Source organism: Indicator indicator, chromosome 1 (genome assembly GCF_027791375.1).
Source record: "Indicator indicator isolate 239-I01 chromosome 1, UM_Iind_1.1, whole genome shotgun sequence".
Taxonomy (NCBI): domain Eukaryota; kingdom Metazoa; phylum Chordata; class Aves; order Piciformes; family Indicatoridae; genus Indicator; species Indicator indicator.
In genome coordinates this window covers 77,409,673-77,553,851 of record NC_072010.1, presented here as the reverse complement: position 1 = coordinate 77,553,851, position 144,179 = coordinate 77,409,673, and the positions used below count along the sequence as shown (strand labels likewise).

The 144,179-nt window shown below is 36.3% G+C and overlaps 1 protein-coding gene across 3 annotated transcripts; it reads left to right on the top strand.

Annotated features, from left to right (window-relative positions):
- The first annotated feature begins 24,040 nt into the window (after nt 1-24,040).
- NLGN4X (neuroligin 4 X-linked) lies at nt 24,041-136,948 on the top strand. Of its 3 annotated transcripts, XM_054399293.1 has the most exons (8): nt 24,176-24,512; nt 32,279-32,289; nt 42,032-42,056; nt 43,167-43,178; nt 65,621-65,773; nt 124,013-124,198; nt 126,103-126,892; nt 136,099-136,948. In XM_054399293.1, the coding sequence occupies exons 1-8, from the start codon at nt 24,407-24,409 to the stop codon at nt 136,946-136,948; spliced, it is 2,133 nt and encodes a 710-aa protein (XP_054255268.1). In that variant the 5' UTR covers nt 24,176-24,406. The 3 variants fall into 3 exon arrangements, with proteins under 3 accessions (XP_054255250.1, XP_054255260.1, XP_054255268.1); XM_054399275.1 differs by lacking the exons at nt 32,279-32,289; nt 42,032-42,056; nt 43,167-43,178 and adding an exon at nt 62,248-62,307 and having other exon boundaries at nt 24,041-24,512; XM_054399285.1 differs by lacking the exons at nt 32,279-32,289; nt 42,032-42,056; nt 43,167-43,178 and having other exon boundaries at nt 24,041-24,512.
- Nucleotides 136,949-144,179: the final 7,231 nt, after the last annotated feature.

Below are 144,179 nucleotides of genomic sequence, written 5' to 3'. Positions count from 1 at the left end.
TGTCATTTGAAATATAAGCTGCAGTTTTGAATTACCCATAGAAAAGAACAAAAACAGTTAAATGTCTTTTAAAAATATTTGAATCTTTATATTTTAATGTATTTGAATATGTATAATACATGCTTACAGACTACAGAAAACCTAAGGGTCTTATGGTAATTTTCTTTTTCTTCTTTGATTTTGAAGTGCTTGCCTTAGCTTTTTCCCTTAGATCTATACTTTTATGGTATATAGTTCTATTTTTGTAGCAGTGATCAAAGAAAATATATTTCTAACATTTTTTATGCTAGAAGTCAATATATTATGATCAATGTATTTACTTTCTGAGTATCATTTCTGTTTTACTTAGTCTTGAAAACCAGCATTGCAAATAGTTCTTTTTTTCACCATTATGACTCATAAGTGTGCATTTTTTTGCTTCATTTACTATATATATCTTCCTAACAGGTAAAACATCTGCTGTAACTAAAATGACATCATGCAGCCTTCTGTGGGGGAATTCTGAAGCTTTGTCAAAAATACGACACAGTGGTAAGTACTAGAAGTATGTTAATAATTCTGCATTCCATGCAAAAAATTATAAAAGAAAGAACAAGTGTTTGTTGCTGATGTTCTTAGACATATTTGAAGTACACCTTTGTAATATATACTTGCAGTTAAAATGCTTGTTTACCATAATTTCATGCCATGAGACATCGAAGACAATCCATTCTAAACATTAGTGCTGTTTATGTGCTTATTAATAAGCATCAATTTTTCTTGTTTTACAGTCCTGTAAATATTAACTGACACCAATCAGTTTGCACTTAAAAGACATGGGATTAAACCTGGCTGTTGTGACAGTACTACTCAGTAAGGTTTGGGGTGTCCAGCTCATAATGCACCAAGTAAAGCTGACAGTCTCCAGTTTGCAAAACAAGGTTGTGTTCCAAAGTTCTTATGGGGCCATATAAATAAAGGGGCTTGGTTGGTGTTTCATAGTGCTACCATAAAGATTTGTCTTTTCCTCTCAACATATTAGCAAAATATGAGATAACATACTTCAGTATATCGTGTACACACAGACACATGCATAGATATACATGTATATATACACACATACCTAAACATTCTTGTGATATAAATATGAAGAGGGTTTAGTTTAGAAATCTATGTGTAGATTAATCTAATGACCATTCTTTCATATTATACCTGACACATTACTTAATGAGAAGGGAAAGACATGTACAAATGACCCGAAAAAATTTTGCCTGATGCTTAGTTCTTCCTTCTTACTTTTTTTTTAATCTATGAACTTTAACACAGATAGGACTTTCTCCAAATTACTGTGCAGTACAGTGACATTTCAATTTAGTGTTATCACTGGGTCTTACATTTAAGGAGAAGAAATTGTAATATATTTGATGTGATAATAAAGTTGCGAATAAGCAACAATTCAAAGTATGACAGGTTAGTTATGAGATCTGAAGGCACCATTATGTGAAGTGTAAAAATCAGACAAAGAAAATAATAGCTTTGAAAACTCTTAACGATTTTTGCATCACTGAACCATGTTTATTCCAATTTGCATCAATTTAAATGTAATTGAATAAAAACCACTGTATGAACTGAAGCCTGTTTAATAGTTTACCATCCACATTAATCATGAACATAGCTGAAATCTTACTGGTTACTACAGTGAGTATTACATATATGCATGAATGTTGCATATATGCATGAATGGCAAATATAGAATTCAGTTACTCTGCTCAGAGAAACCATAACATTTTTGCAGGAAAAAGAAAAGTAATTAATACAGAGAATGCAAGACTGATATAAAGAATACAAAGTTGAAGTCAAAGTTGAAATAATTATTTAATTTCTTTAGAACTAACAATTTATGGTAGATTTACTTTGTCTTGCACTAGTATTGGCCACAGTCACGTGCCAAGAAGGGAGCTTTCAAGATCACCGTACACTGGGATAAACCACAGAAGCTGGGGAGAGGAGTTTGAAGGGGAAGCTGAGTGATGGTGTGATTCTAGTTTTCACTGTTTTCAAAGGATTTTGTTTGTTCTTCTTCATAGTGCAGAGGGAAAGTCAGGGAGGAGAAGAAAAAAAAACATGAAAGCAGAGAAGTGAGACGGAGCCTCTTGATGTCTGGCTTCTAACTCCCACTCCAAGTTAGTGGACATCAGAAGCCAGCTGTGCCTTTTGAAAATTTCCTTGTTCATGTGAAGTGATAATTGGACTATACATAACAAACCACAGGAGAGTAGAAAATGTAGTTCTAAATCTGCATGAAATTGATTTCAGCTTCTCTGCTTGCTAATTTCCTGAACTATACATAGCCACAAGCATGTAGGTTCAACTTCCAGCTCCAAGGTACTAAAAAATACATAACAAAACTATGACAATATATGTTAAGGAATTTAGTATTTTGCCTAGAAAAAGTTATATTCTTATGGGAAGTTTTCAAGACACAAATTGAAATAGATCTGAAGGCTTTTGGGAAAATGTACAACCCAAGCCAAACTCTCCAGAGATATGTTTGCAGCAGACAACAGGGATCCATTTGGTAAACAGAAGGACAAGAGATTGGTGTGTATAATTGTCAGTGTTGGTTTGAAAAAGAACATAGATCAGAAAGAAGAACCCACACCTTGATCACTTTTACTTTTTTCTTACTATCATTGTCATCCACAACTCCAGGTGAAATTTTTTCACCAATGATCTTTCTCAAGAAGAGAAAACTGTGATTTATGTTTACAGTATACAAAAAGCACTTGCTGGCACAATGTAGTAATAAAAATGAAAGCAAACAAACTACCCATGCTTTGTCCTCAGATTTTGATCTTGCATCACAGGTGTAAGATAGTTTAAATGGTGGAATTTCATTCTAAAATCCTGACCTGACAGCTGACTGTGCAGATGGAGCCCTGTGGTAATCCATGGGGTGCTGTGAAGTTTCTTTGATATTGCCACATACTGTCAGATTCTTTATCATGTTCTCAGACTCTGATCAAACCTTCTGTCTTGTATCATTTGTGGTAACAAATGTGAAGGAATAAAAAAGCTTTCATATTAGAAAGAAGGAATAAATTGTTCCAGATATGGTCTTGGAAGTTTTAGGAAATGGATCAGCTCTTAATTCTCTGAAGAGAATCAGGGCACAGTATAACTGTGATTCTTAGAGCTGTCAGCTCTCCTCAGCCTACTTTTCAGCTTTTGGGATTTAGTGTTGTTGATCATAATCTTTGCTTTGCCTCCTCTTGTCAGAGTTTCTAGCTATAAACGGAAGTGCACTCATCTGAGCAGTCCAACTTCTGGTTAAGTAGTGCCTTCAGCTCCTATTTCTCTTTTACACTCCTGGAGGGAAAAAAAGTACTCACCCAATATTTTTTCTCCTTTGGTAAAGTATTAATATAATTTTAGCATGGAAATTCATCAGTTAAGAAGGCTCATAAGACTTGTACTATGATATAGAGACTGTGATGATATTGTCGATAGTATTCACCCTTCCCACCAGTTATCTTTGTTTTAAAACAGAAAGAAGGAAACTACTGAATTTAAATTCTTTATTTTACATAAATAGTGGTAGTGTTTTCCACACTGAACCATAACTGATAAGCAGGAACAACTAATCAAGTTATCAGCTGAGCATCCCACAATTGTTGGTCTGGTCTTGTTAATTAATTGAGGCTGATAAGCAACATTTCATTAGGATTCAGAATTTAACCAGGGAATTTAACCAGGATTTAACCAGTCTGTCTATATGTGCTTGCACGATATTTCATATCATTCTACGTAGGCATCTACCAATTTGTCTTCAGGGAGAGTATTCTGAAATCCTAATCCAATGCAGCTACCTGACTCAGTTGCTCTGATGTTTTGTTATGAGAACAAAAATGAGTGCTGGACATCTGGGCAGGTACAGAAACATATTTTTATGTGTCTGTAGAAAACGGTGGTTTCAGTGAGCTTTTCAACTGCCTCGATATTTACAGGGATTTTGAGTGTTACAGTATTATTGTAGAGTTAGATGAAGGTTGGACTCAATGATCTTCAAGTTCTTTTCTAACAAAAAGGATTCTGTTATTCTGTGATTCTATCTAAAAGTTTACCTGAAAATCACTGTCTCTGGATATCAGAGAGCATTAGAATGCAACAAAAGAAGGCCTCTGTGAGTTTATGTGCTGCTGAAGTTAACTAATAAGTCACATGCAGACTATCTGAACACCATTCTGAATATAAATCTTGCATTCAGTACCCAGGATTTTTTTAATTTAACCTTGAGCCTCTTGAAGTTCATCTCATTGGAAGCAGAGGCCTGAAGAGGTGATCAGAGGTCTTAGTCTTTGAGGTTGTTAAGTGAATGATAATAAAATGACACGCAGTTGTTCTGTTCTGCTAGGAAGGATTTGGGAATGCTGGTGTTGCAGGGAAAGCTGAAGAAAGAGTACAAGAGTCTGGGTTTTGTTACTGAGAAACTGACTGAGTACTACATTTGATTAAGTATCTTTAAAAATCCTAGTACTGTATAGCTTGAGGAAACAATGGAGCAGTGTCCAAAGAGCAACAAAGGTGGTGAAAGGTCTAGAGAAAAAGTCTTAGAGGACTAAGGTAATTTGGGTTGTTTAATCTGGAAAAGAGGAATCTGAGGGGAGACTTTACTGCTCTCTACAACTCCCTGAAAGGAGATTGTAGGCTTATGGTTGGACTCAGTGATCTTTAGGGTCTTTCCCAATTGAAATGATTCTGAGATTGTATAGCTCTTCAATGATGAAAAATGATAAATTATTTCTGTTCTGTGCCAAATGCAAGTAATCACCACAATTATGCTAATCACTGCCCTGAAAACAAATTGATACAGCTGATGAGTGAGTAGGAAAGATGATGGCATATTTCTTTCTTTTTCAAAAGAATTAAATAAATTGCTTTTGCCAGCAGGAAGCCAAACTACTTGTAGAAATGCCTTAGAACTGAAAATCACTATTTGATTTTGAAGGTAAATGTGTTTGTTTGTCTGTGTGAATATGAAATACATTTAGCTTTAATTATATGCTAATTTAGGCCCCTGTATCTGGTACTGTGCATTTTAGAGCAGTATTTTGCTTTGGTTTTGTATTGTCATTGTGTACAAAATACATATATACAGTGTTTTCCTATTGAATCTTAAATATGGAAGCTGAAAGTATCCAAAATACTCTTTCTGCAAGGTTCCTTATAAATTTAAAAAAAAAAAATTCTTTCATGAATACTGCTTTGCATTCTGTTCTTTCCCAAGAAAAAAAGACAAAGGAATGGAACACAACAAGGGAACACGGTATAGTAATATTGTTTCCACCAGCAGATGGAGTGAGATGATTCTGCCACTTTACTTTGCTCTGGTGAGACCTCACCTGGAGTACTGTGTCCAGGTTTGGAGCTCTCAATACAGGAAGGACATGGACCTGATGGAGTAGGTCCAGAGGAGGGCCACAAAAATGATCAGGGGGTTGGAGCACCTCTGATATGAAGACAGGCTGAAAGAGCTGGAGTTGTTCAACCTGGAGAACAGAAGGCTCAGCGGTGACCTAGTAGCAACCTTCCAGTACTTGAAGGGGGCCTAAAAGAATGATGGAGAGAGACTGTTTACAAAGACCTGTAGTCATAGGATAAGGGGCAATGGCTTCAAACTAGAGAAGAGCAGATTTAGACTGAGATGTTAGGAACAAGTTTGTTACCTTCAGGGTAGTGGAACACTGGAACAGATTGCCCAGGGAGGTGGTTGGGGCCCCATCTTTACAGATATTTAAGGTGAGGCTCAACAAGGCTCTGGGCAACCTGATCCAGTTGAGGATGTCCCAGCTTACTGGAAAAGGGGTTTGACTGGATGACCTTTGGAGGTCCCTTCCAACCTATGATTTTGTGATTCTATGATACTTGAAAAAATGTTCAAAATTATTTGCTTGTAGATGAAACAACACGGATGAAGTAAAATTTAGAGTCTGTCTGTTTTCAGGAATTAAGTCTTTACTTTTCCTGAAGAGGTATGAACCAATATTTTTTCACTTGGCTGCAGCTGCATTGATAGTAATGGAGATTTGCCCATCTGCACTCACAGCATTAACATAGATTTAAAGCTTACACAACTATTCGCAGAATGTTAGCAAAACCAGCTTAAATTTTTGTGAGTTTAGCAAGTAACTGACAAAATTCAATGCTTAGTTATAATCTTTAAAATCTGCATTTTTGTTCTTGTTGTAAAAATTTAATAACCTACAACCAGATAGTTAATAAATTGTGTTTTGGCTCTTCATGGTGGAAACAAAGTTCTTTTATCTGGAACTAAATCACACATTCAATTGCAACATAGTTTGCAGTCAGCAACATTAATTTTACTGGAAAAAAAGTGTTGCTTCTATCATATGAGATTTTGTGCTTTGCCTTAAAGCTATATAAGTGATATTTCTTATACTATGTCATGTCACTCTTAGGGGTAGGCATTTGTCATGAATTTGGTTCACAGTATCACAGTACATTAGAGGTTGGAAAAGACCTCAAGGGATCATCAAGTTGAATGCCCCTGGCAAAGCAGGATCACTTAGGGTAGTCCACACGAATGCATCTACAACTCCCCTGGGCAGCCTGTTCCAGTGCTTACCCTCACTGTAAAGTTTCTCCTATGTTGAGGTGAAATCTTCTATGTTCAAGTTCGTATCCGTTGTTCCTTGTCTTATTAATATGCAAAACAACAACAACAAAACAAACCCCACAAACAAACAAACCCAACAAAAACCACAAACAAACCAAACCCAACCAACCAACCACATACACACAGAATGACCTGAAATGTAAATACAGGTATGGAAAGAACTACTGTATATAATACGGTAGTAGGCAAATTTTGTGAGCAAAAGTTACCTCTGTCCAGGTTTGCCCTCATGCAACTGATCTGAATACTATCCCAGCTCATGTAGTGGCATTCCTGTCCTTTTATACTGGGATGCTTTTTGCTAGGTGACTGCATACACATTGCCAGAATTCTTTGGGGAAATTTAGTTATCTGCAGAAACGAAATGCATGATATTCTGATCCAAGTTCTTTTGACTTTAGAAAATTTAATAAAAGAAAAAAAATCAATGCAACAAACCTCAAATTCAATATTTTTGACATATATTTTAAGTTTTGATGCTCTATTAGGATAGTTATTAAAATTGGGAAAGCTATAAATATAACAAAACCTCTGAAGAAATTTTTCTGTTCTGCAATGCATGTTAATTGATAATAAACTAATTTAATTTACTTATAATTCAGTTTTTAAAATATTTCAAATTATGTATTTCTATGTCATTTTGCTTTGAAAATGGAAGCTATCCTTGGGGTGTTAGAATTTGTCATTTGAATAATAGTTAATCGACTTGTTAGAATGATAGTGAAGTGTCTGATACTGAATTCTTAAAAGAATATAATATATAAATTCAACAAATCAATTGGAAGCATGTTTGTTAGTGAAATTATTAATACAAATATTTAGTTATTACCACTTGTGAGTGAAAAATACTATTTACTGCATATATCCCAATCTTTTCAATGTATTTGTTTTTAAAGGCAATGATAGCTTATCTGGGTAACTCTTACATACTGACATTTTTCCTTAACTTTTTTGGATTCTGAACTTCAGGAACCACTTTTTTGCTGTGTTGCTTTTTTTAACTGAGCTCTGCCACACATTCCTTAAAGATCTCCCTCCTTGGAGATATTCAGAAGCTGTCCAGACATAGTCCTGGGCAATAATCTTTAGTTGTCATCCTTTGAGCAGAGAGTTTGAACCAGGTGTCCTCAAGATGTCCCTTCCAACCTCCACCAACCTATGATCCTGTGATCTTCATTTAAGCATAATTTGATTTTTCTTCCCATGGATTTAAAATAGCAGTTTGTGCCTTTCACTTTCATTATCTGCAAGAATCAAAGGAGGAAAAACCAAACAGACAAAAAAATGTATTAAAAATTTATATGATGAGGATCAGTCGTTTGAAAACTTAGAGGATGGATAATTAGATACTGAGAGCCTCTATTGTTACTGAAGTTCTGTTTAAAGGAAGGTGAGTGCAATAAATGTACTTTATTTGCCCAAATGGAAGTAAATATTTTAAAGGCCTCTGAAATAATTTTTATTTCAGATTTTTTATTAATTATTCAGGAAATATAACTGATTGAGCTCAGTGGTGTGAGGCTACAATACAAAGTTCAACTGATGGTAGAACTAGAATCTGGTCCATACGATTAGAAGCCATCAAAAGTAAACCCAAAAGTGTACATAATGAAATAATAAGCTACATAAGGGTACAAGAAATTCAGATCTGCTATTTTCAGCATAAACTAAATTAATTTGAAAGGAGAATTCATTAAAGAACCCATATTTGAAAGACAAGCCTTTGATGATAATGCAAAAACTAAGTAATCAGAGTTTGTTAATTTACAAAGCAAGAGTTTTCAATAGATGAGCTTGATAAAGGAAATGAATGCATTAGAGTTTGCACAGTGGAACAGAACAATCACAATAATAACAATAAAAGGTTACTGCCTTTGCAGGTTCATTGTTTTTTAGAGTGTGGACTTTGCAGTGCTTTTAAATATTAGCATGATAGTAGTACAACGGCATTCTGAGCTTCTTAACTTTGAAATATTACCACAGTATATTATGAGTTAATTTTTTAAAAAGGATATAAAGAGTTAACAAAGCTTTTGTGCTTGTTATAATCATGGTGTTTTGGACTGAAGAATCAGATTGGTTTTCTTCTAGTTGACCTGCAGTTAAAAACAAGTTGATAATCACTTGATGCAGAGAATTTTTTGTGAAAAGTTATCTCATTGGGAATTTAATTTAAAACCTTTGCTGAATTTTTTTTTTTAGATAAGGTTGTTTATGGTTTAGTGTTTGAAATGTACAGGCAAGAAATCAGCAAAGTAAGGAAAAAATAGTTTATGGTAGTGCAAATCTTTTTGTTTTCAAAATTTGTAATCAATAGTGCCAGAATATGACAACACCACTTAAAGCTCTTAGTATTAGCAATATAGATCACAGTATCACATTATCACAGTATATCAGAGTTTGGAAGGGACCTCAAGAGATCATCAGGTCCAACCCCCCTGCCAGAGCAGGATCACTTAGGGTAGTCCACACAGGAACGCATCCAGGTGGGTTTTGAATGTCTCCAGAGAAGGAGACTCCACAACCCCCTTGGGCAGCCTGTTCCAGTGCTCTGTCACCCTCACTGTGAAGCAGTTTCTTCTCATGTTGAGGTCAAATCTTCCATGTTCAAGTTTGAACCCATTGTTCCTTGTCTTATCACTGTGAAACACCAAAAAGAGCCTGGCCCCCTACACTTGATACCCACCCCTCCCATATTTATACATATTGATGAGATCCCCTCTCAGTCTTCTCTTCTCAAGACTAAACAGCCCCAGGGATCTCAGTCTCTTTTCATAGGGGAGATATTCAAGTCCCCTAACCATCCTCGTGGCTCTCCATTGGATTCTCTCCAGCAGGTCTCTGTCTCTCTTGAACTGGGGAGCCCAAAACTGGATGCAGTATTCCAGGTGTGGTCTCACCAGGGCAGAGTAGAGAGGTAGAAGAAATTCCCTAAAACTGCTGGACACAACTTTCTTGGTGCATCCCAGGATCCCATTGGCTCTCTTGGCCACAAGAGCACATTGTTGTTCCATGGAGAACTTGCTGTCCACCAGCACTCGAAAGTCTTTCTCTGTGGAGCTGCTTTCCAGCAGGGCAGCCCCTAACGTGTGTTGGTGTTTGCAGTTATTTCTTCCCAGATGTAGGACCCTGCACTTGTCCTTATTAAACTTCATGAGGTTTGCCTGCACCCAGCTCTCCAGCCTGTCCAGGTCACGTTGGATGGCTGCACAGCTTGACGGGGTGTCAGCCAACCCCCCCAGTTTTGTGTCATCAGCGAACTTGCTGAGATCTGATGTCCAGAAATGCAGCTATATTGGTGCAAGAATTTAGGAAAGATAATTGTTACAAATGTACTGAAATTGTTACAAGATTTCAATATTCCAGGAAATCGGAGCCAGAGAAAGAATGAACTAGGACTACTGGCTGTTTGTCTCTCATGTATATAGGGAACAATATGACATACCAAAAAGAAATTGTTCAGAGACTTGCCACAGTGATAATTATATCATCCTTTTGGGGGACAGACTTCAAGGAGAATAGCAGCTACCTGAACAACACACAAAAGGGTATTTGGTTTTCTTTTCCTGGGAATCAATGAAAATACTGCTGATAAAACATATATGCACTTTCCCACCACTTTAAAAATAAGTAATGATATACAGAAGCAAGCAAGAGCTTTAGATGATGATTCTTTGTCTCTCATGCCAAAGAAGGCATTATGGAAGGAATTATTTTGAAGAATAAAAGTGTAAGTGAGATCAGACAGAAATTACTGACATCCCCAATACAAGGTAGAATAACCTCCTCTGTCACAGGGATTTAATTGTTTGCCCTGACCTCCATCTGTTCTATTAATTGACTGCGTTCGTTTGTGGTAGATATTTTTGGTTGGTATTAGGTTTTATTAGTGAGATTTCTTGAGATGATATAATAAAAGCACACAGGAAGCTATAACTCTTGCCAAGTGACAAGGTGTATATTTTTTCAATCCTGACCTAAATGAGTTGACTGAGGGCAGGAAAAAATAGATCACTTCTTCCTAGTTAACTTGGCAGATGCAAATTGTATCTTTTTTTTCTTTTTTCCCTTTTTAGTTTTTCTTTTTTCTTTTTTTTTCTTTTTTTCCTTCTTTTTTCTTTTGTGCAATATCATCCCATATGGATATGATAAAAGAAAAACAAAAGTGAAGAAAAGAAACAGAAAACCAGAAATCCTTATGAAATAAATTAAATCATTTCTTGACCTTGATTGAATGGATGGGTATATATTTTTGTCTGTGTATCTCACATATGTGTACAAGGAGTTGAAGGGAAGCCACAAACCAGGGAGAAGAAAAAGTCAATAGGAAAGAATTATGATTTGGAGGAAATAACAAGCTAGTGATGTGCGCTCTGTGAGAAAGTTTTCACAATTAGGCAGCAGACTGAGAAGGCCGTGTGCAAAAGAGTAAAAAAGGTGGAAGATACCTTCATAAGAGGACACATTTTCAAGCTAGGAGGAACAAGAACAGGACAGATATTGGAAAGATACCAAGGCATAATGCTTTGTTATGAAATCATACCAATATTTTTTTTTTTGTCATTACAAAAGGTGCTAGGGTATTTGCTTACCTTCTTCTGTTCTCTTTTTTTTTTTTTTTTTTGCAGATGTGATCAGAAATTTATACCATATGTGAATCTATAGTGCAGTGCTCTATGCATGTGTTACATGGTAATAGACATCAGTGAAAAAACATGTTATTAGTTTCTCTATATGTTTTGAAAGTGTCCATATAGGCTCACAGGCTCACAGGATGTTAGGGGTTGGAAGGGACCTTCGAAGATCTTTGAGTCCAATCCCCCTGCCAGAGCAGGACCATAGAATCCAGCACAGATCACACAGGAATACATCCAGATGGGTCTTGAAAGTCCCCAGAGAAGGAGACTCCACAACCTCTCTGGGCAGCCTGTTCCACTGCTCTGGGACCCTCACAGTGAAGAAGTTCGTCCTGATGTTGAGGTGGAACCTCCTGTGCTGTACTTTACATCCATTGCCCCTTGTCCTATCACAGGGTGCAACTGAGCAGAGCCTGACCCCCAGCCCTCAGATATTTATAAACATTTATTAAATCTCCTCTCCAGACTAAACAGCCCCAGGTCTCTCAGCCTCCCCTCCTAATTTCATAGTCCTGTGAAAACAGGTAGAGTGTACTAAATAATATGGTAATAAGAGTGTTGCATGGGTCCTGTTAGAAAGTTATCAATTAAAAAATACACATTGCATAGAAACGTCATGAGAAACGTGTTTTTGTCAGGTTGAAAGACTGCAGCGAGATAACCATACATTTCTAAGATAATACTTTTTCACAAACTTGTCTCTTCTATGTTAGCAAAGACTAATGTTAGGTGTAGATGGTGAAAATGTATAGGCTTATTCCCTGAGATTCAGTTTTGCTTCATGGGAGGTGACATACAGCAAAATTTTCAAAATTACACAAGAGATGGCTATGGGAATAGCTACAATAATAATAGCAATAATAACAATAGTAGTAAGAATAACAATAGCAATAATAATAATAATATGCATAATAACATGGATAATAAAAGGAATACCTAAAGTTTAGTCTAAACTCTATATATTGAATTTCTTACCAGTGAGTGCTGCATCATCTTTAATAAACCACCAACTCAAAGCAGAATATGCTTTTCTTGATTTTAGTCATGAGGACTTGGTTCATGTATGAAGCTAATGGGCAACTTACCAATTTTTTAAATATGAAGCCGCACCTTAAATACTGCATTCAGTTTTGGAGCCCTCACTATAATGTGCTCAAGTGAGTCCAGAGAAAGGTAAAGAAGCTGTTGGAAGTGTCTGGAGAACACGTCTTATGATGAGCAGCTGAGGACACTGGGGCTATTTAGTCTGGAGAAAAGAAGGCTGAGGGGAGACCTTATCGCTCCCTGCAAATACCTGAAAGGAGGCTGTAGCAAGATGGGTGTTGGTCTCCTCACCCTAGTAACAAGTGATAGAGCGAGATGAAATGGCATCAAGTTGCACCAGGGGAGGTTTAGATTGGATATTACAAAGAAGATCTTCACTGAAAGGGTTACTGAACACTGGTATAGGCTCCACAGGGAGGTGGTTGAATCACCATCCCTGGAGGTGTTTAAAGATCCATAGATGTGGTGCCAAGGCACATGGTTTAGCACCAGATTCCAAAGAGTTAAATAATGGGTGGACTTGATGATCTTGAAGATCTTTTCCAATAGAAACAATTCTATGATTGTATGACAAATGAGATAATTATATATATATTGGTATGAGGTGAGAGAAGAAATCACCTTGCTGTACTTCAGCTACTGGACAGTTAGCTGTCAAATCTAGGCTAGTGACTAATCTTGAGGATGTTTTCATGGTGGTTGGCTTCAAATAATATTTACATATTCCTACGTTCTAGTAGGAAGAATTGCTGCTTCTCATTTAGACAGAGAATCTAACTTTATAACACAAACAATGAGCCAAACATGAGGTTTAGTGATGTGTTCAAAGTAAAGGAGGTACTTTTTCACTCGGCAAAGATGGAAACTTTCTAATAATGGGAGTGGAAGGGTGAGAAGAAAGATAAATGACAGCTTCTGCTTTTGTTATTGTCTTTCCTTTTCTACTCAGATATTAGTTTTACACACTACAAAGCAAATATGATATATATGTTAGAGTTCTGAAAAGCCTTTGATGCAAGAAAATATCATTAACTAAACGTGAGATGGCTTTGAAGTTATGCATATAGTAGAATGGTAGGGGCTGTCACGCAGAACATTTTGAGAAATTGATGGTTTTCCTGTACCTAAGAGAAAAGCGTTCACACAGTAGTTTTGAGATTTCTTTTGGCATTGTTAAAAGTTTGTGAAAGATGATCTGATTTTTATTATTTGGGGAGGACAAGGTTGGAAATGGAAGACCTTTTTAACTGATTAGAAAATTACCTAAATAATCCTTTATTTTTATACCCTTTTCACACTCTATCATTGCTTTCTGTTTATTTTGGGGGTTTTTTGGGGGGTGGGGGTTGGGGGGATTTTTTGTTTGGTTGATTGGTTTTTCCTGCTGCTTTTTTGGCAACAAATAAAGAAAGCTGAAAAAAGAGTGATTAAAAAAAAAATAGCATGGCTTGCATCTCTATAGTGAAAATCTTTCTTCCCCAAAAAAACTACAACACCCAAAACCCAAAACTTGCCTGTTGAGGAGAACCTACAATCTGTCCTGCTTCTAGTTGTGCCTGTGCTGGAATACTGTAGCAAGACAGTGCTGGAGCCCATGCTCTAGCCTTATTTCAAATTTAATGTTTGTAACTTGGAAGAGGGAAGGTGTGGGTTTAGACTTCCTCAGGTTAAGGAAGGTAGTTACTTGCCTCTCCCATTTCCAGGATGAGTTCGTAACTGTGACATTATCATATGCATGAAGACAGTATCTCTACCTGGTAACTGAACTAGGAGGTAATGCAATGTAAATGTGAAGCTATGTAGTTCAGTTCTAGGAATTTGTATAACAGAGCATCAACTGTATTTTTTGAGTATATAGTGTATTTGAGTAGGAGAGCAAAATACTCAGCTGATTTAAATTGCTTTTCCCACCCTTATTTTGGTTATTGGAACATTTGTAATGTTTCATATTCTAAGACTGGAATACCAACAGGAAGATATCAAATTCTAATCAATAAATATCCTCAAGAGATCAAATTGCCTAACAATCTGTCCCCTCAGTTTCTCAGTTGCTTCAGACAGGAGTTTTAATTTCTTCCGTCTTTGAGGAGGCACACACATAAGCTTAATGGTGAAGAGAGAAAAAGAGGAATGAAACCTGTGAGTTTTCCTGTTTAATATTTAGACAAAACCTGATAGATTCCTTTAAGAATTTTCCTTTTCAGTCATTTGACCTTTCTTCCTGGAGAGGTGTTAGACTCATTCCGTGCTAGAAATGTTTATTTTTTTATGTCTTGCAATGGTAATAGGTTACAAACTTTGATATTTTTGAAGATTTGCTCAAATTACAAAGGTTTATTCTGCAAACCTACAAAGCTGTACAAAATAGTGATTTTTGTATGCATTTTTTCTTTTTTTTCTTTATATCTTAACACTACGGGACCTGTTATGTTACAGAAACACAGGGATGAATTTCATCTTCCAGATTACTCCTTTATTTTGGAGAAACACATCTGAATTTAAGAGAATAGAGGTGCAGAAAAGAGATAAAGAGAGTCCCAGAGAGTGTTACATTTCTTCAACAAGGTCATATGAGATGTAAAAGCTGCAATTGTGCTAGACTGTACTGATTTTGTTTCTGGTATATTTCCCTAAAGTATGTACTTGAACAGTAGTATTTTCTTAAGACTTTGCAGCCACAATTAGATTATCAAATAAGTGAATGTATACTGTGATTGTTGTGCATGGTCATATTTAGGCATTGGATTGTCTGAACAAAAAAAGTCTTAGTACTGTGTCACATTACCTTGCATTCTGGCTTCAGATATTTGAATAGCTACAGTGTCCGTTCAGTCCCAGGAAGCATGATTTTTTTTTATAATTTTAAGAACAAGAGACAAATAAGGGAAACAATATATTTGAATAATATTTTTATAATCAGATCCAAAAGTGATTTTTTCACAGAATGCTTTTTACAAACTGTATTTCTTTTTTATTTTTTTCTTGAAAAGGGGAGAAGATTACTCTTTTTCTATGCATGCTTTTCAAATTGTTTTAATTATTGAGGGAATTGCCAATTGAAATAACAGTGTTGGGACTACAAAGCCTTTTTCTTATAATTCTATCATTCTGTTTGATACTTACAAGATTTAGAAATTAAAAATAAGAGTGGTAGCTGTAGGCAGGAAGTAGTGGTATGATTTAAATGTGTGTCTGTTTTCTGGAAAAGAAGTGGTGATTGTGGTTTTTAACCTGAAAGATCCACAGATGTCTGAGAGACTCACTGGAGAAATTCATAGGAAGGTAAATGTAGCATGTTATTTGAAAGAGAGACAAAAAATCTGATTAATTAAATGTTTGCATATAATTTGCACTGCTTTTCAATCTTTATTTTCCTATTAAAAAAAACGTAAAAAAAAATGATCTGTCTTTGTCCTCAGTTATTTCTAACCATAAATCTTAAGGCTGACTTCAAGGTTCATAAGGATGTTTGTATAGTTGACATCTATTTTCACTGCTATTTTACTTTCTTTTAAATTCTAATCGTTTAAATATTCAAGAGAATATTAACTGTTAATTTAAAAGATATCTATTAGAATTGATGTAAAATATTAATGACAGTATTCTCATCACCAAAAGCCCCTTTCATCCCTTTTACATGCTGAATTGCTGTGACTAAACAGCAATGTACTACCACAGAATTCATACTGACATATAACTTGGTTAATCCATTAATAATTTAGATATGCAGCTCAAACACTCATCACTAGTCAAGTTTCTAATCCAAAATCAGGGTTATTCAAAATCTAGATTTGTTTTGGCAGGGTTTGGGGTTTTTTTGGTGGGATGGTTTTTGGTGGGGTTTTTTTGTTTGTTTGATACTAATTTAATAAAACACTGTTGGAATCTATTATTACTGGGAAAATGCTTAACAAAAAAAAAAAAAATCAACAAAACAGACATACAGCTCCTACTGGAAAGAAGAATTTCTCATAATACCAGAGTTAATTTTAATTCAGGCATAGCTATAGTTACAGTTCTGAAATTTAAATATATCTGTGATTTGCTTATTTCAGTTAATAACCTTTCCACCAATCTTCTAAATAATCCAATCCAGAAACTGCACATTAGTTCATGACTGATGTTCCTTTTTTTTTTTTTCCCACTCTGAATTTGTCTGAGTTTCCTGTAAGACTTTGCACAGTGGGAAAGAGACCTGGAAACTAGGGACATAAACCCTAGAGAAATTAGAACTGCTTTTTGATTGGAAAGATTGTGGGCTAAATCAGTATACACTTAGTCATATTTGGAAGAACTATTCTTCTGTTACCGAGCAAATATTTTGAACACATCAATGAGTGAGAAGCTGCAGTGCTGAATTTGACATGCAGGTGCATTTAAACTTGTTTTGGGAAGAACTTTTACAGACAACTGCATTAGTTTTCTGCTAAATATCTAAATTATATGTATGTATTGCTAAAATTAATATTGTAGACATAATCACATATTTCTATGCCTTGGGTAGTTCTTTATGGTCTCCTGCCACTATATCAATTGATTATACAGTCTTATGTTTAAAGCAGAATAATATTTATAAGTACTTTTTGAAACAAATAAACCAATATAAACAAAACCAGCAACAAAACAACAACCAAAAAAAACCCCACAAACTGACAGCTACATAACTGCCCTCACCAAAACACATATAAAACCCAAACAAAGAAACAAACTAAACCACCATAGACCCACTTAATTTAATGACTTAATAACATACCAGTAGAAGAAAGGGAAGAAGAAAAGCCACAATTGATGTGCTTGGTGAATTAAATACTTTTGAAATCTCCATCTTGAAAGACCTTGGAGTCCTGGTGGACAGTAAGTTATCCATGGGACAGCAACGTGCCCTTGTGGCCAAGAAGGCAAATGGTATCCTGGGCTTCATTAAGAACAGTGTCGCCAGCACGTCAAGGGAGGTTCTCCTCCTCTTCTGCTCTGCTGGAGTACTGTGTCCAATTCTGGGCTCCCCATTTCAAGAGGGACAAAAAAATACTAGAGAGAGTTCAAGTGGAGAGCTATAAGGGTGATTTAGGGGACTGGAACATCCATCTTATGTGGAAAGGCCAAGAGAATTGGGGCTGTGTAGCCTAGAGAAGATTGAGAAAGGATCTTATTAATGTTTACAAATATCTGAAGGGTGGGTGTCAAGAAAATGGGGACAGTCTGTAATAGGACAAAAGGCAGTGGACACAAATTAGAACACAAGAACTACCACCTCAACATGAGGACAAACTTCTTTACTGTAAGGGTGACAGAGCACTGGAACAGGCTTCCTGGACAGGCTGTGGAGTTTCCTTCTCTAGAGACTTTTGAAACCTGCCTAGATGCATTCCTGTGTGGCCTGACCTAGGTGATTCTACTTTGGGGGGGGGGTTTGCACTAGATGATCTCTGGAGGGTCCCTTCCATCCCTTGGCATTATATAATTCTCTGATTCTATGATATTCTGTGAAATGCATTAAATACTGTGCAAGATATCACTATGAGAAGAATCTGAAGTTTTATTGATTACATTATTTGTTGCTTTGGTGACTAGCCAGTGTGTTTCAGGATTCAGCTAACCAAGCCAACTGTATGCTTTCAGAGTGTATATATAAAGAGGGGGATGTGGGCATTCAACCCTGATTTTCTATTGAGATGAGACCTATGTACACATCAGAAACCTTGTCTCAGGGAATTTGAGCAGAAGGAAAGGACAGAGACTGAAGACAGTGACTGAAACCTGAGGTGTGCAGTAGTGCACCAGTTTGTTTACATAAAGCCTGAGAAACTCTAGAAAAATCTGTGCAGTTCTCAGTCTCCTGTGCTATTACCTTTGTGCTTGGCTTTCTTATGACTGCTCATGACCTGAACAAGGAGGTCAAAACACCTGAAATCACTTTGGAGTTTTTTATTCTACCCTGAAGCACAAAGGACTTCTAAACCATGTCTCTTACTTCCTCAGCAGGTATAGAATTAGTATAAAGCTTTTGACATACTCCTTGGCTCAAGTTGAAAAAGTGCTAACTGCAGATCCTGGAAACCATCAGGCCCTGAAGGCCCAATTCATACTCTATTTAGGCATCTCCAGTTGTGGCTTAGGGTACAGATTTATAATCGAGTACAAGCTGTTTTTCTAGGAGGTGCAGGTCCATGTTTTAACTCCCATCTGCAATTATTTCAAAGGCCATTAGCCTGAAGTTGTGTTCATTTGTCACTAAAGAAGTCATGCATGTGCATAGTTTCAGGTCTTCTTTGACTTCTGAGTATTGTGTTGCCAGAAGTTGTCATTTTAAAATGAATATTTTGATATGAGTTGTTTGAGTGGGTGATGCTTCCAACTAGCAAGCAAATTTGTACACATTTTTCTAAGACCTGAAGCTGTTAAGAAGAAATAATGGAAAAATACACCACTATCAGTGATTATTTAATAAATAAAGACATGACAAGTACACTTCCCTGTACTTGTCCTGTACATAATCTGTGTGTAAAAATATATTACAAATGTGGTTGGAAACATTTAGATGTGCATCAAACTTGTTTTGGTGTAATATCTAACAACATTCTAAAATACATAAGAGTTTTCTATTTAAGATTAATCTCTAATTGCAATGTGTGACTCTCTGTTTATGTCTTCCAGCCTTTTAATGATGCACATAGCAAAATCAGCTTGTTCATGAATGTATAGTTAGATTGTCTTCTTCCTTATCTGTAGATATTCTTACTGAAAATTATGCCTTTCTCCATGTATGAATGTGTGTGTGCCTTTTATATGTGAAACTAAACTTAGGAAAATGGTAATTTCTCTAGTCATGTCAATATACTGAAAAAGGGGATATTTTATGTCTTTGCAAAACAATTTTCTTCATGAGACTTATTTTTAAGGATTTACTGTATACTGGGGTCATGTACAATTTATTGCCTATGTAAACTTTTGGAAGAGACCTGTTTAATAAGAAATTATTAGAAACTTTGCAGCAGAACTGCTGTTTAAGTAGCTAACAATGACTAGAACAATAACCAGCTAATAATAACCAGAGCGTGTTACAATAAATGTTAGTTTCATTCTGCCTTGTCTTGAGATTTCTCTTTTATGTATACACCTTGCCTGTGTTGATGCACTTGCCCCTGTTTGTTTATGTCTTTGCAGTGGTTGGCAAAGGCTGCAGGTCTGTTACAAAACAGAGAGGGGGTCTGAGAGACCTGGTTATGTGCTGTGTGTTTAGCAAATGGTTTGCGTTCTTATGGATTGAAGATCCTTAAAATCTAGATGTCTGCATGTGCATGAATCAGAAATACAGAATTTGTATATGCTCCTGTTAAGGTACAGAGGATAATAAAACACATTATATCAGTGGATTAATATTGACCAAACTGACTTTTGTTGGTCTTACTTTCTAGATAAGGTATCAGATAGCAAATTCAGTTCCAGGCCAATAATCAAATTTCCCCTTTTCCTTTCACCCTATTCAAAATAATGACATATAACCATACTGTACTTAGTATGGATAAATATTATTTATTAAGTGATATTACGACAGTTGCATATTCTCTCTAGTACTCAGTATCAACTGAGAATTTCCACTTTCCTTCATGTTCTCATTTTTCTTTTTCTCCATGCTGATAATACGTGTGCTCTTGTTTATTTGTCATTCCTATTTTCTTGTTTTGTTTTCTCCTTTTTTTCATTCACTGTTTTCCCAGACAAATTTATTCTCCAGATATTTTTCATCATCTGGAGCACTGTCTTTCCTTCCACCTTGCCAGTTTCCTCAGTGCTTTATTCCACATTCATTTTTCTTAAAGTTCCTCAGTGTGGATGTCAAGGGAATAGGATCTGTTGCTCCTGCCTGAGCATAGATTAAGTCCTTAGTTGGTTACAACTGTAAAATGTGCTTTGTTATGCTTGATCAGAAAAGTGTACTAAAGTCAGAACGGAAGAGAGCATGAGGGAACACTACTGCAAATCAAATGTCTGACTGTTCAAGATCTAAAAATCAGAAGGGAAGATGGTGTTTGAATGAAATGTAGGGTGACTGGTAGCCAGCTAACCATTCTGAGTGCCAGGGAGCTACCAGAGTGGGGCTGCCCCATGGGGGAGCATAAGCCATGAGCTGTGAGTACTGCAGAAGGAAGGCTAATGCTCTTACTGACCGGACATCCTCCTATAGCACCGTGTTGAGGCTGGGCTGGTCACAGGGAGAGAACCTTGTCCGATGATCATCAGACCAGACAGGGTGAGAGATGAGGTCCACAGCAGATCTGGGAACCCAGTCAGGGCAAGATTCAGTCTGGGCATGGTTCTGGGTACAGAGCTTCTTTTAGCATAGCTCAGGCAAGGACTGATTGCCGTGGTGGTGCCCTCTCAGGGACATGACGCTTATTGCTCTTACTGATTCATCCTTCAGAAATTATGCTTAAATTGCAAGTCTTTGGAGGCAGCATCTGAGTCTATTATCTGCCCGTGAAAATGTCAACAGAAATTTTGGTTCACCCTTAATAACATGTATTGGAGATTTTTTTTGTTCTCTTGTGTTCAGGTGATTCAAAAAATTTGCGTGGCAAGTGCTAAAATGAAAGAGTTTTTGAGAGAATGAAATATCTTTCTTTCAAATGCCTTTCCTTGTCTAAAAGATTCAATACAGATGTGTCATGTGGGTTTTTTTGGGATTGTTTGGAAGCTTTTTGTGAATTTAAGTTTTGAAGTTTTTTTGATTGTATGTGGTTTTTGTTGGGGTTTTTTGTTGGTTGGTTTGTTTTGTGGTGGGTTTTTGTTTGGGGTTTTTTGTTTGCAATTTGAAACCATTGTCAATAGCTACTGCTCTTGAAAACTGATTTTATACCTCTATGACAGAGTCCTGAATCTGATAGTCCATTTCTGTAAGTTTTATATATAAATGTGTGTTCACCCTATCAAATGTAAAGTATCAGCATTAGTTTCCTATAGCAAGGAAATTTTTAGCTGTGGAATTGTTATCTGTGTTTTTGAGTTGAATAATGTTTAAAAAGGAAATCCTTTATGTTTTTGGGTGAGAGGAATCTGAGTATTAATGTGTTGCATGCTACATGTAATGGTTAGCGTATATTGTAGAATCATAGAATACTAAGTTGGAAGGGCTTCAGGGATCATGTGGTTCAATTTGGCAAAAGCACAGTCTAGACGGGATGGCCTAGCACCTTGTTCAGCTGAATCTTAAAAGTGTCCAATTTTGGAGAATCCACTGCTTCTCAGGGAAGATTATTCCAATGGCTGGTTGCACTTATTTTGAAAATTTTGCTCATATCCAACCAGAATCTCCCCGGAAGTGACTTGTACCCATTGCTCCTTGTCTTTCCATGCAAATCCTCATAAAAAGGGAGTCTCCATTTTCTTTGTAGCCACCCTTTAAATACTGGAACTTTGTGATAAGGCGTCTCCCAAGCCTTCTTTGCTCAAGACTGAACAAATCTGGTTCTCACAGACTTTCTTCATATGGCAGGCTTCATGGTCCTTTAATCATCTTTGTAGCCTTTCTCTGAACTCTAATCTTTGGACCTAGCCTGTCCAAATCTTTTTTGTATAGTGAAGACCAAAATTGAACACAGGATTCCAGGTGTGGTCTGATGAGCTCTGGTTGGAGTGAAATGGTGAGTTCTTTATCTATGCTGTTGATGCCCTTGCTGATGCAATCCAGCATCCCATTGGGTTCTCTTTGCCGCAGCAGCACCCTGTTAACTCATATTGAACTCGTTTTCTGCGAGGACCCACAGGTCCCTTTACACAAACCTTCTTCCCAGCTGGCTAGATCCAGCCTGTGCTGCACTTCTGGATTGTGTTTTCCCACATGCAACACCTTATGCTTGTCCTTGAACTGTCATCCTGTTCCTCACCCATGACACAGACCACTTGTCTAGACAATAACACATCAGTTTGTCTAGGAGGAAGCTGTGGGAAACAGTATCAAAAGCCTTGGAGAAATCCAGGTAGACAATGTCTAGCACTTGCACATCAGCCAAGCAGGTTGAAGGTGATCAGATTTGTCAGGCATGATTTGCCCTTGGTCACATGCTTCATTTGACTTCTGGTAGCCTCCAGGAGGATGTGTTCCATCACTATCCCAGAAACTGAAGTAAAACTGGTTGGTCTATGATTTCTGGGTTCTCCTTTAAGCTCTTCTTGTAGATGGGGTGACATTAGCTTTCTTCCAGTCTTTTGTGATATTCTTCAATCTCAACAGCTTCTCAAAGGTTATGGAGAGTAGCCTAGCAATGATGTCAGCCAGCATTCTTAATACTCTTGAGTGGGTAAGATCTGGGCCCATCAATTTATCAGGGTCAAGCTCCTGTAATAGTTTGCATACCAACTCTTCTTTCACTGATGGTGTGTCTGTGTTGGCATTAACCTAGATTTTTGTTCCCAAGGCCTAGGTTCCAATGTATACATACATATTTGTATGTGTGTATATATGTGTGTGTGTGTGTGTGTATGACTGGTATTTCATTACAAATTAACAGCATTATGGTATGAAATGTCTAAAAATTCAAAAGTAGGAACATGGAGGAAGATGGTGTTACGTGTTTCTTATACTATGTAGGTCAAATCTGACTTTTGATATTGTAGCATGCTTTTTTCTCTTTTTGGTTCCCACTGGTCTCTTATGTCAGGCATAGAACAAATAAAACAGATATGAACACAAATAACTTTGTATCTAATTTTGACCAACTGTTTTCTCACAGTTGATTTGAACTAATAGAATACTATTACATTAATTGGAATTTCTGAAGTAGGTGGAGGCAAATTAGGCTGTCATACAGAAGAGTAGACATACTTGTGAAAAATACTATATAGAAGTCATATCGTAACAAAGAAAGATTATCCAGTGCAGCAAAACATTTAATGAATGTTTCCTGTAGGAGTGCAAATCTGCTTAAAAAGAAAATGTTGTTTATTTAGGGCAGAAAATACCCTGGAGCTAGCACTTAAATGTGATATCCTTCCTGAAAGCAGCAATGTTTGGGTTGTGGTTTGGGAGCATATACAGAAGCAGAAATACTTGTTTTGTGGTATAACTTCTGACATGCTTGTGGTTTAAGTTTTCATCTCTCTCTTCCCTTATGTAACTTTGGCCACACATAGCTGACCATGGTACCTAAAGTTCCTAAAACATTTGTGGACCTTGTTGTGGAAACAGTATATGGATTTAATAGTTTTGATTTTTTTTGTTGTTGTTGTTTTCTTTCTTCTGTTGAAAGTTATGCCAATATGAAAGTGTCTGCTATTCTGAATTGCTTGTTTTCTTTTGACTACAGGCTGACGTGAGTGGGCTGGACTTCACTGGAAGGAGCCATTTTGCTGGAAAAGTGGAGAAACTGTGGATCTCTCTTCACACTACTTGCTGAGAAGTGCTGTGTGTTGCCAGGATTAATTAAGCCAACACTGAAGTCTGGGATGGGCATTAGGGGCAAGCGCTCCTTTGTTTCTTCTGAGATTGGGATTTGTCTACAGCCAGTCAACTGAGGCACCTACCACATGTGAACTTTTGATTTTTTCACTGCCTGAACAAAGTTACGTTTTCCCTCACATTATCTCATTTTGACTACTTTTTAATTTTACTGATTTTCATTCTCCTTGACTGATTAATTTTCTTCTGGCTGTGGAAAAAAGAGCCCTGCTGATGTTGATTTAGATAATGTCGAAACCAATGGGACTCCTATGGCTGCCTTTGATCTTCACCCCAGTGTGTGTCATGTTGAATTCTAACTTCCTCCTGTGGATAACTGCACTGGCTATAAGATTTACTCTCATCGATGGCCAAGCACAATACCCAGTTGTTACCACGAATTATGGCAAAATACGTGGTTTAAGAACACCTTTGCCTAATGAGATCCTTGGTCCAGTGGAGCAGTACCTGGGTGTTCCTTATGCCTCTCCTCCAACTGGAGAAAGGCGATTTCAGCCCCCAGAACCACCATCATCTTGGACGGGTGTCCGCAATGCTACACAGTTTGCTGCTGTCTGCCCGCAGTACCTGGATGAGAGGTCATTGCTTAACGACATGCTGCCAGTCTGGTTTACAGCCAATCTGGATACTGTGGTGACATATGTTCAAGATCAAAATGAGGACTGTCTGTATTTGAATATCTATGTGCCCACAGAGGATGGTAAGTACTCTAAGAATCTCACTTCAATGCACCCACAAATTCTGCACACATGTAGCAGCCAGGTCTTTAAAGCATTTTGCTCAGTTTCCTCCATATTTTATCTGTGGCTGTAAGTCGTGCCTCTGAACACATATTTTAAGTAATACTTCATAGATTGAGCATGCTGCATGTATTTTCATGTTTCAGTGTAATAACAAACTGCGATTTCATTTGCAGGCAATCAGAAGGTGTGTAAGCCAGACAATTTTACAGTGAACTAAGCTGAGCACTGAGCATCAGTCACAATAAACAAAAGGGAAAATAAAGATTTACCAGAAGTAACATGTTTATTTTTTTATGAATGGTACAAATACTGCAACATACTAATTTTTAAAGGAGAATTCCCCCCTCTTTTTCTTTCCTCTATTATAAACCCTCTGAAGCTATTGTTAATTCTGGTTGATTTTAATAGATAATACAAAATTGGTTTAGTGTTTCTGTATGCAGCTTTTTCCCAGGATTTTTACCTATGAATTTTTCAATCCAACTTATTTTTCTTTATTCAATAACTTTAAAGTGTAATAAACATGATTTTATTATGCAGTGGTGAACAAGTGGCATTAAACTTTCGTCCATTTTCTGCAACCCTTTCTCAAGAGGGCTACTTTAAACTACCTTCTATAGACAAAAAGGATGAACACAATTGGTAACAGACAGCTCTTTGAATGTTTTCATGATCTCAGTCTTAAAAATTGTAGTGTTATGGCATGCTGAGTATATCTTTTTGTCATTCTGAATGATATTGCTTCCTACAGGCACAAAAAGCTGTTTTTGTCAGGTACCAAATGAGTTAAGTTTGTTCCATATCACAAGGAAATAAAAAATTCTGCTGGCAATTATATTTAATATTCTGCTAAAAGCCAGTTCTTTCAGCTTCTTACAATGTAGTTAACAATGCATAACGTGACAGATTTCTCCCAGATATGCAAATCCCTTCACTTTATCTGAGGGTTTAATTTGCATAACCAAGGCATTGTGATTTCTCAGTAACCATAGTCTAAATATGCAAATTTTGTACTTTGATTATTATAATCCTTCTGCCTTCATTTGCTTCTTTACTCAGAATTTCCAAGCTATTTGCCAGCAATAAACGTACCACCTTCTTTTCCTGGTCTCATCAACTGAAGCATAAACTTGAAAGCTAAAAATAAATGGGTAGGGCTTAGGAATACTGGAAGCTCTGCAAACATAAATACTACCAAGCTGCTTAAAGAAAAGTGCTCTGAAGGAAAAAAATGTGTATTTAGGGCCTCTGTGTGCGCATGCGTATGTGTCTGCATGCGTGTAGATAAAGGAGCAAGTCATTCCATTCAGTTTTTTCCCTCTTCCAGTTTCATTGCCCTGCATTTCATTCCTTGGATAATGACATAGTTTATTCTTTCAGACTTTTTTTTTTTAATGTTCTGGATTTTATCCTGCAGCTTTTAATTAGTCACTAGGGTAAGCAGACCTGAAGAAAGTATTTCAGCTTAAGATTTTATTTGTTCTCACTGAAGGAGTATCAACTCTGCTCAGTCCTTTTTTAAAGCCCAATGTTAATAAATTAATATAATCCTCCAATCTAGTAATAGGAAGTTTTATCCATTAATTAAGGAAGATAGGAAATTAAACATGGAAAAATACACACAAATGTTTAGGAAAAGAATATTTGATATCAAATGGATAATAATAAAATGCTGTGTGTGCAATGACAAACAATTTATAAAAGTTCTCATTGTGCATGTAATGCCTAATGTTAGATTTAACATAGAAAGGACTGATAAGTCTTATTTTACCTGTTGTAGACATGTCAATGGAAATTACTTTATTTCATATATCCTCTTTAAAATACATGCCTATGCAGAAAAGAGTGTATAGCTGAATAATGAGAGACGAAGTTGGCAATGAGCTGACGGCAAAACTGTTGCTGTACAAAATTACAAGCATTTTGAACAGGTTCCAGTGGGAAACAAGGAACTTAATAAATGGGAGTATGTGGTGTTTTAATTGTATGCTATATATTGTATCACTAGTTAAAGATAACACAGTGTGGATTTTTTTGTTGAGTAAATTATGCATCCTTCTGCCTGTAAAGATGATTAAGGAGAACCACATCTCCTAAGTTAGTGTATCTCCAAATCACACTAAACATAAATAGCCTTAAATTATATTCTATACAACTTGATTAAACACATTATACTTCATTATATGAGTCTTAGTTGGCAAAAATAAACTACATTATTATAGCTACAGAAATTATTTTTTGAAATAAAATCTCCAAGTGAATGACTTTGAGTTAAATTCCTATTTTTCAATTTTCTCAATTACTGATTTGTTTAAAAGAGTTTTCAAATTGTTGTGTGTTGTGAATAAAATGTGAATGGAATCATCCAAACCAAATTAATCTGAATAATTTCATTCTATCTTAAAAAAAACAAAAAACAACTAAACCAAAGAAAACATAAACTTTGGTGAAGTGAATTGATGAACAGCTCTAATGAATTAACAGAACTGTGGACACATGCAGTGCTAATTCTAGTGAATAACTAATCAAAATGCAGCTTTTGGTGTGTGGTATTTTGTTTGTGGGTTTTTTTTTGTCATTACTGTTTGGGTTTTGTTGTTTGGTTTTGTGTGTTTGGTTCTTCTTTTTGGTTTTTTTGTTTGTTTCTTTGTTTTGGGGGTTTTGTAGTGGTTTTGGGGTTCTTTTTGCACTACACAGCATGACATATTTCTTACTACTTGCATGGTTTGATCAAAGGGAACCAAATTTTGGTCATGTACATGGAATAAGGAATTGAAGAATTCCTTATTGCTGTTTTGGAATTTTGCCAGTAGGAACTAATGGAAATAAGAGTAGAATTCCTTTAACGGAGTAGGTAGTTATTTCTAATAAAAATAGTTTGATATGTTGCTGCTTCATGTGTACTGAAATTAAATGCCATAAAATTCTAGAATTTCTTAAATTAATTGGAACATCTAGGTAAAGAAGTTAAACTACTCTGTTACACAGTTTACATCTGGATTAACCATAGCCTTTCTTTTCATTCTGGATTTCTAATGTCAAACAGTGGCAGAATCCAATCCAAATTTTCCATGTTTATAAAGCAAAAAATATCTTTGCTGTAAGGTGGGCATTTTTTTGTTGTTCATTTTTTTCTGTTATTTGGTTTGGTTTGGTTTTTTGGTTGGTTGTGGGTTTTTGTTTGTTTGTTTTTCATTTTAGATGGAAATGTTATTTATGATAGAAATCACAGCACTTCACAAAATATTTTCCAGTTCTTTCCATGTGGTTTTTCTATTCTTTTGCTGGACAAATGGTTTGTACTGACACTTTCCATAGAGTAACTTGTATTTCAGAGAATTTAGGGTAGCTGGAGAATTTCAGTGTTTGCCTTTGGAAAAGAAAGAATTGCAACCACTACATGCCCTCAGTTTTTTTTTTTTTTGTCATAATAAGTATAAATAACAACACATTCATTTTAAAGATTCATAGTACAAGAAATAAAGATAAAATTTAGCAGACTGCTTTTATTTTATATGTCAAACTTATGATCACAAGAAACTATTCTGAACTGAACTGAATAAAATATTTGTAGTAAAATTATAATTTATCCCACTTGCTTTCTAATCATTTGGCTTGATCGTTAGAATCATTTGTGTCGGTATATATTGGCTTGACTGCCTTCCCAGTTGCTATTAACTGTAATTTTCCATGAGAATACTTGAATGTCAGTTTTGAGGAGGTCATCTAGGGAAATGATATTGAGGACAGTCTGTTTATTATAACTTCAGTCTGAATATGGGTTTATCTACACTGGAAATGCTGCACTGAAGAGGACGCAGGCTGTTAATCGGCTGTGCTTAATCCCTGGCCTTTATCATTTGTATCTGTGGATGATGAAGAAGGTTCAGCCTAACTGGGGAAAAAAAAAAACAAACAGAAAAGACCCTTAATTTGGCTTTCTTTCTTGCTAAACTTTAAAATTGCATTAGTTGCAAGGAGAGGTGGAAAAAAATACAAAAAACCCCAAACAAACCAACCAAAAACCCCAGTGAACAAAAGGATAAATCTTTTTTGTTTGATTGTTTGATTTGTTTGTTTAAAACCTGCTGTGATCAGATCAAACCAGAAAAATAAAATAAAATAAGATTAATTTTTATTGTCTTTGCATGATCAGTTTTAAGTGTATATACTTTATGTATTTTGGTATATTGACAGAAGGTACGTTTTATAGACATTTTACAGAAATGGGTAGTTACTCAACCACTATATATTTGTGAGGGATTAACTAATGAAGCATTCAGCATCTTCAGAGATTTACTCCCTAAAAATGTGCTGTAAGCTTTTGTCTCATTTACATCATAACAAATACCGACAAAGTGACAAAAAAAGGTGGCAGGCCATGATACTTATTAAGGCTGAATGGGTAGGTCATAATTTTTATGAGATTAGGGAAACTGAAAATAACGTCCAGGATTAGTGGCATATTTAACTGTGAGCTACCAGGAAGGAAAATTCCTGGGCAACAGCAAAGAGATAAACAATGTTCCTCTCTGATTATGTGAAGGAAAGGGCTCTGCTTCTTTAGACACTGTGTCTATTTGACTAATAAGTAAATACATTTAAAACTTGAACAAAGCTGAAATAGATGATGTGCCTTAGGTGGTTTCTGTAGCTTGCATACTGTTGCCCCTTTTTCATTTCAGTCAAATAACTGCTTAGTATGTAACTGTTTGCAGTCTTCGCCTTGTCTCCTTGCTGTTGAATTACTGTCTGTGCAGCTTGGAAAAAGTCTTTTTATTACAGCTATAAAGCCACCTTTTTTGTTTTTTTACCATTTTTTGCAAGAGAGGGGAGAAAAAAGATGGGTCTCATCTTTACACTTATTTGTCAGTGTGGAATAAAAAAGATAAGCTATTCAATGACTTTGTTATTAATATGAGAGTTAAGGGTCCATAAATAAAAATTGTAACATGGTGTACAAGATAGATACAATATTGTACAAAATTATTTTTGTTGAATTATTAGTAGGTGGTAATAGTAATAGTAACTTTTATTTTCCAAACAAGCCTGAATTTCTGTATAGTAGATTCTCCTAAACTGGGGGTAGTTTGAAGTTTCAGTAAATGTGTAGCTGACATCTACCAGATAATTTCAAAATTATAATTATTCTGTTATTTCTTTATTACTTTTGTAAATCTTAGTAGCTACTTCAGAAATCAAATACAGGATTAAGTATCAAATATTTCTTGTCTGTCAGTTTATAGTTTTGATTCTTCCTCAAGATGTTTATTATATGCTTTTTTTCAGTCAATTATAAGAACATAGATAATTCTGTTTTCAGAAGTATGTTTAAAAAGCAAATTAAGTGTAGTTATATTATTAAAGAATATTTTAAATCTTTTTAAAGACATATTTAGGCATGATTTTCTAATAGATGTTTGAACATGATCGTTTCATACTACAAATAATGATTTTCTGAGACCAAACAGAATCTTAGCAAATTTGTTTTCAGTTTCAAGATTGTCACAGTTTTTGACAATGGCTGGTTTATTTTACCCTCATCCTTTCAGTTGATTCTTTGTTTTCTTCAGAAAAATTCAAATTATTAAAGTTATCTTTTTATTGCAATGCATTTCAATTTATACTGTGCAAAAATTATAACACAATAACTTTTGTAAAATACTTTTATCACTTCCCAAAGTGAGAGGGATTGATAGTAGAAAACAAAATGATCACTTCAGAATTACTGTATGTAATCCCATTTGAACATAAACTTTTTAGCATCAGATATGAAATCACTATCCAGTGTGAAACTCCCCATTGTGTGAGTGCACCTCAAGTCAATTCTTCACTGTTAAAGTCCGATGTATCCCCTCCTTCTAATCCAGAAATATTGTAGCATCTGTGAGAAGGAAGAAGGCATATGTCTGACTATCCTCTGCCTGCCAGGATAAAGCTGTGGGTAATCCAGGCCCTTGATTTACGTACTTGCTTTTAACAGCCACAAATACCTTCTGACACCAAAGACCGGGACTCTTAATCTAGATGAAATAAAGTTCTTAAATTCTTAGAGCTAAATTCAGGTCTAGTCACTGATTTCAAAATGCTATCCTTCCCTCCAGGAGTTGCCCATTCCACCGGCACTTTACAGGATTGCACCCAAATGGCCTTTTCAGGACTTCAGATGCAGTGAAGCCTAGTGAGAAGGCTCAGCATTCAATTTGATATTATCCAATCTGAACAGGATTTTTGGCACAGTTTCCTAGAGTCTCATCATTGCCTGATATTGAAAAAGCTGTTAGAATGTGAGGAATGTTCTTTAAAACATGATGAATTAATGTTCCTTCTGCAAAGACAAATTAATGTTATTATCCTTTTAGTCAAAGAAGAGTTCCTTTGGAGTTGTATAGGCTGTACCATTTGGTTCTGTGACGCAAAAGAAAGTCTTTAGTCATGCGGGTCACAAGGCAGATCAGATAGGAAAATTTATTTAATTCAGCCCATTGACTCCTAGTTATCTCTTCAGGGTGTTTTGGTGCTTGATTTTTTTGTTTTGTTTAGTTTTTTGTTCTGGTTTAACGTAGCTTTCCTCTGCACAAGCAAAACATGTCTGTATGTGCTTTTCACCATGTGTCTTGCATTCTCACAAAACACAAATCAACGTGATACCTACTTACCCTAATGGCAGTGCCTCTGTTCTAGGGCAGTGCTGTGGGTCCTTACCAGAATTGAGTAGTGAATAGTGTGCATATGCTTGGCTCTTATCAGTGTCATGGTTACAACATTTGTGTTAGCTTTGATTTCCTATTAAAGCTTTGTGATCTCATCTTCAGGTATGGTGGGTTTTTGTTGTTGGAGTTTTTTGTTTGTGTGGTTGGGTTTTTGTGTGTGTGTGTGGTTTGTTTTGTTGGTTTTTTTTTTTTCATATAGCTCAGAAAGTTTTTAAAGTTATTTGTATGCTTTCATTCAATTTTGGTTTCATTTCCCTTACTTGGCACATTATTAATAGCAGCTTCAGACAAAACTGCCACTTGCTGAGTAGCTCAACACACAAAGCCGGTAAATCAGTCCACGTCTATAGAACTACTTAAAGCAATTGTCCCCACATCAGTGTGATAGTCCTAGGTAGTGTGTGATCCAATCAGATTTGCAATTCTGTTGTAGAAATGTTGAGGTACTTAAAAAATAAATTAGCACAAATTTGAAATGAAGCAAATGGTCATCATTTGCTTCTCAGAATTTTTGACAAAACTAATGAAAATGGAAACAAAGGTAAAAATTTTTTCTGAACAGAACTGTTTTGCACAATATTTTGGTTTGTCATATTTTTTTAAGTGAAAGAATATCTCCTGAATTCAAGTCTTTATGTCAGTGCTTATGATTCCAGATGAAATTCTCAGAATGGCATATAATCAATTATGCATGCTCACATTTTGTGATAATATTAGTTGAATGTATTAGTTGTTATCCAAATAGAAAAAAAAATGATAAAGATAGCATATTTCATTTGTGCTTGTGATATTATCATCATCTCAGGAAATAAGGGTAAACTTAGAGTCTTAGTATTTAAAGCTTTTCTAATCTGGACTTCCCTCCCGGTAACCGAAGAGATAAACAAAAAGAAATAATTATTGTAAAACCATGAAAATGAACTAATGCTTATAGCTATCTGGTGCTGATGTATTAAAAATCCATTACAGAAATGGAAAGGAAAATTTGTCTTTTACGGTTCTTGCTGTAGGCAAACTTACAGTGAAGAAGAATTTTACTTGCAATCCTAAGCCAATTCCTACACTATAGTTATGGAGTTTTAGTCTTAAATAGAATTTCTGGTGCCTTGTTCCAAAATGCTTGTTATTGCTGAGTTGGTGTTAAATGGATTTTCAATTGACAGGGTGTGACATATTCAGTCTAATGGAGAGAAATTACTTTGTGCTGACTCAAATGACTATCCGGTTAATCACTGGTAACGTTTACAAGCCGTCATATCTGGAGAACACGGATACATTGTCTGATTTATTAAATATGCAGTAGGGCAAATGAAAATCCAACCCACATATATACATTTAATCCTCTTACAAACAAATTGTCATCAAGTTATCATTCATGTGCTATATTTACTGTAGCTAGGAAATTTCAAATAAGAATTCTCTATTTGTAATGCTGCCCCAATGGTTTTGTTGTCACTGGATCTTCATGCTTCACGCGGCCAGAAGAGGGAGCGCAAGGTACCAGCAAACTAATTTTTTTCACTCCCAACGTCGTTTTGAGTGACACAAATGATGCCTGTGAATACAGTAATAAAGCATGGAAACAGGTGCTGGTTTATGCTCTTTAGGAAGTTAGGAAGGGTTCCCATGCATCTTTCCCAAGCTGAAAATTAGTAACATTGCCAGAGTTGGTTCTATTCTTTTTAAAATTATTTTTTTGACTGAGGAATTATTTTATGAAATAAAAACTACCCAAGGAAAACAATCACTTGCACTTGACAAATTTACAGGAAACTAATTTATAACTAGGAAATAATGAAGGTTTAGATGAGATGCATATTGGAATTAACAGTATAACTAAGCTATATTAAGTCATCCAAAGTGCCAAATTACACACATTTTAGAAGGCTTCTCCTCCAAGATACCTTGATTCCTGGATTCAGAAAGACTGATACATTTATGGTACTGATAATTTAATATACTTTCCTCATCAGGACTCCCTCTATCGAAACAACAGATCTTGCACTGCCTTCAGGGAATATTGCTCTCATAAGTGCAATAGGCTGAATTGAATTTGATGTCTAAGGTGTGTCCTTCGAAGTTGAATCAAATCTGATGTTTGCTATGATGATGTGTAAAACTATCCATGTGAAATAATTCCTTTGCTTTGTCACTAGCAATTACCTCAAAATGTATTTAAAGTCAAAGAAAATGACATAAACATCATACAGAAAAGAGCAGCTTAGTATGACAGTCTATCAGTGGGAATATTTTAATGGAAACAGATTGAAGAAAGGACTTAATACAAATAAAAGGAGCAACATGAACTTAAAAAAAATGGGAAAGTTTCTAAGAATTGTGCTGGATGGTTTATTCTTTATTTTCATTACCAAGGGATTATTTATAATGCTTTTCAGTCTGATTCCCGGAACTAAACCAGAGTAGTTGGATTGAACAGCTACATTTTTATTCGGAACTGTAGCTATTTTCACAATAAACTGCTGAGGGATGTTCAAGCCATATCTCTTTTCCTTTTACCCAGTTTCACGATTCGTTGCAAACACTTGTTATTACTGAATTTACCACCATACCTTTGCTCCTGTTATAAGCAAATACCTCTCCTCACTTTAGAAGTGAATATAATAAAATCAATGTAGTGAAAGATCTCCATTATGTAACTTATCTTAAGTTCAACCAGTCATTTTCAGTTTTTAGCGTATTTGAAAGTGAGGCCTGTAACACCTAAGATAATTTTCTATTATTCTTAAATAAATGAAGTTATTAGTAAGCTTAGAAGGCACTAGCATATTTCTTGTATTTAAAATATTATTAAATTAATAGTTTATGCTATCTGTAAGTGCTGCTTCCGGATGTGTTATTTCTTAGTATTGTGTCAAAATGCTAAATGCATGCTGCTTTAACACGCATGTCTTGTGTATCTAACACAGTAAATCAAGATGGCTTAATCTTGGGATTTAACTGGCTTCTTTGGAAATCCAAATGAATAGCTTTTGAATTTGCTTCGATGTTCGATGTATTAGGTTTTTTCCCACTTTACCTCAACAGAAATGATAACATAGTTATTTTTGCATTATAAATGGAGCACGTTTAAAGGGTGTTTCTCTTCATGAATATTTTAGTAAAAGTAACCTTTCTCTTTTTTTCTTCTTTTTCATGTTTTGTGACTTTCTTATTTCTTTTGCAAGCAATACTTGGAACCACAAACATGTCTTGTATAGATTTATTATAAATTTCTTGTTTAATATGGAGATGTGAAGCAGAATTGCCTTTTTCTTTTCCTTTTTTAGTAGAAAATTATCCTACCAAAAAAAAATTATATTGCTTAGATACATTGGGACTGAAATGGTCTAAGGGCATTTCTAACAGAGAGATGTGAGACAGGCTATATGCTGCCTTTGTGCCTTGGTGGTCCATTGTGAAAATGAGGATCATATCGATTTTTATGATTAGAGTTAGAAACAACTGTAAGAAGAAAATGCCTCTAGGTGATAAACGTTACTTCCTATATACTTGCAACCTAAAAGAATGCCATGTTGCTTTTCTTTGTGTGTAGATTTTTCTACTTTCCTCACTCCCCTCTGGGACATGTTTATTGGCAGCACTTTGCATATCATTGCATTGTATTGTAATGTCTAAGCAAAACTATGGAAGGTCCAAAGTGCAACATATTTAAGAACCATTTTACCATGATGATTTTAAAGTATTCAATAAATAGGTTTAAAACTAGAGTACCTAAAAGATGATCTGACTCATGTCATGATAGAATAGTGATGTCTTGCTATCAAATTTACATTTAATTCTTTACATTCAGTCTTCACAAAGTAGAGGAAGAAATTACATGGCACAATTTTTCCAAAAGATAAAAGACATCCAAGGAGATAAAAGACTTATCCCAGAAGAGGATCCTAAGGCATTCAAATACTGAAAAATGAGAAATACTTAGTGACTGAGTAAGGCATAAAATCTGCCAGTGTAATGTATTTAAACTCAGAAGGGATCAGATAAATTACTGATGAATGTAAAAAAGCTGTTACTGTTATGATGCATAGGTACTAGGTTTCTTTCATAAAGCTTACCAAAAGCATGCAGTCAGAAAAGGATTTTGGAATAAAGTACAATGTTTGCAGATGCAACAATGATTTGGAATGTTTCTGTGAGCTCTGTATTTTCTTCATTATCCCTTAACTAATAACAAAATTACTCCTGAGTACAATATAAAGTGCTTGTTCTAGAAGATCTGCCAGCTGGTGCCTAGTTGTCATAATCCTTGTGGATGATTCTGAAATGAATACTTCTCATGAATCATAAACACTTTCCTCAGACTAGACGTCCTGGAGAGGAGGTTGTTGTGAGGAGATGTTTGGTCTCTTCTCTCTAGTATCAGGTGACAGGCCAAGAGAAAATGGCCTGAAACAGTGCCAGGAGAGGTTTAGATTGAATGTTGCAAAAAATTTCCTTATGGAAAGTGGTCAAGCATTGTAATAGGTTACCCAGGGAGGTGTTGGAGTCATTGTCCCTGAAGGTGTTCAAGAGATGTGTGGACATGGCACTTCAGGACATGTATTATTGGCCATGGTAGTGTTAGATCAACTGTTGAACTTGATGATCTTAGTGGTCTTTTCCAACCATTGGAATACGTTCTTGTATGCTGGGTCCAGCACTCTGGTACCACCAGATGAATTCTTTATGCACAGAACTTGTTCAGTGCCCTTTTCAATTAGCGTAGACCAAAACCCTAACCTATGCTGACTCTTCACTTGTGGCTGTTGAACAAAGCTTCCAGGGAGCAACCAACTACTTTTGTTTTCAGAGCTTAAATCTTTAAAGACATTGTATTCTTTTTACTTGCAGCCCACTTTGTGTAGAACTAGAAAACGTTTTTTACCTAACCCAAGAGGTTCTAGAAAATGCCACACCTTTTGTTGGTTCCCATTTCCTTAATACAGCACTTGGTTGTGTATTCTCTAGCTTATTTTCTCTGATCCATGAATGGTAACCTTTTCTATAACCTTGATTTGATTCAGAAGTCTAAATGATTCCATGGCAGGCGTGTTCCCTCTCCACTGGCAGGTGCATTGCTCTATTTTTCCCACAATTAAGAAAGAATGAAGAGTTCAGACATGACGGTGCTGTGGCAGTAGAAGAGATAGCTACTGAACTGACTATATGCACATTCTTAGTCTATCATAAATGCCCTGAATTTTAACCTAGATGTAAAGAACATTTATGAAGGATGCTTAAGCTATTGCATTTTATCCTATATTTGTTGTGAGTTTAAGGTACACATTCTATGAACATTCACAGTTTGTCTAATGTGTTTTAATGGTAATGTTTCACATCCTGGGAATTTAAATGTGCCAGGTCTGGTAATCAAAATGACATATGAATATGTAATTTGTAATTTTATCCTAGTTGTATCTGAAGGTAATAGGAAATTCAGTTGAAACAGAACAAAACAGTTCTGTTTCATCAACCTTGTATGTTCATCAGCATAAAAAAAGGGTGATTGTTCCCACTCCTACAGGACATATTGATTAAGTTAATTAACAAAATGTTATGTTTCCTTGTAAATAATATGAATTTTGAACAATACGGATAGATTACACTTGTGATTCATTATGGTCTTTGTGAAAATTTTGAGACCAGCATTTATTAGCACTTTTTTAGCAACACAAAGAATTACATACTTGTGCAGTCCTGATGCCACTATGTTGCCTGAAGTTTATGAAGAAATAGTTGTGAGAGCCTAATGTATTGTTTTTGAAAAATATGTTGGCTTAACTACAACCAAGAATTGTGAATTTTTCATGAACAATGACAAATCACTAACCTGTTTGCTTGGTAAGTACTTTGTCAATTGCTTTCATATTTGATTGATACTTCCTGCAAAATTAACTGTATGTGCTGGTAATTTACAGTACACTTCAGTACTTCCTACTGTGTAGTACAGTAGCATAGGTAAGCTCTCAGGTAAGAGAGTTAAGGACGAACTATATTTTTGCTGAATAGTTACATTTCATAGGTAAAGTTGTTTGCCACAGAAATAAGTAAGAAAAAAAAGTGTTCCTTTATTCTCTGAAGAGGGCTGTCAGTGTTTGAGCTTGAAGGAAATTTCTTTAAGGAATCTGTTAGACCTCTCAACTCTCCTTTGAAAGGAAAACTTCTATTGGAGCACAGCCATTACAATTTTAGAGAGGACTTGTATGCTATGTTAGATTAATAGAAGCACTGCATTTGTTTTCTAAAATTCAGCAGACAGCAAGCTGAATCTTGCCCAATCTGCTGTCAGAACACCCATTAAAGTGATATCTAATAGCAGCCAAGTCATGCAATGTGCCTCAGTTAAATACTTGGGCTTAATGGTGGAGAAAGCTAAGTACCTTTGGGGAGCAATCCAAAGCTCCAGCAAAGTGGAGAACTGCTAGCAGTTAGGAAATGATCATAACAATACATTTCTCTAATTTGGACCTCACTAGGCAGGACTGATTTGCTAGACAAGGTTGCTGAAGGAGCAAGCAGCAATGACCTTGAAAATGTCAATAACTTTTACATTCATTGGAAAGCCTGGCCTGAACTCCTACCAGGGCAAAGAGTACACAGAGAATATTGTTCATCCCTTCTGGTGAGACTGGGCCATTGCAAGGTCAATCTACGCTGGCAAAGAAAATAGTACTGCTATCAAAACATGAATAGTTAAAAGAAATTGGGATGGGATACAGGCATTTCTTTTTGACCTTTTCTAGTTGGTTTGTTGTTGGTTTGGTTTGGTTGGTTTGGTTGTTTTGTTTTATTTTGTTTTGTTAAATTGCACAACATCTTCATCTTAGGGTCGTTCAGTCTGGAGAAGATTCTGAGGAGCCCTTATAGTGGCCTTCCAGTATCTGAAGAGGGCCTACAAGAAAGCTGGGGAGGGACTTTTTAGGGTGTCAGATAGTGACAGGACTAGGGAGAATGGATCCAAGCTAGAGGAGGGTAGATTTAGATTAGGTGTTAGGAAGAAGTTCTTCACCATAAGGTTTGTGAGACACTGGAACAGGTTGCTTGGAGAGGTGGTAGAAGCCTTATCCCCGGGAATTTTTAAGGCCAGGCTGGATGTGGCTCTGGGCAACCTGATCTAATGGAAAGTGTCTGGTCTCAAACCAGCACAGTGTCCCTGCCTGTGGCAGGGGGGGTTGAAACTAGATGATTCTTGCAATTTCTTCCAACCCTGACAATTCTGTGATTCTATGATTTACTATTTCTTTATTATGTCTATCTTCTTCTTTCTCTCCAAATAAGGTAGTTTCCTATGTCAGCTCTTAGCTTCTCATTTTCTCCTTTTTGGACTTTTATTCTCAGGTTTGACTAAGCATATTTGGCAGTTCTTCTTTTCAGCATTTACTGTAGGCCAAAGGTAGTACTCTGTTTAATCATAAGTGCATTTGCATGTTCTAGAAAAGTCTGAATCTGTGCTATGATGATGTTGAGAGGTTTCTTCAGGGTTCTATATGCACAGAGGCTATTTTTGGAGCAAGCTGTATGATAGCACAACATTGACTCATAAAATATTTGTGTCATATCTTAGAAGTTTAATTATGTTGCAATAAGTGAAAATGAGGTCCAGGCAGGATTTTCTTTTATCTTAAATTTATTGATTTCAAGAGCAGTTAAAATGGGCTTTTGTATAAAGCAAATTCGTGGTATCTTAATATATACCAAGTATGTCTATTTACATATATGTGTTTGTATATATCTACACATACACAAAAATATAGATAAAATTTATTACTTTTGCCAAATTTCTTTTTTACCTAATTCATTCATTAATAATCTGAGATTAAATGTTTTAGTTGAAAGTGCAACCTGATCCCTTTTAAAGACTAATGAGAGATTTCCATCTCAGAAAAGATTATAATTACTCTGATTTGTGAAATCTGAGTGGTTCAAGGGAGTAATTTCCATTTGCATTTGAATATATTAATTTTGTAGTTATTAAAGAGAGTTTATTGCCCAGGTAATTAGAAACTTCTCATGTTCTGCAGTCTTAAGTATCTTACATATGCTGTCTCTTGATTTTTTCATTCTCATTCTTCTCCAACTGTGACATTACCCAGGATGTACTCAATTTTTAATTTGTTTTCCTTCATTGATAAATTGTATGACATTTCTTATAGAAACATCATTAATTTATGGAGGTTCAAAAAACTTTTTTTACATCCTTGCTAACTTGTGGACTTGTATTTTCAATTCCTTTTCCAGTATTTCTGATTGCAGCATTTGAAAACGTGTGCTGTGCTTTGTTGTACACGATAGCTGCCTGCCAATCTGTGCACATCAGCAGCCAACTATTTGTGCTTTTCTTTACCATTTCTAACAGTCCAGATAGATGTTTGTGTTGAAAAAAAAGAAAAAAAAAAAAAAAAAGACTTTGCAGGGTTTCTTATCATCACTTGTAATTTCTTACGTACCTAGAGCACAATTACAACACAGCATTCACTGGAAGTTTCTATATCAGCCAAAATGTTCAAGATTTCACAGAATCACAGAATCAGAGAATCAATAAGGTTGGAAAAGACCTCAAGGATCATCAAAGTCCAACCTGTCACCCAAGACCTCATGACCACTAAACCATGTCACCAAGTGCCATGTCCAGTCCCCTCTTGAACACCTTCAGGGATGATGACTCCACCACCTCCCTGGGTAGCACATTCCAACGTCTAACAACTCTCTCTGTGAAGAACTTTCTCCTCACCTCCAGCCTAAACCTCTCCTGGTGCACCTTGAGACTGTGTCCTCTTGTTCTGGTGCTGGTTGCCTGGGAGAAGAGACCAACCCCCTCCTGGCTACAACCTCCCTTCAGGTAGTTGTAGACAGCAATGTGGTCATCCCTGAGCTTCCACTGGACTGCTAAAGAAACACATACTTCTGTCCTTACAAAAGAGATAACTTCTTTATTTAATATTAATTACTTTAGTTTTTCTTTATTTCTTCTCAGTTTCTTCAACCATGGACATCTAAGTAACTGGAAGTATTTGGGAATAAAATGCTAGTGTCATTTTAGTGTTTCAAAAATCTCCACTATACAAAAGGAGCTCTATTCGTTGATCTGACTCAGTACAGTCATGGTTATGTTCCTTTGGTATACTCGTCCTGTAGATGAATAGACTATTTCTGTCTTGAGAGCTGTCAGCATAGCACACTCATTAACAATAAATAGGTTGAAACCTTTTAAATTAGCAGACTAACAGCCCTCAAAGTCTGTAGGACAGCATTTAAGTTGTATGGCAGTTTAGCTGGCATTTAGGAAAGCTTTTCTGTAATTTAATTTATTCTGTGATTTTTTTTCATGAACTCTTCAATTTCCTGTGTTTGGGTATGAATAAAATGTCACATTTTACTAGTCCCCCCAATTATTTTCTGCTTTAACAACCATAGACCATCTAATGCTGGTACTGACCTATTTTGTTGGCAACAGGAGGTCTAAATTTAGCTTCATGATACATAGAAGAAACTCCAGATAGGTATACATTGCCAATTACTGCTAAATTACAATAATTAGTATTTAGTAGACTTGGCAGTTTTGTGTTCCAGTTTCATATACTGTTACATCTGCTTGCATTTTTTTAAACATTATTGGCCTTCCAATATCTGAAGGGGACATACGAGAAAGCTGGTGAGGAACTTTTTAGGGTGTTTGGTACTGATAGGACTAGGGGGAATGGATCCAAGCTAGAGGAGGGTGGATTTAGATTATATGTTAGGAAGAAGTAGAGGGTCTCCCTGCCTATGGCAGGAGGGTTGGAACTAGATGATCCTTGGGGTCCTTTCCAACCCTGACAATTCCTTGAGATTTTTACTCATCATTATTTTAGTATTTATTGTGTACTACAATAGCATTTGTCTCAGTTGGTATTTTCATTCCTAGTGTATTTTTTCATAGGCTGACAGAGCTCATGTTTTTAAAAATTGTGTAAGGCTGAAGAATGCAGAAAGGGCTACTTAAGAGCCAAAACCAGTTCTTCATGGCAAAAAATTTAAAGGATGCAATCTGATTAGCTTACCAGAAAGAGTATTTCAAGTTATTGGTTATAGCGTTTAAATACTTAAAGGGGAGAAAACAGCAAGTATTAAGAGACTCTTTAATGTAACAGAAAAGGAATAAAAGGAAAAAAGGGCTGAGATTTCAAATTGAGTCTACTTCAAATACTTTAAGCATCTTGATTTTGTTTATTCATTTTATTTTATATTTTTTATCATTAAGGGCAATTCTGTCTTGTAACAAAATCCTAATGAAAGTGAAAAGTTGATTCATATCGGGAAGATATCCATTTATGGTGTGCATTAATGTCACAAAAGTGATTTGGCTCACAGAGTTTCATAATATAAAATAAATTAGTAGAGACTTTATGAATATATTGAGTTAGATTCTTAATATTTTTTTCTAACTTTAAAAGTATATTTTTATTATCTTTGTGTACAGTGATTCAGAAAAAGCTTGTTAGATGGCTAACAGCACCTCTCATTACCCGCCTGGCTAGACAATTTATTACTGCTAGAAAATTTTCAATTGGGCTATGGAAGCATCTGTGTGACTGCACAGGTGGCATTTGGCAGCCTCAAAGGAGCATGTGAGATGATAAATCTACCTGCAACCATACATTTTTGTTGTTGTTACTGTGTCAAATCAGCTTTTTTCTTGGAAATGTATGTAATGTATTTCTTTCACTGACAAGGCCAAAGCAGCATCTGTGGAATTAACTGAAATTAATAATGTCTGAGGAGAGAAAAAAAAAGACAAGGCTGTACTGAGTGAAATCTTATTCTATGTTAAAACCATACTGTTTCAAAGTATAGCAAATAAAACTTAAGTCTAGTGAATCCTAGAAATGGTGATTTCATTGTGCTGTTATTGGCACATATACAGATTCCAGAGTCATTTTGCCAATGGTGTGGGTTTGCCTAAGCAAACCTGACTTTCAGGAATTAAATAGTGGTTGTCTAAAACAAGAGAAACAATTTTTGATTTGCATTTTATTTGCAGCTTTGCTACCAAGGAGCACCTACAGGAAGGCTGGGGAAGGACTGTTAAGAAGGGCTTGTAATGATAGGACAAGGGACAATGGTTTTAAATCTAGATTTAGGTTGGACGTAAAGTAGAAGTTCTTTGCAATAAGAGTAGTGAAACACCGGAACAAGTTTCCCAGGGTTGTGGTTGAGGCCTCATCCCTGGAGACATTCAAGATCAGACTTGATGTGGCCCTGGACAGTCTGATGTAGTTGGACGTGTCCCTGCTCACTGCACAGGGTTTGGACAAGATGACCTTTGAGGATACTTTCTAACCCAATAAATCTGTAAATTTACCTTAGTTGCATATTACAGTGACAGCCATTATTGTACCACTGTATTGTTTCCTTAAATTGTAACCAAAAAAAGTCCATTTTTAATGCTGTTATGAAAAGGATCTTTTTCTCCTGCATTTTTTTTTGCTCCTATGTAAATATTGATATTTCATAGCACCTGATTCCAGGGCTGCAGGTTGAGGGAGGTGATTCTCTCCTTCTACTCCACTCTGGTGAGACCCCACCTGGAATACTGTGTCCAGTTCTGGAGCCCCTATTACAAGAAAGATATGGAGGTGCTGGAACGTGTCCAGAGAAGGGCCACCAGGATGATCACAGGGCTGGAGCACCTCTCCTATGAGGAGAGACTGAAAGAGTTGAGGCTGTTCAGTCTGGAGAAGGCTCTGAGGTGACCTTCTTGTGGCCTTCCAATATCTGAAGGGGGCCTACAAGAAAGCTGGGGAGGGACTTCTTAGGATATCAGGTAGTGACAGGACCAGGGGGGAATGGAACAAAGCTGGAAGTAGGGAGATTCAGGCTGGACGTAAAGAAGAAGTTCTTCATCATGAGAGTGGTGAGACCCTGGAACAGGTTGCCCAGAGAGGTGGTTGAGGCCCCATCCCTGGAGGTGTTTAAGGCCAGGCTGGATGTGGCTCTGGCCAGCCTGATGTAGTGTGAGGTGTCTCTGCCCATGGCAGGGGGGTTGGAACTACATGATCCTTGTGGTCCCTCCAACTCTGACTGATTCTACGATTCTATGATTCTATTTAAAGCAGATGCCATCAATAAGAGAAGGATCTGATTGTTAATTGGAGATTTTAAATGTCTTCATTTTGTTTAAAGAGACTAATAACCATATGGAATTATATAAATATACATATATATATAAAGGTAAATGTGTATGTGTGTGTGTATATATATAGCTATATCTATATCTATATCTATATATATAAGAAACAGCCCTTAGAAATATCAGATGCTTCAGAAAATTAATATAATACAGATTAAGTTTACCTACTAGCAGAAAAACCTTGAGATAATGTTAACCCTGTAAAACACAATACTGTTTTGAACATTTCTATGCTTGCCGTAAGCTAACCCCAAATAAAACTATGTATCTACAGTATGCAGTGTGCACTGCTGTGTGTGGAACATAATGAATTGCTGCACCTAAACTAACTGTTTTTGCCACTTGTCAGAGTTAATTATCTTAAGTAGGAAGAATGTGATAACAGTTTTTCTGCTTCTAGTCGCCAGAAACCTGTTTGGTGTTAGCTCTGGGATCTCTGTGCACTGCGACTTCACACATTGCAGACAATCCCTTAGGGACTCATTAAAGCCGTTTAAGTTTTCCCCATGTTTGAAACTTCTGTGTGTTGCCTGGTATGTATGTTTATGACTGTAACTTACTTTATTTTACAAATAGCTTACTCTTCTGAGAGCACTCCAAAGCTTTTTCAGTTTTCTGTCTAGTCAAAGCTTTACCACTACGTGTTGTCATCTGTAGGGTTGCTGATTTTTCTTGAAGTAATAGACTAGACAGTAGCAACTGTGTTTACAAGAGAATTGTAGATACACATTTTAGAACTAAACTACTTAGTGAGCGCTCATAAATCCTGCCTGTCACTAATGGCATAATTAGCTTCCTGGAGAGACTTCCTTTCTCTGGCACCCCCTGAGGCTCATATTTTTTTTTTTTTTTTTGTAGCGTCCTAAATGACATTTTGAAAATCAAAATTTTTATAGCCTCTAAGTGTATGTGACAAATATGGCTTAGTCCTCTGCTCCTTAGTTCTCTTCTGTTTTTCTAATAATTGCACAATTACTATATATTTCTGTAATTACACTGATTTCAGACCATTCCTACTAATTCAACAGTAGTAGGTAGTATATAGAAAGTGAGCAGAATTCTCACTTTGAGTTTAATTAGGGGTTAAGTCATCTGCAAAAAGATAGTAATTGATGTTTGTGGGAAAACCACCACAAAACAAGGATGGTAAATTTGGAGTCCGGACTAAGAGCTACTCCTAGTTACCACATTTGTTACATTAGCTATGAACTTGAGATACACAACATAACTTGCTTGACTGGGAATTGATATTCATCACAGGATCTACAAGATGTGATTTACCTTGTCTAAGCAAATTTAAGCCTCAAGTCTGTATTTTGGTCAGAAGTTGTATAGCTGTTGATGTAGCTTTAAAAAAAAAAGAATGAAATTGTAATTATGTATAGTCTGTTTATTATTTTAATTAATCTATCTCTTTACTGATATTCCTCACTTCTCATTAATATTTTGCAGGTTTCCAGTTCATTTGAATGAGTAGTTTGTGTATTCCTGTGTGAATTTCTAACGTTGTTTCTCTCAGACTCCTATGCCTTTGAACATAGTATAAAGCATGAAAATATTTTCATATGAGCATTTATTTTTGTTTGCTCAAATGGTTACATTTCTTGTTCCTGTAGTATTTCTTAGAGCTTATTGTTTTCCTGCTCAATTCCTACACCTCCAGGCTATACAACTACTTTATATGGTATTGGATCTCACCATGTTATTCAATTGTGTGTGCAACATTACAGAGTTCAATTAAGTTGTTCTGTATTGTCCAAAGTAAACTTGACAGCAGCTTTTGGGCCAGAGGTGTGGCTTCCAGAATGAATTCCCAACAGGCCAGCATTGAAGCTAGTGTCTTACAGTGTGGTCTGAGGCAAACAGGCAATAAAGGAAGGTAGTCAAGAAGAACAAGCGTTTCTTTCATTGTACATGACATCAGGGAGCAATAAAGGTCTCATCAGAGGTTACCCAAACTGTTAATTAAGCACCTGTTCATGGGACTTGCTACATGTTCTCTGACTTTCTACATGTCCTCTTCCAGTCATATGTGGCAACTTTGGAAAGGGACTCTAAATAGAATGGTTAAGGGTAACATATATGAACAGTGTGAAGTAGCTTGTCATGGATTTTTGGGACCACGTTCTACTGGTAAAACAGCTTCTTCAAAATGCAGTCCCTAAAAAGAACTTCTTTAATTGTAGGTATCCAGTTTATTTGGATGGACTGCCAAAAGTTAACAGCACAAGCTGTGCAGTTTCTTGTAAAAATTTAAACTTTTTATTCCACTTTTAAATTACAGGTGGGCTTAAGATTATAGTGCTCTGTTAAACTCATAGAATCATAGAATTGTTAGGGTTGGAAGGAACCTCAAGGATCATCTAGTTCCAACCTCCCTGCCATTGGCAGGGACACCTCGCACTAGATCAGGTTGCTCAGAGCCACATCCAGCCTGGCCTTAAAAACTTTCAGGGATGGGGCTTCTACCCTGGGCAACCTGTTCTAGTATCTCACCACCCTCATGGAGTAAAACTTCTTCCTCACATCCAATCTGAATCTACCCTATTCTAGTTTTGCTCCATTCCCCCTAGTCCTATCATTACCTGACATCCTAAAAAGTCCCTCCCCAGCTTTCTTGCAGACCCCCTTAAGATACTGGAGAGCCACAATAAGGTCTCCTCAGACCCTTCTCTTCTCCAGACTGAATAGCCCCAACTCTTTCAGTCTGTCCTGTCCTCACAGGAGAGGTGCTCCAGCGCTCTGATCATCCTCATGGCCCTTCTCTGGACACGCTCCAGCACTTCCTTCTTGTAATAGGGGCTCCAGAACTGGATGCAGTACTCCAGGTGGGGTCTCACCAGAGCTGAGTAGAGGGGGAGAATCACCTCCCTCAATGTGCTGGCCATACTTCTCTTGATGCATCCTAGGATGTGATTGGCTTTCTGGGCTGCAAGCGCACACTAGTGGCTCATGTTGAACTTCTTATCCACCAGGACCCCCAAGTCCCTTTCTTCAGGGCAGCTCTCAAGCCAGTCATGCCCAGCCTATATTGGTACTTGGGATTGCCCTGACGCAGATGCAGGACCTTGCATTTGGTCTTATTGAACCTCATGAGGTTGTCATGGGCCCACCTCTCCAGCCTGTCAAGGTCTTTCTGGATGCCATCCCTTCCCTCCAACATGTCTGCTGCACCACACAGCTTGGTGTTGTCAGCAAACTTGCTGAGGGTGCACTCAATGCCACTGTCCATGTTGCCAACAAAGATGTTGAACAAGATTGGTCCCAGCACTGATCCCTGAGGGACTCCACTTGTCACTAGCCTCCAACGCTTTCCTTTGTATGGTTTCCAGGTTTCCATTTGCAGTATGTCTATCAGCAGTGCCTGGAAAAATACTTATGGTTTGTCATTCTAACAACGCTTTTAAAACAAATATGGCAGTCACCCCAACAGGTCTTATGGCAAAGCTCACATTATGCATGGTTGTACTGAAGGTGAAACAAGGCAAAACATTAAATAAACTACTTGACTCTCTGCAACCAGTCGACCCATTTAGAACTTTTAAGATCCAGAAGCACAGTTGTGCACATGCAGTAGAATCCTTTTCAGAAAAGAGAAGATGCTAAGTTTAATGTGGGCTGAGTAGGCAGGATTTTAATGTACTTTCTCCTTTTCTAGTTTGTTTTTCCTAAGCTGCTGAAGGCCAACTTTTTCATATTATAGCAAATGGATACAATAAAATAGTCTTCATCTCAATCCATCTACACAAAATAATGATATTTTAGGTAGAAACAGACATATTGTTTTATAATGTTAGTGAAAGAAATCTGTGCCTATCCTAAAGTCAGTACTTGTTTTGGCAGCTTATATGAAGACACATTTCTACAAGTTCTATAAGCATTAAGATTGCCATGTTTAAAATAGGGATTAGGACTTCAGTGTTACAGCAGTGAAAACACTGGCAGTGTAATGACTCAGGATAAATAATTTTCAGTGTTCTATTTGGAAAACATGAGGTGAGTGTATGTACAACATTAAATGCAGTAAATTATGCTACACAAAAAATACCCAATATGGTGAGGTGAAAACGCCATGAGAGTGAAACTTTCAAAGGCATTATTAGGTTCCATACTTCATTTTAAATTGCAGGTAACGTGTTTGGTTTACAAATGTGAATGCAACTATAAATAAATATCTGTGAAGCTGTTTATCAGTAAAAAAAAGAATTTCCCCCCCACCGACAATAACCAGGCTAGCCCAATCTGGAAGCAAACGAAAGCTGTATTTACAAAGCAGAATCTACAATCTATGATGAAATGCAATTAATATGTACAAATATACAAAATTCACAATATTTACAAATATATATATATATACAATCAACAGAAAATCACAACCAATCTCCCTTTGCTTCCCCCCAAAGGGGACCCTTCCCAAAGGGGCCTCCCTCTCCCAGGAGCTTCCCCCCCCAGACCCCTTTTGGACAGAAAGCAGAGTTAGTTAGAGCAGAAAGTTGTTAACTTAGATGCCAAGGTCAGTGTGTGTTATCTTCAGCCAGAAGAGAAGAAGAAAACAGCAGCCAGACAGCCCAGCAACTGCCCCGACTGCAGAACGCAGAATGTGCAGAGTGCCCCACTTTGTTTTGGGTAATAACTCTTAAACATTTCTATTTATCCAATGGAAGTGTTTAGAACAATCAGTATTTTGCTTTCTTACACCCAATAGTGACTTATTGACACTCTTTCACTTTCTCTGTTTTGAACTTTGCAAGGAAAGATTAAAAAGACAGTTTCAAACCATCACAAAAAAACAACAGAAAATCCCAAAACCAAAACCCAAAACAAACAAAGACAACAGAAAATCACTTACCTACTCAGAGTTTATTTTCCTATGCTAGGGTACATTTTTGCAACTTCTGCATTGTAAGGTCTGCTCTTATACAGTATAATCCACCTATTTTTTTTCATTGTAAATGTGAAACATGATACCATGAACTTCATAAACCAGGACATTGCTTTGCAAATGACTTCTGTTGTGAGTGACAACCTGCTGAAGTATTTGTTCTGCAAGATTTTGCTTATTCCTTCTTAGCAGAAGCCTGATTATTATAAGTTTAGCTTGTCATGTCACGAATCCTCCTGGCTTGGGTGCAAAAAGGACATAGTACTTTTTTCACTAATGTGGTAGAAGATTCCAGAATAAATGGTCATATTAATTATAAGGAAGTGAGGATGGTTTAGTATAAGCCTTAGAGCGAGTTCATACATAAACCTAGTTTTTCCTTTAAACTCTTTATATAATCTACAAAGGAAGACTTTTCAGCTTAGTTAATGTTTATGGGATTCTGGCCTGATTCAGAATTTAACATTCTTGCTTTTAGAAAAGAATGAGGCATTGCTGGAGTCAATGGTATGAATAATTATTTATGGCTACATTGTGCCTTTAGGCAAAGACTTGAGGGAAAGCTGATGCATAATTAGCATTGTCCCAGAAGTAGCCCTGGAAGGTATAGTGCCTAGGGACAACCTTCAGTCTCAGTCCCCTTTTTCTTCCCATCTTCCTTGATGGATTCAGTTATTTTAACACAGTAGAGTTAAAAACTGACTAGTACTCAAAGACAGTATCTGAAGATTGTATTCTCCATATAAACCTACCCATATTAATACAATTATTCTGCCCACACTACTATATTTGCATTACTTTTTTTGTTTGGGGTTTTTTTGGAGTTAGAGTGGGTCATTTAAGATGTAAAGTTTTATTCTACTTTCAGTAAAACTGACTCCAGATTGACCTGATTTTAGAGGGGCTTGGTGCCTGATGCTATATTGATTTTTCCGAAGTGCCGGAATCAAGATCTCATTCCAGAAATATGTCTTTCTTTTGCCAATCATAGTTAATCACTTTGTGTTGGGATCTGATTCCAGGCATTTCATTGCTAATTTTAAGATAATTTTTGAATCAACTTATGTAGAGTATGTCATTAAAGGAGAAGGACTAGAAATAATATGAACAGAAGTCAGATGGGAGATTTCTTTTGTGACTTGAGGTCACATATTTTTGAGAATCAGATGTATTGAGTGTCTTGAGGCTTGTCATTCACTGACATGTACTCTTTTATCAGCTGTAACTTCTTCTTCCTCAGGATAAAATACCACTCTACTTTCCCAGTCCATTCTTAGGGATTGAATTAGTATTTATCTTTCTCCAGGAAATTCTTAGTCCTTCCTTCTCTGCTAATGGCTTCTCACTTGCTTAATATTTCAGACAAGTAGATACATTGTTTCCTACTGCAGCTGTACAAGCAAACAAAGTCTCATGCTTGTCACCCTCCAAGATAGCAATAGCTGCCTCTGCTAGTGAAGTTGCTTCATTGTCTCCTAACCCATTTCAGTCAGAGTGTTTTAGCTTAATCAGTTTAAAGAGTCATTCTTTGTTGACCTGACACATTTTTACCCTAGATGAGCTCTAGAGAAATCACATGTGCAGTTGAATTAGCTTCTAGCAAGAAGACAGCAATAAGCAGATGACAGAAGGTTCAGGAAGCGTGGGGTTTAGTCAAGAATTGGTAAACGCTTTCATATCTGTAACAGCCAATGGAAGAGAATGCATGTTGGCATCTAAATTGAAGACCAACCTTAAAAAAATATTTTATTTACAATCAGTTCTTCAAAACAAAGTGATATTATCTGTTTGTGCATGTGTGTGTGTTTGTCCAAGATACAAGCAAAGTATGCAAGATGGAGAGCAGCATAGAAAATCAGCAAGACTATTTGTTCTCTGCATATACCTTTTGCAAAGATAGACAGAATAGGAGAAACATTAAGTGAGCATAAAGAAAAAGAATAGTGAAAATGCTGGGCTTTTCAGTAGATTAGATGTACTTTATGATCAAATCTGGTGCAGAAAAAGCAAGAGTATACTGACTAATGACAACAGGTTCTCCTTGCCAGTTTTTTTTTCATCCTACACCAAGGGTCATTTCTCCATCTAAAGTTGAGTATTGAGCAGTGTGAGATTGATAAAAAAGTTTAAAGTTTTGTGAATGTGATGTTCATCTCTCCTATGTTTAAATATTTGATACTTTCCTGAGGGAAAGTATCAAAACCAAAATGACAAATAACAAACTTACTGTGGTCTATTAGAGTGAAGATCTACAACCATACAATTAAATCCCTATCACATTTTCAAATGGAAGACACCTGGAAAACCAAATACTTCTGCTTAACCCTTAGGAAACTGCATCAAGGCTATATTTAAGAAAAGAAGGGGCAAGGTGAAACAAAGATTAGATTTGCTTCGTTTAGTCTTGTCAGTTAGGCAAATTATTATAGTTGGTGTGCAGTATTTGATTCTAATCACAGTGGATGCTGCAGGCCCAGCTATCTGAATATGCTGTTGGCCATTAACTCCAGCATCAACGACAATTTAGCTGCTATTGACTCCATGGTATATGCTTGAGACACTGGCAATGGGTCCATTTTGATGCTTTCAGCAGTTACAGTATGGAATTAATTTCTTTACCTAAAGCTGAAGCTGGTTTGGTTTCACAAGAGAATTACGCCCATGACATAGAGGAAAAGCTTACCCTAAAACCCTGTCTTAAAGTTCTATTAAACATATTCCATAAAAAAAAGAAGAAACTCATACTGAACAGAAAGATGTACTGTATCCTTAAAGAGGAAACATGATTATAGTGAGTGTGAAGCATCTGCTTTCTCCCCTTATTTGCTGCTAAGTTGATATGGGTGGCTTTTCATATCATAATCAGACCATGCCTAGCTCCATCTTCTATACATGTATGATTTCTATATTTAGAATACATTTTAGTTCTATTTACTTTCTTTCTTTGTCCTAAACCGAGGAAAATTCAATTTATGAACCACAATACAATAATTTTAGTTAACACAACCAAACCTCTGTTGGCCATGATGGTCATGTGGACAAGCTGAAAGAGTACTGACTGAATGCGATGTGTGCATTGCATTGCGACGGGTTACATCACTAGTCCTAACATGATGTAACCCAACGCAGCATGATGTAAGCGTCGTGATACATTGGAGATTTAAAGAAATACCAGCATTCCCCTGTATCCCTCTGCCCTTTTCCAGGAATATGCTGCCATTCTTCATGCAGGAATTAATAATCCCTTCCCACATCTAGTCTGTGAAAGCTCATGTCTTACTCTTACTTACCTTGTCTCCCTTGTAATTACAGGCAATGCAGACTCAATCTTTAAAAGACAGATGTTTTTATTTTTTCCTATGTACAAGCAGATACAGTTGTGCTCTGTCAGTTATTTACTTCTGGTTTGTTTTTTGGGTGTTTTTTTTTTTTCATTTGTTTGTTTGTTTTTTAATAAAATCATGCTATGTGTATGCATTTAACCTGATTCTAAGGCTGAACTATACCAGTTGTCCCATCACCCAACGATCCCTCCCCATCCAAGAAGGCAGACTGGGAGAAGGAGAGAACACCCATGGGTTGAAATGAAGAGAAATTTAATGAAACAGCAAAATCAATATGAATATGAAGTATACAAAATTATACTCATCCCAGCTAATGTATGGTGGTCATGATGGACAGGAAAGTAGTCCTGAGGAGCAGAATCGTAAACAAGCCCCTCAGGAATGGAGAGAATCAAGAGGAGAAGAAAAAGGAGGAGTAGGATCAGGAGGATCCCCTTTGTGATGAGCATAATGTTTATGGTGTAAGGTACACCTGTTAACCAGCTCAGGTAGATGTCCTGGCTAGACTCTAAACTGCAAATGCAGACTGCAGATGGCCTGTCACTCTTCCCCAGCAGAACGAGGACACTGGGAATGCTAATAAATTTTTGGTATTTCTGTATGTTAGGACTTCATTGATTTTTCTAAATGTACCATTGTTGTTGAGCTGTTGAAGATTAATAACTTTTAAGTATTCAATTATTTTGAGGAATTCAAAACTCTTTGTATTCACAGAAAAACCCAAGTCTCACTCCTTATGTGCTATAAATGAAAAATACCGTTTATTTTTCTGATCTCTAAATGTTTTTGAGGGTTCTTATTGAATCTCCTTTTATACAAAACCTTTTTTGTCTTCCAGCAGTGCAGAGAGCTAATAGACAAATTTCTCTTTTTCCTATGTTCTGTGTGAAAATGAAAGTAGACACAAATGTATCATTACCACTAAGATGATTTTATTGATAGCTAATAGCTGGTTATTATACACTAATATACAAAATTATTTTTAGAATTTCTTCATGCCATTCTTTGACATTCTGAGTGTAGTACGTGGCTGCTTTTTTATCCAGCTTCTCATTGCTATGATTGTAGTAATTCCACAGCCTTTTTCTTTGGAAGTTATGGATAATTTGGAATCTAACAATTGTGTGTCTGGCTCAAGTTGTTTCCACTGTGCATGACTGTCGTCTTTTAAACGTGCTATGGTATAGGTATCTCCATCTCTGTGTTAATCTTACCTTCTATTCAGAGAGGAAAAAAAAAGAGAAAAAAAGCACACATTGTTTGCAGTTCATCTTAACCTGGGACAAACATTCTTTATCTCCAGTGCCTGCAGAGTGAACAGGTCTTGTTTCGTAGGCATTTAGAAGTATGTCTGACTTCTGTTGAAAGAGACAACCTTAAGTGTCATCAATCATTTAACTTTATAAACTCTCTTTGAAGATACTCATATTCTCACTGGCTCATGTAGTTTCTGTTACTGGAAAATTTCACAGTACCATAATTCATCCCTTTTTCCAGCTCATTAACAGAATGTTAAACAACATCAGAATAGTATAGAGAATATTTCACTACAACATTAATCTTAGGCTATGTTGAAAATTGCCCTCTAATTACAACTTAACATACTCTATGTAGCTAGTTTTTAATCCATGACATTACTTCACCTCTTTCTCTGAATAATTATGTTCTCAACATCTTCACTCAGAAAAGGATTTATCAAAAGCTTTTTGAAAATCCAAAGAAAGTGTACCAATAAGTTTATTTTATCAAGTATTCTATGAAGAGGCGTAAAGCTTTCTAGTGGATCAAAGACAGCTGTAGGTTATTTTTATCAATATATCTCAATTCTTCTATGATGCTTTTAATTTTGCTTTCCTTAGGATATATTAAATCTTTTCTTGATTTTAATATGCATACTGTCTTTTCCTAATAACTTATTGTAGTAGCTTCTCACTGGCAGATCAAGACTTTATCCTCAAACTGTTTCTGAGAATGAAATACTGGTTTATCCTTAATACAGCTAAGGATGTAGGTGCTAGAGTTTACTTTTCTGAAACTTCAGTTTCTTAAATTATGGCTTTGTGCAACTCTCTTTTATGTATCTTTGTATCTATTTATTCTTAGCAAAATACGTATTATCTTGTTGCTTCTTGTAAATCTTTAGGTACTTAGAGAAGAAAAAGAGTAAATTATAGAACAAAGTAAGATTAATAAATATGAAATCAGAGAAACTGAAATAGCATTCTGTTATTACAGAATGCTAAAGATGGGCAATAACATCATGAAATAAAAGAATGAGGCAAAAAAAAAGGATCAAAGTCTTGTAAGGAAGAAGCAATCATTTTAGAAATCTAACCAGTATCAAGAAAAGAAGGGTGGTAGAGGATGCAATAACATGTAGAGGAATGAAGGAAACGTTGGAAGAAAATGTCACGCAATGTCATTTTCTTGGTGTGGAAATCTGTAAGCTACTCTTCACAGCATCATCAATTATTTTAATGGTCTGGTTTGTACCACTGCTGATATTAGTGCATTTGGAACGTACTTTCAAAGGCAAGAGTCTGAATCACAAATTAAAGGTTGTTACTGGAATTGCTGCTTTTTACAACAGAAATTCATAAAGGGAAAAAGGAAGCCATGTAGAGACCTGTGAAATGACACTAAAATGAAATGTAGCCAACTTAACATGGGGCAGAGAAAGGCAATACACTAGGATATTTAGGATAACTAGGAAAATTATATCAATTTAAACATGAGTAACATAGAAGCTTTATTTAAGTGCCAAAATTTACCTGTAGGGACAGGTGACAAGAGCTGGGGCTGATCAGCCTGAAGAAGTCTCCAAGAAAGCCGTACAGTAGCCTGTAGGCCCCCTGAAAGGGGCCTACAAGAAAGTGGGGAAGGGACTTTCTACAAGGGCTTGTTGTAATAAGATGAGAAGGAATAGATTGAAGCTCGAGGAGGGTAGATTTAGATACCAGAAAGAACTGGAGACAGTACTCCAGGTGAGACCAAGTGACAGAATCACCTCTAGGGCCACACTTCTTTTGATGCAGCCCAGGATGCAATTGGCTTTCTGGGCTGCAAGTGCCCATTTCTGGCTCATGTCCAGCTTCTCATCAACCAGTACACCCAAGCCCATTTCTGCAGGGCTGCTCTCAATTTCATCATCCCCCATCCTGTATTGAGATCTCACGATTAAATTAGTTACCATTTCCATGATTCCCAAATTAAAACTAGCATGTCAGAGAACTAGAAAACATCAAAATTAGAAGTGAGTACAGTGTAAACTATTATCTTATCCATTACAATGGAATAAAATTACATTCTCCAAGGATCCACTGAAATAACAAACAATTATTTCCTGAATTCTCAGAAGGCAACTGGAAATTAGCTTGTGTTCAAAATAAAGAATTAAAATAGCTGCATCAAATAATTAGAGGTATTCTTAAGAGTTGATTATTCAGCTCACAGTTTCTAGTGGTGCCTACAAATGCCCAAAGGGAGAGTTTGCAGAAACAACTTCACCATCAGCTGCTAAACGCAGAATATGTACTTGCATTGTTCAGCTGTCTCACCTCACCCGCAGCAAATGGGGTGTAACAGTTACCTTTAGTTATTGCAGCTGGTGGTTAGTCACTTTGTTATTTACATATTCATTCACATGCATTTTAAATAGGACATAGGTGCTTATCTCTCTCAGAATTAAAATACTTACCCTTTATTTATGGATAATGTGAGGTTAACATTACTGAGCTCTTCCTGCAAGTCTAATTACCTAGGTTACCTGGAGTATAGTTATATGGAGGCTTGGGAATTACAAATGTTGATTTGTGCCTTCTATTTTAGAAGTCCTATATATTCTTGGGAGGTTAATTGTTGTATAATCACCATGCTAACAAACTTCTGCCTCTGTGCAACTAATTGTGCTCTACCCATATCTTGCACCCACGAATTTGCTCCTGCAGCGTATTACATATAGACAAAACTTTGCTGTGGGATTTATGTATCCTGCAAGGGCTCTCATGTTTTTTGGATCTTTGCTGTAGTGTTTACTGTAGACTTAATTGTGATCTTGGCCAGCTTTGCCACAGTGCTGAAGTTTATACGTAATGGTAAATTTTCTTTCAAGTCAGCAAGGGCTTCTGGTATGCTTAAAACCACACATGTGCCTGTGAGCTTTGCTAGCACAGAGCCAACATAGGTAACAGAAAGGGAAAGAGTGTATTTGGAACATTTCAGTATAACAAAATGATTGTTACATTTTCAATGCTGTAATTCAAGAAATTAACATGTAGGTATCTTTTCTGCATTTCAGAATGACTTGACTGATGAGGGAGGTGAGGCAGATGAAAGCAAATGTTGTGTACTACATAGCAGTAGCATGCACTCCCATGTGTTGGCATTTCTACATTCACACCTCATCAAGTGCACCAATTTGGCAGAGAAATGTAAGCTATTTGAGGTCACTGCCACACTTTCATACTGACAGTGTTCCTCCTGATATACAGAAAAATATATGCTTCTCTTTAGATTAATTTCAGTAACTATATGGTAAACTTACGCTTTTAATTAGTATTTCATTATTCAATCACTAAGCATTGCAGACTCAGTCCAGTTGTCCATCAAACAGAGCGGATTCGGTTTACTCTAGAAGAAACACTTCCCTTTTCTGTTGGAGGTCACCAAAAGAATACTTGCTTTCTTTTGAGCCATTGCAGGTAGTTATGTCCAAGAAATGTAATGTGCTTAGAAGACTTAAGTTCTAGATGTGGTGTAACTCGCTTAACAAAAGTCCTAATTCCTAAAAAGATATTACTGAATTTACATAGCTAACATTTCTATGCTAGTTAATGATCATCTAAAATAATAATTATTTCTCCATTAGTAATTAACAACACAAGTAATCTTTTAAACCTTTAGTGGTTTTAAAAATTATTATTCTCAGTACTTTTTAATTCAAATCATTATTTTATTTTTCTTAAACACGCACCAAAATGGATGAACACAGCATGAAAGATAAAGCTTAATAGATGCATAATTCTATTTTTTTCCAGGATGAATAAAATACAATCTAAATAAATGAAAGTATGTTCAGAATAAGAAATATTTTCCAGGTATTTTTCTTCTAGTAACTGTGACAAGTGCCCAGGTGATTATCATTGTATCTTCATCATAGACCTATCTCCTTAAAACAAATAGCTCACTTTCTGAAAATAAAATATATAGGAAACTTCAAAAATTTTGACAAAAGAGAAGAAATACTGTTGTTTGCCCAAAGTTACATAAGTTAAGGTTGCATCTGCTGCATCCTGCTTTGAGTAAGAGTCAGTAGGATTTAGCTGTTGAATACAGAATGTATAATTGGAATGTAGACAGCCCAAAACTTCATGTAACAACATAGCTCCTAAGTGATAAATATTTCACCCTAACCGCTGCTCAGGGTCATGTAGCATCTTACACATAGTTTGAAGATTTCCCCTACCCTGGAATCTGTGCGAGTATTAGATTTTCTTCATTGCGATGAATCTGTATTGATATATTGCTGTGAAATAAACTTGTGAGGAAAGCAACTCCTATATAAATCATACAACTAGTAACTCTGGTTATTAATGGTAATTAACAATTATTTTTGCAATATTCCTGCTTTAGAGAAGTGCTTGTATCCTTCTATGGAACTATACAGGCCATCACAGTCACTCTGTATGACAGTACATAACCCTGCCCTGTACTAAAATCGTTGGAAGATATCAGATTGGATGTTAGGAAGTTCTTCACGATGAGGGTGGTGATATACTGGAACAGGTTGCCCAGGGAGGTGGTAGAAGCCCCATCCCTGGAGTTTTTTAAGGCCAGGCTGGATGTGGCTCTGAGCAACCTGATCTAGTGTGAGGTGTCCCTTCCCATGGCAGGGGAGTTGGAACCAGGTGATCCTTGAGGTCCCTTCCAACCCTTGCAGTTCTGTGATTCTATGATAACCTCATTTAAAGCATGTGAAACTGAGTGATGGACTGATTTAGTGTGCTTACTGTTGTCCAGGAAAACAGTTTGTGGAAAGCATGTAATTGAGGGCATGAGAGCAGTCATTATTTCTGTCTTTTTTAAATACAGTCTCCTGCCCTTTGTAAGATAAGAATTTCAGCCCACTTTCATTCTTGTATGTAGAATAGTTAATGCCACAGGTATGAAAGACATTTATGGGGAAAAAAAGAAAGGTATGTGTAATCACAAAATTTAAAACTACAGACAAGGTATAGAGCTGAAGTAGTATTAGATTTTTGTGTTTTTAATCTGACACCTTTTTCAGCCTTAGAATTTTTATTTTTTGGTAGAAGTATCTATGTAAATTTTCTATTGTTTGTCGAAAGCTATTTGAAAAAGCCTGTGAAATAGCATTTTCTTTTAATTTTAATTCTCAATAATGCTTGAAAACACAAAATTCTGTAGGGATTTCTGCTGCATTTTCTTACAGTATATCCAATTTCTAATATGACACAAAATTGTCATATTAATTCTCATTCATTGTTAATTGTCTTTTCTTATAAGGAAGCATTTCCTTGCTATATGTCAGCATCTACACATTTGCTGTGGTCTGGAATTTTAGCTGTTTTTTGTGTGTGAGTGTTGCATCTGGAGTCATTAAGAACACGAATTCAATTATGTTGCATGTTAGTTAAATGTTGTTGCTATATGGAGATAGCAATTGGCAGCCCAAATGATTTTGTTGGTATTGTTAGTGGTATCAGAATAATGATCCCTGTAATCATGTGTCTTCTGCTGTTTAGTGATAATATAGGAATAAAACTAAAACAAAACAAATCTAGTTCAGGCAGATTTAAGTAAAATTCTGAACTTTAATTGTGTGCCACATTAAAAACTACCTAGGACAGTAAGAAGGCAGAAAGCATCTAATTTATGTCTAAGGACTGCATTGAAATCAGTGAATGTGGCTGTTTGCTGGAGTTGTGCACACTGATAATTTAATTTTAACACCATTGTGGAAAGGGATTTCCAGAGAATAAACCTGTGTTCTTTCTGGAAGGCTAATAACTCTATAGGACATCTTTATGTACATACATGTATATGTATTTGCACACATGCATACATTCACACACAATTGCACACATATGTTGTGAGTATTCAGTAAATAAGAAATAATGGCTGTTTAAATCCTGACAATCCACAGTTTCTAAGACACTTTGACAAACTGTAATTCTCAGGAATTCTCTCTCCTCCGCTTTTATCAGAAATTTCAGATGCCTGTCTTGATTTTTCTTCAGCTGCCAAATGAGAACTTCTTGGTACAGCTATAATGATAGTTGGAGAGCCTCATGCCATTACCATGAGCCAGGGACACTGTTCGGAGAGCCAAATTCTCCCACTGAGAGACCCTTCTTTTTGGACATATGTGGCAATTTGGGGCTAGGTGCCTTTAAGAAACCACAAAGTTGTAGACCTCTAGAGGGGCCAGAGTGTCCAGGAGGTAGACCAGAAGATGTATTTCATACCCTTAAGTCCTGCATCCTTATAAAACTGGCTGCACATTCAGTTTTTCTTCCATTTTCCCTCCCTCTCCCCTTCAGGAAAGGATGCCCAGACTCTTATCTCTCTTGGCAGGGGAGTGAGGCCTGGTGTCAGCCTTGGAAATGCTGCCAATTAGGCATGGAGCAGCTTAATTAGGGCCTGGAGCTGCCAAGCCAAATTTTGTGCTGCATCACAATGGTGTAGTATGGAGGGTAGAGAGGCCTGTTAGGGAGGGGGCATGAAGGCTTGAGTTTGTTAGCCTGGTTTAAAAGGAGGTTTGTGTAAAGCTTTGCCTAAATAAGCTTCTGTGTTAAGCCCAGAGTATGGATTTTGTGTATTTTATATGCTTTGTATTGTTTTATACAGTTGTGACTAGCCTTTCCATTTAAATTTGCCAATCCTATCCAATCCTTTGTGTGAGCAATTTTCTTTTGCCCCTTTGGAAGAGGTAAAAGAGCAATCTGTCTCGCTCTAAACCACAACAACGTGAAATGACTTAAGGTTTGTGCATTAAAAGAGAATCAGAGTAAAGCTAACCCATGATGGGAGAAATTCAGAAAGGAAAGCACAGTTCTACTTTCCTAATGCTCCCTTGGGACTGAAATGAACTATTGACTTGGGTGGATTCTAAAATTACAGTAATTCTCATGGGATGGGAAACCAAGAAATTTAGAGATCTGTTGAAATGACTGCATAAATAAGATATATCACTGAGAAAATCACTACTAAATCCTGTATTAATCTGGTCTGAACTGGAAGTTTCGAGAAGGTTGAGTGTGTTCTATGTGAAACTGGAAGGTCATACAACTAATCATGTGCTGTGTGATTTCTGAATATAGTGCTTTTCCAAAATTAAATGGGGTCAAAAGGTATACTGTGTGACAGATGGAGCAATTACATATAAATTGGAAAGAAATGACATCAGCTTAAGCAGTAGTTGATATTTTTTGCAGCCATTAGAGGCTTCAGAATGGATACCTAGAATGCAAGTTTTGGTAAAGTGCATGCATAGGATCTGACTACATTACATTTGTAACATACATATTATCTGAATGGGGGAAGTTGCAGCATAAATTGTGAATGCATCTGGGAAGACTTGAAACCCTGAAAAATCTGTTCTTTAATGAGATTTTTAATTAATTATCAAAGGAGAAATTAGTCAGACGATAAGTTATAGTGGGGTGATTTCTTCATTTGTAATAGATGGATGCTTGGCATCAAGAATAAATCTGGGATTACAAGGTAACTTTACATCCATAGGCAAATTACATTATGCTGGGGTTTTTTTTCCTTTTTTTTTAAGTTTATGAGCACATGACTCAAGTGTTTCAGAAAGAAAAAGTGATGCTGATTGAATTAAAGTATAAAACTGTGTTGCACATGGAGCATCTTATGGAGGAAACCTTCTTTGTTATGGCTATGTTGACTGGCACTAGGCTGGACTGGGTCATATATATCTACATTATTCTGAATCTGTACCATAACATTATATCCTGAAAAAAAATGTAAATAAACCTTTTCTGAAAAGCAAAAATCCTTTACAAGAGGTTTGACACAGCTCAGTAATGAATGGAATTATAGGACAAATGGGAAGAGGTCACCTGATATACATTATGAAGTCACAAGTGTAATCTTCAACAGAGCTATGATATCTACACCACATTCAATATATGTAATTAGATAATTTCTGCTTTGACCATTCAAAAAAAAAAAAAAATCCTACTAACATTTGGAAATATATTTCTTTCGTGCTTTCCATCAGCATAAAAGTGAAATACAAACCTCACAAAAAAAGCACTCCAGTCAAACTTTAGATTGGCCAATGAAAATAATTCAGGATTTTAGTATTGTGCTAGATCACCCTTGCTATGTTCCCTTCTCTCCCCTATACTGCTGTTTCCAGGATTGTTGTTAAGATTTATCATTTATGTTTCTTGTGCAATGAGTAAACACTTCTTAGACTGCAGAAAGACCAATCCTTTAAAAAAGTGATAGTGTTTGCTTGATGAATGGGAATCCAAAGCTAAAATTTGTGCTTCTGATATTTTCATGTATATGGGGAATAAAAGTGCCCAAACACTGAATACCTGCAACAGAACAGTATAATTAAACTTTGGGAACAAGGATAACTTGGGGTAATTTTTTTTTTAAGTCAGAAAACAGAAGTATTAGCCAAGGAGAGGGCTATGTATGTTTATTTCCTCTTGCTCCCATAAACATAGGCTATGGCATGTATGTATGTGTGTGCATGTATACACCTTAAAAGTATTTTCAGAAAGTATATTGAGCATAAATTAAAGTGTATTATTCACTAAATCTTCTAATAAATGTGTAAGTTCTTTATTATGGTAAGTAGGGGTTTTCAGCTAATTTCTGATTGTTTTATGCTTTTTTCTAAACAGCATAGTATGAACTTTTGGACCAATTTCATGTCTGGCATTGACTCAACTCTGTTTCACCTTTGTTTACAGTTATCTGGTTTAAATATGTTTTTGCTCATAGGGGAAGCAATATTTAATTTTAAGGAGGTCTATATGTTTTGTCTTGGTCTATTCATGTTGCGAAAGACAATGATAATTTTATTTGCATTGGTTCTATCTAAAATTAAGGTTGTGTCTAATTCTTAATAAATCATAAGGAGGATTAATAAAATGTTAAGTTACTGAAGACTGACTGAAGGCATTATTTCTTCAGAGTTACAGAACAGAATGAAATAAATTGCATTTCTATTCATGTTGAAACCATAATTTGGTACATTTTTAATATACTTTTTTGTTTATATTATTCTTTTTAATAGCACATTAATTTTGCTTTTGGAGAAATCACTTTTAACTGAAGTACCTGCATTGTCACAGAATACAATACATTTTTTCAAATATTTTCAATTTGTTCTTCTTGACATTTTATGTTTGTGTGCAGTTTGCATCTTTTTTGTTTTTCAATTTCAAATGTAACAGATTTTGACATTTTTGTTACATTTTTTTCGTACTAGTGTTTTTTTTAATTATTTTTTATTTTTGAGAACCTGCTGTTTTTGAATTCTCTTTTTTCCCTTTATTCTCCTCCTCACTATGATCCCAGGAGCCAACACAAAGAAAAGCGCAGATGATATAACCAGTAATGATCGTGGTGAAGATGAAGGTATTTTTTGTTTTTTTTCCAAAGCTCGACCTTGATGCATGAACATAAACTTTTTATTTTTTATAATAATAATAATTGTTATTGTTATTGCTTTTGTTTCAACATTATTTTTAGTCCCTTATTTGCAGAAGCACAACTCAGTGTGCCTTTTTATTTTCTTCTTTAGAAATTACTTTCATTGTTTTTCTTTTATAAGTCCAAACTAGCGTATAGTTGACTGCAGTTTCTCTGTGACATAGATGTAAATGTTATTCCTAAATGAGTGAAGTGAGTAACATAAATATTATTTTAAACTATATACTTTCCCCCTTCTATTCTTTCTTAGGTTGAGAAAAAGAACTTGCATGTGCTCTTTTCCCTCCTACACATTTTGTAAATTCACCTGTTTGAAATTCATGAAAAAACTCACATATATCCTTTCTTTACTTTCCACTGTATTCCCTGTGCACATACTGTACATTGATACAGTTGAATTGGGCTTTGTCTTTGCTATTTCTATTTACTTTTTTTTTCTTTTTCCTTTTTTTCTCTTCTTTTTTCCCTCACAGGATGTGGTTTATTTCAGGACAGAAAAATAAAGGAAGCTGTTGATGTTGCTTTATTGTTATTTCCTGTAATAAGCTAGCCTCTGAGATACATTAATTCTGACTCTGACCACTTTTCCATTGAAATCAATGGCACTCTTTTTAATTGACATCTTTCAGAGTTGGAAGGAAATACTAAAGTTCACAATGAAGTACCCAAAAAAAGTTTTACAAGTAAATAACTTTTTTTTCTTGGCTTGGCACAGCAGAGCTATTTAGGATGCACTAAAATAGAAAAATATAATGAAATCTTCCTATATTCTCACCCTTCCATTTAATTAAAGCTACATTAACAGTTTATTTTACTTTATTATTTACCAAATCACAAGAAAAAGTTTCTAATTAATTGAGAGGATAACACCCTTGGATAATTTATTAGTCTGTTTTTGAAGCAAAGTGTTTCCTAATCCTCTCATGTTTGGCCAATCTGAAGTGTTATTCCATGTCTTATTTCCTATTTTCTTCTATCTAACATTGGTTCAAATAACTTTAAAACATTTCTGTTCTCCTTATGTAATGAACACATGTTGCAGTGAGGCCACTCACCTCCTCTTTTCCTGGGTGTTTAACTCAATTGTAGCTACTCTATCCATATATAAAATACTGTCATAAAAATCTCTGGCCTGTGATTCATACTGGTTGCTGTCTACTGTATCACCTTCACTGCTGATTACACTATTTCATATAACACAAAAATGTTGTGCAGAATACTCCAAACTTACTCTGTTGTTTTCTGAGTATCACCCTCCTGTTTCTGTGCAACATGCTATTTTTAAAAATTATGTTATCATGATTTTCTGTACCAATTACTGAACTTAATTTTAAAGCAAAAGATAAGCAGCATGCGAAACTAAAATTGCTTTAAAAAGAAAGATATTGGATTACGAATACATTAGCATTCAGACCTCTCTAAAAAATTAGGATGATTATCAAGGGCATCTACTTTAGATCTAAGTACCTGAAGCGTGGAGCTCATTTCCTTTATGTTGAAGCTAATCATGTTCCTATTGAAGGGGAAGGGGAAACCTGCCATTGACTTAGGCAGTGAAAAATCCAACACTGAGGTAGAACTATGTAATAAGGAAATATTTAATATAAGATATCATGACATGACACTTTTGAGAAAGAAGGGAAAGGTAGTTGAGTAACACAAATCATTATGTTAAATAATTGTTGGTTTCATGTTTTGAGGGTTAGCTGTGCCTTCACAGAAGAATTACATTCATGTGCTCTGCTGAAAATGCTGAAAATAAAGTTACAAACATCTACTAGGATATGATACGTTTTATAAAGGCTGCATTGCTCTTATGGTCACAACAACTAAAACAATGTTGTTGCAGAAAACTTTTTTTTCTGCTGCTCAAGCACAACACATAAAACACATGTAAGGTATGCACATTTTTTACATAAAGAAGGTACATTCTATGATAAGCCTTATAATCTGGTGACTGGACAGCTGTACATCGGAAACTGAACATAGGTCCCTTGCACTCAGCTGACAATTTTTTGTATTTAGAGTAGTGCATACCCATGAGTAAAATACAAGTGGGCCATAGGAATATGACCAGTCAAAATTTACATTTAAATATGCTCAAATTAGTTCCACACTTACAAAATACTATATGTTACCTCATTTCTGATCACATTTTTGTTATCTTAGAGTATTTCCTAAGAAACCTGAGGAGAGGGAAGAGTTTTGGGAGACTTTCAAACCCAGGTCCTGTAGCACTAGGTATTTTCCTTTTTCTTCCTCCACTTCTCCTTTCTACTGTTCAATGATGCCTGTCCATCCCAAAAGAAATGACATTTTTTTCCCCTGTTTTTTTAATCCTGATTGAAATAGTCTGACATTCTCCCTTCCCTCCTGTGTTGTGCTGTATGATTTAATGAAGTGTCCTATTTCACATGCAGATGCAATTAATTACTTGTAAAAGGTGTGTATATCTAATGGCATCTCACTGAACTGCCCTCTGCTTTTTTAAAAGACCCAGTTCACCTGTGTGAAAGCAGCCAAGAGCCTTTCTGTGTATGAAAAAGATCAGCCATACCATTAAGGAGGATTAATTCAAGGCTGTTCTTTGAGGCTTGTCTGCCGTGACAAGGAAAAGTACATCATTTGATTTAAATACAAAAAATCTGGGCCAGGAATTCACATAAATTCTCTTTGTTAACTTCCATGCTCTTTGAAAGATGGAACAGTTTCCTATGTTTACTTCTATCAGGACAATTTGATATTCTGATATTATCTTTTACTGAATTATTGGAAATATAATTTCAACAAATTATGCCTTAATGAGGAATGAGAAAGTGTGGGTCATTACTGTAATTTTATTATTAGATATACAGATACTTATGAATTGGAAAATATTTGAATCAGAATATTCTAAAAAAAAAAAAAAGACAAGTTTCTCTAATTCGATTTTTCTCTTCAGGCTTTTAGATGTTTATGTTTATATTAAAATTAAATTCCTTGTAATATTGAAGGTATTTCAAGTGTTCTGAGGACATTTCAGGGAAAATAGTATTTGAAGTAACAAAGAAAAATACTCTAAGTAATATGCTTTTAGGATGATCCTGAACTGTGTAAGCTAGTTTATTAAAGTAGTGGTAATGACAGTGAAAACATAGGAAATAATTAAGAGTATTTTTAGCACAGTTATAAATTGCTAATGCCATATTTACTTATTTGTTATTACTTTATTATGTTTTCCTTACTCGAATTTTTTCAGACATTCATGATCAGAACACCAAGAAACCTGTTATGGTCTACATCCATGGTGGATCTTACATGGAGGGTACTGGCAATATGATTGATGGCAGCATTCTAGCAAGTTATGGAAATGTCATTGTTGTTACTCTCAACTACAGGCTGGGGGTTTTAGGTAAGTGACTCTTTATCATCAATTGCATAGAAATATTTCATTGTTTAATTTATCTACTGATTAATCATACATCCTTGGGCTGGTTTTATTTTTAGAATAGAACATTCTTACTGGTGGATTTTGAGTTCTGGCTAGGCAGCTGCCTTCACCTTAGACAAAAATGACTGGATACTTACAGTAATCTTAGTGCTAGTTTATGTCAAATTTGTCATTGGATCATATTTGCTCTTGGCTCAGTTTCAAAACAGTAGTTAATTATAGAAAAAAGGAAAATGTTACTGCTTATCAGTATTTATTATTTTTGTGTGCAAACTTTTTTAGGGTAGAGAATGTATTGGTAATACAGACAACAAAACAAGCTATGTACTCCTATGGAATTTATGTTACAGGTAATATGAAGTGAAGGGATTTCAAGGAGTCATGTAAAATGATCTTCCTAAAATCATGAACTGTAATACTGAGACAAATTAATAATTCTGTCTTTCAAACAACAGGGGCTGCATCTTCTTGACATTATAAATGTTCCTCTGTCAACATTAGATTGCGTAACAAAATAAACTTACATTCGTGACAACAAACCAAAAATCTTTTTGGCCATCTCTGTGATTCCAGCTCCTGGATATTTGCATGTACCGGGCTTTTCCGCAAATGAAGGTTTCTTAATTGAAGTTCTACTTTTCTATAAAAAAAATAAACTAAAAGGTTGCTCAGAATAGCAGACTTTAGAATAGTTTTTTTTTTATTTAAATGAAAAAAACACATAGTTTATATCAGAAAATATATGTAGTTATAGAATAGCATATAGACTACTCAAATGCATTTTTTTTTCCAGGATTTTGGATACACGAGGTAAGGTGTAGTCACTTCGTTTGTGCGCTTTTTAATTTAGAATGGCTTTTACAAAGATTTTTAATTTTGTTTTTCTTGAAAGCAAGGCTGATCTGTATTCTTGGCATGTACTGTTTTGGAACATAGGAAATTTCTTTTGCTGAATTATGTGTTAACATGGTTAATGCATACAACAATCTTCTACCTCACTGGAGTATGCCGATTTTTTCCCTTGTCCCTGATTTTGACTTGTTTAAATACAAAAGAGCTTTTCTTCTACTGTAGAGTTAGACTTAAACATAAAGCCAAGAACTAAAAGGAAAAGGTATTTTGGTGTATTTATACATGCAATCTTGGTATTCAGAAACATTCTCCCAACCTCCCCCCACCCACACCCCCCCCCCAAAAAAAAAAAAGGAAATTACAAGTGATGAACTCAAGACTCTTAAAAACAAATAAGCCATAGTTGTTGTTGCCAAACAAAGTGTATACCAAAGAACTTGGTAATAGTTCTTTATCTATGAAAAAGGTTATTTAAGGGATCACTTAAAAGGTTTTCTCTTTTTTTTTTTTTTTTAAATTGACATTGCTGAAGTATACAGATGTTTATACGTACTTTAAAGTGTTTCATTGTCCATCCGCTTAATATGAATCTAAAGGAAAAAATTGCACTGATGGAAAGGAAATATTTGCACTAATGAACTCCTGTTTTATGTTTTTATACTGATACAAACAAGGGAGAAAAAGACAGAATGATGTATTTTTATATTGTGGCATTTAGGAAAAATGGCCCTAATGTAAGAAACTGAAATATTTCTTATGAGGATTTTAAACGGATTAGGAAAAATGTAGCGTTATATTTGACATTAAACACTGCCTCTCAACAGTGGCAAAGGTAACTTTTAAGACATTCATGTTTTCTTATAGAAAGCACATGTTTGAATTAGAAAAATAGATATTCAGAATATGTGTATATGACTTAAAAACAAATCAGAGGAACTGGGGTTTTGTGAGAGTATTTCTGGTTTTATTTCCTGAGTGAAATGTAAATGTGATCCATGAGAACTCATTAGGTTCTGCCTGGACAATGGAAGATATTAGGTTAATCCCATAAATTTTTGACTTGCTTCAGAGATAAAAGAAATGAGAGAGAATACACACATTTCTTCAGGTACACAATCATATGGAAAATAAACATGATTATTCATACAAGTTAAAAAAGTAGTGTAATTATTCTGGCATACTATTTGAAGATTAACAGTATTTGGTGTATATTTATTCAAGTCTGGATTGTCTTCCTTTTGAAAAATATTTTTGTAGATCCAGTATGTTCCAGTTACATTTGATTTGCAAGTTTATACTTAAGAGAACAAATAAAAACTTGATTTCAATGCTACAGATGTGTAATTCTATCACTATTACCAGATCCTGTGATATAGAAATACTAATTGAATTCATTACAATGATAAGTTAATATATATACGTATATGAGTTATTATACAATTTTGTGTGTGTGTGTGTATATATATTATATATAATATATATATATATATATTTCCTTCCTCTGGAAAATTATCACTTGAATAGACCTGAATACTGGATGTTAGCAATGGATGTTAACAAAAATGTTAATTTTGTTCATAAGGCACGTTCAGTTGTTTTCCTTTTGGTCTATATTGTGTCGTTAACAGCAGTAGAGAGGAAATCTTTTAGGACTGCATAGATAATCACTGGACAAATTGTAGAACAGTTTGAGTTTAAAGGTCATCTAATCCAACACCCCTGGCATGAGAAGGGACATCACCAGGTTGCTCAAAGCTCCATCCAGTCTGACCTCGAACACTTTCAATGGTGGGGCATCCAAAAATTTTCTGGGCAACCTACTCCAACAATTTCTTCCTTTTATCCAATCTAAATCTACCCTTTTTCATTTTAAAACCACTGCCCCTTATCCCTTCACTACAGGTCTTGCTAAGGTCGGTCTCCAAGCCCAAATAAAGTCTCTTCAGAGCCTTCTCTTCTCCAGGTTAACACCCCCAGCCTAGCCTTTCTTCATAATAAAGGTGTTCCAGCCTTCTAATCATTTTAATGACCATCCACTGACCCAGTCCAACAGATCCATGTTTTTCTTGTACTGAGGATCCCAGAACCGGATGGAGGACTCCAGTTGAGGTCCTACAGGACTGCAGTAGAGTGGGAGGACCACTTCCCTTGACCTGCTGGCCACGCTTCTTTTGGTACAGCCCAGGATATGACTGGTTTTCTAGGTTGCAAGTGCACATTGACAGCTCATGACCAATTCTTTAATCCAGCACTATCCCCAAGCCCTTCTGTGCAAGTCTGCTCATAATTCATTCATCCCTCAAACTATATTGTTATTGGGAATTGTCCCAAAGTAGGTGCAGGAAACTGCTGTTGTCATAATTGATGGCAAAGGCTGGCATCCTTTCTCTCTAGCACATGACTCGTATTTGTGTTGTCCACAGATTTGCTGAGGATGCACTCAATCCCACTATCTATATCATTAATGAGGATATTAAATACTATTGGATCCAGTGTGGACCTAACACCACTGGTTACAGGCCTCTACTTGAACCATTAAATGTAACTCTTGAGAACATGGGCATCCATCGAGTTCCTTATTTATCTAACAATCCATCTATCAAACTCATATTAATGGCAAGAATTTTATATGGGACTGTATCAAAGGCATTGAAAATGCTTAGGTGGCTAATATCAGTTGTTCTTTCCTTGTCTACTGATGCAGTCACTTCATTGTAGACCACCAGGTTAGCCAGGCATAATTTGCTGCTGGTGAAGCAATGTTGCTGTCTCTAATGACCTCTGTCATCTGTATGGCTCAGCATAACTTCCATGAGGATCTGTTTGATGATCTTACTGGGCATCAAGATGAAGCTGAGTGGTCAGTAGTTCCAAGGATCCTCATTAACCTTTTAAAAATGGGTGCGATATCTCTTCAGTCTCTGGGAATTTCCTCTGACTCTGTGACTTTTCAAATAGGATGGCAAGTGGTTTAGTGACTAATTCTACTATTTCACTTAAGATCCTGGGTCTTACTGGGTCCCGTGGAGCTGTGTGTGTTCAGGTTCCTCAAGTGGTCTCAGACTTGCTCTTCTCCTACAGTGGGAGGGTCTTTGTCCTTGCAGTCCTTGCCTTGAGGATCAGGGATTTGACAGATGTGGGAAGAGAGATTACTAGTGAAAACTGAGGGAAAAATAATTGCTGAGTACCTTGAACCTTTCCATGATGGTGGTCACTAGTCCTTCTGTCTTTTTTAGTGGGGGGAGTATATCTTTGTTTTCTGAGCAACGTACCTGTAGAAGCCCTTGTTATTCACAGAATCACAGAATCAACCATGTTGGAAGAGATCTCCAAGATCATCAAGTCCTACCAATCACCTAACCCTAACTAATCAAGTAGACCATGGCACTAAGGGCCTCATCCAGTCTTTTCTTAAACGCCTCCAAGGATGCTGACCCCACCACCTCCCTGGGCAGCCCATTCCAATGGGCAATCACTCTTTCTGTGAAGAACTTTTTTCTAAGATCAAGCCTAAACTTTACCCTGCAAAGCTTGAGATTTCTTCACGTTCCTTGTGAAATTCAGTGCTAAGTGCACCTTAACTTTTCTGATCCCGTCTCTACACAGCCAGGCAGTATCCTTATGTTCTTTTCCAAATACATGCCCCTGATTCCCCTGCCTGTACATTTCCTTCTCACACTTCAATCTGACTGGAAGATCCTTACTGAGACATGCCAGTCTCCTGCCTTACTCAGTTTCTTACATGTAGGAATGAAGAGCTCTTGTACACTTAAGAAAAATGAAGCATAAAGAGATGCCAGCTCTGTTCTCCTCCTTTGTCACTGAAGGGATTTTCTTAGGAGCTCTCATCTACTAATTCTTAACAACTGAAAGCATGCTCTCCTCAAATTCAGAGTTCTGACCCTACTCTTCACCTGGCCACTATTCCTCTAACTTGTGAATTCCACCAGTGCATGATCGCTGTAGCCCAGGCTGCCACCAGTTTTTTTTTTTTTTTTCTTTTCTAATGACCTCATCTGTATTGACAAGCAATGGATATACTAATGCTTCTCTGGTTGGGCCATCTTTGACCTGGATTAAGAAATTATCCTTGATCCACTCTAAGAATTTTCTGGACAGCGTAATTGCTTGCTGTGTTGCTTTTCCAGCAGATTTCAGAGTGCCTGAAACTTCCTAGCAGGACCAGAGCCTATGACTATGATGCTTCCTTTAGCTGAAATAAGTACACTTCATCAATGTCTTCCCCTTCCTGGAGTGGCCTACATTAAACGTCAACCACAAACTTTCCTGTCCATGGGCTGAAGGTGGTGTCCCACTCCCACCCACCCGTCTAGGGAGACCTCTCTCCTGTTGCCTGGTAACACCCCCTTCAGCAGCCCCAGGATATTGGGTGCCTTGAAACCCCCTCAGACATCCACTGGGTATCTGGCAGCCTTCAAACTGTTCTCAGCAGGATGCAACTGCTACTACTGGCTGGTGATGATGCTGCTAGCATCACTTCTTGAAGTTTATAAACTGCAGGAACAAATCCCAGCTTTAGATATTGGGGATAAATTAATAATGGTTATTATAATATGTTTAAGAAAAGCTGGATTTTGGAAATGCATCTTTATAGATGAGGGAAAATGAAGATTGTTAGGGACCACTTACTTTATATGACTATTGTTCACTGAATTTGACCTCAAGAAATACAGCCATTGGATATTTGTCAAGATGAGAGAATATACACTATATGTGTTTCTTTTACTGCCTTCTGATATAATTTTAGTTATATTTAATAGAACCCGTGACCATCTTATAACTTAGCAAAAGTCCTATGATTTGAAATGTTCTGGTTTTAACACACACTTAATTTTAAAACCAGGTTTTAGCAGACACTATAAAGACAAAGATTCTCCACCATATGTAGGTGGAAGTCCAGTTGCCTGTTGACTGGTTTCCTCTTAATGGTAACTGAGATACTGAAAATTCTAGACTCAAGTTGTATTGGATTTGGATGAGGAGTTAGTTCTTTACATATCTGTGTTCTATTGTGGTAGGTGGAAAGGCATTGATAACACGCCAATATTTTGACTACTGCTGAGCGGTGCTCATGCAGCACCAAGAGTGCTTTTCCAACATTGCACACACCCCCAACAGTAGGCTGAGGGATGGGCAAGATCATGGCCAGGCCAGCTGACCCAAACTGATCAAAGAGGTATTCTATACCATATGATGTCAGTTTAGATAAAAAAGCTAAGAGAAAGAAGGAAGTGTGGGAGCATTCACTAATGGTGTTTGCCCCCCTGGAGCAATTGCCTCATGTATTGAAGCCCTGCTTCCTGGGGAGTGGCCAGACAGGATATAGAGATAAGTATCTCCATCTCTTTTTTCTTCTTGCATCTGACTAAAATATAAGCCTTTAGATCATGTGCTGAACAACATTTATTTGTAACTCCAGAATACATAAGAACCACATTTCCTCTCTGTCTTGAAGCACTGCAGAGCTTCTCTGGGAATAAGTATTATCTCTCTCTCTCTGTTCAAGTAGCACCATGGCAAAACAGCAGACACCTGGGTCCAAGACTTTCCAACTTTCTAGTTAACCCCCTCTGTCCTTTGAATAAAGTCCTTCTGAAATTATTCTTGCTGAAATTTTTAGATCCCCCCTCCCAAGTACGCATGAAACAATAATATGGGGTGTTGATGTCATTTAGAAGACTGTAATTTCTCCTTAAGTTTAAATCTGCATTTATCAAAATATATTTCATAGATGGGATCCTTTCAGTACAAGAAAATAGAAAGATTTCTTTTTTTCTTATTGTAGTGGGTGCAATTCAGAAAGTGGAGTACTGCAGCATTTCATTTCTCACGTACTTTAGGATTTGGGAGGATCCTTCCTTTGCCCAGCTCAGCAATTTCTGTTCCTACTCATATTTCACCACCATGATGAATGAAGACACAACTGGAGCTAGACCCAACTTGTCCTAGTGCAAGGCAGTACTCCCATATCTTGATAAATATGATACTGTAATACACAGAAGTAGTAAAACTCTTTACAATCCCTCCTCATGCTTCGAGCACTGTGTAGGATAGTTTTTTTAATAATAAGTTTGGGTTATTTCACAGCTGAATTGAATTTTCAAAATTCCCAAACAATTTAGCAAATTGTTTTATTGAAATAATGGAAATTCAGCAAAGTGGAAGAAATAGGCAAAATAGATGTCCAAATTAAAAAATGTTCTTGTTTTGCAGAAAATGTGATTGTTTAAATGGCTTGACTCACTCAGTCTAGATATTGCTCAAGCCCCCTTCATTGCCTACATTCTTAGTCTTCTTAGATATGCTTTTAAGAAGGAGTAACATCTTTGCAACCTAGCTATAAACACCATTTTAGTGCCCTTTCAAGGATTACGTTGACAAGAAAAATACAGAAGAGAGATTTATGTTTATTATAGTTTTACGGTGATGAGACCTGAATTGTCTGTCTCATGGTGAGGCTTCAATATGCTGAATCCTTGCTTAGCTTGTGTAACAGTAAAAATTAAATCTGACAAATCACCCTCCCTCAAAAAAACATAACCCCACCCCTCAAAAAAAAAAAAAACAACCCAACACAAACAAACAAAAAAACTCAAACTCAAAATAATAATAAACAAAGTCCCAAATCATGAGCTCAGATTATTTTATTCAGTTAAATTCAGTCACGACGTTATACACTTGGAAGAAAAAGATCTTAAGCAATCTTCACAGAAGTTATTATATTCAAATATTAATTTGGTATTCTTGTGTGAGCTATTAAAGGCAAAACCACAGATGAATTCTGCAAATATGAACCGGGTATTTTGAAAGCCAGAGTTAGATAAAACACCTACAGCTGTAAATGGGATGCACTCAGAGTTCAAAATTGTAAAATTGACTTAGCATTTCTGACATCACTTACAGTGTAACATTTTCTTCCTTGTAGAATTCGAGTCATGCAGATAGGAATAGACTATCACTTACCTGTCTCCCTTCCTGGCAACAAGCAGGAAAGACTGGACTTCCATTTTAGTAGAAATGATATCCACATGCAATTATAGCTCTATAAGTGATCATATTAGGCAGTTCAGTTTGTAGCAGATGTAGCAGATTTTCTACTTCAGTGGAACTCCAAAATTCCCAGCGAAGATGCATAAGTGTTAATTCCGTTGCTATCAAAGTGTTTTTGTAGACACTGAATTGTTTGGTTGTGGTTTGGGTTTTTGGTTTGTTGGTTGGTTGGTTGGTTTGTTGTTGTTTGTTTGTTTTTAATCTTGTCTTTTTTTTAATCTTGTCCTTTTTTTCTTGTTTGAAATTTATCGTTAAGTTACAGAAATTGTATTTGTGTAAGTGCCACTGATAAACTCTATCCATATCCCATTGTTTTTGGACTGTCATGTCACTACATTTTCTGTTTCAAACATCAGGAGCAACAAGTACATAAATTACAGGATCGTCCAAAGCTATGTGTACATTTGCAGAGTTTCTAATGTTAGATATGTTCCCTTTACAGAGTGATTATGTCTTACAAATTCACATAATAGTTGGTTCTGCTCTTGTATGGCTACTTTTATAGTGTCTGAACTCCCAGCAAGCTTATGTGACTTCTTTCTAACTAGCCTGATGTCCTTTTACAACCCACTTAGTGGACAAGGGAAAGGCTGTGGATGTTCTTTGCTTGGACTTCAGTAAAGCCTTTGACACTGTCTCCCACAGCATCCTCGTGGAGAAACTGGCTTCTCATGGCTTGGATAGGTAGACTCTTCACTGGATCAAAAACTCAGGTTGGCTGGACAAACTGAAAGTGTGATAGTGAATGGAGTTAAATCCAGTTGATGGCTGGTCACTGGTGGTGTTCCCCAGGGCTCAGTAATGGGGCAAATTCTCTTTAATGCCTTTATGAATGGTCTAGACAAAGGGATTGAGTGCACCCTTAGTAAGTTTGCAGATGAGACTAAACTTGGAGTGTTGATCTACTTGAGGGTAGAAAGTCTCAACAGAGGGTTCTTGACAGGCTGGAATGATGGGCCACGACTCAACAAGGGCAAGTGCCAGGTCCTGCACTTTGGTCACTATAATCTCATGCAACATTACAGGCTTGGAGAAGAGTGGCTGGAAAGCTGACTGGCAGAGAAAGACCTGGGAGTGTTCAGCCATCTGTATATGAGTCAGGAATGTGCTTAGGTGGCCAAAAAGGCCAACAGCCTCTTGGTCTGTATGAGGAATAGCGTGACAAGCAGGACCAGGAAAGTAATTGTCTCCTTGTGCCCAGTGCTGGTTGGTCACACCTTGAGTACTATGTTCAGTTTTGGGCCCCTCACTACAAGAAAGACATTGAAGTTGTGGGAGTGTCCAGAGAAGGGCAATGAAGCTGCTGAAGGGTCTGGAGAACAGGTCTTAGGAGGAGCAGGTGGGGGAACTGGAGTTGTTTATTCTGGAGATGATGAGGCTGACCTTTATTGCTCTCTACAGTTATCTGAAAGGAACTCGTAGTGAGGTGGGTGTTGATCTCTCCCTAGTGACAGGTGATAGGACAAGAGGAAATGGCCTCAAACTTCATCAGGGAAGGTTTAGACTGGATATATAGAAGAAACTTCTTCACTGAAATGGTTGTCAAACACTGGAATAGGCTCCCCAGCAAGGTTGTTAAATCTTCATCCCTAGATGTTATTAAAAGACGCATAGGTGTGGTAGTAAGGGACATGGTTTAGCACCAGAATTAGCAGACTTAAATGATGGTTGGACTCAATAATCTTAAAAGACTTTTCCAAACAAAAGAATTCTATGGTTCTATATAATTATGTAGTCAGGGGCAGGTATAAGCATCCTTGAAATATGATTGTCAAAAGTGGAATTTAGCAAGAATCTTTTGACAAGTAGTTCTGCTTATTACCTAAATGTAGCATAATCTGCTTCTTCAAGCCTTGGTGGATTGATCCAGATGACTAAAGTGATAACCTGATCTAGTTGAGGATGCCCCTGCCTACTGCAGAGTGCATTGGACTAGATGACCTTGGGAGGTTTCTTCCAACCCAGACCATTCTATAATTCTATGAAAGAATGCTCTCAGATAATTATTTTTATTGTGGCCTATTGTCATGGATTGAGTTCAATCTGCTGCTGTTATTCATACCATGCTGCAGTCATGCCAGCTTCAAAAATGAAAGTACTAACTGCAGCAAAGTATTACAGGGTTTGAAGTTCAGATTGCAACATGGGAGGCTTGCTGTTCTAGTTGCTGCTTCTGGGTTTTCTGCTGTTTTGTTTGTTTGGTTGGTTTTGTTTGTTTGTTTGTTTTTCCCCTGTATTTCACTACTCTTCTTCTGCAAATAGGCTGAGCTAAGGTAGTCATCCATGTATTATTAGATTAATTAGATTATTAGCTAAGGTAATTATGCATTGTGATCATGATATGTTATATTAAACTCTTACCGCTTTATCTCAGCCCTGACTTGTGTGTGTTACTCTTCCCCTCACTTTTGTATTGGGGGAGCAGGCAGTTTAGCCCTTGTGCTAAACTGTTACACCTGTGTACTCAAACAGAACAAAATGTTACAAGACCGTGTAAGGGAAGTAAAAAGGTAGGATTTTTCGGTAGTTCATTGAGTTTTGGTAACTCACCAAGTAAGCTGACGCTTGTTTATCTCTCTGAGCATACTTATTTTAAGAACATTTTGTGTTAACTTAAGATTTATGATACATTCTTATAGCAAGTTTCATTAAATCATAGAATGGTAGTGGTTGGAAGGAACCTCTGGAGATCATCTAGACCAACCCCTCTGCCAAAGCAGGATCATCTAGGGCAGGCCACACCACCGTGCATCCGGGCAGGTTTTGAAAGTCTCCAGAAAAGGAGAGTCCACAACCTCTCTGGGCAGCCTGTTCCAGTGCTCCATCATCCTCACAGTAAATAAGTTTTTCCTCATGTTGAGCTAGAACTCCCTGTGTTCCAGTATGTATCTTTTGCCCCTTTTCCTATCACAGGGCACCACTGAAAAGAGACCACTGCCCTTCAGATATTTATAAACATTAATAAGATCCCCTCTCAGTCTTCTCCAGTTTGTCCCTACTGTATATGAAAAAAATAGAAGTTTGGTTTTTGCAATTACATACTTATGATGGGATTTGGGCAATGTAAGAAGAGTGTCCTGATTTGATAAAGCATCGTCAGAAATTATGAGTAATGATTAGATGTTCTGTCTCCTTTTGAGACAACTTTTTGTACAGATGTTCAAATATGGAGAGAGTATCTGAACTTCAAACAGGCAACTCCTGTCTTTATAATAAATATGTGAAGGAAAGCAAATGAAATTTGAGGCTTTAAAAAGTCTGGTCTCATTCATAAACTACTTCCAAAGGGAGAATCAAATGCAAAAAGTGTTGCATGTGCTGATAAAAATGTATGTTATGTGCAGTTTTGAAATTGAGATGGTGTAATTTAGAGTCTTACAAACTAAAAAGGCATTTTCTAAAAACATTTGATGAGCTTGTCTGTGAAAATAGACTATAGTGAGAATACTAAATATAGTTGTATTGTAAATATAACTCAAATCTCTTACAATTCCTTCGAAACTCACATTTAGACACATTTTTTGAGAGTTATATTTTTATGCAATTGAAAACTTAATTTGATAAAGATTTCTGAACATGATAAAATGTGTATCAGCGAATTACCATCACATTGACTGATGGTCAAAATTCTATTTTCATTATATATTTTAGCTGCAAGATGATTTTTTGTGTAATCTGCATAAATTTTGTGGAGATTCCATAGTTAATCAATCCATACAAAAGGTGTGTTTTTATAAAATATAAAGGACATTTTTTCTAAATCTTACATAAAGAAATGTTGAATTTGTATTTCCTATTTTTTTTGTTTGATATTTTGAATTCATGGCATCATTATTGAGACTTTAAAATATTTATACTAATCAGTGACTTATTGGCACTAAATGTTAACATTCTGTGAGGTAGTTCTAATTTACTTAGTTTACAATCTAGTATTGCAATACATATGGAAGCACGGCAGTTCTCGCTTGAACATTCTGGCAAGATCCAGGTAAGTGTGACAATATTATGAACTGAAATGTGGAAATAGAATTGTGACTTTTTTTTTTTCACAGCATGTATTAATTAATATTTTTTTCTTCATAATAACACTGAAGAATGTCATATATTTTTCAAATACCACGCTTATAGATGACGCCTAAAAATTTACAAGAAGGGAGCAAAGTTAAGAGTCAAACTCTGTCCTCATATATGCTTAAAAAGCAGGCTAAATGAATTAAAAGTTTGGAGTCCAGCCTGACACCTATTCATTTTTTGTATTCAACTCATGCATGTAGCATTACTATTCCAAAATTCAGGAATTAACAGTGATAACCTGCTGTAAACCTGAAAGTATTGCCTCGCTCCCATAATCTTCATCAGTGATAAAAGAAGTGTAACAAACTATTGAAATAATCTGAAATTAAGCAACTGTTACCGTAAAAAAGGAAGTGATTTTAAATTTCAAATGAAATTCCAATTTCCTTCATCAACTAGTACAGTCTGTAGTGATCAAACAAAACAAAACAAAACAAAAAAACCCCACCAAACCTCTTTCTATAAAACCTTCTATTTAATCTTTGTTATAGGTAAATGTATTTAAATCTGGAGTTACAGTTGTTCTTCTCACCACGACAAAATTTCAGTATAAATTCTAAGGGCAGAAAATGAAAGTTACTGGTTGCTCATGTTTCCAAGGATGTTGCTGGCCTGCTCTGCAGTTTCTGTCAAAAACCTTAGGATCATAGAATCATTTAGGTTGGAAAAGACCTTTAAGATCATCAAGTCCAAAGAAATGCGTCACTTAATAAATTATCTAGTTGATTTTTTTTCACACTTACCTAAGCTTGTGATGGCCAGTAGGCAGTTGTGAAGGAACTGCCAGTAGGCAGGTTGTCATAGGAACTTAAAACTTTGTGACCACACTATTGGGTTTTCTTTGTTTTCCCTTCTGTTTGTGACTAATATTCCTTTTGGCAGGAGTTAGCCTGATTAAAGACTGCAGTTTAGGGAACTCTAAACGAGGTTGGAAGCCACAACACAGGACAGAGTGGAGTGCATACTGTAAGTCATGTAAAGCTGAGTTTGAATTTGAAAGTGACAAGTTGCTCTTAGCAGCTTGTATGAAAGCCCATGAAAGCTACACAATCGAACCATCCCTTGGAAATGAGCCTGGTAGTAAAAGCAGAACCTCAAAAACGTGCATGAGGTAATGTCAGTATGCTGCTCATGAAGAGGGAGGGCCACACTGTGAAATGGTTTGCAGAGTTAAAGTTCCACCAGCCAGTGAAATGTTCTCTTGGAAGGATAGCACAAAAGAAATGCATTTTCCTGAATTATTTCGGACCTCCATGTCATTCCTTGCAGTCAGTCTGGCACTGATGGATCAAAATACCTTTGCTGCTTTACCAGTACGCTGTCAAGTCTCAGTTCTTTTGTAATAGCCATTATATGAATATATGTCTGAAAAATAGGCCCCCTGTGTGATTTTGGATATTCCATTTCAGAACAGACAATGAATTTTTTGCCTTATTAGCTACAAAAAGCCTGTATAAGAGATCTAAAGCTGAAAAAGTAATGCTTTTCTGGTGATGAATATTAACTGCATTCTTTAATAGATATCTGCAGGTAAAGTTTACAGCAGAGACAGACCATCAGTTTTCATCTTTTCAATTTTGCTTTCTAGTTGAAAATAATTACTTCCATTTAGGGAATTAAAAGAATGTGTCTTTTGTCATTTCTTGGTGCTAGGTCTGCTGTGACAGAACTGGCACATTTAGAGCATACATCTATTAGGAGAATGTATAGCAATGCAAAATGTAACAAAATAACTGTTGAAAAGATTGGAAGGCAAATCTTCTCAGGCAAAAAGCTGGTTTCAAAAATTTCCATTACTATTTTTCCCCCATTTCTCACACCACCTGTGGATTGTATTATGAATTAAGATTAAAACTAAGCACTCTTTTTGAGAGGGGAAAGAGTAAAATAAATGTGTATACTTTAGCAGAACTTAAGAGAGTCAAACAAGAAGGAGCATAGATTTCCTCACTGATGCAGTGTCAATTTGCATAAAATCAAATCCTAGACATGTAAAGAAAATCAAACCCAATCTGTAAATATGCCTCATGAGTTTGTATTTTCTTTTCTACTAGAAATATTAAACCAATATTTAATGTTTACTTAGATATATGACTATATTTTTGAAACTATATAAATATGCTTTTTCACATTTCATTTGTGTTCCATGTATGACAAATAATGTCTGACTGTATATGAACTGTGGAAATATTGTCACATTGTCACAAGTGGTTACCTAATGCCCTCATGTCTCCCTGATAATATAACCATTAAAGATTTATGCTTTTGGTACAGGTGACTTCATTAGGAGATTTGACTGTGAAGCTTCTTCTGTACCATTTTCCTTTTACCAAAGAAATACCACCATAATCACTGTTTCTTGAACAGAGGGTAGCAAAAAAAAAAAACAAAAAAGCCAACCAAAAACAACCAGTCAATCAAAACACTCCAGACTTACCTATACTTTTTATTTTACTCTGATAAATAAGAGGAATCAAACCCACATTCTGTCTTAGACTTCCAATTGTTTTTCATCAAGGACTTGTTTTAGTCCTTGATAAAAATACAGGAAATTAAATTCTGAATAGCCTTGAATAAAGGGTAGCTTACAGATGTTGTGCTCCCAAAATAGAAGAGAGAACAAGCTATGACTCATAAGGTCCTAATTTCATCTCTACTTTTCCCTTGCTCTTGGGAGGAATTACACTGCTTCATTTGATGACTTCTCAAACAAGTGAAATATTTCTTTTTTTTTCCTAACTTGGATTACAGGTAGATAAATGAAGCAGACTTGTTAGTTCATAGTAGTAGGGTGATCAGAGGATAATTGTTTTTCTCCTTACAACCATAATCATGATCTCTGAGCATGATTATCTAATTTATATCATAAAGTCTCTGAGGAAGGAACCATCTTTCTAGTGGTTGTTTTAGCCAATGCAATGTCTGTCCTTGCCTGTGACTACAGCTCCTAACTGTTAGTGGCACAGAAATTATTAAAGCATGAAGAAAAAAAGAACTATCATTCTATTATGCATGAGACTAAGAGCTGTCAGAGTATAATCAGTCAAATGGGCAACAATATAGCAAGAGTTTTGCTCTCACACTGCATAATGACGGTATAACACAGCTTTCAGTTCACAGTCTGCCTGCTCAGAGCTCATGACTGCATCTCCTCATATCGATGCATAGTCTCTATAATTCCAGGCTTACCTTTTTTTTTTATTTTATTTTGGTTGTGGTTTGGTGGGTTTTTTGTTTGATTTGTTGTTGTATTTTTCTTTTCTTTCAGAAATGGTCTTACATTCCTTTGCAAGTGCTAAAAAGCCATTTTTAATGAAAAGATATTTTAGTCACTTATCTTCATGCATGGACCTTTCTGTTGTCAGAAGTGCATAGTTTAAATCCTTTAGTTATTTTATCAGTAAAGAAAAATGGGGCCTTTGTGAAAAACCTGTGGATTCATTTATTTGATAGAACAGACCAGACCAAATCATACTAGACCAGATTATTTCACTCAGAAGGAACCTACAGCAGTCATTGAGTCCAACAGCCTGACCAATTCAGGGCTAACCAAAAGTTAAAGTATCTTGTTAAAGCCGATGTCCAAATGCGTTTTAAATATTGAGTGGCTTCAAGCAGTGATCACCTCTCCAGGAAGGCTGTTCTAGTGTTTGATTCCCCCTCTTGGTAAAGTAATCCTTCTGAGTGTCCTGTCTAAACCTCCTCTGGCACAGCTTTAAACCATTCCCAGGTGTCCTGTCATGGGGTCCCATGGAGATCAACATCTCCCTCTCCATTTCACCTTCTCAGGAAGCTGTAGAGAGCAACGGTCACCCCTCAGCCTCCTTTTCTCCAAACTAGACAAGCCCAAAGTCCTTAGCCTTTTCTTACAGGACATCATTTCTAGCCCTTCAACAGCTTTGTTGCCCTCCTCTGGAGGCATTCAGGGACCTTCAGAGCCTTCTTAAATGGTGGGGCCCAGAACTGCGCACAGTATTCAAGCTGAGACCACACTAATGCCATATAAAGAGGGACAATCACCTCTTCAACAGCTGGTTATGTTATGCTTGATGCACCCCATGTGTGGTTAGCCCTCTTAGCTGCCAAGGCACACTGCTAATTCCTGTTGACCAACACTCCCAGATTTCTTTCTGCAGGGCTGATCTCCAGGCACTCCTCTCCTGCCTTATACTTGTGATTTTTCCTGTGATTTTAGTCAAGGTTCAGTTAAGATGCAGTCTAATTTTGCAGACATCTTTACAGTGCATACTGAGGACAGCTAGACATGCCTCTGTCTGGTGAAAGAGAATCAAACCTGCCTAGCCTTCCACTCTTCTGTGAGTGTTGATGATTTCTTTTCCCTCTTAGGCTTCTTCATGAAGTTATTTAATAAAAATATATCTTTATAGGGTATATTTATATTAAAACCAAATAATCTGATCTCCATTATGATCTGCATAGAAGATATGTACAGGGACAACATTTATGGGAGCATATTCTAAGGATTTACTTCAAATACAACCTTCTGAAAGAGAACATTTATGGAGAAGAGAAAAATCCATTGTGTGTGCCTGATAAAAAAAAACCACAAAGCTTGAATTATTTCATCTTCATAACCACATTCAATGTATTCAATAACCTGTGGGACAAATTTTTCTCACATTCATGCTGAACTCCCCTTGCTTTTTAAATCAATATAACTTTTACCTTTCAGTTTATGGCATCCAGTTTTCACCTTCAGATTGCTTTCCTTAAAAGGCAACAGCTTTTTGAAAAGTCTTCCTTTCATTTTAATGAAATGACTGTGTCATTTGCAAAGATAATTACAGGAAGGAAATCACTCAAAGAAGTATCTCCATCTGGTAATCATTTACCTATATAGCTGACTCATCAAGGACAAATTGCCTGCATCTTGGTATCTGTGAAAAGATGGTACCTAGAAGAAGAATATATTAAAATTCCCATATCTGGAAACATCTTCTGTGTCATGTCAATGAGGAAAATTTACATTTAGAACCATAAAAGATGAGATACCACAGAATTTCTAATTTGGTGATGTTTTACCCTTTCCACTTTTTTTTTTTTTTCCCCCTGAAGTCAGTACTCAGTATGTGTGACTTTGATATACACTGCCTAAGGGGAATCAAATTGCTGGCTTAGGGAAATATCTGGAGGGATACTGCTTTAGAAATTTTAATGAATCATCTATGCAATTTACTGTTTAGGAGAAGAAGTAGAAGACAGGATCAGAAAAATGAAAAATACCAATGTTGGTTAGATATTAATATAGTTAATATGTGTACAGTATAATATATTTTACTTGGAAAACAACTGAGCATCTTCTCTTTATTGGTAAAATGAAACATGTTCCCTGTGTACAGGTAAAGTAAGACTAGATAAAGGGTTTCAGATCCAGGTCTTTGATTGGCCTCACTGATCACTACTACATGGCACTGGTTAACAATCTAGTGGAAGTAGGCTGGTCCAGAAGTTCCTGTACTGAAGAGTACAGTAAGAGGAGCCCAATGCTACTCAGCATGCTAGTAAGCAAGCTGGGATTTTCTGACTTCTGTTTGTTTATTGGGCCTACTGCAGAATCAGCTTGAACTGTACTAATAGTCAGAGAACTACATTCAATTCAGTGTACTATAAGACTGTATTCTAAATAATTGTTTTCTGTGTTTCCTGTTTTATTTCTCCTTAATAATCACCAGAAATAGAATAAGCTATCAGAAGTAACTGACAGTGATGATAACCTACAAGTGGCAAGGTTGCCATGCGGATGTCAAACATATGTTAAGTTTCCTGTAAGCAATTGCTTGTGCTTTTAACAACTGGGACATTTTACAAAATCTTACAAAATTCAAAAGTATAATGGTTTAAGGCAAGTGTTCTGTCCATGGAACTTGAATCCTGAATGGATAAATTCTTTTAAAGGATAGGAAACAGCACAGTTCCCTTCATGTCCAAGCATGCAAGACAATCATCTGAAATATTTACAAAATACATGGGAGATGTACAGGAAGGGCTGCCAGACTTCAGCCAAAAAAAAAAATTATTGAGGAAGCAGTGCTTGCAGATAAAAATTACTTTTTTTTTTTCTCTTTCTTGATACCTTGTGAATTACAGTTTAGAGGGTAACCCAGAATTCTGACACTCTAAAAGTTAATATATATTTACTTCTATTGTGTTATAGTTACTCTGAGGTGGAATATTATTAAATAGCCTTAAATAAAATTTAATCTTCCAGGCAAAAAAATGTTTAATTAAGTTTATTCAAATCAAACTCTGTGAACAGTTTTTACATCACTCAGGAGATTAGGAATCTGAGTACATCATCTTGGATAAATCTGCTAATTTACTGAGCTTCCTCACAGAGAAATATGCTCCAGTTGAAAGTAATCAGAAACGGTGAGAATAGAGGAAAAAGCAATAACTTTACAAAGTCGCTCAGAAGATCAGTGGCAAATTCAAGAATGCAAGTCCTGTTCTTTGAATCCTAGGATAGAACATTCTGTCATAGGCAATGACTATTTAGATACAGATGTTACAGAAACCTTTGATGTGATCAACACATCAGGTATGGGCAGAGTGAATTCCACTGAAAAAAAGTAATTATTTCAGTATGTTTATTTTGCTTTAAAGGATCCTTTAAAGGATCCTGTTGTAATCTTTTCTGCCATATAGGAATATTTACTTCATTAGGAAACTTTTGTTTTAATTAAGAAAATTCATGGTTTTGAAGAAATTTCAAGTATGATTATTATATATTTAATAAATATCCTCTAATATACAGAAAGCACGTTGTTTCTGGAAATATATGGAGTAGTTAATGTAAAAACAACCAGCATTTGGCATGTCTCTTCTGGGCCTAAACTGTAACATTTTTTACACTTCTATCTTTCAGAATAGGATAGTGTTGTGAAGCAGAGTATATGGCTTGCAGATACAATGTTTAGTAAAATACCGCCCATTTTAAAATATGGTGATCTTAGCCAAAATAGCATAAAAGTAGTGAAGAATTTGTTGACTGCAATGTTTATTTCTTCCTCTACTCCTTTTGCACTGTTTTGGGAATTTTTTTTTTTTTTCAGTTTTACACAGTTCCCTAATTCTGACTAGAGTGAAAATAAGGTTAAAACATTTCTAATAGCAGATGTTACAAGACATTTCTTCTTACATGAACATTTCCCGAGGGCACTGACTCTTTCCCATGTCCTATAAAGTAGGAGATTTCCCTGATTAAATATTGAAGCATCTGGCATTAGTGCTGAAGATAACAGTTTGAAATACTGTAAGTCCAATAAATTACTGACTGCCAACAAGTGTTCCCTATTTGGAATCAACCAAAAATACGAGTACTCAAGGAAATTTTTTAACACCATTTAGTATTTAGCTTAGGGGAAAAAATTTGGTTCCCTCACTCTGAGGCAAGAGTGAAATTTTGTGTAAAGCTGTAACTCATGGTTCTTGATTCTTTCAACAAACAGTATTTGCTCTATTGCTCTGTATTTTACTTTTTGTAATATGCATTCTTAATTAAAAGTCATAGTTTGGTTGTGATTTTTGTATGTGTGTGTGAAATTTTCAGACTGTATGAGAAGCTTGTTGGCTTTGAAACCCCCATAAGTGTATTTTTCCTCCTCACATTTCTGTTGTACTGATAGGTTAGAACACAAGATGGGGATCTGGCAGAACTTGCCTTGAACTGCATAATCTAAAGTAAAGTTTGTTCTTCAACTCATTCTAGTAAACATGCAGTGGTGGGCTGAGAGAAAGCATTTCAAAAAGCTGATTGAAAATAGTTTCTGCAAATGATAGTTGTAGATTTGACCAAGCTAATTCATTTTACTTATGGCCACATAAGCATAAAAGCTGGTGCAAGCATGAGGACAGGAATTTCATCTGTTGTATCAGAGCCTAAAGTTTAAAGCATGCATGAAAGTAATAGATCAGACTTCCATTCTTAAATGTTTTCAATACAATAAATATAACTTCAAATGCAATCAAAATGATCATGAATTTAAAGCTTATAAAAAATGAAAAGGCACATTTGAAACAGCATGATTTTTTATTTCTGTAATTTTGGCCATGCCTTGGTCTGTCTCATTACATATCTTTGCATATTCTTTTTGGGTAGTTCTCAGACCATGTAAATGATGGATATAGCAGTTGCAATGAAAAAAAAAAATTCTCAAAAATTAAAAAGGCATTTCTGGTTCAAGTTTTATTGTTTAACTCTACTCAGTGTATTTTTTCACCCATGCCACATAAAGCAGTAATCTTCGACCCACTGATACAGAGACATAAAATGCCTCTAAGTGATTGTTTTCCTGTATGCTTCTGTGTCAGGGTGAGCTGAAATTCCACCCCCCCACCCCCAACAATAACCAGGCTAGCTCAATCTGGAAGCAAATGAAAGCTGTATTTACAAAGCAGAACCTACAATCTATGATGAAATGCAATGAATATGTACAAATATACAAAATTTACAACATTTACAAATATATACAATCAACAGAAAACCATGACCAAGATCCCTTTGCTTCCCCCAAAAGGGGACCTTTCCCAAAGGGGCCTCTCTCCCAGGAGCTTCCCCCCCCAGACAGCCCTGGACAGAAAGCAGAGTTAGCTAAAGCAGAGCAGTTGTTAACTTAGCTGCCAAGGTCAGTGTGTTATCTTCAGCCAAAAGAGAAGAAGAAACAGCAGCCAGACATCCCAGCAACTGCCCCAACTGCAGAATGCAGAGTGCAGAGTGCCTCACTTTGTTTTGGGTAATAGTTCTTAAACATTTCTATCTATCCAATGGAAGTGTTTACAACAATCATTATTTTGCTTTCTTACACCCAATAGTGACTTATTTACACTCTTTCACTTTCTCTGCTTGAACTTTGCAAGGAAAAAATTAAAAAGACAGTTTCAAACCATCACAGCCTCCTATTTATACTGTTTCTCTTTGTTTTTCCTAGTAACCCTAGGAATCACACTCAAATCCTCTTAGTCAGAGTAGACTCCTTTTCATATGTACAAATATCAGACATTTCTTGACTACTGCCTAAGGATGACAGAGCTGAAGGCTACCTTTGACATGGTTTCAACATCTGATTGCACATCGTGCCATAATAATTTTCTCGAGCACGCTGTGTATTTTGCACATGGGCTGCCTGGACAATCAAAAGGAAAAGGGCAAAACTGAATGCCAGAAGCAGAGAAAATACTCAGAAGCCAGGTGAAAAAAAAAAAAAAAGGCAGAGATACAACCAAATGCTGTTGAATTCTGCCCTGATTTGTTGATGAGGCTTAACACAAAAGGACCTCCAACTGTTAGAGTAGTTAAGTATTTTTATTTTTAATGTATTGTTTTAATATCATCCCTTTTTAGTTACTATTCAGATTGTCTCCTAGTGCATTTTTTTGTAACTGAATAATCATCTAAAGCTTCAGCACTTTCATATGACACAGGCTAAGTGACAAGAATAACTGAATGAACGCTGTATGTGTGCACTGAAAGGAAGACTTACATTCTTTAACGGCATTGTGTTCTTGGCTATCACCAAGCTGGATATAAACTTGGCTAGTAAAAGCCCTGGTGGTGTGACTGACAGGCTTATGTATTTAGAAAACAGTCTGATCTGGAAAACTTAGCTTGATCCATGAACAAAGAACTAATTAAAATGGCATAAATACTACTTGCATTCAAACCAGCTTTCTTAAAGGAAGACATAAATAACAACACATTATACAGACATATATTTTCATCTGTATTAACTTTTCTAAAGTCATGTCTGTACTGGTGCACAATTATGTTTGAGAGCTTTGCTTATTTTTCACATTCCAATTATACTGTGTTAAAATTGTAATTATATTTTTCTTTAAATGAGCTATTTTTAATAGGGTATTTGAATTTAATTTGTGATAGCAGAAATCCAGGTTTCACGAAAGAAAATTCTGGGTTTTGTATGAGTGTGAAAAATAGAAGAGGTGTTGTATTTTTATGTGTACTTCTCAGCAATAATATTTTGTTTTCTTAAGTGATTCTAATTCTCATCTAACCGATTTCCTGGGCTCTGATTTCAGTTGTTTATTTCTCTGCCTATCTTCCATACACACACAGAGGTATGTAACTTGTTTTAAATGCCATGATCATTCTTGTGGAAGAGGTTGAAATACCAGACATTTATTTCCTCATGGAGAGAAAAACATTGACAGAAACAGAAGGAAAAAATTACCTGTTTCTGAAGAGCAGTGTCTGGTGCAGTGAGAATTATGCCAAGAAGTGGTTTTCTTGCTGAAAAATGGTTCCATGTACTGAATCACAGAATCACAGAATCATTCAGGTTGGAAAAGACCCCCGGGATCACCAAGTCCAACTGATAACCCTACTCTACATAAAGTTCACCTCTAAACCATATCCATAACCACTACATCCAAACAATCTTTAAACACATCCAAGGTTGGTGACTCAACCACCTCCCTGGGCACCCCTTTCCAATGTGTGGCTACTCTTTCCATGAAAAACTTCTTCCTAATGCCCGGTCTAAACCTACATAGTCATGGTTTGAGGCCACTCCTTCTTGTTCTATCACTAACAACCTGTGAGAAGAGACCAGCACCAGCCTCTCCACAACATCCTTTCAGGTAGTTGTAGACAGCAATGAGCTCTCATCTCAGCCTCCTCTTCTCCAAACTAAACAGCCCCAGCTCCTTCAGTCATTCCTCATAAGATTTATTCTCCAGGCCCTTCACCAGCTTTGTTGCCCCCCTCTGCACTCGTTCCAGCACCTCAACATCTCTTCTCTATTGAGGTGCCCAAAACTGGACACAACAATCAAGGTGTGGCCTCACTAGCCCTGAGTATAAGGGGAGAATCACCTCCCTACTCATGTTGGACACAACATTTATGATACTGGTCCTTGTGTAGCATACAAAAGATAAGTGCAGTAACACATTGGAATCATTCTAAAATGCATTCTAAGCACATTCTGAATGGTTCTGTGTTTTTTTTTTTTTCCCATAAACTACTTTCTCTTCTGAATTTTATTTTTTCTCCAACACAAAGTTGAAAGTTTTTCCATGTAAGATATTCTGTGAAGAAGTAGGGACTTCAGTGGTAGTTTTAGAAGACAGAGCATTTTTATGGTCATGGAACAGTCAAATAAAAACTATTGCAGCCATGTCTATTTATAGTAGTCTCCGGCTAGTTGAAGTGGTGGTTCCTTAGGCATGAATAAGAAATTGAATTGTTTGTTCATGAATGTCTTTGCAATCAAAGTGAATTGCATTTGAGTGTCTTGAAGAAATTCCCTTTTCACAGGGAATTTAATATTGATCTGTGCAATCAATATATACTTAATTTACGTGTTGAATTGCCTTATTAACTTGTCTAATGTTTATTGGTCATTACTTACTTAGTGAATGTTATGTCCTAAAATCTAGTCCCAGCCTTAAAGTAGAACAGAAAAGACTACACTAAATAATTACCAATGAGGACACATGCTGCAGAGACACAAAGGAAAAGTTGGTCACTTGAATCCTCTTCAGAACTATGAACACCTGCTGTGTTTGCTAGGGCCTAGGGGCAATTGGTAACAGGATTAGGAGCTCAAGTTGTGTTCTCCTTCATCCCCCTGACATCAGTGATGGACAAGGGAATGTATAAGGAAGAGCCAACAGGTCGATTCATGGCTCTGTGACTGGTGCCGTTAAGAGGGGTTTGGATCTTAACAATCACAGCTTTGTATACAGGGCTCCAGAGCTAAGTAACAAATGGGTTGCATTTGTGCCAGAGGGGCATAAAGAATCTGGGGCAGGAGTTGGCAGGGCTCATTGGTATGGCTTTAGACTGGATTTGAAGGGGGAAGGGATTAATAATCTCATGACTGCCTGGGACACACAGTGGGGCAGCACAGTAGGGACAGAGGGATAGAGTACTAGTAAGTGCTGTCAACTTATTGCCCTGAGGCAAGCCAGGGACAATGCACCAAGACACCCCAAGGGAATCAAGGGGGATTCACCTAAGTGGATGACATGTCCAGCCCAATAAGTGCCTCTGTGTGAATGAACGCAGCTTGGGCACTAAGCAGGATGAAGGAAAGAAAGAATTTTAGGAGACCTGCCTGGATGATCAAGAAGCTCCTAGACACACTGTCACAAAAAAAAGAAACTATAAAGGAGTGGAAGAAAGGACAGGTAGGGTGGGGGGCACATAAGGAAGCTCTCCAAGCAGCAAGACACCTGGTTAGAAAAATTAAAGCTCAGTTAGAATTAAATCTAGCCAGGGAGATCAAGGGTATAGCAAAAGTTTCTATAGGTACATTAATGGCAAAAAGCAAGACTAAGGAAGGTGACAAGTGATGTGGAGAAGGCAGAGGTTCTTAACCACTTTTTTACCTCAGTATTAACTGGCAAGGCCTCCAGCCACACTCCCAAAATCACAAAAGGTAATGGCAGGGGCTAAAAGGAGGAACTGCACATTATAAGTGAAGATCAGGTTCATGACCATCTGAAGAACTTGAGAGTGTACAAGTCCATGGAACGCGATAGGATACCCCCACGGGTGCTGAGAGAACTGGACGATAAGGTCACTAAACCACTCTATTATATTCCCAAAGTCATGGAAGTCTGAGGAAGTCCCCACTGCCTGGAAAAGGGAAAACATAACTCTCATTTTCAAAAAGGGAAAGAAGGATGACCCAGGAGACTATAATGCCACTCCGTCTCACCTCTGTGCCCAGTAAGATCATGGAGCAGATCCTCCTGGAGGCACTGCTGAGGCAGAAGAATAACGAAGAGGTGTTTGGATACAATCAACATGGTTTCACCAAGGGCAAATCCTGCCTGACAATCCTGGTGGCTTTCTATGACAAGGCTACAACATTAATAGATGAAGGCCGAGCAACTGATATAATTTATCTGGACCTGAGCAAAGCTTTCGACACTGTCCCTCACAACATCCTGTTTGCCAAGATGGTAAAGTCTGGGTTTGGTGGATGGACACCTCAGTGGATGTAGAACTGGCTTGACAGCCTCACCCAAAGAGTGCCTGTCAATGGGTCCATGTCCAAGGGGAGACCAGTGACAAATGGAGTCCCTCAGGGATCAGTCCTGGGAACAGTCTTGTGGACTCGCCTTGCCTTGAGTTGCCTTGTTGACCTGGGATAGAAGCCATGAGCCCTACTTACTGCAATCCTGAGAAGCCACGAGCCTTAGGAGCCAAGCCTTGCTTCCCTTGCAAGTGGAACTCGTGTCATTCCTCAGTTTACTCAGGGAGACTCAAGAGCCCTTCTCAGAAATGCATCGTAACACTTGCTTTGCCAGAAACATGAGAGTGCCCCAAAAAGCCTCAACGGCTAACATACATCAGCAGCAACCCCTGCACTTGGGTGGAACTCATTTGTGAGTGACTAATTCATTCCTCCTTTTTATTTATGGTTCTTGTCGAGTCTACCCCTGTGGTCGAGCGCCATATTGAGCCAGGGATGCTCTTTCTGTTATTTGTCTGGTTTGCTTAAAATGTTTGAAATTGGTATATTGCCTGAATACTGCACATTCCCACTATAAATATCTATTCCAGCTGTGCACTGAACCTATTTAATATGGTTTTGGCAAATTTTCACATTAATAAAAAGTTATTAAGATATTTTTTAATATTTGTATTTGCCATATTTTCATAAATTTATAACACAATCTCATGAATACATCTGTCCAAGTGGAAGTGCACAGGAAATCCATTATTAGAAAAAAAGTAAAAAAGCTTGTAAACATCTATACACAAGGAATATTGAAAATGTTGATTTTTTTCTTTATTGTGAAATCTTCTTTTTTCACTATTTTTTTTTCTTTTTATCTAGTATGGTAGCTTGGAAGGTATTTTCTCTTCTTTTTTTGCTAATTAATGTTAACAGGACTGTCCAGTGGATAAATGTGTCCAAAGGGTAGTGTCAACAGCTTGATGTCCATATGGAGATGGGTGACAAGTGGTGTCCCCCACTGATGGGACCAGTGCTGTTCAATATCTTCAGCAATAATATAGACAGCCTAATTGAGTGCACCCTCAACAAATTTGCAGATGATACGGAGCTGAGTGGTGCTGTTGATAAGTCTGAAGCAAGGGATGCCATCCAGAATGACCTGCACTGAAGTTGGGGCAATCCTAGATAATCAGTACAGGGGGGGATGATTAAATTGACAGCAGTCAGGCAGAAATGGACTTGGGTGTCCTGGAGGATGGGAAGCTGAACATGAGACAACAGTGCGTACTTGCAGCCCAGAAGGCAAATGTCATCCATGAAAAGAAGCATGGCCAGCAGAGTGAAAGAGATGGTTCTGCCAATCTTACTCTGCTCTGGTAAGACCTTAACTACTGCGTTCAGCTCTGGAGTTGAAGGATATGGACCTGCTGGAGTGGGTCCAGAGGAGGGCCATGAAAACAATCAAAGGGCTGAAGCACTTTTCCTACAGGCTGAGGGAGCTGGGCTCATTCAGTCTAGAGAATAGAAGGTTCCTGGGGGACCTAATAGTGGCCTTTCCAGTACCTGAAGTGGACCTACAAGAAGGCTGGAGAGGGTCTGTTTACAGAGGCCTGTAGTGACAGGGTGAGGGGCAATGGTTTTAAATAAGAGTAGATTTACACTGGATGTTAGCAACAAATTTTTTACTACGGAGGTGGTGGAACACTGGAACAGGTTGCCCAGGAAGGTAGTTGAGGTCCCATCCCTAGAGATATTCAACATTAGGCTCAACAAGGCTCTGGGCAGCCTCGTCTAATGCAGTATGTGTCTGCTCTCTGCAGAGGGGTTGGACTAGGTGACCTTTGGAGGTCACTTCAAACTAAAACAATTCTATGATTCTATGAATAGGCCTGATCTTTCTTAATATTTTTGAAAGATTGCAGGAGGATCACTCTTTTAAAAAGATATATCATTATTTTATTGAAACACTCTAATGTGAAATACAAAAATCTTTGATGAAGAATTCTCTGGTTTATAATATGGGACTGATTCAAGTCTATCTAGACTCAAGGTAGGAAAGGGTCAGAAAAGGACTAAGACTCCAAAGGTCAAGTAGAACGACATAGAATAATGTTTGTATATTTTCAGTGCCTGGGACCATGAGAGGCTATAGGAAAATCAGTTCAATTAAATAGCATTGCACAGCATTTCCTATACTTTGTAGATAAGGCTTACGCCTGTCATGAATATACTAGAACACATTTTAGCATCTATGAAAAGAGCCTAAGTTAGATACTAAATTGAAGAAAGCAGATTACAATTCTTGTCTTTGAAACTGAATTTCAACCAGATTTAATAGAAATTGGTTGTTAAATAATTTGCCTATGGATGCACCACCTGCATCTTGCACAAAATTTTAACACTGAAGCATGAGAATGGAATGAAAAATAAGTTCTCAACGTCTTTTAATCCTAATAGAAGATCTGGTCATTTATACTACCCTACACGATTCTCAAAATGAGAAAATATCAACCATTTTTTTTTAGAGATTTTATTCTTTTTTTACTTCAATTATGCTAATTGTATCGACAGGCTTGGATTTATGAAGTTGAAATATTTTTTTGTGTGAGGCAACAATATCACCTGTAGTTGGGAGCTCAGATCATTAAATAAACTGGGAACATCTGCAGCTTAGATGTCTATCTATGTATGATGAATCCTTTCCACACAGTAGAGGTAGGCAAAGTTAATCTGATTGTTAGGCAATGAATTAGGAAGTAAAGAAAGTCTTGGAAGTGACTTCTTCCATGAACCTACTGCAAAGAATGCCTTGTCAGCTCAGATGTATTTAAAAGTCTATACTTGTAAGTGAATACTACCTTCTATTCATAGACTATTCCACTGAGATTCTTCTGAACCATATTTTTACTTTCTGTTTTGGCCATAAAAACATTTCAAGGTGTTGTAGTACTATGAAAATCGTTCAGAACCAATAAAATTTCTAAAACAATGTCCTCTATACTCCTGCTACATATACAAACGCCTTCTTAGGATAACTACCATCTTCAGAGTGCAAGAGAATAAACAAACAAAGCCAAGCAGTCATCAAAATTTCTGTCTGTCTTTTAGACAGGATGCGAGTATCTAAAAAGTGACCTTTTACAATCAGATAATAGTTTGAGAAAATAATATATTTGAAGCTTTTCCATTATTAATTCAAAACATTGCTTAAAAAAATAATAGGAATGAAAAGAGTACCATTAAAAATAATTTTAAAATACCCTGACCTTTTTTATGTAAAGGAATTTGAAAGCAGTCAAAATTTTATCAACTGACTTTTAAGGAGAATAATGTTTTTACAGAAACTTATTAAGAAATTTATAATTACAATAGATAAAGCTGATTATATTGAGAGAGTAGTCAGTCTATTAAAAAAAAAAAAAAGGATTTTTTTTAATGTACTAAATGGAATACAAAAATAAGACCTTTGCAAGCTACAGCTGTTGAAAAAGAGTAAAAAATCCCTCTTTTCAGGTCTCACTTTCAAGTAATGGCAACCACCAATTTGACTCAATGTTCAAGTAGTGGTAACAGCTCTTTGCACTGTGAAAAAACTTCATTCTGTAGGACTCCAACAGACCTTCAATGTTTAGAGGTTTACAAGTTCTGTGTAATGGAATTCAAAACACAAACTTGTTACTTGAAGCTCTGTTTGGTTTCTATGTAAGGGGTGTCCAACAGTACAAGAATAAGGACTGCAGATGATTCAGACACCTGAATCAGGTGTCTGAATAAGGCAATGAATCTGCAAAATAAGTAGTTTCTTGAGAATACAGGAAGGAGGTACTATTTCTTGCACTATTTCCTCGTCTAACAGTGTGTTAGACTGAATTTGTCTATTGTTTGGGGCTTTTAGTCATCATTTTGGTTTTGTGTGCCTTTCCCTCCCATGTAACAGTCTTGCTTTGCTGGATTTTAGAATATGAAAACATAATTGCCCTCATGGAATATTTGTTTTGACTATAATAGGAATTGAGCCTCTTGAGGACTTGACACTGCACTTTATGTACAGGCCTAATTTCTTCTGTTAAGTTTTTGCTATGAGATAAACTTATAACCCAGAGAATACCTTTTACATTCTTTCTTTATACTGCATATTATACTGCATATTTCATAAGTGGAATTGTGTAGAGACTTGAATAAAATCCTGGAAAGGTAGTCTTAACATTTGAAGCTCTGTAAAGAAGGATTTTGTTCATTCTCGGATCAGATAGCCATTCAACAACAGAAGTAGAATCAAAACAAATTTATTTCTGTTGGATTTAGAGGCAGTATCTGGAATGAGTAATAATTAATGGTAAGTAATTTTTGTTCCTGGGAAATTATTCATCATTTTCAAATACAAAATAAACTAAAACCACAAAATATGCAAACATAATTAAAAGTTGTTTTGTAGGAAAATAATCCTTTCTCTGCCTGGCAATATATAAGCACTTATTAAATGGGTTTCCCAATAACATGGATTCATACCATATGACAGTTACTCAATATCCTTAGCCAGGCTTCTCAACTACGTATTTTTTCCAGAGCTGATTGAAGGAACAGTATTGACAAGATCTGTAAATTTTGGAGATAGATTGACATTATACGTATGAAACACCAAATAGAAGTGTCATAATGACACACACGCCGGTGCTGCTTACAACACAAGGCATGCTGAGTGAAAGCAATCCTAACACAATTCCCAGAGGGGACAGTGTATACAGTATATAATGGGAACACTGCACCTCTGTTCAGAAACATGAAGAAGACCTGACAGCACTAACAGCTTTGACAGCCGAAGATGTAGCTCCAGTGTATGACATCTGACCTTTAAGAAAAAAATCTGTCTCTCTAGTTATTAAAAGAAAGGTATAAAAAGGATTTGTCAGAATGGGGTGACTGAGTCATCGTTTCCTTTAGCATGACTAAATCCAGTACAGACTGGACAATATATTTGCATATATTGTTTTTTCATTTTCTTCCTTCCATAGTTGTAGTTTCTGTTATTACAAGACAAATAAACATTATACCAGAGGAACAGAATATTGAAAAATATTATAAAGTTTTATATGCTTTGGAAACACCAAATTGAGTTTGTTTTTTACATGACCCCACTAGCAGCTTTGTCTTATTCACATACTGGTCTTGTAGACAGTTGGATTCATAGCAGTAGAACTAATGAATAAGAGAGCTCTTTGTATGACAGAGGAGAATACCTTCTTTGTAACTGAATGACCCTGAAAAGATATCTAAGGTCAGTAAGACAAATTAATAAAATTATGTACATAAGACATCATTTTCAGTTGAGATGTTGCATGCATGACTTTTAAATGGCATTAGATATTCTGGTCTAAGCCAACTCCAAAACTTTTTTTGGTGTAAAACAGTTCAGCTTTTCAGATGCATTCAATTTATGCATAAGATATTGGAGCAGTTAAAGAAAGGAGAAGGGAACAGACAATCAAAGTGAAAAATTAAATATAGACTAAAAGGGAATTTATTAAAAATGTTTATTACTCTATCATGTGACTTGTTCAACAACCTGCATTCTATACAGGTACTTGCTGCAGTTGTTTCATTCATGTAATGACTAAAGATATATTCCCTAGAGAAACAAAGTCTTCCAGCTTGACACTTGCCTTGTAATAATCATGTGAAGTTACTTTGACCATCTAAATTCATAGAATCATAGAATTGTTGGGGTTGGAAGGGACCTCCAGGATCATCAAGTTCAAACCCCCTGCCATGGGCAGGGACACTTCACACTAGATCAGGTTGCTCAGAGCTGCATCCAGCCTGGACTTAAAACCTCCAGGGATGGGGCTTCTACCACCTCCCTGGGCAATCTGTTCCAGTGTCTCAGCACCCTCACAGTGAAAAACTCCTTCCTAACATCCAATCTGAATCTACCAATTTCTAGTTTTTTCCCATTCCCCACAGTCCTATCATTACCTAACAACCTAAAAAGACCCTCCCCAGCTTTCTTGTATGCCCCCTTAAGATACTGGAAGGCCACAATAAGGTCATCTCAGAGCCTTCTCTTGTCCAAACTAAATAGACCCAACTCTTACAGTCTGTCCTCGTAGGAAAGGTGCTCCAACCCTCTGATCATCCTCATGGCCCTTCTCTGGACACGTTCCAGCATGCCCATACCTTTCTTGTAATCGGGACTCCAGAACTGAACACAGTACTCCAGGTGGGGTCTCACCAGAGTGGAGTAGAGAATCACCTCCCTCGACCTGCTGGCTCTGCTTCTCTTGATGCTGCCCAGGATGTGATTGGCTTTCTGGGCTGCAAGTGCACACTGCTGGCTCATGTTGAGCTTCTCATCCAGCAGCACCCCCAAGTCCTTTTCTTCAGGGCTGCTCTCAAGCCAGTCACTGCCCAACCTGTATCGGTGCTTGGGATTGCCCTGACCCAGATGCAGGTCCTTGCATTTGGTCTTGTTGAACCTCATAAGGTTGTCATGGGCCTCCACTTGGACATGGACCCATTGACAGCCACTCTTTGGGCGCAGCCATCAAGCCAGTTCTACATCCACTGAGGTGTCCATCCACCAAACCCAGACTTTACCATCTTGGCAAACAGGATGTTGTGAGGGACAGTGTTGAAGGCTTTGCTCAGGTCCAGATAAATTATATCAGTTGCTCGGCCTTCGTCTATTAATGTTGTAGCCTTGTCATAGAAAGCCACCAGGATTGTCAGGCAGGATTTACCCTTGGTGAAACCGTGTTGATTGTATCCAAACACCTCTTCATTATTCTTCTGCCTCAGCAGTGCCTCCAGGAGGATCTGCTCCATGATCTTACTGGGCACAGAGGTGAGACGGAGTGGCATTATAGTCTCCTGGGTCATCCTTCTTTCCCTTTTTGAAAATGAGAGTTATGTTTTCCCTTTTCCAGGCAGTGGGGACTTCCTCAGACTGCCATGACTTTTGGAATATAATAGAGAGCGGTTTAGCAACCTCATCTGTCAGTTCTCTCAGTACCCGTGGGGGTATCTCATGGGGTTCCATGGACTTGAACACTTTAGATTCTTCAGATGGTCAGATTCAGTTTTTGATTAGCAAAGCTACTGAAACTGATTTGTTTTCTAATGGCTCAGAAGGGGAAAAGATGGTGAAAAAATCACTATACCATCATGAAAAGGAGACCATTTTTTGTCCCTTTTGTTATTCAAATACAAAGTAGTATTTCAAATAAATAAAAGTAGAATCTATAGGATACAAGTATTGAAATAATCTGGTTTCTTTAATAGACCTAATTTTATTTTTCACAGAATTTTTTATTGTTTCTGTCATCAAATACCTAGATACATAAAATTATTTCTTCCAGTAAAGCTACTGTAAATCTATAATCATGTTTAAAGTGATTCACTTTTGATGCTGTTCTCAGTTGTAATAGACTTCATTTTCTACAGACTCAAACTTTACCCAGACACTGTCTGATTTCTCCCAGTGGAAAGTTATTTTGAGTTCTAGCATGTACACAGATCAAGACAACTAGCCTTTAAAAGGGAATTAAAGCTATGGACCACAATAACATGAATTTGCTTTTAAAAACTCATAAAGTTTTGACTGTAATTAACAACTAAACTGCAGTTTGGATTCATAAATCTTTGTGCAGTTTTATGTATAAAGATGGATAATAATCTAGATTTATTGAAATACTTACACCTTTGCAAAGCATATATTTTTTACCCATGAAGAAAATGAGTAATATTGTGCATTTCTGAAACAATGAGATTCACAGCTTCACTGTCATTTAATTTGCTCAAGCTAGAAACAGTATTGCTCTGCAAAGTATTTAATACACTAAGGATACTCTTGAGAGAGTCAAGAAATGGGATATAAATTTTAAAAGTATCAGAGTACCCATTAGCTACTTACGTAAAGGGCATATTAATGAGTTTTCAGATTTTCCTGATTTAGAAGACATCTTCATCTTTGTCTACAAGTGCAGGACATATGGCAGAGTCAACCATCTGCACCATCAGTCCTTGTCTGCAGGAATAATTTTTATCACCATTGTAAGCAGCCAACATGATTTACAGAGGCCTAACAACTGTTTATAAAGGGTATGAGCATGCTGAATGTGATTTCTTAATGATCAAAACTTTAAAGGCTGAATTCAAGCTCTACTTTGCATTATTATATTTCTTTATGTTTTCCACCTAAGTCTGACCTGCTCAATTTGCAGCAATGCTCTGACAATGCACCTCACCTACCTCCTTTGTACTCACACCAAAATGCCAGTAGGCATTCTTACTGTCCTTAGAGATTTTCAGTCAGTGCATATACGTGAAATGTTCTGTACTATTATTAGCTTGGACTAGGGAAAATAATGTATATTACTTGCAACTACTACTACTAATACTCCTACCACTCTCTGCAATCTCCTATCCCCTTGTTTTGCCTATCTAAAGTTGATATGTGTAACTGCCTTCTGCCCAGGATCAGCAACATCAGGCAATGGTCCTGCTTTGGGCACAAGCCCATTGTACATTGTATAGAGCTATGATCCTCTCCCTGTGCACTAGCCCAGCAGTAATCTTGGAGAGCCAGAGCCTGACAACTGGAAATTTTTTAATGAGTGAACCTTTGATTGCAGAGACAAGACATTTTAAGGTGCTTCAGGAATTTTGGCTGTGGCTGAACTCATCTCTATCTATGTAACCACTGTTTACATAGGACAATACTCAAAGCATTACTTGCGGTTTAAAGCTATGGTTTTTGTATACAACTGTTGTATGAACAGGGTACCTTCATAATATAGGTGGATTATACAAGGTTTACTATGTATATTTTTAAGGCACTCTAGTTGGACATTTTTTGAAACTTTCATCTGTGTTTAAAAATACAAATTGTAAGGTGAAAGGTATTATTTGTCTTCTGGGTTTTATAAAACTGTATAGCAGTATAGTAAGGGAAACGTATCATATCTCTATGTATTTCTGGGATGCACAAGTTAGTCTGTTGATACAAATAGTTGTGAACTGTATTCTGTACCTTTTTCTTTGTTGGTGGAAATTGTGTAATAAGTTTTCCATTTGAAATTTATATTACAATTAGAAAAAAAAGAAGAAAAGAGAACAAAAATATAATACAGCTTCTTCTTGTATTGGATGAACTTTTGGTTTAGGCACTAGCATATATAACTTATTTAGTTGAATTATTTTACTACAACACCAACTATTTCACATGCTGGAAAACTTTTTTTACATTAAAAAATGTGTATGAAAAAAAGAATATTGGATAGACTTCAATAAGGGGAAAGCTGAAAGTCATTGTAGCAGACAGCATAATGTTACTGGGAGAACAAGGTATGCAGGGTTAGATTAAAAACGCCCAAAATTTAGATGTCTTTGGTGTGATTTAGGTCCAATCAGTGAAGTTGAGAGGGATATTCAGCTCTCATTGAAGTGGATACCTGCTTTTGGTCAACCATTACACTCAGTTCATTTGGCTGCATTGTTCAGAGCTCTGTTGCCTACAATGGGAATGTCAATACTTATCTTAGATGTTAACCTTGATCCTGAACTCATCTAAATTTAGATTTTTTTTTAATATGAAATGATTAAAGTACTGAACATTTAAATACTCTATGATATTACTGAAGTGAACAAATTCATTAATATACAAGGATAAGATACTGACCATTCTAAAGACAGCATCATCTTGAGTAATGAAATTGGTCCTAGCAATGACAGAGTAAATTAAATGAAAGAGAATCACTATATGGTAAAAATATTCAGTCTCATTTTCCTGCCAAAAAACAAAAATGCAGTGCAGAGAGCAAAAGGATTCAGGTATAATAAAGGTTCAGATAGCCTTCATAAACATTGGACATTCACAAGATCTTAAATAATATTCCATTTCAAAATCATATAGCAATGATTTTTTTTTTTCAAAGTCAGCCTCTGTTGATAGCATTGAAGGCGATGACTTTGTTTTCCTTTTGATCCTATGTGATTATTTTGTAGGGCTCCTGTTGATTGGTCTACATAGAGCCCAAATCTTATTTATGGGAAAATGTACCAGCCACAGTGACGTGAACAAATCTATTTGCTTCACAGCAAAAAAATGTTCATCAGTGACTTTCAAGTAATTTAATTCTTAGGAAAAAAAATACAACACAATGGATTAGACACCTAAACCCTTTAGAACATTTTCTGTGTATTACCTTCTCTGCCTTTAGTGAATTTCCTTTGCTGTCTCATGCCTCTTGAATTACTGTTGTCAGGTCGATGTCAGTAGGAAAACAAATTCTGTAAGAAGGATTTTGCATAGATACACTCTTTGGCCTATTATTTTGGAACACTCTTCTAGAGTGTAGGAAATGTGATTTCAGTTTCTGTGTGGTTGAGCAGAAAAATCAGAGAGAGAGACACTTTCTCCAGTTCTGATGATATGATAAAGACGACTAAGAAGGTTTATCTAGTGGATTATAGAGTATGGATTAGAATGATGGAATTCAGTTTGTCTAATAGAGCTACTAGGTCCAATAAATTTTTCATGACTTGTTGCAGAAAGGCAATCTAGTTAAATGACTGTCATTGTCTTGGAAATACTAGGAAAACAGAGTAATCCAATCTTTATAACACATACACTTTGTATGCTAGAGATGTCCCTGTCTGTCTCTCTGGCTTTTGTTGTGTTTTTTGTTTGCTTGTTTGTGGATTTTTTTGTTTGGTTGGTTTTGGTTTGTTGTTGGTTTTGTTTGTGGATGGGGTTTTTGTTGTTTGTTTACTTTGGTTTGGGGGGGTTGTTTTTTTGTTTTGCCCTTTTTTTTCTGTAAAGGGTAATTTTAAACACAACCTTATGTGGATATAGAGGTCCCATTATGTCGTTTCATGATCCATATACTATTTATTTTGCTTTGGAAAGGTCTTTAACTCAACTATTACCATCAGGCTCTACCCCAATTGATCCCTACACAGTAGCTCTGTTTTTTTCATTAGTACTGCATTACATTGGTAGCAGTATACTGGACTTCTCTTTGCATTTTGGTTTATGGTATTGCAAAAGAGCAACATTCTCTGCCACTGGAAAATAAAACAGCTACACTGATGTAGCTGAAGTACTGCTCATTTACCTCAGCAGACAATTCAGCCAAATTTTTAGCCATTTGTATCAGAACATTTAATAAGTAATGCAAGGCTATTGCCTCTTTTGCTTTATCAGAATTCTGAACTGAAGCCACTATATACTTAATATCTACATTAGTCATTAATTTGGCGAGACAAAGTATTGGTCTGATCCCTTGAATCTGTGCAGAATATCTGCTGGCAGTGTTCAGCAAAATGGTGTATCCTATTAGAGGGATTTCCCACAAGAGTAGTTTCTCTGTGCTACTCTTCATCTTTATATACAGTCAGCTACACTGTTGCCATCATCTTTCACACAAAAGGAAATGTTTTATGTTTCACTCCCTTTGAGACAGCACTGCACATCAGCGAAGTCTTTATGTCTTCTATAAATTCTTTAAGATCATGTGTACAATTGCTAATACTAGGAATTTTCTTATACAAAATCGCATGTAGTATACCCATCAAAATAAGTCATCATTTAAACTTTAAAATCCCCTTAAAACCAAAATTGTATATATATCAAATTGTAGAGTAAATGTTACTTGTCCTTCCTTAAAATAAAACCATAAGCACTATGAAGAAATCCTCAACTTACAACCCTGTTTTGAATGCATATTCCATCTTTATTGCACAAAATGTGGAACTTTTAAGCATGGCTTTGGTATTTGACTCATGAGTATTTCTTACTCTGCTCAGGTTTTGGACAACCTATTCACAACAGTTTTGAATATTTTACTTTGTGATTAATTGAAGAGAAGAAATGACAATATATTAAAATCGTCAAATAATTCATTAAAAAAACTAAATTAATTGGCTAATCCAATCTAAAAGACTTTCTGTGCTGTAACATGAATTGCAGGGTTACAGAAAATTGATGTTGCCTTTCCTTCCTCCCCCCCCCTCCCACCCTCACCCCCTCCCGGCTTCTGGAAGAGTTCACATAAACAGATCTTACTTTGAGTGGTCTAGTGCATAAAATGCCTTCCTAATCCTACAAAAATATTTTGGATGTCTAAATCAAATAAATTACATGCATTTTGTATAAACATTATGGGCAAAACCCTGCCCTAACAAAAGAATAATAAAATGTTTTCCTGAATTAAATAAAGCCTACTTAATGTCCATTGATGTTTTCTGTTCCTATTATGGATATTATTATTGCCACTATTACTAATGTTATTAGTGTTATTTGCTATGCAGTATTTTGGTGCTTAGTACACAGATTGCCATTGATAATCTCTGAACATTGAGTCTGGGTTTTTATAGATGCAAGATTTATGAATGAAACAAGAATACATACTGCTATTTCTAAAAAACATTGAACATCATGAAACTCTACAGATTTTAAAGGGTTATCTCTTCTTGTAAATGCTATTTTTGCTTACTTTTTATAAAATTTGCAAGTGCAATTCTATCCTTTGTGTTTGCTTTTGAACGTGAAAAACTTTTCTATATGTATTTATTTCCCTAATAATTGTGTGAGAGATTCATTCTTTTTATGGTTTAATTTCAAAAGACTGAAACTAATATTTTGTTGTTCTGCTCTGTTTGTACACCTCTATATGAGCCCTTGGTCCACAACATCCTTTGGAGTGACTGCCAATATAATTTTTCATAGCTACTACAAAATTGATTTGTAGTTATTATTTTTTATTTTCAATGGAGAGGGACTTACTTATCCCTCTGCAGTTTCACTAATAAGAGATTGTTGTTGGTTTTTTGCTTTGGATTTGTGTGATGATATTTTTGTAATCCTAGTGTGTAGGCTGAATATATGATATGCAATATGAGTAACCTTCAGTGGTGTCAGAGAAGATTTTTGTGGTCCTTTAGGTAGCACTTGCACTTAGGATTAATCATGTTTTCTTACTGTGGGACTTAACACAGTAATACCTGTTCTTGTTAAAGAATGCATAGACACAGAGCAGTAGGCAGTCACTCTCCTAAAACCTTATTTTAGACAGGCAATCACAGTCTAATGAAAAAAGGATAACAGAGGCACACAGAGAATATGGTGGCAGGAGAAGTAATGGATCATCATTGATCTGAAGAGAAGGCTTTCTTGGAAGGGAAATCTAGTGGAAAGTAGTAAGAAATAGAGATGAGTTATGATAAAATGAGGTGAATATGGTAGACAGGACAGCTAGGGAAAATGAAAATGAAAATAGGTTAGAATATTTAGAAAAATAAATGTGCCGTGTAATGTCTTTACTTTTGGAGTCAGCTTCCTCCAGTAGTTTGCATCAAGAGAATGTCAAAGGAGAAAAGAGTCTCAAGGCAGCACAGGCTTTGGGTTTGCTTACTACTTTCAGCTAGTTCTTGTCTGCAGTCTTTTCCTGTGTCTGCTTTGTAACCTACACAATGATTGTCGTTCCTAAATATCACAGGAATGTAATGAAATAACGTAACGTAGGAAGGTGAGCCAGCTACTGCATCTTACCAAATCAAACAACCAAAAAGTGATCTTCAGTTTTAATTCAAATGCTATATAAATTTATTTTCATTGTCATAACAAAACTTTACTACTTAGTTGTTTCCAAAACATTTCTTCAGTAAAATTGACTTGTTGATGCTTGCACATAACAATAGTTGAAAAGGTACCAAAGAACAAGGAAATAGAGTTTTGAAAACACACTACAAAAAACCCAAGAAGTATATAAAGAAAAATCAGATGACAAAGACACAAAGGGAAAGATGTGATTTGCTTGTTTGTATTTATAACAATAAGAGCTGTACATTCTTCTTCTCTTATGAGTGGTTTAGTTACATATAAGGTTTTCTCATTTTTCAATTTTTCTTGTCTGTCAAAAAGACAAACTTCATTTCCATGAAGAGATACAAGTAATTAATTTTTGACAAGAAGTCAGGTCCACAGTAAAAGAGGCCAAAAGACTTTGCTACTTCTCACATTTGCATACATTATTCAGACAAACATTCATAAATTCTCTAAAGAACTAAAACTGGAAGGAAAACCATAAAAGAATTGGGAAGAGTTATTGAACAACAGGAGACAAAGCCTGTAGTTCAGAGAAGGCTTTTAAGAGTCTTCTATGGAAAAGATATTTTAGAAAGCTGCTGTAAGACAAAGACATACCCATTTCATGTTTATTCAATCAGTGAAATAATCTAGATTTAAGTTACAGGTTCACTATGTGTCTCATAATACTAAAATGAATCAGAGGATGTTGCTTTCTTTTCTGTGGAGCAGTAAGTAAAATATATAAATAAATCTGTTATGAGTATGTGGGATTAAGTAGGAAATAAAGTGAGAATAAGCATTTTTACTAAAGCACATAAGATGAGCAAGAACTAGACGACTTCTGAGCTTAAAGACCACTAATAATGGAAATGGAATAGGCACCCAAATATGTCATTACTGTTAGGCATAGATATTATTCTTCTGTAGTGTCAGTTTAGATTTGAACTAGAAATGTGGCTGATAACGTACAAACATTTTTCTAGCTTTGAGCACAGTGGATTTATTGGCAGTCTCACAAAATTTTCTTGTGGTATAATTTATTTCCAGTTTTAAAAGGCAAGAACAATTTTTTTTTAAATTTTATTTTGACAAGTTTGCATTCATCTTCAGAAATGATCCAGCTTGTGTTGATTTTGGGAAGAGTAAATCTACAGTGAAGGAAAACCAGACACATCTCTTCACTCCTATCTCAGGGTAGATGTGCCCACCAAGGGAGCCATTTTGAAAGAGACACTGAAGAATGCTGTAGAAGTAGCAGCCAGTCAAATCTTTTTTCAGGGATATTTGGGTTCTTGCTTCTTAGCTATTTACAGGATGGTTTGGTTGGTTTTGGTTTGGTTGGTTTGGTGTTTGTGTTCATTTGTTTTGGGTTTGGGTTTTTTGTTGATTTTTTTTTGGTGGGGCTTGGGGTTTTTTTATGGGGTTTTGGTGGGGATTTTTGGTTGGTAGGGTTGGGGGTTTGGGGTTTTTCATTTGTTTGTTTGCTTGTTGTTGGTTTTGTTTTATTTTGCTTGTGCTTCTATTTGTTCTTTTCTCCTTTTTCCAGACATCATATGGACACTCTGGCATTGCTGGGTCATGATTATAAGAAAATGATATATTTTTATAGTATTGATTATACTGCCACTCTACTACTGAATTTGCTTGAGCAACAGAACAAGAATATGAAAGGGTACATCATTTCAAGCACATGGATATCAATTACAAATGCCAATCCTTTGACTGTACTGTCCACTACAGGATTATGTGAGAGAGCTCTTTAGAGCCTGTAGCAAACCTGTCATATAAATTCTGCATTTACAACTGTGTAGATGCTCATAGTGCATTCATATGTATGTAGTTGCCGTAGAATTTACCATAAAATAAGAGACTGTAGCGTGCATTTCAGAAATTCTAAGAGTAATAGTAATCCCTTGCTATTGACTGTGCCACAGAAGGACTGAAGCTCATAACTCTTAACCTGTATAAAAAGTACAAAGAGTTACCATTAGGCATTTTCCATTGACTAAGTAAAAGAAGAATGTAGGTGATAAGATTCAATGAAGTCCTTAATCGTGGTAAAGTTAGATGAATAGGAATCCTACTCTTAAAAGCTTCCCTGAAGTCTCTAAACTTGGTTAAGCTTCTTTAATACCTTAATACTTTCAGTTGAGGTTAGGCAGACATATAATTCTTATCACTACCCAAGTAAGCATTTTGAGCCATAGTCCAGAGAAGAGAATTCATTCTGTATCCTCTTTGCTCTCTGCTATGTACATGTTCAGACTGTAGGAATAAGAAAAGTCTCATAAGCACAGCAAGTTGGTAAAAATCTGAAAGGAAGACAACAATCTATGACATATGTCCAGCCTGATTTTCAGTTGCTTTGTTAAAAAATATTTGAATTCAACCAGAAAATAGACTTCCCAAAATGACTGAGAACACACCAAAATGTACTGAGAGTTTGAAATAGCTCATGATTTTTTTAATGTATAAAAATCAATTTTATACATTGACTTAATACATTTTATTGTATAAAATTTAGCTTTATTTACTCCTATGTCTTCTGATGACTGAACAGACATTTAGCACATACAATGCTCTACAGAGTCTGTTAATGCTCTGATTTCTTATTTCTAAAGACCACTGCTATGCTAATTGTATGGTAACTCTTTATAGAGAGATTACTCCTGTATTCCCTGTGCATAGCTCAGACTGCTAGTACTTATGAGTGTGAATGAGCCCATTGATTTCAGAAATCCTAATCATGTACGCAAATCTATCCTTGTCTGTATTTGTGACTTGGGTTTGAGCACAATTTCTGCCTTGAAATGAAAATAAATAAATGAAACAAAACAACAAAACAACATCAAAAGAAAAATATGTTATCATATCTGTGTTAGGCTAGGAAGGTTAGAGTAATTCTTAATTTCAACATTCTATTTTGCTTCACATACAAGGCCTGTTAAGTCATCAGTGAATCTGTTGTTTGTTTACAGCCATGTTTTAATTTAATTTCTTTTCATTCTTACGGCAATGTCCTTTTTACAGACATCGTGAGGCATTTAATAAGTGGGCAAATGTATAGACTGACAATATTTGCAAGTAGGAGACCGAAATCCTACTGTTTTTTCTCATCGTTTTCCTGACTTGTTGTATTTTTTGTGTTGTCACTCATTCACACTGATAATCTTTTAAAATAAAAACCTCAGAATGGATGGCAATGTTCTTAGTAAGGATGAAGTCATCCCCTCTTTTCTTAGAAACTGCATACTCCTTATATACCCAAAGATAGCAGCTATCTTATCACACTGTAGTCTTCTCTTCAGTTGCTGTAAAAAAAAAAAAATCCCAACCCCTAGGGTTTTTTGAGTCGCTGGTTTGTAGGGTACTGCCCATTGCTCCTCTCATGCATATACATTCTTTAGCTGTGGCTTTCATTCCGTGTTCTTCTATAAATTTGTGCTTTTCTTTGGAAAAGAATTTTTGTTTGAAGAAGAAAGAACAGAATACTAAGTGGATTTGCATTGTGCTCCCTAAGTACTTTATCCTCATTGGATCAGTCATCTGTAAGGTTTACTATCAGTGATTTTCTATTTACTTTCAGTTCGTTGATAAATACATTCACTTCACAGCATGCTGAGCTCCAACCTCTCAGATGTGTACTTTCCATTCCATTATTAAATTTAAAAGTGTTTTTCTCCATGTCTTGGGTTCTCAATTTGTCTATTCCAGTTTCTATATTTATAAAGGAAGGATAATTCTATTTTCCAGCTCTCAAAGGCATGGTACCAGTAAGTACCATGACCTGGCACCTAAAAAAAAAACAAACAACAACAACAACATAACAAAACAAGCAAACAAACAAAAAACAAACAAACAAACAAACAAAAAAAAAACAAAAAACAACCCCCAAAAAAAACCCAAAAAGAGTAAAATTCATTGCAAAGAGAGAAGAAAAGGCAGGAGGGTGTGAGATAAAAGTAGCCATACCGTAGAAATTACCATGTAGGCCTGTACTCAACAAAGGTAGTTATGGTGTGGCTATATAACATTTATACTCACTTGCATGTTTCTCCCATAGCCACCTTTTCCATCAGTCCCTTTTCCAGAGTAACAAAGCAGTAGGGATTTGTGCACATATTGTACTTACCACAATACTAATCATCTGGGTGACATCACAAAAAACACTTCTGTAGACTTGTAGTAATTCCAGATAAAGTCCCTTAGTATTATTCTGTCAAGAGATGACCTTTTTTAACCCAAATTCACATTTATTTCACTTAATGTGAAAAGAGTCTTAGATTCTTCAAAATTCTGCATAAACACGTTTATTTTTTTTAAATTCAAATTATGAAGTGAGGAAGTTGGAAACCTGCAAGTACAAGGGTACTTGGAACCTGGCACTTTGGTATTTTCATGTCTTTGTGTAGCTCAAAATATCTGCACAATGGCATGGGCATGGCCTGAAGTTTAAGACTCTTGAAGCAATAGGTATGGTATACTAAAAATTCTCAAATGAGCCTATTAAAATTAAAATCAGGGTATCCATCTATCCACTTACTGGAAAGCTGATTGGGTATATTTAGATTTATGCTTAATTTCTTTCTTTCTTTTTTTTCTTTTTTTAATGTGTGTGTCTGTATTTGTTTACATGTGCTTTATTTTGTTATATTTTTAATGTGTGTGATTTCAAGTCAAGCAAATTTATTAAAAATACACTGAGCTTCTGTCCTTGAAGTAGGGTGTTTTCTTACTTAAATTTTAATTCTCTGGTATTAGACAACACAAATAAATATATCCATGCGCTGATGACAAATTTCTGCAGCTCTTTATCAGGAGGCTATTAATGCAATGAAAAATCTTGGATAAAAATGGGGCAGTTGGAGGAGAAGGGGTGGGAAAAACTGTGAATGGGCTCAATGACCCACTTACAAAAATATTTGGTGGCCTGCCATGAAATAGTTAGAGAATGAAAAAAACACCAAAATAAACCACAAACCAAGCCAAACCAAAACAACAACAAAAAACCTACATCCTGTTGGGAGCTGTGATATCTTCAGCAAGAATATTGGTACAAAGACTTGTTGTCGCAAACAGACAAAAAGTGCTTGTGAGTCATTGCTTTGATCCCAAAGTAGCATGCAAGCAAAATTGTCTCCTTACATAATGCGTAAAATTCAGCAAATGATGACAAACAGCTCACCAACTCACACATCAGGGTTGCTTCAAAAATTCCACTAATTGTCAGGCAAATACCAATTACCACTAGCTATCTTACCCCTACTCATGTATTCTGTAAACATTTGCAATGCAAAAGCAAAACTCTATCCTACCGGTGTGAGGATCTAAAATGGAGAGCTTTGTAAACGTACTCAGTGAGTATTTTTGGGGATTTTTTTGTTAATATGCTTCAATAAGCCATGCTGGAAAATATTTCTGGAGACATCGTTTCATATGTTTGTAGAGATGAGATGTTTATCTGGCAGCCTTGCCTTTTAATTACTTTTGGAATTGCTTAGATGCTAAACTCAGACACTATGTCCATTGACCTTGCGAATGTCTCGACTCCCCAGTTAGGATCTATTCTAAAAAGATAAAGTGTGCAGGTTAGTACTGCAGCCAATGAAAAAAGAAGCTATGAAGAGATAGGAAAAACTGATTTATTTTCTAATAAAGGTTTCTCCTAAGTTAAAACAAAGAAACCATACTACAGAAAGGAGACACCACAGGGAGACTTCCCCTTAGAAACCAGTTTGACTTGCATTCAGAAGTAGGCAGTATAGTAACAGCTGTTTCTCGTCTTACCCTGATAGTATTCATCCAAGATCTGGGAAATCTATTTTACAGATTCACTCAGCCCCAAAGGAGTCATTGCAAGTGATGATAGACTATACTCTTTCTGATAAACTGTTTAACTATTCAGACAGGCTTAAAAAATCATGGGTCTGTAAGATTAAGAGGAAAAATTAAGCTGTGCACATGAATGATGCAGCTATTGAGAGAAAAAAATAAAGGTAGGATATGAGGTGTGGTGTTTGGGGTTTTTTGTTCTTGTTGGTTTGGTTTGGTTTGGTTTTGATATCATTTGTATTACTGTTTAAATGAGCATTAGGAAAAAAAGAAGGAAAAAAACCAACACAAAAAAGTCAAACAAAACACAAAACAAACAAAAGCCAAACAAAACAACCACAGATCAGAGAGTTGGTTCTGTAACCTTCTCCTAGGTTAGCTGTTTTTCTTACTTTCCATTTTCTAGCAAAAAATACCACTCACTAGGTTGCCATGTTTGAAAAAACACAGGTTATTGTTATTAATTATTGCTTAATGAACACAAAATAAACACACAGATATACATTATATATATATAAACATATATATATATAAATGTATATATAATCTATCTATATTTATATAAATTCATATATATATATATATATATATACACACACACATATAAATTCCACTGTAGACTGAAATGCAGATAAAACATACACAGGATAAAAAGTACAGTTCAAATTAAAAACAAGGAAGAGAGTTACAATTTCTGTATAATAAACAGCAAGGAGATATGCAGTTCTGGAAATACATATTCAAAGTAAGTTTTCTTCTATTATCTTTAATTTTATGACAACTATTTTAAATGAGATTTGGTTTAGAGAAACACTATTTCTTTAAAATTTTCCCATGATGTAAGTTGGAAAATACAACTTCAGATAGTCTAATGGGTTTTTCAAGAATGACACTTTGCATCATATTTACATCCAAATAAAACTAAAACTAAAAGCAGTAAAGTAAAGCCAGGAATGTTGAGTGCCGTAGCTTTTTCTTCTCTGTGCCAATAATCTTGTGATTGGGCACAACAATCCATTTACAAAATTATCTGGTGAAGTGTTTTGAAAATAAAATAAATATCATAAAATCCTGTTAGAGTTGTAGGTATTTTGGTAAGAATGTTTTTATTGTCAAAACATATGCAATGATAGCAAAAAAAGACAAAGAAGGGTAAAGAAAGTAGTTGAATAAGGAATACTATTCATCTGTGATTGCTTTGTTTGTTCTTGCAGGTTAGTTTTTAATAAAAAAAAATCCTCTCTAATGTAGGCAGCACAAAATTGTTCTAGTTTAATAGTAAATTGTGAGAGTAAATAATTTTGATGGGCACTGCAAAAAAGATAAATGATTGGTTTAAAATTCCCTTAAGGGTAAGGAGAAACAAAAATTATATTTTTTAATAAAAGGTCAACAATAATGAGTTTTACTAAGAACTTTCAGTGAAGTACAAGCATGAATATGAAAAAGTCATTTAATTTTCTCTCTAATAGCATAACATGAAGAGACTTTTTTATAAATTTACCCTCATTTTTGGTTCTCTTCATTGGGGAGAATTCATTCCTACCCTATCAGTGCTGTAAGCAGACAAATCAGAAATAGGTTCTTCTGGGGATCAAATGTGAGAAAAAAATCACAACTTCACCCCCAACCCCTGATTATTTAATATTTAACACTGAGGTGACGTCTGGTAACATCATTCTTGTCTATCCTAGATACTCTTCCTTCTGTTGAGCAATATTCTAGGATAACATGTAGGTAAAGTGCTTTTAGAGTTGTCATTGACAATTTTTTTTCGTTAAATTTCAGAGTACTGAGAGTCTCCTGATTTTAGGGTTATGTTGTTTAATACATGATAGGAGGGAGAATCAGTAGGGAAATAGTTTAATTTTGTGCAAAGCACTTTTTCTTTCTTTTCTTCAAGCTTACGAATTCCTACAATCAAAGGATGGGACCAAACAATCATCTCTGACTTTCTGTAGAAACCAGAAGAGTTTAGCCAAAACTGCAGAATATGAACACATCTGTTTGGAACTGGTTTATGAACAAAAAATATTTCTGTTACATTTTTTGGTCAAAAACAAATAGAAAATTACTATTTTCACCATAATATTTTCAAACATTCAAAACAGAAATATTGAACAATTTCTAACCCTTATTTTTCATCTCAAAAATAACATCTGTTTCATAATTAGAAGAATACAGGATGGAAACAATAAAGTCCATGTATTTAGCATTTACATTTCTTAAGATGGATATGTGCAAATCCAGAAGCAATTACTTTTCTTCATCATTTTTACCTGGTACTGTTGGGTGATAATTGTAATACTCTCACAACTATTTTGCTGGATTTTGAAGTCTACAACCTCTTAGCTTTGGTTGTTTTGCTGAAGATCTGAATTACCTTCAACACATTCACAGTAATTTGGAATAGAAATTAGTAAACTCCCATCTTTTAAAGTGATACATCTAGTGTGGGTGTATTGAGAGTGTTTGCTGTTTTACTGCATGCCACTTAATGCCACAAGATGGATTGATTTTCTTTTTTATATCTATATTATATTTTTATGATCATATATTTGTGATCTCTGCATATATACAGCATGACTGAGAATAAGCCTGTGCAAAATCTTCAAAGAAACACTTAATTTAAAACAAAGTGCAAAGTTGAAGGAGCAGTTCATATATCTTCTAAATCATCAGATTTGGTCAAGACTCCTACAAATTAAAAAAATTATTTCACCTGTTATGATAATGTGGTAGGGCAAGACGGATCATGACTTTTCAAATTTATTCAGAGCTTCATAAAAAACTTACAAAATAATGTGCTAAATCAAAGAAGCAACTCCATGTATTCATTGATCTGAGCATAACATTATCTTCAAATCTATCTTTTTTTCCAACTTGAAGAAATGCCTCAAATGATTACCAAAAAAAAATACTACCTAATTTATCACTTCATTTAATGAAAGCTTTTTTGGCAAACATTATATTGGTGAATGATTATTTTGATGTTTCTTTATGAATTGGATATTAGGAAAAGTTTCTTCACAGAAAGGGTGATCAGGCATTGGGACAGGCTGCCCAGGCAGGTGATGGATTCACCATCCCTGGAAGTATTTAAAAGGTGCGTGTATGTGGTGCTTAGGGACGTGGTTTTGTGGTAGTATATTAGCAGTCGTGGGATTTTGAGCTTCAGGCAAGCAGTTGGACTTGATGATTTCAAAGGTCTCTTTTGCCTCAACAGTTCTATGATTCTATGAAAGCTCTAACTTAAAATTGTCAAAGTATAATTTACAGTATTTAGAATATTTGTGTGTAAATAATTGGATTACTAAGGCTAAAGAAATGATAAGAAGGGATTTATACTTGCTTCTTTCTTGTTAAGAAAATAGTTGTGGCACGCAATAGTTCTACTGTTGCAGTAAACTCCTCCTTAGAAACACACATTCTATATGTTTGAATGTGCAGCAGAAATTATTTTGTTCACTTTGTTTGAACTCTGACTACTGAGGCACATTATTTAAATCTAGCTGTGTCTCACAAGGGACTCATGAAGTGCAGAGCCAATCTAGACTATCTTTTAGCATATTCTGTGGACTTCCATGTCAAAGCCTTAGAAAGGATAGTTTTGTCAAAAAACTTCTTTTTCAGTAAAAGCAAATAAATTTTCATCTAGGACATTTTCCTATCATCAGAATTGAAAAAAATAAAGATGTATTTTTTTTAAGGGTATGTTGTTAGGAGTTCCAGAAATCTGTTCATATAATTCTTGAAATTCCGCCTTATCTTACTCCAGTCTTCTTCGTTTTGAACAGTGGATGGAGACAACTGAATATTTTTATCTTTCTAAAAATTTCACTTGAGTCATTTCTGAAGCTGCTTAGTAAAATACTCATTACAGATAACATGTACAAGACATGAGGGATGCAAGACAGTGGCAATGTTGCTCTTATGTGTGGATTCTGGTGTTTGGATGGTGAAGTAAAGGAATAAAATATGTAATATTTTGCTGTCTTTTCTTTTTTTTTTTTTTTTTTTTAAGGCATTCATTCTTCCATATGGGACACAAATGAAAAATGTGAATAGAGGCAAAAAAAAATCATCATCCTTTGAGGGACATGCATTGTGACTTGGGGACAAAATCATAACTGACCATTATTTTCCTGTTGATAGGAAGACCTTCTCTCTTATCAGATCAACTGGCTCAAATTCACAATTTATGCCAGCTACATGCATCTCAGAAAGGGATTTGGGGGACTTTGAAGGATTTTGAGGCTTTTCAGATCACTGAAGATTTTGCCCAGATCATCTGTTATGCACATTCAAAGAAGGATGAGTGGTGCTGATCTGTAAATGCCTAGGGCAGCATTAAGAGTGTTACGGTCACAGCTGCAAGAGGCCTGAATCCCAAACTGGGGTGACCACTGCCACGTTATTTATTTGATATGCATGACACTTTTCATAATACAGGGCCAATGCAGAGAATGTGTGTTGTTCTACTTCCATTTCTTTGCCATCCTTTGAATCTTTACACTCAGCTCATCTCCCTGCAAGAAGCTCTGTGAGCTTGATATTACCTGTAGGGTAGCTGTTGCATAAGTAGACATCTGTTTTGACTTTACTGAATTCACAGAGTCAAGGTTGTTTTGCTGCTCTGTTTATTAGATAATTTAACAGTGCTGTTTTATTTAGTTTGTTTTTTATTTACAGAAATATACCATTTCAAGTACCCTGTCATTGGAGGTGGTAGGCACATATCTAATTATATTTCAGATAAAATTGAGTGCAAATGATTTTAGTCAATGGGAATAATGCACTTCAACTGACGTGCTTATGGTAGTTACCAAAGTGTACAAAATGCTAATTGTGTGCAAAACCTAATTTTGTCATGATTTCATTCATTCAAGAAAAAGTGATTAATTTTGGTGTTTCTAGTTGCCATCCAGTTCTTACATAAGACAGCAAAGGAGCGTTATTCTTACTGACAAAAAGGTGGTCAATGGCATAAGTAATTAAAACTGGAAGTCGGAATATGTATGTCAGCGTTTCTGAGTACTTCCTCAACTGACAACAGGATTCACTGGGGTCTTTTGGGGTAACTTTCAATGCTAAACCAAACACTTGGCTTATGAAGACATACCTGCTTTTTTTTTCAGAGGTTATAGCACCATTATCTAACAGCCCTGCTAACCAGAAAAGAAGTTTATCCTTTTGTGAGCTTCTTTAAAGTTCATTGGAAAATTATGGGTTTACAGTGCGATTTTATTTGTCTTAAAAGTAATAATATATAAAAACAACAAAAAATGTTGGGTAACTTTGTTTTAAGTACTAAACAAAAAAAAAAAGGGAATGAAGTTCTTAAAACTGTAAGCGTTTATTGCTCATTTTCACAGCAACATAGAATCATAGGATAGAATTGTAGAATCAGTCAGGGTTGGAAGGGACCACAAGGATCATCTAGTTCCAACCCCCCTGCCACGGGCAGGAACACCTCACACTAGATCAGGCAGCCTAGAGCCTCATCCAGCTCAGCCTTAAACACCTCCAGGGATGGGGCCTCAACCACCTCCCTGGGTAACCCATTCCAGGGTCTCACCACTCTCATGGTGAAGAACTTCTTTCTCATGTTCAGTCTGAGTGTACCCACTTCCAGCTTTGTTCCATTCCCCCTAGTCCTGTCATTACCTGATACACTAAAAAGTCCCTCCCCAGCTGTCTTGCAGGCCCCCTTCAGATACTGGAAGGCTACAGTAAGGTCATCTCAGAGCCTTCTTTTCTCCAGACTGAACAGCCCTAACTCTGAGTCTCTCCCCACAAGAGGGGTGCTCCAGCCCTCTGATCATCCTGGTGGCCCTTCTCTGGACACGTTCCAGCATGTCCATACCCCTCTTGTAATAGGGGCTCCAGAACTGTATGTAGTACTCCAGGTGGGGTCTCACCAGAGCGGAGTAGAGGGGGAGAATCACCTCCCTCACCCTGCTGGCCACACTTGTCCTGATGCAGCCCAGGATCTGGTGGGTTTCTGGGCTTGTAAGCACTTGTTTTTTGTTTTTTACACCAGTATGTTGATCCAATAATATTGCGTGCTTCGTCACTTAGTGTTTTTCCTAGCAAGGAAAAATTATGCCTAGTCTCCCATAGGCCTTTTCTTAAAAAAATAAAATCTTATCTTTTGAAGCTGGTAATTAAAAATTCCTTTACTGTTGGTATAGCCAATTGCTATTTATGTCATGCAGATAAAATTTTCTGTCACTTATAGGGATAAACCTAATGTCTTTAAAATATATTCTTCTGTTCTGTGTCCTGTTAGAATGTTTTCTGTTATGGACAACACAGAATCACAGAATCACAGAAACATTCAGCTTGGAAAGACCCTCAGGATTACCAAGTCCAAACAACAACCCTATTCTACAAGGTTCACCCCTAAACCATATCCACAAGCATCACATCCAAACAACCCTTAAACACATCCAGGTTTGGTGACTCAACCACCTCCCTGGGCAGCCCATTCCAATGTCTGACCACTCTTTCTGTGAAAATTTTTTTCCTAATGTCCAGTCTAAACCTATGCAGTTGCAGCTTGAGTCCATTCACTCTTGTTCTATCACTTACTAACTATGAGAAGAGACCAGCACCAGCCTCTCCACAACATCCTTTCAGGTAGTTGTAGACAGCAATGAGGTCTCCCCTCAGCCTCCTCTTTTTCAAACTAAACAGCCCCAGCTCCTTCAGTCGCTCTTCATAAGATTTATTCTCCAGGCCCTTCCCCAGCTTCCTTGCCCTCCTCTGCACTCACTCTAGCACCTCAGCATCTCTCTTGTATTGAGGTGCCCAAAACTGAACAAAATACTTGAGGTGTGGCCTCACCAGTGCCGAGTACAAAGTGAGTCCCTACTCCTGCTGGACACAGCACTTCTAATACAAGCCAGGATGCCTTTGGCTTTCTTGGCCACCTGGGCATACTGCTTGCTCATATTCAGTTGCTTGTCAGTTAGAACCCTCAGGTCCCTTTCTGCCAGACAGCTTTCCAGCCACACTTCCCCAGTCCTGTAGCGTTGCTTGGGGTTGTTGTGACCCAAGTGCAGGACCTGGCATTTGGCCTTGTTGAAGCTCATCCCGTACGCCCATGGATCCAATCTATCCAAGTCCCTCTGTAGAGCCTCCCTACCCTCCCTACCCTCATGCTGCTCCCACCTAACCTGGTGTCATCTGTAAACTTACTGATGAGACACTCTCTGTCTTCATCAAGGTCATCCATAAAGATGTTAAATAGAAGTGGTTCCAACCCTGAGCCTTTAGGAGCATGACTTATGACTGTCCACCAGCTGAATTTAGCTCCAGCTAAAGATGTTGTGACTTCATCATTATATTGATCATTTAGTTAAAAAAAAAATCAAAAGTATATTTACTCTTAGTTTCATGTATCTGTATTTTACAATAAAAAATATCTGGATAAGTAGTAATACAGAAGAAAATAGACTAATGTATATGTTCTTCAGTGTTTCTTGCTGTCATCTGTATTTACTCTTTTAAAAAATCTATATTCAAAACAATTGTCAAAAGCTTCTTCAATGACACTTCATATAGAGGTATCTGCTGCTACTCATCGTGAATCATGGCAATAAAATTGAATGTTGAGAACATTTGCAATCTCTAATGCATTGGCCTAATCACTTTGAACAGCAGTTTCATAACATTTTACAACGAACAAGGAGAATTTGAAAGAAGTTAAGATGTTATATATAAATTTCAATGGGATTCATTAAAACTATTTCACTGTTTTAAATCTTGTTAAAATGCATCCCATTGTCATTTCATACTTTTCCCCATAAGTGTTCTTACAAACATGACATCCAGGACATTTTCAAAAGGCTTTAATGTGTTTAAGACTATATATTCTTCTGAATTGTAAAGAATATATTTTATATTTCAGTTGCAAAGCAATAGGGAAACAAGTAATAATATCCTCACTTTGCTCTCTCAGGCCTTTTATTTTGTAGTGCATGTGATGATAATGAGTTTTCTTTCTGAACAAGCAGATTTAGGTTTTGTCTTCACAATAGAAGTAGCTTTGAAGAATCTATCACAGTAGAATCTTAAGAGACTGTTCTCTTGCTTAAGCCTGAGTTAGAAAATTTCATTCAAGACATCACTGTTCCTTACATTTTAGTGTAATCTATTAATTCATATGAAAACTGTAAGCTGAGTTGTCTTCTCTACATCATATCTTGAGTTAAAATTTAAATGAAATGGATAGGGCGAATAGACATAGCTGGCAGAAATTCCTGTGATACTACTTTAGAATAACAGGCCATACTACTGCTTGAGTTGCTGAATGAATGATAAAATTGCTTTGACAGTTGTACCTGCAAATTTCACACCATTTTGCAGTTGAAGGGAAAGAATTACTGTTTTTATTTCAGGATGAAGAAGCTTTTGTGTAACATCATTTTTGCGTAGATACCTGTACGTAGCTGCTCTACAGTCCTCTCATTTGTCTTGGTCACTAGATACCTGTCTTGAACTTTGCAGAATCTATGCAGTAGTGATGCTTACTCAGCTTTGAACAGACCATTCATGTTGCCAGGAAAATATACTAATGGTTTTCTTTCTGCTAAATGTGTGGCAAGGGCACTATCACTCCATCTTGCATCCCACCACCTCTGCAGTAAAGTTTAAACACTACTGTTAAACATAGAATCAAATCAAACAAAGAAGGAAAAGAACATATAGTTATATTGATTCCAACCAAAACATCATCCAGCCAAGCACTTTGGCTCCAAACACTGTTGGGGATGTTTGAGTATGGTTAGGGGAGGGTAAGCATAGGACAAACTTAGTTGATAATTCCCTCTAATACTCCTCTGGCCTCCAACTATTTATATCTTAGAGACGTCCTGATCCAACTGTGGTCTTTGTGTACTCAGTAATTTCTGGTGGATTTCACTTCAGCAGGTACACTTTTACAGTGGTAAATGTGATATATACAAATGAAAGCTATTAGAAAATATGAAAGCCCTGTGTATTTGCTGTTGCCTCTTTGCTCTAAAAGTCTCTACTCTTAGATTTAACAAATGAAAATAAAGCAAACAAAGGCATGATTATGCTGGAAGTATAGTCTCTTGGATATTATTTATATTGCTTATGTCATATGTTCAGATACTGTGAGAATAAATCTTATTTGTGAGAATTTTGCCTGACAGATTGCAGCAGGCTATACATATCTGAGCAGGAATTGTGAAGAAGTATGAAGATAAAAGGAATGTGAAGTCAGACAGAGTCTTAAAAAGGAGGAGACAAATAGATCAAAATGCAGTAGCTTGTTGATTTTGTACAGAATTCCTGTTCATTAATTTCTTATCCTATTTAATATGTCTTAGTAAGCTTGTCACTGTTTTTTATGTAAGGGATGTATCTCCGAAAGTAAACTTTTTGTTTTTAAGAAAACCTGTCAAGGACAGAAGAGAAAGCAAAAGTACTTCATTTGCAGTGAGGAGTGTACCTCACATCAAGATGCACTTTTAGAATTCATTCTAGTAGCTAGCAGTATCACACTAGAATGTGTGATAGAATGACTTTTAATCTTTCATTGTTTCTATTTTCACTCCTTAGATGGGGAAAAAACAAAACTAGTAAATGAAAATTCCTGCTTTGTTTCCACTGGGAGATTTCATACTGTCTACTGCAGTATCTATTTAGAACAACAAAAAAAGTTGTCCTGAGAGTTACTAAAGCAATACAAAATATTATTTTTTGAGAAAAGAAAATATTTTTGATTGGTTGTTACTATTGAAAAAAGTTACTAAAGTACTCCAGCTGCAAAAAAAAAGTCACAACAGGAGAATCTTTTGCATTTGTACTCTTCTTAGCTTCCCTTTATGTTTCTAATCATTTATAAAGTCTTACAGTCTGAAACGTACTACAAAGAGCAATGTTTGCACCCATATGACTATGCATATCAAATGGATTAGAATTAAGTGAGACTACAACAGCTTCTGTTTAAACTGAAGAAGTAAAAGAAATTAAGTAGAAAAGGAATGTAGAACAAGTGGTTTTATCATAGTTACTACTGCTTCACTCTTCACATAGAGCCAGCAACTTTGTTATACACAGGGCTTTGTTATCCAAACTTTCCTTACACCTGGTGTTGATACAGGAATTCAGATTTTATTGCTAACCAGTGTAGAAGGGTTAAAGACTTTGTAGCTCGGTGACTAGTCTCCTTCTTCCACTGCTTTGGGAATAAACAAACCAAAAAAGATCAAGAAAGAAAAAAAGAATTGAAAAGAAATTAAGAAGGGAAGGGAATAGATACTTAAGAAAGGTTATTAATTAGTGGCAACTTACTAAACACCCTTCTGTAATTAATTCAAAAGTTCTGATCACACAGACACATAGAGCTAAGTGTACACCAAACCACCTCCAAGCTATGTGGGTCACAAGCAGCCCCATGGTAAGGACTGGAATTCCCCTCATTCTCCATTTGACATGTATTGCTGCTCCAGTGTCAGGTGAGCTCCTGCGACTCCTGATCACTCACTGACACACATAGAAGGAAAAACACCCCATGAGGCCTCACCCATGTCAAGAGTGTCCCTGTCTGCCAGCCCCTGTGAACAACCCTTGACTTGGTGTAAGTACCCTAAAGGAGATACCCTATTTCCAGCCTGGAGGGAGTTTGCAATATCATTGGCCACGTCTCTCAATGTCAAAAAATGTCCACATGCAACCTTCTTCCCACCTCCCTCTATCTTTTGCCGTTTCTTCATTTTCTCTTGTTTTCAAGCTGACTTCTGCTTCAGAAGGCTTGTTCCCTGGCTGCTACTCAGGCCAGCTTTCCCTCTGACACAATAAGTGGAGCAAACCTTAAGACAATTTGGAGTACTTCACTCAACGATGCACTCACATTCCTCTTTTTCAGCTGTTGCTGTCCATGGAATTTTGCATGTGGTCACCTTTCCAAATCATTATTTAGGGGAAGACAGATTTGTGAAGTTAAAAACTAGATATTACTGTCAATTCCTTGCTGTATTATTATGTGGAAGAAAATCCCCCACCTCTTTATTTCTACATTTAACTATTGACATTTCTTCTGTTGCACTAGGCTAGTGAGAAGAACTTCCATGTTCTACCAAACCCCCAACCTAAGGATTTTCAGATCACAGAATGCTCTTCAAATCACACTTAACTGTAAAATAGAAAATTCTCTTAACTACACGTAAAACAATTTACATAAGAGGCACTGAGTATGACGTCCTATCTCAGAAAAAAAAAAAAAAAAACCTGCATTCCTGTTTGTTCAGGATTTTAAAGTGGCACATGGAGACACTGTTCTGAACTCTCTACAGTGATCACAGAAAAAAAAAACCTCTCTTAGTATTGTGTATTTCTGGACAAAGAAGTACTCCTTGCTTAAATTTCTTAAAGCAGCTTTGAGCAAATATTTTGGTCTGGTATTCAGAGCATGAAAGAAAACATGTCCTCGTCAGGGAAAGACAGATTTATGAATTCAGTTTGTGTCATGTGGGGCTGACACTTTGCCATGATGATTAGTTTTTAAATTAAGAAAATTTGTCTTTGCATGAGAATAAGCAGAGAACTGTGGAAATGAAAAAAAAAATCTTCATTTGTCTAATGTCAGATATTCGTTGACTGTGATTTTACTGTCACCTTTAAGCATGTTTGGAAAGAATTCAAAATCACAAAGATCAACCAACTTTAGCTTGATGCTGCTTGAGGAGCTAAAATGTGTTTAGGCTCTGAATATTAATTACCAGGCTGCTGTAAAGGTTACAACAGTCACTTGCACCTAGGGAGGTCATAGTTCTGATTGAATAAAGGCTTAATCATAGTGTGTTACAGAACACTGCAGTGAGCTGCAGCAACAAAACCAGCAAGTGGGTTGTTCTTCTTTGGTAGTAAAAAAAAAAGATAATAAAAGGTGTGTGAAAAAGAGAAAACCACATCTGTTAAAAAAAGTTGAGGTAATTATAGATTAATAGTTTGTTTAGTTATTTTCCCCATTGGTCTAGAAGAGAAAAAAGTTGTTACTGCTCTTTGACTACAGTGCTTGCCTTTATTAGAGACTTTTTAATAAGAAAATCATATCAGATGTTACTTGGCAATAATGCTATGATTTATATTACTGCAACTGAAACAACTCTGTACTGGGAAACAAGTATTCATTAGACACTTGCTGATATTAAATGTCTATTAATAATTACTAATTAAATATGAGGAATAATCTTTTGTGTGAGACATACGTTCCATTCAGTCATGCCTAACTTTGCATACAGAAATGTATGCCACCATAACAACAGGCCATGTATCATTCCATATTTAGAGTTTAGTCCTTAGAGCTTGCTTTTAAACCTTGAGGCTGGATTTTGCACCTCATTGTAGGAATTTTACCAATAAAAATCATTATGACAAAAGTCTGACGTATTAATGCCCAACACGTAATTTCTTCTTTTTCTCTTCTCTTTCCTTCTCTTCTGTGTCTTCCATACTGTAAATCTCTTTCACCTTGTGAATTTTAATTCTTCCTAGCACAGAAAAAATAACTACAGCCAGTGCAAAGTGATCTATTTCCTTTGCCAAAGCACATGAAATGTACTACAAGGCCTTTTTTTTTTCACCCCTAGAGAGCCCAAGCTTCCCTGCAGTCCTTCATAAGAACGTGAAATTCTTGTAACATCAAGCTAAGGTGGCTCAAAATTTCAGACTCTTATCTCAAACTGCTCCAGGACTGCAGATCTTCTGAGTCCTGGGGCCCTATTCTGGCAAATTTGTCTGAACTGATAATTAGCTGGGAGACACCAGAAAGGTGATTTCCTTGTTCTATCTTGATAAGCAGCTCTCAGTGGTGCCTGAATCTGCCATGTCCATCTGAAAACTTCCATATGTTGTTAAGATATTTCTAATAAACTTTTGACTTCCATTTGTCTGACAGAAAAGGTCTGTGGAAGTTAAAAAGAGGAGGGTACATAGCTCTATGTGGTAGTTTGGACGTAGCACAAGGTCGTCACTGTGAATGATAGGCAGTGCAGATAACTGCCATATTTTACCTTAGTCAGTTTGTTTCAGAAAAACAAGATTAATCTCAGTTATAGTCTTTCAGTTGTTTCATTCCGTGTTGCAAGACAAGCACCAAATGCGTCATGCTTTGTTTCTAAAATCTGATAAACATAGTACAGGAACAAAAAATAACAGCACAGCTTTCCCTGCAATTTCCAAGGAAAGAGACAAAACCTGATTTGTTCGGATGAAATTTCCCTTAACAACAGCTGAACTGCTGAGGATTTACCTGCTGTCTTCCTAGTAAATATCCCCTGTGAAATTGAAGTGTGGTTTATTTCCTAGGCTTTTTCCTGTTCCTTTTACTATTTTCTTGATCTTTATTTTTCTGAGTGTGTCTATCCATATCACATGGACAATAATTTAACAAGCTATGTAATTCAGGACAATTTTTGTCCATGGGAGGAAGCTTTTAAATTAATGTATTAGGGAGCCTTGTTCTCAGTGGAAGACTAGGTATCTCAGTTTTTGTACTTTACTCACATACAGTTATCAAGTTATTCAGTCTACATTGCATTGACATAGAATTGTTTTAGAGGAAATAATGATTTTTCACAAACATAACCTCTGCAGTAGGCAAAAAAACCTCCAGAACTAAACAGCATAGAGAATGAGTTCTGCTGCCTGCACAGAAGACGTTTAACTAGGACCATGACCTTTAAAAAAAAAAAAAAAAAAAAAAGGAAAGATGGAAATATGTGTTGTGAATATGTGGATACCCTGTAGCTAACTATGTACCCTGTGAACTAAAATTATCTTTTTTTTGCCTTATAGGTTTTTTAAGTACTGGAGACCAAGCTGCAAAAGGCAATTATGGATTGCTTGACCAAATCCAAGCTTTACGTTGGATTGAAGAAAACATTGGATCGTTTGGAGGGGACCCAAAAAGAGTTACTATTTTTGGATCTGGGGCAGGAGCTTCCTGTGTCAGTCTCCTGACACTCTCTCACTATTCAGAAGGTAATAATCTTATGGAAAAAAAAAAAAACACTTCTTAAAAAAAAGCCCTCACAGTGTGATGTAATGACAGTGGCCATGTCAGGTAGGCTGAATTAGAATATGAGCGCTATAATTCTTGTGAAATACCTACTAGCTAGTATTCTGGATTTCTGGCAGTCAGTGTAAATACTTTTATATGAAAAATTAAATACTATCATAGCAGAAATTTCATGCAACAAATGCCATACCCAGTACTCTTTTTTAGCTTTGCCAACAATCTCTACGGGGCCTTGTATCAAAGAATTTGCCCTAATTAAAAAAGACAATGACCTTTTATGTAGAAGCAAACTCTTGTCTGCACTTCCAATATGTATTTAGATTTCCTTAATTAACATAATCTTATTAAAAAATTATTTAATTCCCTACAAGTACTGTGTAATCCCACACAGAGTTCTTGAGATTTGGTTAAGTGTTGGAGCTGTGGGATTTCTACCTTCAACAGCTCTCCCTCTAAAAAAACACCCCAAGAACATATAGCACCAGTATTGAACCATAAATATTCCTAGTAATAAGACCAAATCTACAAAGAATGCATAAAAGAAAACAAGACAAAAATACCTGTTGTATTTATAAGTCTGTGCTCCTTTCTATCACATTAAAAGAGAAATCTAAGAAAGAGAAGGCAGGCAGAAGGCTAAGCTATATCAAGCAGATGCAGCAGGGCAACTGGTAAACACAACCAATTCGGATATACATTGAGATTTTTCAGTCAATTGATACAAATGGGTTCATAGAATTGTTTAAACTAGAAAATACCATTAAGATCAAGCCCAACCACTGAACAAGCTTCAGTGAATAACTGTTGAGTAATGACCATGCCAAAATCAAGCAGATGGAAGCATGGAAATCTTAACTAATTGCATCACTGAAATTCTCCAGCGTTTACAGTAAGTAATTATCACAAAGGTATATCGACCACAGACATTTTCTCCTATACGTGCTTCAAAGTCTTTAAGTGTTTTTGTATCTCTTGCTGGCATTGTTATTTCAAGAGCTTGAGAGTAGAAACCATGTGCAGAAAAGGCCCAGAGATTTTAGTTTAAGTATATATAATAGGCCATTTTAGTGATCTTACCAGGAAAAACTAAATTGAGCAGACTCCCTGGTAAGCTCAGTGGCTTTTCAATGCTGTGACACAAAGAAGCTCTTCAGATTGGGTCTTTCATCTGTCTTTATATTGGTATATATAAAGCAATCAGAAAGAGCTGTTGAATCTCATCTTGTTCTCCTCTGAAAAATGTGAATATATTTTAGTTCAACATATAGGCAGTGCTAACACACACACACATGAAGTGCTAATAGTTTTAATAAAAGAAAGATGGTAAAGAAAAAATCATGTCAGAGTAGAAGACTCAAGCCTATTAATTTTAGAAGAGCAGATTTTTTTCAAATTATATGATACATGGCTTCTGTGAAGAAAATGAGGTCTGTAATATTAATTTCACCTTTAAACTACTGAAGACCACATTTATGAAAGTCATTTACATGGTAAAGAACATCTGATTGCTTGTAGCTGCCTCTCCTTTAAAGAATTTTTTACAGGTCTGCCACTGTGGTAAAGCCAGGGAATTTCCATTAAAGATGCAAGAAAACTGCAGTACAAGCATGAGTTTTATTCTTGAAACAGTAACCTGAAATCTTCATGCTTTGTGTGTGTGAACATCAAGAACAAGAAGCCTTTTAGAGATACTATAAAAAAAGGAACAGTGAGTAGAATATATGGAAATTGAATTGAAATGTAGGTATATACATCCTTTAGTTATTGTATAATTGATGTTTTCTTTGCTCAGCAAAATCTACTTTTTTTTTTTTTTTTTAATTGTCATATATAATTATGCTTGTATTTCAACAATTTACACCTGCAGGTTTGTTCCAAAAGGCAATCATACAGAGTGGAACAGCCCTGTCCAGCTGGGCGGTGAACTATCAGCCTGCCAAGTACACTCGGATACTGGCAGATAAAGTGGGCTGCGACATGCTGGATACCACTGATTTGGTTGAATGTCTTCGTAATAAGAACTACAAAGAACTCATTCAACAGACCATCACTCCAGCCACCTACCACATTGCCTTTGGGCCTGTGATAGATGGAGATGTTATTCCAGATGACCCACAGATTCTCATGGAGCAAGGGGAATTCCTTAACTATGATATAATGCTGGGTGTGAATCAAGGGGAAGGTTTAAAATTTGTGGATGGCATTGTGGACAATGAAGATGGTGTTTCCCCCAATGACTTTGACTTTTCCGTCTCGAATTTTGTGGACAATCTATACGGTTATCCAGAAGGGAAAGATACACTGCGAGAGACCATTAAATTCATGTACACTGATTGGGCAGACAAAGAAAACCCTGAAACGAGACGGAAGACCCTCGTTGCTCTTTTTACAGACCACCAGTGGGTTGCACCAGCTGTTGCTACTGCTGACCTGCATGCCCAGTATGGATCTCCGACATATTTCTATGCATTTTACCACCATTGCCAAAGTGAAATGAAACCCAGCTGGGCTGATTCAGCTCATGGTGACGAAGTCCCTTATGTGTTTGGGATTCCTATGATTGGCCCCACAGAACTGTTTAACTGCAACTTCTCCAAGAATGATGTCATGCTCAGTGCAGTAGTTATGACATATTGGACTAACTTTGCCAAAACCGGGTAAGTTTGACCCCCAGTATCTATTTCAGTTGGTAACATACTTCTAGTCAGTATCCCATTGCAGTAGATTCAAACCCGGATCTTGCAGTAGTATTGTAGCACTATTTGCATAAGACAGGAGGTAACTGAGGTTTATTCATATTTAACAGATTTTTAATTAGTGTGTTCCCTGAAACTGTTTTCTTTCAGCAGCTCAGTGAGAATAATAATGCAGTGTATTTTTGATTCAATACACCGCATTTGTATTGATACACAAATCAATATAAATTTGTTATATTGATAACAAATGACTATTGATTGTTATATTGATAACAATGACTATTGTTTGTCTTTACAAAGTGTAAAGACAAAGAATGTCTCATAGAGAAAAGGCAGCTAACTAAGATATTGAAAAATCAGAGGGAACATGTCTGCTACTTGAAGAAAGGACTGTTAGGCAGATAGCATTAATCTACTGCAAGAGAAAAGAAGTTGTTTTTTTTTTTAAGCGACCTTCACAGGAATGGGAACTCAGGGAGGAATTTCAACAGAAAGGCAGACAGTGGAAAGATTTTTTTCCTCTGAGGGCTATAACAGCAATAATAAGTACTTGACTGGAATGAAAAAGAGACTCAGATATAAATTTTGCTTTGAGAAGGTTACAAATGTAAATTAATTCTATTTATGAAACAAAATAAAGGCATCCTTTTTTTTTTCTGAAATGGAGTTGTAAACATCAGTGAAAGAATCCTCAAAGCAGCTTAATCTGTGAGTGCTATTAAGAATTTCTGTCTCCTTCCTACAGCATTGCTTTAAAGACTATTGCAGTGTTTTACTTGAAGAGCAAGGGCTTTTTTGTTAACCTTGAGTCTTTGGTACAGAATTAAAACAAAGATACTTGTGGCACAAAGGGGCTGTAAATCTTTCCAATGAATGCTTAATGGCAGGATTGGGCTCTGGAAACTGCAGCTTCACTGCACTGCAGTGAATGGTGTGCAGCTATATAAGAAAAATTCAGAGATGCCTAGTGTGAAACAGTCAGAGGCTTCAGCAGATCTTGCAGCCTTTAATGAATTCAAATGACGTTCAAGGGAGAGCGATTTTGCAGTCTTAACGAGAACCTCAAGCATGAATTGAGTAAAAAACAATCAAATGCTTCAGGTCAATTAGCTAGGCAAAAAGAAAGCTTTTGTTGCACTATATTTTTGTCAAACTGGTACTTTAGCGTGCAGAAATCCCACAGTACTGCAACAATAGTGAATGAACTGTGGAATATTTAGATGTATTTGGCAACATGAAATCATCAGTACTGAGATGGGCAAACTTCAGGATGAAAGTTCAGTTTATGGACAGAGAATGGGGCATGCTGTCTTGTATTGTACAGATGATTGTACTGTCAATCTGTATTTTTGTAGATGACATGATATATATACATAAAGGACTTCAGGTCCTCACAAATATACATCATTGGAATTATTATGGAGATGCAATATCTCCACAGTCTCATTATTATTTACAATTTCTTTATGACTATTCCCTATAGAATAGAAAGTCATTCTGAAGCAATTTCTTGAGGCTGACAGGAGCTTCTCACAGTCCCAGCTGCCACCATTACTTCATAGTTGCAAGCACTTGCCAGCTGTTGCTACTTCAAAGCTAATTTCAGCAGGCTGTATATATTATCTCTCAGTTCTTTGCTTATGAACTCGTTGTCACACTACAACTAAAGGCAGAACAGGTGCTTTGGGAAAGCCTTTAGTCATTTCTGAAAATTTTCTGAGCAGGAGTAGGGTTTATCTTTTATTACAAACTTTCTCTTTTATAGATGGTGTGAAAGACACATTGTTAAAAATGACCTCTGGCTGTAAAATTTCAGTTTACACAAGGAAGGGAAAAGAGAAACACAAGATGCATTACCTTCCTGGTTTTTTCTTTTCTTTGTTTATGTTAATTGTTCTGAATAGTAGAAGAGAATATTTGGAGGAAAATAGTATTTTAAGATTACATTTACTCTGCACCTCTGACACCTCCAATGGAAAAGGGAAGATTGTAGCACTTCAACCTAGAGCAAAAGAGGATGTATCTGGAGTGACCGTTCTCTTCTCTACCCTCCCACACACAATCTGAAATCCACTCAAATCCTCCAACTTTCAGAAAGATTGCTATGGTTCAAGACTACATTGTTGGGGACTTTGTTATGAGTGTTCTTCCATCTTTTTTTAAACTGATTGTTTCCCATCCTTATTCTAAGAGAAATCATTTTGGTTTGTTTTTTTTTTTTTTTTTCATCCATGGCAGCACATAGGAAAAAATCTGTTAAATGAAAGATTTTGTTATTCCATGTTTCCCTGTAGATGAGCCTTTAACACTAAAACTGCAGATTTATTTCATTAATTATAATGTCTCTGAAACTTTTCCAATCTTGATGACTCTCCTCCAGAGGCTGCAGCCAGGTACTTACTGCATAATTATGGCTCAGGTGGTGCAGAGTTCTGATGGGCTGTGCTAATCTTTTAACTGACATACTACCCACAGCTGAAAACACACATTGTTTAATGATCCTACTGCCAATGCTGAGTTTGGAGGGCAGCTCAATCTTGCATAATCCCTAGATGTCAAAAGCACAGCACAAAGCAGTGCTTTTATTGTGTTTTATTTGAAGTCTGTTATTGCAGCTAGCAAAAAGAGGGTGACAATTAAAATGTTTACTGGCAAATGGGTCGTCCTTGAAAGGAATACCTGAAAGCTACATTTTGTTAATCCTCCATTTTCTACCTTGCTATGATTTTTTTTCCTTTTTTTTCATTGTCCTGGTAGCTAGTACAGTGCCATGTTTTGGATTTAGTTTGAGAATAATGTTGGTAGCACACTTATGTTTTTAGTTGTTGCTAAGTGCTATACTGCATTAAGGATTTTTTGGTTTCCTGTGCTCTTCTAGTGAGGGGGTGCACAAGAAGCTGGAAGGGAGCATGGTCAGCACAGATGACCTGAGCTCTCCAAAGGGGTATTCCCTACCATAAAATGTTGTGCTCAGTATATAGCCTGGGGGGAATTGGCTGGGGTGGCTAGATCAGTGCTCAGGCATCAATCAGCAGATGGTGAGCAATTGCATTGTTCATATCTTCTCCTTTTCCTGGGTTTTATTTCTCTTTCTTTATATTACTTGTTCATTATTTAATAATTTTCATTACAATTATTGCATATTATTATTCTGATATTTTAATTTATTTTAGTTATTAAACTGTTCTGATCTCACCCCACAAGCTTTACTTTTTTTTCCTGATTGTCCTCCCTGTCCCACTGAGGGTGAAGTAGTGAGCAAGCCGCTGCATGGTGCTTTAGTTGCTGGCTGGAGTTAAACCATGATATGCATTAACAGTTGTTTTGGCCTGTTCAAACTGTGTTTCTAACTTGCTTTAGAAATAGGAAAGCAATTTGTTACAGAGTATAGGTGTGAGAAACCGAATTTGGGGTGCAAAAATGATACAAATATACAGCTTTTGATTCCACTATGCGCAAAATCATATGCTAGAGCTTCATCAAGAGGTGCACTTAAAGCTTCAGTCTGCTGGCAGCAGTACTATCCTAACTGCAGTGGTAGTTACATATGCTCAAATGTTCCCTTAGTTAGGGCCATGTTACATCCATTACAGATTTATCAGCAGGGGGAGAGTGAACAGCACAAAGGGATGCGTGCCAGTCCTTCTCTCCTCACTCTCGTGAGGAAGGATTTGAAATTTCAGAGTAGATGAAATCATGCTCTCCTTAGAATCATCTATTTGATTTCTAAAAATTACCCTCTTTTGAGGAGTTACAATACTCTGTTTTGGCTCCCTTTCATCCCGCTCTTCTAGTGGTAAGAAAGATAAAGACCTGTAAGTCAGATAAATATTCCTGAATTATTTTACTACCATTGATTAAGATATGCAAAAATTAACATTAAGGATGTCTGTGTTTTTTATTGTTTGACTTTCTAGTGTCCACAACTAAACTGAGGAACTGAGGAAAGGACACAAAGGAAAATGCTTATGTACCAGTGCTGCTTCAAGCAGCAATGGCTGTACCATTAATAATATAGTGACATCATGGAAAATCAAGGGAAGCGTGAAGAAATGTGACAGGATAAGAGGCAGTGGATATGAATGGAAACGCAGGAGGTTCCATGTAAAAATAAAGAGAAAATTACTCGCTTTGAGGGTGTCAGAACATTGCAGCAGGCTGCCCAGAGAGGTTGTGGAGTCTGTCTCTTGGGGCATTCACAACCCACTTGGATGTATTCCTTTGTGATTTGGCTTAGGTGATCCTGCTCTAGCAGAGAGATTGGACTAGGTGATCTTCAGAGGTCCTTTTCAACCACTACCATTTTGTTATTCTGTGATTCTGTTATTCTGTGAAATGCATATGGAAAAATCCATATGGAGAAAAGAGGACTGCTGGAAGAAAATAAATGATCAAGATGTCTTTCACTGTCCTGTGGACACTCAGTATATGTCTGTTGGGACAGTTTTGCTCTCCAGTAAAGTTAGAGAATGACACAAAATATTAGTATACTTTAAGTGCATTAACATAACAGTTCTATTGCTCTAAGTGATATTGCTGTTTAAGTAGTAGTTAAAAAATAAATTTCAACATGTTATATGGAACTCAGAATAAAAGAAAATTTCTACAAATTCTCCATCATTCTTCTCATGACAATATCACCAGATGTGAAATATTCAGTTTCCTGATTTGCTCTCCAGGTCAACTACTAATTCACCTTGTGAAAAGGAATGTGTTTTGCTCTTCAGTCATCATCCATTGCAGACACCTTTACTTTATATCACCTGAGGAAAAAAAAAATCAATGTTCTGGAAATACTTGAACATGTATATCTCATGTAGGCTCAGGAGATATGAATTAAATTACAGTAAACAGCAACATGTTAAATTGAGCAATTGGTAGTGAAAGTGAGGAAAAGAAATGATACGTGGAATCAGGTGATTCTGTACATTAATAAAAAATACCTTAGATAAGATAAGAAAGGTCATTATATGGTCTTCTATAATATGGAAGACAAGTTCAAGCATTTCATGCTGTGGGCATTTTGATTTGTAAAGGTGGTGAAAAGAAATAATCAGCAAAATGAACAGCAATGATTTCTGTTCTAGTAATAGGATGAAGAAAAAAAAAGCTTCCCTGCCAACTAGTACGATTGGGAAACAAGTCGTCTAGTCCCCATAAGAAATACTACTGTAAGAACAAAACTGAAAATCTATTACTCAGATTTTATTTTCATAACAATGATAAAAGAGACTTTTAAAGAAATGTTTCCTAGCAGACTTTTGTTCTATAGTTACACCCTTGAGCTTCAAAAATGTCCAGGAACACAAAAGTTATGTGAGAGAAAAAAAAAAGGTAAAAGGAAATTTGAGGTAACATCAAAAATTTTGTCAAACAACAGATTTGATAGGACATGTACATCTGTACTAGAGAATTGTTCATTACAGGGTAAACTGCTCAACTACCCAAGAAAAAGACATTTCATAAGTTGTAACCTTATGATTGTGCAGATTTTTTCCCAAGAAGGAATAAAGACAATAAAAACTCTTTAATTTATATCCACTGAGTATTTTCAGTAAATTAGAATTAGTCTCTAAAACCAAGACTTGGTTATTCCATTTTCTTATGGGGAAAAAAAAAATGTTTAGATACGTAAGCTCCAAATTCGGAAAGAATATTGTCACCATTTATTCAGTTAATAAATGATCAACTCTAGAGTTGATGCCAAAGGCAGAGTTCTGTTACCCGCATCAAAATATGACTTGCCTGTAGGGCTGGCTGAATTTTTTCTGTTCCTTGTTTCAATGGACATCTTCATGCCCACATAGAGCAACAAAAGGAAATCCTGAAATACAAGACTACCCTCTTGCAATGTGTTTGGAGAAGGTGACAGCATAAGTGGCTATCCTAAGAGGTACTGTTAAAAAGGAGAGATGGAGGCAGAGAGTAGGAGAGAGTCAAAGGGAGGTTGATTTTTACTTGTTTTGTAGGCTGTTTGCAGAGGAAGGGAAGGCTAAATTAAAAAATGTTTAATTGTTAAAATCATCATCCGGTGTTATTTTTATGAGGATATTAAAAAATAAAAATAAAATAATTTAAAAAAAAAGAAGTGAATGTCCAGCTTGGCTCACTGAAATCAATGTTCAGTTGCTTCGTGGCCTGTACTGAGCATCAAGTGCAACTTGTTTACGTGACCTAACATAACTTGTGTGTTTTCTGTAGGACCCATCTCAGAGTTGCTTGTGCTGTGAATCAGAACAGCAAATGGAGAGAACACAAGATGGATTTTGTGCTGTAACTCCTGCAGGGTTTTTAATTTCTGACAAGAAAAACACTTTGTGTTTTGCTAATCTTTCTGATTTTTAATTTGCTCTAGAATTTATGTGTTGAACCAGAAAGTACTATAGTAGTACACTGAATTGAACCAATATCTTCCCCTCTGGATTTGGCAAATCTTTCACTCCATTCTTTAAGACCAAAATAAATACTTTTTGAATGTATGTTTGAATACCTTAAAGCAGAAGAGTGTATCTGCTACTGTGCTGCTTGGAAGTGGATATTACTCCTCCTGCTAGGATAAACGTTTACTAAGCAATTAACTTTTTGCTCAGACCATTTGGCTATTACGATATAAAATTAAAAACAGATAGGTAGATAGATAAAATTAAATAGCCACAATTCTGGAATCCCTAGTTTATATCTTACTGAGATGGGAAAGATTAGATACAGTACAATATTAAAAAATCAAACAAATAACAACCCCCAAACACAAAAACCACCTAAAACACCAAGCATAAGTAAACCAAAGTACCAAAATTATAGAAAAAAAAGAATTTTCCTTTCACTCAAAAAAAAAAAAAAGTAAGATAAATTTGTTCAGGTAAACAGATGAATACAGGAGTTGTAAAATTGTAAAGTCAGATTACCACTCTGGTTTGAGAAGTAAGGAGAAGCTCTTTATAAACAGAAAAGGAATGCTAAACTAAGTAATCATGCTCATGACCTTTTGAAAATGAAAAAAGGGGGGGAAAAAAAAAGATGCTTTAAGAGCTGCAGCAGTGGGTTTTGATATTCCCGTAACATACATCAGTATATTGGAAGAAAAGGAAAATACTAGAATCAATTTCACAGGAAATAAACTAATGCATATGGGAATTGAAAGGAGAATGGAAAGTTCTCAGTCTAATGCTCAGAAAATGAATCATGTATTCTCACTGTAACATGTCACAAACTCCCAGAAAATACTCTTTACTGCAAAACAAGATTCATACTCATGCACAACAGAATATTAAAGTTAGCAGTTTTGGATGCCTGTGTTTTTTTCATTCCAAGAGGAAATATTATTTATCTGAAATTTAGCAAAACTATAAGGATACATAAACAGTAACCATAAAAGTTCTTTTGCCATTGATTTGTTGTTTTTTTTTTTTTTTCTGGACCTATAGCAAGAAAATTTAAAAAATGACAAAACTATTTCAATTAAATATTTGAGTTACCTTTCTTTTTAATTCTCTCTGAATACTGTACTTCCCTACTAATACTACTTAACTACTATAAAACTTGTTGATATCAGCTAATATATTTCTCATTGCTACAAATTGTGGCAGAATTTAGGCTCCCTCTCCTACAGCCATTAAATGTAAATATTTAGTAGCAATGAGCACACAGAATTTTCAAATAATAAGCTGCTAATGCTTGAAAGATTTGTGACATACAAACACTTCAAAGGCTTTTCCCCAAAGTAGGTATTTGAATGAGTCACATAGAGTAGTAGGGGACAGAAGGGATCTCTGGGTATTATCAACATCCCTCCTAAAGCAGGTTCTCCTAGATCAGGTTGCACCTGAACACATCCAGGGAGGTTTTGAAAGTCTCCAGAGAAGCAAACTCCAAAATCTCTCTGGGCAGCCAGTGCTCCAGCACCCTCAAAGTAAAGAAGCTTTTCCTTATGTTCAAGTGGAAATTCCTATGTTCTAGTTTGTGCCCATTGTCTCTTGTGCTACCGCTAGGCATCACTGGAAATAGATTGGCCTCATCCTCTTGACATTCATTCTTTAGATGTATGTAATTATTTATAAGACCACTTCTCAGTCTTCTCTTTTCCAGGCTAAATAAGCCCAGATCTCAGCCTCTTCTTGTAAGAGAGATACTCCAGACCTCTCATCATATATGTAATCCTCAGTTGGACTCTCTCCAGTAGTTACCCATCTCCCTTGAAATGGGGAGAACAGTACTGGACACAATACTCCAAATATGACTTCACCGGAGCAGAGCAGAGGAGAAGGAGAACCTCCCTCAATCTGCTGATCACACTCTTAATGCACCCCAGGATACCATTGGCCTCTTGGTGACAAGAATACACTGCAAGTTCACGGTTAACTTGTCTGCCAGGACTTCCAGGTCCTTTGCAGAGCTACTTTCCAGCAGCTCAACCCCAAACCTGTACTGGTGCTTTCAGGTATTCCTCCCCAGGTGCAGGACTCTACACTTGCCCTTACTGAACTTCATTAGGTTCCTCTTACCCAGCTCTCCAGCCTGTCCAGGTCTTGCTGAATTGCACCACAGCCTTCTGGCATGTTAGCCAGTCCTACAAGTTTTACATTAATCAGCAAATGAAGGGAGACTAATATCTCAGTAAAGGAACACATAGAGAAATATGTCCCATTTAAGTAATATGCATGGTTTGTATAAGTTCTTATGGTCACGTGGACATCCAACATTGCCATAGATATAAGGTGTCCTTATTACTACCAAGAGCAGTGGAAACAGTGGTACCTTAAATGAGAAAGTTAATGTCAAACCTTGGGAGAAGTGGAACCTACAGCTTTACTGAGGGTAAAAGTAGTTAATACCTCTCTAAGTTTTGGAGACTGTTACCGAATCACAGAACACTGCACGAGGTTTTGAGAGCTGAAACACAAGCCTTTCTCTGTTTTAATGTAAAAATACATAATGTACTGTACAGAAAGTAACTGTGTTTATTTATTAACATCTGTTATTAAGGAATTTTAGGTTTTGGTTTTCAGGTTATGTTAATGATTGGATAAGCCATTAACTAAAGGATGAAGGGCTGGTTTTAATGGGTTTTGGTTTAGTTTTTGTTTTTTTCTTTGATGGGGGTTGGTTTTTGTTGTTGTTGTTTTCTTTTAATACTGCTTTTTTTTTTCTTTTTTCTTTTTTTTTTTCAGAGATCCAAATCAGCCTGTCCCACAGGACACAAAGTTCATCCACACGAAACCCAACCGCTTTGAAGAAGTGGCCTGGTCCAAATACAATCCCAAAGACCAGCTATATCTGCATATTGGCCTAAAACCTCGAGTTCGTGATCACTACCGAGCAACAAAAGTTGCTTTCTGGTTGGAGCTTGTACCACATCTGCACAATCTGAATGAAATATTTCAGTATGTTTCCACAACAACTAAAGTCCCCCCTCCTGACATGACCTCATTTCCTTATGTGACACGACGTTCTCCTGGTAAATTGTGGCCAGCAACCAAACGCCCAGCAATGACACCTGCCAACAATCCCAAGCATTCAAAAGACACCCATAAAACAGCTCCAGAGGATACAACAGTTCTGATAGAAAACAAGAGAGATTACTCCACAGAGTTGAGCGTCACCATTGCTGTGGGGGCATCCTTGCTGTTCCTTAATATTTTAGCATTTGCTGCATTATATTACAAGAAGGACAAACGGCGTCACGAGACTCACAGGCGCCCTAGCCCCCAGAGGAACACAACCAATGATATTGCACACATACAAAATGAAGAGATTATGTCCTTGCAGATGAAACAGCTAGAACATGACCATGAGTGTGAATCACTGCAGGCCCATGACACACTGAGACTCACCTGTCCACCTGACTACACACTTACTTTGAGAAGGTCCCCAGATGACATCCCACTAATGACACCCAACACCATAACAATGATTCCAAATACATTAACAGGAATGCAGCCTTTGCATACTTTCAACACCTTCAGTGGAGGCCAAAACAGTACAAATTTGCCCCATGGACATTCAACCACTAGGGTATAGCTCAGCCCTATTCCCTGTACCCTCACAAGCCACTTGGAAGAAAGAAAAAAAAAACAACAACAAACAAACAAAACAAAAAAAAAAGAAAAAAGAATAAAGAAAAAAGAAAAACAAAAAAAAAAGAAGAGGAAAAAGTTATAATACCATCCATTGAACGCCTTGTCAAAATCTAAAGTAAAAACAACTAAAAGTGAAGGACAGTCATTATTTTCTTACTGATCCTTCCCACAGTAACTCTCTGATGTTAAAGATCAACTACAAACCCTATGAAATGTGAAAAGTGTACATTGCTGTTATGATACTGCTTTAAGATCTCAGCCACTTTGATTCAAAGTTGAGGCCAGAAGAAGTCATTTAAAATGGTGTTTTGAGTGTTACAAGTAAAGCAGAGTCTTCTGGAACACAGAGCCAGTGACTGTACAGGTGTTTTGTTTGGGTTTTTTAATAAATAAAATAATAAAAAATTCTTTATGTGCCATACCATGAATGGCCCTTGTTAAAACGAAGACATCACCATGGGCTTTTACCCAGCATATGAAGCTGTAATCCAGATGGGGGAAATAGAATTTTATTACTAAAAACAAAAATGAAAAAAAAAAAGAGGAGGACTGACTATGCAGTAAAATACGTATAGTTCTGTGCAAAGAGATGACTTGCCAGCCTGAACTATATTTAAAGAAACTTTGTAAAAATGTACATAGATGTGAGTTTAAAAACAAACAAAAACAAAAAAAAAAGGAAAAAAAAGCTTTTATTGATGTTTTCAGTTTGAAAAGAGCTTTTAGAAAGATTGTGCATTCGGTTGTGACCTATATGTATATACATTAGTCATATCACCTCTGTTTCCTCCACATCCAAAGGAGGAATTTCTTCTTAATTACTAGTGGTAAACAAAAAACATGAGTTTTTTCTAACATGTTTCATTTATATGAGGCCATGGTGTCATGCAGAGGATACAGTTGTCTGTGTGACCTGTGTTTTTTCTCTGACAGGTTACACTAGTGCATGTTAAAGTATTCATAGGAGATTGTTGTTCTTTTCTGAAACTTTCTTTTTCTATAATTTAATTTTGTGTTAGCCTTTGTTAAATTGCAACACAGCAATGGATTGGAAAATGGAGAAAAAATATCATGAAAGAAAATAATTGCAATTTCAAGCTTGTTAAACTGAACCAAGAAACCAATAATATATACTCAGAGTCCAGTTTGTAGTTCTTGGTTGTTGTACTACATTAGGAAGAGTTTTGTGCCCTGACAGAAGCAAAGAAAGCCTGTATTTTGGTCAGCTTTTACTGAGGAAAACTAACTCTATGTTCACCAGCAGTTGCAGCAGAATCTCAGCTGAGAGAGTACTTTCTTACCTTTGCTAAACAAAATAAAACCACAATTTTAAAGTGGGAAAATGGTGGGTTGGTTGGCTGGTTGTTTTTTAAAGTGTTCAGAAATGATCAATGTGTATATAATTTCTCTGCCCAACATCCTGCTTAGTGCTTGAGATCACACCTGTTAGAAAATACCTTTTTTTTGCTGGTGTATTACACAGCAGTCCCATAGCCAGTGAACTTTGCAGAGAGAAAAACAGAGATATTGTAAATTGTTCTCCATCTGAATAAACCCAAAAATCTCAAGAGACCATAACTCTCAGGAAGAGCAAAATTCTCCCCTTCTGCTATTCCTTTACTAGAAAACCAGGGGCCCAGCAGAGCTATCAAGCAAAGGAACTTAGCAGTTTGATTTGAACAAGTGATATGAGCGTGGAAAGCTAGAAGTAAGTTCTCACAGATGAAGATAGCTTTATATTTTGTCTTTGAAAGTTACTTCATCATTGAGAGATAGTAACCAAAGATACTTTAACAGTTTGGTCTGCACTTCAACATGATTATCCAGATATATTTCTATTATTAATTCACAAAATAGCTGCATTTGTATCATATGTCCCCTAAGTATCTAACACAAGATGCCTTTTACCTCTTCTTGTTTTCTATGTTTTTTGTTTTCTAAAAAAGAAATTCTTTAAATAGTCACCCCTACAAATAAAATCTCAGACGAGGTGATTCATGGAGATCTGTTCATCCACACAACTCCTAGTTGTAGCAGGCAATAAAACAGATTCTGAAGGAAAGTTAATAGTGTGGTAAAAATGCAACATGTGGCTGATAGAATCTTTAATCTGTAATAAATGTGCTCTAAACCTGACCTGGAGGCTCAGGTTGGAATATGATGAAGCAGCAGCTTCAAAGTATAGCTAGTAGCAAACTGAAATCTCTCTCTTTTTTTTTTTTTTTCTTCCCTTCACTGATCCATCACATAATATTGATTAATGCTGACACAATACCAGATCATTTCCACCACTTATGTAATGCCTCAGCTGAGATGCAGCAGTTCATAACTTGTGCAAAAAAAAAAAAAAAAGTAAAAAAAAAAATAAAAAAAGGTAATGGTGCTTGGCATCATAAGCAGTTGGTTATGTTTGTAATGTGAATTACAGTATTTGTTTAGTACTTCCAATCGTCTTCTGCTAGCAATATGTACAGTACTGTGTCAGGCTTGTGACATTTGGGTAAAAAAGAAAAGAGTTCCTGCAAGTGAATGATTTTAGCTTTTAAAAGTAATTACAATCAAGTTGATTTAATAATTTGATACATCTGGACTGATGTATGATTTATAGAGGGAAGAGATTTATAGGGTCTTCATAGAATTCTATAATAATGATATCAAAATATACTTTGCAAACTGTAAAAGAGAAACAAAAGTACTTTCCCAGGCTTATATTCTTGACCTTAAGAGGCACACAGGGTTTAATGGTTTCTTCTGTTATTGTTTTGCAATTTTTTGTTTTTTGCCTTAAATAATGATAGAAGATATATATGGCTGGACACATATGTATAAACTTTTCAGCAGCATTTTTAATAATAAAATATCACAGTATTTTCTAATGCTTTGTGCAAAGAACTACGTGTTCATCCTTTTGTGTAGAAAGTCTTTCAGAGGTGTGTTTTCTGCCCCATCTCCATTTCATTATCTAATGCCTTGATACACTGTACAAAAATACTAAAGTAACAGTATTTGCACTTTTGAGTTAATTTTCATGGCTTTGGTAGTTCTACAAGCCTTCCATTAAACGCAAAGAAACTCAAGACAATGAAGACAGAAGAGAATTAGCTCCCTATATTTATTACCTGTATGCATTGCAACACCCACTGAAGCAATGGTTTAATTGTTTTGTTGTTGTGTTCTGTAGCACTGAAAAAAGGCTTAGGTAAGCAGCTTCCCATATTAGTGTATAGGTTAGCAGATGAAAAATGTATCTTCCAAATTAGGAATCAAAATAATTCAGATAAATCTTAATACATCCAGCCTCCACAAGTAAATACTTTCATTTTATATTTAAAATTTAGATAATGAGTTTTGATAGCAAAATATGTAGGAGTAGCAATGTGAGTTACTCAGATATATTTAAAGGATTTACATATATTGCAGATATGTTAGTAATCAGCCTTCCTTCAAAAGATGAGTAAATAAATATAGTTTGTTCTTTCATGCTGTTAAATTCCATTGACCAACCAGTTTTCCTTTCACTGGAAGGGTACATACACATTTTAGTCATTTGAGTTGGGTATTGTTTGCTTTCTGTAACTATTCTGCTGAATAGTGGTACTAACACGAATGTTTGATGAATTTTGAGCATATTATTGAAGAGTATTTGCAAAAAGCAAATTCTGAATGATTCATATCCGATTTTTGATATGAAAACTCAAGCTTCTGAGATAGAAACCTATTATGTGCCTACTGACCTAATCAAGCAGCTTGAATTTTGAATATTGAGTTTGTATATAAAGCTTTTGCAAATAAACTGCAGATTTAGAATTGTTCAGCAAGTATGTTTAATTACAGGTACTCTTCAAAATTCCACAGCTTGCTCTGAGAAAGTTCATACACAAGAAAAGGGGCTACAATTGTTTCATTTCTTTGTTCACCTTGAAATACTGGGTGAACTCAATAAATTACCTTCTTTTCAGTTAATCAATTTCACATTAAAAAAGAAAATTCCAAAGTTTATTAATGCTAACTAAATATTGTGTTGTTTTATTTCTTTACTGTCTGAAATATAAATCTGCAGATTAGTATGTTCCTATTTTGACTTTGCTAAGAGTATGTCAATTTAATGGCATTTAATATCACATAAAAATCGTATGAAATAATACCATTACAGTTATGTGCTTGTCTCAGACTTGTAGTTTTACATTTGTATTATTTAATTCTTGTGAACTGTTTCTCGTGTTTTCATCTACAGCTTCTTGACATCACAAACCTCATCAGCCTGAATCTCTCCAGAGGCCATTGGCAGCTGGTAGAATCTGGGATTTTCATTGTGCTAGAAATTATGATATTATGTCTTTAATATCATAATATGTTAAAATGCTTCTCAGCACCTCAAATTAGCTCAAAAATCAAGGTATTAAGGGGTTTGGAAATGTCTAAACATCTCATCTGAGCTGTTTCATAATAAATAATATTTCACTTTGGGATGAAGTTTTGGTTCAAACAGTTTTGTTTGATGTTCCAATGTGACCACCAAGGTCCTCAGTGTGTCTTCTAAAATGTCTGCTTTAAGGAAGTTACGGTTTCTTACTCTTTCATAGCCCATCCAGACTACTTTGTCCCAATTTTGCTGGGGTAAAGAAACCCAGATCACTCAGGGATGACACAGATGCCATCCAATCACAAAGTACAGATCAAATAATTTTGTAATAATTATGGCAGCTCCCCTGAGACACGATGGTAATTAAGAAGAATATGCATTAATATTCCAACAATTCAAATACAAAGCTAGGTAATAAATTAGGTACATACCATTTTTTTCAGTGTAAAGTTGACAAATGTTTGCAATATCTATCTACAATTTTCCAATTTCTTTTTTCCCTCCCTTCCTCAAAATAAATAGCAAAACATTTGCAACCAGTTCTAATCATTTCTGGAATATCTACTCACATAAATGAGAAATTAAATAAATAACATCCTCTGTTCGTCCTCCTATGTGAATACCCTCAAATACTGAAAGGATAAAAAGTTCTTCCTCTACTGCCTTTTATTAGGGTTTATAGGTTGTCCAGATGCTTCAGAGTAGTCCCATTCCCAAGAGTCCACTTTTAAATAAAAGGAAAAGACGGACACAGGACTGGCATGTATTGACTTAGACCAGACAGTAGAGTTAGACATGTCTCCCAACAGTCAAAGATATGGCACAAATATGAAGTGAACTTTATCTGTTTTATTTTACATGTACTGCATTTCTAGAAACCAGTTTTTCCTTTTTTCAGCTATTGATGTCTGATGTCATGCTTTTGCTGTACCTAACTCACAGCCCTCTCTCATTTCATGCCATCTCATGTCTTCGATCATTACCTCATTATATACCTCTCTGATAGGCACAGTTTTCATTTATTTTTTTTCTCTCACGTCAGTTAAGTTTGGCCCCAGATTTGTTCCATTCTGTGCTGTATAGCTGTTAGACAGCATTTTTCATCTCACATTTTCCCTGCTGCTTTTAGTTCCACTGATAGGAGTATTTATGTGAGAGTATTCATCATCCTTGAAATGCATCAATCTGTATGTCTCTCTGCATTTTGTGCCAGCCCAACATCTTTGCTTTGACATAGTGTGTATCTTAGTGGGAAATATCAGCTTGGAGGCAGGCTCTCCTGCTACTCTGCAGTTTAAATTATTGTTATTATTTACTGGTGGCATTTGTTTCTTTCCTGTATTGATCTATAATCAAGGATAAATTATCCCAGCCTGACATTCTTTTCCATAGAAAGATTTCTCAAAACCTAAAAGGTCATTGTTTTTAATTCTTGTTTGGCTAGAGCTAATTACATGGTACCATCAAAATGTAAAAACTTTCTGTCAGTGCAAACTAACAGGTGTCTGGCACAGTTCACCTTGTAAGACAAGCATTCATGCTGTACTGCCTTCTGCTTGCTGGGGACTTGTTTCACATGTCTGGGAAAATAAATACATTTTCATGCATCAAAATTTCATTACATCACATCAAAGGTAAGCAAGACCTAAGGTAAAGTTCATAGAAACTGCTGATATTGAAGATCATGCTCTAGCATCATGCACTGGTGGTTATTTTGTAAAGGCAACAATTTGCAGGTTGATAGAGAGCAGGTACATGAGTGAGTAGTACACTTCAGTTGCTAGATATCCCACTTCAGAAACTGCAGTGGAATTTCTGTATTTCAGGAAATGAAGCTGATATTGTTAATATATTTTTAATGGTGTTTGTGCTTTCAAGAATGCCTATAAGTGGCAGCGATGAAACTGCAAGAGGAATGGTATAAAATAAGTAGGAATCAAATACAAAATGTTTCTAAATGATTTTGACAAGAAGAAATATGATACAATGTGATATGATGTGACCTTAAAATAATGTGATGGATTTCTTCTGCATGAATGGCTAACAGAAAAAAAAAAAAAAGGACAAGTATCTCACAGGATACATTTTTACAGGGACTCGTCAAACGAAGTCACTGCAGATAATGAGATTATAATGGGACACTGAAAAGAGATGTTTGTGTCATAATGCTATACCTCATAGATTTAGATATGTTGAACATAATCTACAGTTTTCATCTGGGTGTTGAGAAGTATAAAATTAGATCCTAAGATGCCTTACTTTAGCCAGGCAACAGTGCTGCCATGGTAGATAACATTGCAAAGTGAAATGTGCACTTGTGTCAGGAAATGAGAATAGAACATTCAACTCTTTTTATTGCGAGAAAGGCAAAGTGCCAGATTCAGTAACAGTGAATAATGACAGTACAAGCCAGTCACAGGTCCTGCCTGGAGAGCCATCTTGCATGTAGAGACCAACAAAATTTGCCTTTTTCCTCAGTTTCTTGGTGTGGAGGTTGGAGGGGGAAAGACCATGGAATATGCTGCTTTCCAGTAAACACTGGTCCCTTGAGATCTCAAAAATCTCCCACAACTGATACATGTTAGAGGTCCCTCTAAGCTGTATTTGGAACAAGAAGCATGGAATATGAACTCTCTGCTTATTACTAGCATTTATTTATCTTCTCAGTGAAGGGCATTCAGGAAGAAGTAATGGATGAAGTGCAATGTGCTGCCAGCTTTCCACAGCACTCAAGGAGTGCCAGTTGAGCTCCTTACTTGGATTTTAGCATGGATGGCAACTGCAAAAAAAAAGGAAGTAGAGGTACTCA

Excerpts from the sequence above, each read along its gene's own strand:
- NLGN4X (XM_054399275.1), top strand. The coding sequence starts at position 24,041 with ATGTCGAAACCAATGGGACTCCTATGGCTGCCTTTGATCTTCACCCCA. Across the intron at positions 62,308-65,620 it reads TGATCGTGGTGAAGATGAAG|ACATTCATGATCAGAACACC; the intron begins GTATTTTTTGTT and ends GAATTTTTTCAG. Across the intron at positions 65,774-124,012 it reads CTACAGGCTGGGGGTTTTAG|GTTTTTTAAGTACTGGAGAC; the intron begins GTAAGTGACTCT and ends TTTGCCTTATAG.